Raw genomic sequence first — 144,179 nt, forward strand, 5'->3', positions numbered from 1 at the left:
TACTCGATTTAGAAGGAAATGTCTTAGAACACATAGTACTCGTATTTCATAGCGACGCAATTTCCGTGTGAATTCGTCAATGTGTGGGAGTGAGGGATGCAGTAAAGAAGGATTAGTGGTTAGGAAATGAGATTGTCGTATCCCAAAAGAAAATCCTGTCGTTTCCATAGAAACGTTACTCGAATTAGAAGGAATTGTCTTAGAACACATAGTATTTCATAGCGACGGAATTTCCGTGTGAATTCGTCAATGTTTGGGAGTGAAGGATGCAGTAAAGAAGGATTAGTGGATCGGAAATGTGATTGTCGTATCCCAAAAGAAAATCCTGTCGTTTCCATAGAAACGTTACTCGATTTAGAAGGAAATGTCTTAGAACACATTGTACTCGTATTTTATAGCGACGGAATTTCCGTGTGAATTCGTCAATGTGTGGGAGTGAGGGATGCAGTAAAGAAGGATTAGTGGATCGGAAATGAGATTGTCGTATCCCAAAAGAAAATCCTGTCGTTTAAATAGAAACGTTACTCGATTTAGAAGGAATTGTCTTAGAACACATAGTACTCGTATTTCATAGCGACGCAATTTCCGTGTGAATTCGTCAATGTGTGGGAGTGAGGGATGCAGTAAAGAAGGATTAGTGGTTAGGAAATGAGATTGTCGTATCCTAAAAGAAAATCCTGTCGTTTCCATAGAAACGTTACTCGATTTAGAAGGAAATGTCTTCTAACACATAGTACTCGTATTTCATAGCGACGCAATTTCCGTGTGAATTCGTCAATGTGTGGGAGTGAGCGATGCAGTAAAGAAGGATTAGTGGATCGGAGGTGTGATTGTCGTATCCCAAAAGAAAATCCTGTCGTTTCCTTAGAAACGTTACTCGATTTAGAAGGAAATGTCTTAGAACACATAGTACTCGTATTTCATAGCGACGGAATTTCCGTGAGAATTCGTCAATGTGTGGGAGTGAGGGATGCAGTAAAGAAGGATTAGTGGATCGGAAATGTGATTGTCGTATCCCAAAAGAAAATCCTGTCGTTTACATACAAACGTTACTCGATTTAGAACGAAATGTCTTCTAACACATAGTACTCGTATTTCATAGCGACGCAATTTCCGTGTGAATTCGTCAATGTGTGGGTGTGAGGGATGCAGTAAAGAAGGATTAGTGGATCGGAAATGAGATTGTCGTATCCCAAAAGAAAATCCTGTCGTTTCCATAGAAACGTTACTTGATTTAGAAGGAAATGTCTTCTAACACATAGTACTCGTATTTGATAGCGACGCAATTTCCGTGTGAATTCGTCAATGTGTGGGAGTGAGGGATGCAGTAAAGAAGGATTAGTGGATCGGAAATGAGATAGTCGTATCCCAAAAGAAAATCCTGTCGTTTCCATAGAAACGTTACTCGATTTAGAATTAGATGTCTTAGAACACATAGTACTCGTATTTCATAGCGAAGCAATATCCGTGTGAATTCGTCAATGTGTGGGAGTGAGGGATGCAGTAAGGAAGGATTAGTGGATCAGAAATGAGATTCTCATATCCCAAAACAAAATCCTGTCGTTTCCATAGAAACGTTACTCGATTTAGAAGGAAAATTCTTCTAACACATAGTACTCGTATTTCATAGCGACGCAATTTCCGTGTGAATTCGTCAATGTGTGGGAGTGAGGGATGCAGTAAAGAAGGATTAGTGGTTAGGAAATGAGATTGTCGTATCCCAAAAGAAAATCCTGTCGTTTCCATAGAAACGTTACTCGAATTAGAAGGAAATGTCTTAGAACACATAGTATTTCATAGCGACGGAATTTCCGTGTGAATTCGTCAATGTTTGGGAGTGAAGGATGCAGTAACGAAGGATTAGTGGATCGGAAATGTGATTGTCGTATCCCAAAAGAAAATCCTGTCGTTTCCATAGAAACGTTACTCGATTTAGAAGGAAATGTCTTAGAACACATAGTACTCGTATTTCATAGCGACGGAATTTCCGTGTGAATTCGTCACTGTGTGGGAGTGAGGGTTGCAGTAAAGAAGGATTAGTGGATCGGAAAAGAGATTGTCGTATCCCAAAAGAAAATCCTGTCGTTTCCATAGAAACGTTACTCGATTTAGAAGGAATTGTCTTAGAACACATAGTACTCGTATTTCATAGCGACGCAATTTCCGTGTGAATTCGTCAATGTGTGGGAGTGAGGGATGCAGTAAAGAAGGATTAGTGGTTAGGAAATGAGATTGTCGTATCCCAAAAGAAAATCCTGTCGTCTCCATAGAAACGTTACTCGATTTAGAAGGAAATGTCTTCTAACACATAGTACTCGTATTTCATAGCGACGCAATTTCCGTGTGAATTCGTCAATGTGTGGGAGTGAGAGATGCAGTAAAGAAGGATTAAAGGATCGGAAATGTGATTGTCGTATCCCAAAAGAAAATCCTGTCGTTTCCATAGAAACGTTACTCGATTTAGAAGGAAATGTCTTAGAACACATAGTACTCGTATTTCATAGCGGCGGAATTTCCGTGTGAATTCGTCAATGTGTGGGAGTGAGGGATGCAGTAAAGAAGGATTAGTGGATCGGAAATGTGATTGTCGTATCCCAAAAGAAAATCCTGTCGTTTACATAGAAACGTTACTCGATTTAGAAGGAAATGTCTTCTAACACATAGTACAAGTATTTCAAAGCGACGCAATTTCCGTGTGAATTCGTCAATGTGTGGGAGTGAGGGATGCAGTAAAGAAGGATTAGTGGATCGGAAATGAGATTGTCGTATCCCAAAAGAAAATACTGTCGTTTCCATAGAAACGTTACTCGATTTAGAAGGAAATGTCTTCTAACTCATAGTACTCGTATTTCATAGCGACGCAATTTCCGTGTGAATTCGTCAATATGTGGGAGTGAGGGATGCAGTTAAGAAGGATTAGTGGATCGGAAATGAGATTGTCGTATCCCAAATGAAAATCCTGTCGTTTCCATAGAAACGTTACTCGATTTAGAAGGAAATGTCTTCTAACACATAGTACTCGTATTTGATAGCGACGCAATTTCCGTGTGAATTCGTCAATGTGTGGGAGTGAGGGATGCAGTAAAGAAGGATTAGTGGATCGGAAATGAGATTGTCGTATCCCAAAAGAAAATCCTGTCGTGTCCATAGAAACGTTACTCGATTTAGAATTAAATGTCTTAGAACACATAGTACTCGTATTTCATAGCGAAGCAATTTCCGTGTGAATTCGTCAATGTGTGGGAGTGAGGGATGCAGTAAGGAAGGATTAGTGGATCGCAAATGAGATTGTCGTATCCCAAAAGAAAATCCTGTCGTTTCCATAGAAACGTTACTCGATTTAGAAGGAAATGTCTTCTAACACATAGTACTCGTATTTCATAGCGACGCAATTTCCGTGTGAATTCGTCAATGTATGGGAGTGAGGGATGCAGTTAAGAAGGATTAGTGGATCGGAAATGAGATTGTCGTATCCCAAAAGAAAATCCTGTTGTTTCCATAGAAACGGTACTCGATTTAGAAGGAAATGTCTTCTAACACATAGTACTCGTATTTGATAGCGACGCAATTTCCGTGTGAATTCGTCAATGTGTGGGAGTGAGGGATGCAGTAAAGAGGGATTAGTGGATCGGAAATGAGATAGTCGTATCCCAAAAGAAAAACCTGTCGTTTCCATAGAAACGTTACACGATTTAGAATTAGATGTCTTAGAACACATAGTACTCGTATTTCATAGCCAAGCAATTTCCGTGTGAATTCGTCAATGTGTGGGAGTGAGGGATACAGTAAGGAAGGATTAGTGGATCGGAAATGAGATTCTCGTATCCCAAAAGAAAATCCTGTCGTTTCCATAGAAACGTTACTCGATTTAGAAGGAAATGTCTTCTAACACATGGTACTCGTATTTCATAGCCACGCAATTTCCGTGTGAATTCGTCAATGTGTGGGAGTGAGGGATGCAGTAAAGAAGGATTAGTGGGCGGAAATGAGATTGTCGTATCCCAAAAGAAAATTTTGTCGTTTCCATAGAAACGTTACTCGATTTAGAAGGAAATGTCTTAGAACACATAGTATTTCATAGCGACGGAATTTCCGTGTGAATTCGTTAATGTTTGGGAGTGAGGGATGCAGTAAAGAAGGATTAGTGGTTAGGAAATGAGATTGTCGTATCCCAAAAGAAAATCCTGTCGTTTCCATAGAAACGTTACTCGATTTAGAAGGAAATGTCTTCTAATACATAGTATTTCATAGCGACGCAATTTCCGTGTGAATTCGTCAATGTTTGGGAGTGAGGGATGCAGTAAAGAAGGATTAGTGGATCGGAAATGATATTGTCGTATCCCAAAAGAAAATCCTTTCGTTTCCGTAGAAACGTTACTCGATTTAGAAGGAAATGTCTTAGAACACAAAGTACTCGTATTTCATAGCGACGCAATTTCCGTGTGAATTCGTCAATGTGTGGGAGTGAGTGATGCAGTAAAGAAGGATTAGTGGTTAGGAAATGAGATTGTCGTATCCCAAAAGAAAATCCTGTCGTTTCCTTAGAAACGTTACTCGAATTAGAAGGAAATGTCTTAGAACACATAGTATTTCATAGCGACGGAATTTCCGTGTGAATTCGTCAATGTTTGGGAGTGAAGGGTGCAGTAAAGAAGGATTAGTGGATCGGAAATGTGATTGTCGTATCCCAAAAGAAAATCCTGTCGTTTCCATAGAAACGTTACTCGATTTAGAAGGAAATGTTTTAGAACACATAGTACTCGTATTTCATAGCGACGGAATTTCCGTGTGAATTCGTCAATGTGTGGGAGTGAGGGATGCAGTAAAGGAGGATTAGTGGATCGGAAATGAGATTGTCGTATCCCAAAAGAAAATCCTGTCGTTTCCATAGAAACGTTACTCGATTTAGCAGGAATTGTCTTAGAACACATTGTACTCGTATTTCATAGCGACGCAATTTCCGTGTGAATTCGTCAATGTGTGGGAGTGAGGGATGCAGTAAAGAAGGATTAGTGGATCGGAAATGTGTTTGTCGTATCCCAAAAGAAAATCCTGTCGTTTCCATAGAAACGTTACTCGATTTAGAAGGAAATGTCTTAGTACACATGGTACTCGTATTTCATAGCGACGGAATTTCCGTGTGAATTCGTCAATGTGTGGGAGTGAGGGATGCAGTAAACAAGGATTAGTGGATTGGAAATGTGATTGTCGTATCCCAAAAGAAAATCCTGTCGTTTACATAGAAACGTTACTCGATTTAGAAGGAAACGTCTTCTAACACATAGTACTCGTATTTCATAGCGACGCAATTTCCGTGTGAATTCGTCAATGTGTGGGAGTGAGGGATGCAGTAAAGAAGGATTAGTGGATCGGAAATGAGATTGTCGTATCCCAAAAGAAAATACTGTCGTTTCCATAGAAACGTTACTCGATTTAGAAGGAAATGTCTTCTAACACATAGTACTCGTATTTCATAGCGACGCAATTTCCGTGTGAATTCGTCAATGTGTGGGAGTGAGGGATGCAGTTAAGAAGGATTAGTGGATCGGATATGAGATTGTCGTATCCCAAAAGAAAATCCTGTCGTTTCCATAGAAACGGTACTCGATTTAGAAGGAAATGTCTTCTAACACATAGTACTCGTATTTGATAGCGACGCAATTTCCGTGTGAATTCGTCAATGTGTGGGAGTGAGGGATGCAGTAAAGAGGGATTAGTGGATCGGAAATGAGATAGCGTATCCCAAAAGAAAATCCTGTCGTTTCCATAGAAACGTTACACGATTTAGAATTAGATGTCTTAGAACACATAGTACTCGTATTTCATAGCCAAGCAATTTCCGTGTGAATTCGTCAATGTGTGGGAGTGAGGGATACAGTAAGGAAGGATTAGTGGATCGGAAATGAGATTCTCGTATCCCAAAAGAAAATCCTGTCGTTTCCATAGAAGCGTTACTCGATTTAGAAGGAAATGTCTTCTAACACATGGTACTCGTATTTCATAGCGACGCAATTTCCGTGTGAATTCGTCAATGTGTGGGAGTGAGGGATGCAGTAAAGAAGGATTAGTGGGCGGAAATGAGATTGTCGTATCCCAAAAGAAAATTTTGTCGTTTCCATAGAAACGTTACTCGATTTAGAAGGAAATGTCTTAGAACACATAGTATTCCATAGCGACGGAATTTCCGTGTGAATTCGTCAATGTTTGGGAGTGAGGGATGCAGTAAAGAAGGATTAGTGGTTAGGAAATGAGATTGTCGTATCCCAAAAGAAAATCGTGTCGTTTCCATAGAAACGTTACTCGATTTAGAAGGAAATGTCTTCTAATACATAGTATTTCATAGCGACGCAATTTCCGTGTGAATTCGTCAATGTTTGGGAGTGAGGGATGCAGTAAAGAAGGATTAGTGGATCGGAAATGATATTGTCGTATCCCAAAAGAAAATCCTTTCGTTTCCATAGAAACGTTACTCGATTTAGAAGGAAATGTCTTAGAACACAAAGTACTCGTATTTCATAGCGACGCAATTTCCGTGTGAATTCGTCAATGTGTGGGAGTGAGTGATGCAGTAAAGAAGGATTAGTGGTTAGGAAATGAGATTGTCGTATCCCAAAAGAAAATCCTGTCGTTTCCATAGAAACGTTACTCGAATTAGAAGGAAATGTCTTAGCACACATAGTATTTCATAGCGACGGAATTTCCGTGTGAATTCGTCAATGTTTGGGAGTGAAGGGTGCAGTAAAGAAGGATTAGTGGATCGGAAATGTGATTGTCGTATCCCAAAAGAAAATCCTGTCGTTTCCATAGAAACGTTACTCGATTTAGAAGGAAGTGTCTTAGAACACATAGTACTCGTATTTCATAGCGACGCAATTTCCGTGTGAATTCGTCAATGTGTGGGAGTGAGGGATGCAGTAAAGAAGGATTAGTGGTTAGGAAATGAGATTGTCGTATCCCAAAAGAATATCCTGTCGTCTCCATAGAAACGTTACTCGATTTAGAAGTAAATGTCTTCTAACACATAGTACTCGTATTTCATAGCGACGCAATTTCCGTGTGAATTCGTCAATGTGTGGGAGTGAGGGATGCAGTAAAGAAGGATTAGTGGTTAGGAAATGAGATTGTCGTATCCCAAAAGAAAATCCTGTCGTCTCCATAGAAACGTTACTCGATTTAGAAGGAAATGTCTTCTAACACATAGTACTCGTTTTACATAGCGACGCAATTTCCGTGTGAATTCGTCAATGTGTGGGAGTGAGAGTTGCCGTAAAGAAGGATTAAAGGATCGGAAATGTGATTGTCGTATCCCAAAAGAAAATCCTGTCGTTTCCATAGAAACGTTACTCGATTTAGAAGGAAATGTCTTAGAACACATAGTACTCGTATTTCATAGCGACGCAATTTCCGTGTGAATTCGTCAATGTGTGGGAGTGAGGGATGCAGTTAAGAAGGATTAGTGGATCGGAAATGAGATTGTCGTATCCCAAAAGAAAATCCTGTCGTTTCCATAGAAACGTTACTCGATTTAGAAGGAAATGTCTTCTAACACATAGTACTCGTATTTGATAGCGACGCAATTTCCGTGTGAATTCGTCAATGTGTGGGAGTGGGGGATGCAGTAAAGAAGGATTAGTGGATCGGAAATGAGATTGTCGTATCCCAAAAGAAAATCCAGTCGTTTCCATAGAAACGTTACTCGATTTAGAATTAAATGTCTTAGAACACATAGTAAACGTATTTCATAGCGAAGCAATTTCCGTGTGAATTCGTCAATGTGTGGGAGTGAGGGATGCAGTAAGGAAGGATTAGTGGTTCGGAATTGAGATTGTCGTATCCCAACAAAAATCCTGTCGTTTCCATAGAAACGTTACTCGATTTAGAAGGAAATGTCTTAGAACACATAGTATTTCATAGCGACGGAATTTCCGTGTGAATTCGTCAATGTTTGGGAGTGAGGGATGCAGTAAAGAAGGATTAGTGGATCGGAAATGTGATTGTCGTATCCCAAAAGAAAATCCTGTCGTTTCCATGGAAACGTTACTCGATTTAGTAGGAAATGTCTTAGAACACATAGTACTCGTATTTCATAGCGTCGCAATTTCCGTGTGAATTCGTCAATGTGTGGGAGTGAGGGATGCAGTAAAGAAGGATTAGTGGATCGGAAATGTGATTGTCGTATCCCAAAAGAAAATCCAGTCGTTTCCATAGAAACGTTACTCGATTTAAAAGGAAATGTCTTCTAACACATAGTATTTCATAGCGACGCAATTTCCGTGTGAATTCGTCAATGTTTGGGAGTGAGGGATGCAGTAAAGAAGGATTAGTGGATCGGAAATGAGATTGTCGTATCCCAAAAGAAAATCCTGTCGTTTCCATAGAAACGTTACTCGATTTAGAAGGAAATGTCTTAGAACACATAGTATTTCATAGCGACGGAATTTCCGTGTGAATTCGTCAGTGTCTGGGAGTGAGGGATGCAGTAAAGAAGGATTAGTGGATCGGAAATGTGATTGTCGTATCCCAAATGAAAATCCTGTCGTTTCCATAGAAACGTTACTCGATTTAGAAGGAAATGTCTCAGAACACATAGTACTCGTATTTCATAGCGACGCAATTTCCGTGTGAATTCGTCAATATGTGGGAGTGAGGGATGCAGTAAAGAAGGATTAGTGGTTAGGAAAGGAAATTGTCGTATCCCAAAAGAAAATCCTGTCGTTTTCATAGAAACGTTACTCGATTTAGAAGGAAATGTCTTACAACACATAGTATTTCATAGCGACGGAATTTCCGTGTGAATTCGTCAATGTTAGGAGTGAGGGATGCAGTAAAGAAGCATTAGTGGATCGGAAATGTGATTGTCGTATCCCAAAAGAAAATCCTGTCGTTTCCATAGAAACGTTACTCGATTTAGAAGGAAATGTCTTAGAACACATAGTACTCGTATTTCATAGCGACGGAATTTCCGTGTGAATTCGTCAATGTGTGGGAGTGAGGGATGCAGTAAAGAAGGATTAGTGGATCGGAAATGAGATTGTCATATCCCAAAAGAAAATCCTGTCGTTTCCATAGAAACGTTACTCGATTTAGAAGGAATTGTCTTGGAACACATAGTACTCGTATTTCATAGCGACGCAATTTCCGTGTGAATTCGTCAATGTGTGGGTGTGAGGGATGCAGTAAAGAAGGATTAGTGGTTAGGAAATGAGATTGTCGTATCCCAAAAGAAAATCCTGTCGTTTCCATAGAAACGTTACTCGATTTAGAAGGAAATGTCTCCTAACACATAGTATTCGTATTTCATAGCGACGCAATTTCCATGTGAATTCGTCAATGTGTGGGAGTGAGGGATGCAGTAAAGAAGGATTAGTGGATCGGAAATGTGATTGTCGTATCCCAAAAGAAAATCATGTCGTTTCCATAGAAACGTTACTCGATTTAGATGGAAATGTCTTCTAACACATAGTACTCATATTTCATAGCGACGGAATTTCCGTGTGAATTCGTCAATGTGTGGGAGTGAGTGATGCAGTAAAGAAGGATTAGTGGATCGGAAATGAGATTGTCGTATCCCAAAAGAAAATCCTGTCGGTTCCATAGAAACGTTACTCGATTTAGAAGGAATCGTCTTAGAACACATAGTACTCGTATTTCATAGCGACGCAATTTCCGTGTGAATTCGTCAATGTGTGGGAGTGAGGGATGCAGTAAAGAAGGATTAGTGGATCGGAAATGTGATTGTCGTATCCCAAAGGAAAATCCTGTCGTTTCCATAGAAACGTTACTCGATTTAGAAGGAAATGTCTTCTAACACATAGTACTCGTATTTCATAGCGACGCAATTTCCATGTGAACTGGTCAATATGTGGGAGTGAGGGATGCAGTAAAGAAGGATTAGTGGATCGGAAATGAGATTGTCGTATCCCAAAAGAAAATCCTGTAGTTTCCATAGAAACGTTACTCGATTTAGAAGGAAATGTCTTCTAACACATAGTACTCGTATTTTATAGCGACGCAATTTCCGTGTGAATTCGTCAATGTGTGGGAGTGAGGGATGTAGTATAGAAGGATTAGTGGATCGGAAATGAGATTGTCGTATCCCAAAAAAAATCCTGTCGTTTCCATAGAAACATTACTCGATTTAGAAGGAAATGTCTTCTAACACATAGTACTCGTATTTCAGAGCGACGCAATTTCCGTGTGAATTCGTCAATGTGTGGGAGTGAGGGATGCAGTAAAGAAGGATTAGTGGATCGGAAATGAGATTGTCGTATCCCAAAAGAAAATCCTGTCGTTTCCATAGAAACGTTACTCGATTCAGAAGGAAATGTCTTCTAACACATAGTACTCGTATTTGATAGCGACGCAATTTCCGTGTGAATTCGTCAATGTGTGGGAGTGAGGGATGCAGTAAAGAAGGATTAGTGGATCGGAAATGAGATTGTCGTATCCCAAAAGAAAATCCTGTCGTTTCCATAGAAACGTTACTCGATTTAGAAGGAATTGTCTTAGAACACATAGTACTCGTATTTCATAGCGACGCAATTTCCGTGTGAATTCGTCAATGTGTGGGAGTGAGGGATGCAGTAAAGAAGGATTAGTGGATCGGAAATGTGATTGTCGTATCCCAAAGGAAAATCCTGTCGTTTCCATAGAAACGTTACTCGATTTAGAAGGAAATGTCTTCTAACACATAGTACTCGTATTTCATAGCGACGCAATTTCCGTGTGAATTCGTCAATGTGTGGGAGTGAGGGATGCAGTAAAGAAGGATTAGTGGATCGGAAATGAGATTGGCGTATCCCAAAAGAAAATCCTGTCGTTTCCATAGAAACGTTACTCGATTTAGAAGGAATTGTCTTAGAACACATAGTATTTCATAGCGACGGAATTTCCGTGTGAATTCGTCAATGTTTGGGAGTGAGGGATGCAGTAAAGAAGGATTAGTGGATCGGAAATGAGATCGTCGTATCCCAAAATAAAATCTTGGCGTTTCCATAGAAACGTTACTCGATTTAGAAGGAAATGTCTTCTAACACATAGTACTCGTATTTCATAGCGACGCAATTTCCGTGTGAATTCGTCAATGTGTGGGAGTGAGGGATGCAGTAAAGAAGGATTAGTGGATCGGAAATGAGATTGTCGTATCCCAAAAGAAAATCCTGTCGTTTCCATAGAAACGTTACTCGATTTAGAAGGAAATGTCTTCTGACACATAGTACTCGTATTTCATAGCGACGCAATTTCCGTGTGAATTCGTCAATGTGTGGGAGTGAGGGATGCAGTAAAGAAGGATTAGTGGATCGGAATGAGATTGTCGTATCCCAAAAGAAAATCCTGTCGTTTCCATAGAAACGTTATTCGATTTAGAATTAAATGTCTTCTAACACATGGTACTCGTATTTCATAGCGACGCAATTTCCGTGTGAATTCGTCAATGTGTGGTAGTGAGGGATGCAGTAAAGAAGGATTAGTGGATCGGAAATGTGATTGTCGTATCCCAAAAGAAAATCCTGTCGTTTCCATAGAAACATTACTCGATTTAGAAGGAAATGTCTTCTAACACATAGTACTCGTATTTCATAGCGACGCAATTTCCGTGTGAATTCGTCAATGTGTGGGAGTGAGGGATGCAGTAAAGAAGGATTAGTGGATCGGAAATGTGATTGTCGTATCCCAAAAGAAAATCCTGTCGTTTCCATAGAAACGTTACTCGATTTAGAAGGAAATGTCTTCTAACACATAATACTCGTATTTCATAGCGACGCAATTTCCGTGTGAATTCGTCAATGTGTGGGAGTGAGGGATGCAGTAAAGAAGGATTAGTTAATCGGAAATGTGATTGTCGTATCCCAAAAGAAAATCCTGTCGTTTCCATAGAAACGTTACTCGATTTAGAAGGAAATGTCTTCTAACACATAGTACTCGTATTTCATAGCGACGCAATTTCCGTGTGAATTCGTCAATGTGTGGGAGTGAGGGATGCAGTAAAGAAGGATTAGTGGATCGGAAATGTGATTGTCGTATCCCAAAAGAAAATCCTGTCGTTTCCATAGAAACGTTACTCGATTTAGAAGGAAATGTCTTGTAACACATAGTACTCGTATTTCATAGCGACGCAATTTCCGTGTGAATTCGTCAATGTGTGGGAGTGAGGGATGCAGTAAAGAAGGATTAGCGGATCGGAAATGTGATTGTCGTATCCCAAAAGAAAATCCTGTCGTTTCCATAGAAACGTTACTCGATTTAGAAGGAAATGTCTTCTAACACATAGTACTCGTATTTCATAGCGACGCAATTTCCGTGTGAATTCGTCAATGTGTGGGAGTGAGGGATGCAGTAAAGAAGGATTAGTGGATCGGAAATGTGATTGTCGTATCCCAAAAGAAAATCCTGTCGTTTCCATAGAAACGTTACTCGATTTAGAAGGAAATGTCTTGGAACACATAGTATTTCATAGCGACGCAATTTCCGTGTGAATTCGTCAATGTTTGGGAGTGAGGGATGCAGTAAAGATGGATTAGTGGATCGGAAATGTGATTCTCGTATCCCAAAAGAAAATCCTGTCGTTTCCATAGAAACGTTACTCGATTTAGAAGGAAATGTCTTCTAACACATAGTACTAATATTTCATAGCGACGCAATTTCCGTGTGAATTCGTCAATGTGTGGGAGTGAGGGATGCTGTAAAGAAGGATTAGTGGATCGGAAATGAGATTGTCGATCCCAAAAGAAAATCCTGTCGTTTCCATAGAAACGTTACTCGATTTAGAGGGAAATGTCTTCTAACACATAGTACTCGTATTTCATAGCGACGCAATTTCCGTGTGAATTCGTCAATGTGTGGGAGTGAGGGATGCAGTAAAGGAGGATTAGTGGATCGGAAATGTGATTGTCGTATCCCAAAAGGAAGTCCTGTCGTTTCCATAGAAACGTTACTCGATTTAGAAGGAAATGTCTTCTAAAGCATAGTAATCGTATTTCATAGCGACGCAATTTCCGTGTGAATTCGTCAATGTGTGGGAGTGAGGATGCAGTAAAGAAGGATTAGTGGATCGGAAATGTGATTGTCGTATCCCAAAAGAAAATCCTGTCGTTTCCATAGAAACGTTACTCGATTTAGAAGGAAGTGTCTTCTAACACATAGTACTAATATTTCATAGCGACGCAATTTCCGTGTGAATTCGTCAATGTGTGGGAGTGAGGGATGCAGTAAAGAAGGATTAGTGGATCGGAAATGAGATTGTCGTTCCCAAAAGAAAATCCTGTCGTTTCCATAGAAACGTTTTTCGATTTAGAACGAAATGTCTTCTAACACATAGTACTCGTATTTCATAGCGACGCAATTTCCGTGTGAATTCGTCAATGTGTGTTAGTGAGGGATGCAGTAAAGAAGGATTAGTGGATCGGAAATGTGATTGTCGTATCCAAAATGAAAATATTGTCGTTTCCATAGAAACGTTACTCGATTTAGAAATAAATGTCTTCTAACACATAGTACTCGTATTTCATAGCGACGCAATTTCCGTGTGAATTCATCAAAGTGTGGGAGTGAGGGATGCAGTAAAGAAGGATTAGTGGATCGGAAATGTGATTGTCGTATCCCAAAAGAAAATCCTGTCGTTTCCATAGAAACGTTACTCGATTTAGAAGGAAATGTCTTCTAACACATAGTACTCGTATTTCATAGCGACGCAATTTCCGTGTGAATTCGTCAATGTGTGGGAGTGAGGGATGCAGTAAAGAAGGATTAGTGCATCGGAAATGTGATTGTTGTATCCCAAAAGAAAATCCTGTCGTTTCCATAGAAACGTTACTCGATTTAGAAGGAAATGTCTTAGAACACATAGTACTCGTATTTCATAGCGACGCAATTTCCGTGTGAATTCGTCAATGTTTGGGAGTGAGGGATGCAGTAAAGAAGGATTAGTGGTGCGGAAGTGAGATTGTCGTATCCCAAAAGAAAATCCTGTCGTTTCCATAGAAACGTTACTCGATTTAGAAGGAAATGTCTTAGAACACATAGTACTCGTATTTCATAGCGACGCAATTTCCGTGTGAATTCGTCAATGTTTGGGAGTGAGGGATGCAGCAAAGAAGGATTAGTGGATCGGAAATGAGATTGTCGTATCCCAAAAGAAAACCCTGTCGTTTCCATAGAAACGTTACTCGATTTAGAAGGAAATAACTTAGAATAAACAGTATTTCATAGCGACGCAATTTCCGTGTGAATTCGTCAATGTGTGGGAGTGAGGGATGCAGTAAAGGAGGATTAGTGGATCGGAAATGAGATTGTCGTATCCCAAAAGAAAATCCTGCCGTTTCCATAGAAACGTTACTCGATTTAGAAGGTAATGTCTTAGAACTAATAGTATTTCATAGCGACGCAATTTCCGTGTGAATTCGTCAGTGTGTGGGAGTGAGGGATGCAGTAAAGGAGGATTAGTGGATCGGAAATGAGATTGTCGTATCCCAAAAGAAAATCCTGTCGTTTCCATAGAAACGTTACTCGATTTAGAAGGAAATGTCTTAGAACAAATAGTATTTCATTGCGACGCAATTTCCGTGAGAATTCGTCAATGTGTGGGAGTGAGGGATGCAGTAAAGAAGGATTAGTGGATCGGAAATGTGATTGTCGTATCCCAAAAGAAAATCCTGTCGTTTCCATAGAAACGTTACTCGATTTAGAAGGAAATGTCTTCTAACACATAGTACTCGTATTTCATAGAGACCCAATTTCCGTGTGAATTCGTCAATGTGTGGGAGTGAGGGATGCAGTAAAGAAGGATTAGTGGGTCGGAAATGTGATTGTCGTATCCCAAAAGAAAATCCTGTCGTTACCATAGAAACGTTACTCGATTTAGAAGGAAATGTCTTAGAACAAATAGTTTTTCATAGCGACGCTATTTCCGTGTGAATTCGTCAATGTTTGGGAGTGAGGGATGCAGTAAAGAAGGATTAGTGGATCGGAAATGAGATTGTCGTATCCCAAAAGAAAATCCTGTAGTTTCCATAGAAACGTTAGTCCATTTAGAAGGAAATGTCTTAGAACAAATAGTATTTCATAGCGACGCAATGTCCGTGTGAATTCGACAATGTTTGGGAGTGAGGCATGCAGTAAAGAAGGATTAGTGGATCGGAAATGTGATTGTCGTATCCCAAAAGAAAATCCTGTCGTTTCCATAGAAACGTTACTCGATTTAGAAGGTAATGTCTTAGAACACATAGTACTCGTATTTCATAGCGACGCAATTTCCGTGTGAATTCGTCAATGTTTGGGAGTGAGGGATGCAGTAATGAAGGATTAGTGGATCGGAAATGAGATTGTCATATCCCAAAAGAAAATCCTGTCGTTTCCATAGAAACGTTACTCGATTTAGAATGAAATGTCTTCTAACACATAGTACTCGTATTTCATAGCGACGCAATTTCCGTCTGAATTCGTCAATGTGTGGGAGTGAGGGATGCAGTAAAGAAGGATTAGTGGATCGGAAATGTGATTGTCGTATCCCAAAAGAAAATCCTGTCGTTTCCATAGAAACGTTACTCGATTTAGAAGGAAATGTCTTCTAACACATAGTACTCGTATTTCATAGCGACGCAATTTCCGTGTGAATTCGTCAATGTGTGGGAGTGAGGGATGCAGTAAAGAAGGATTAGTGGATCGGAAATGTGATTGTCGTATCCCAAAAGAAAATCCTGTCGTTTCCATAGAAACGTTACTCGATTTAGAAGGAAATGTCTTCTAACACATAGTACTCGTATTTCATAGCGACGCAATTTCCGTGTGAATTCGTCAATGTGTGGGAGTGAGGGATGCAGTAAAGAAGGATTAGTGGATCGGAAATGTGATTGTCGTATCCCAAAAGAAAATCCTGTCGTTTCCATAGAAACGTTACTCGATTTAGAAGGAAATGTCTTCTAACACATAGTACTCGTATTTCATAGCGACGCAATTTCCGTGTGAATTCGTCAATGTGTGGGAGTGAGGGATGCAGTAAAGAAGGATTAGTGGATCGGAGATGTGATTGTCGTATCCCAAAAGAAAATCCTGTCGTTTCCATAGAAACGTTACTCGATTTAGAAGGAAATGTCTTAGAACACATAGTACTCGTATTTCATAGCGACGCAATTTCCGTGTGAATTCGTCAATGTTTGGGAGTGAGGGATGCAGTAAAGAAGGATTAGTGGATCGGAAATGAGATTGTCGTATCCCAAAAGAAAATCCTGTCGTTTCCATAGAAACGTTAATTGATTTAGTAGGAAATGCCTTAGAACAAATAGTATTTCATAGCGACGCAATTTCCGTGTGAATTCGTCAATGTTTTGGGAGTGAGGGATGCAGTAAAGAAGGATTAGTGGATCGGAAATGTGATTGTCGTATCCCAAAAGAAAATCCTGTCGTTTCCATAGAATAGTTACTCGATTTAGAATGAAATGTCTTAGAACACATAGTACTCGTATTTCATAGCGACGCAATTTCCGTGTGAATTCGTCAATGTGTGGGAGTGAGGGATGCAGTAAAGAAGGATTAGTGGATCGGAAATGTGATTGTCGTATCCCAAAAGAAAATCCTGTCGTTTCCATAGAAACGTTACTCGATTTACAAGGAAATGTCTTAGAACAAATAGTATTTCATAGCGACGCAATTTCCGTGTGAATTCGTCAATGTTTGGGAGTGAGGGATGCAGTAAAGAAGGATTAGTGGATCGGAAATGTAATTGTCGTATCCCAAAAGAAAATCCTGTCGTGTCCATAGAAACGTTACTCGATTTAGAAGGAAATGTCTTCTAACACATAGTACTCGTATTTCATAGCGACGCAATTTCCGTGTGAATTCGTCAATGTGTGGGAGTGAGGGATGCAGTAAAGAAGGATTAGTGGATCGGAAATGTGATTGTCGTATCCCAAAAGAAAATCCTGTCGTTTCCATAGAAACGTTACTCGATTTAGAAGGAAATGTCTTCTAACACATAGTACTCGTATTTCAAAGCGACGCAATTTCCGTGTGAATTCGTCATTACGTGCGAGTGAGTTATGCAGTAAAGAAGGATTAGTGGATCGGAAATGTGATTGTCGTATCCCAAAAGAAAATCCTGTCGTTTCCATAGAAACGTTACTCGATTTAGAAGGAAATGTCTTCTAACACATAGTACTCGTATTTCATAGCGACGCAATTTCCGTGTGAATTCGTCAATGTGTGGGAGTGAGGGAAGCAGTAAAGATGCATTAGTGGATCGGAAATGTGATTGTCGTATCCCAAAAGAAAATCCTGTCGCTTCCATAGAAACGTTACTTGATTTAGAAGGAAATGTCTTAGAACACATAGTACTCGTATTTCATAGCGACGCAATTTCCGTGTGAATTCGTCAATGTTTGGGAGTGAGGGATGCAGTAAAGAAGGATTAGTGGATCGGAAATGTGATTGTCGTATCCCAAAAGAAAAACCTGTCGTTTCCATAGAAACGTTACTCGATTTAGAAGGAAATGTCTTAGAACACATAGTACTCGTATTTCATTGCGACGCAATTTCCGTGTGAATTCGTCAATGTTTGGGAGTGAGGGATGCAGTAAAGAAGGATTAGTGGATCGGAAATGAGATTGTCGTATCCCAAAAGAAAATCCTGTCGTTTCCTTAGAAACGTTACTCGATTTAGAAGGAAATGTCTTAGAACAAATAGTATTTCATAGCGACGCAATTTCCGTGTGAATTCGTCAATGTTTGGGAGTGAGGGATGCAGTAAAGAAGGATTAGTGGATAGGAAATGTGATTGTCGTATCCCAAAAGAAAATCCTGTCGTTTCCATAGAAACGTTACTCGATTTAGAAGGAAATGTCTTAGAACAAATAGTACTCGTATTTCATAGCGACGGAATTTCCGTGTGAGTTCGTCAATGTGTGGGAGTGAGAGATGCAGTAAAGAAGGATTAGTGGATCGGAAACGTGATTGTCGTATCCCAAAAGAAAATCCTGTCGTTTTCATAGAAACGTTACTCGATTTAGAAGGAAATGTCTTCTAACACATGGTACTCGTATTTCATAGCGACGCAATTTCCGTGTGAATTCGTCAATGGGTGGAAGTGAGGGATGCAGTAAAGAAGGATTAGTGGATCGGAAATGAGATTGTCGTATCCCAAAAGAAAATCCTGTCGTTTCCATAGAAACGTTACTCGATTTAGAAGGAAATGTCTTAGAACACATAGTACTCGTATTTCATAGCGACGCAATTTCCGTGTGAATTCGTCAATGTTTGGGAGTGAGGGATGCAGTAAAGAAGGATTAGTGGATCGGAAATGAGATTGTCGTATCCCAAAAGAAAATCCTGTCGTTTCCATAGAAACGTTACTCGGTTTAGAAGGAAATGTCTTAGAACACATAGTATTTCATAGCGACGCAATTTCCGTGTGAATTCGTCAATGTTTGGGAGTGAGGGATGCAGTAAAGAAGGATTAGTGGATCGGAAATGTGATTGTCGTATCCCAAAAGAAAATCCTGTCGTTTCCATAGAAACGTTACTCGATTTAGAAGGAAATGTCTTAGAACAAATAGTACTCGTATTTCATAGCGACGGAATTTCCGTGTGAGTTCGTCAATGTGTGGGAGTGAGAGATGCAGTAAAGAAGGATTAGTGGATCGGAAATGTGATTGTCGTATCCCAAAAGAAAATCCTGTCGTTTCCATAGAAACGTTACTCGATTTTGAAGGAATTGTCTTCTAACACATAGTACTCGTATTTCATAGCGACGCAATTTCCGTGTGAATTCGTCAATGTTTGGGAGTGAGGGGTGCAGTAATGAAGGATTAGTGGATCGGAAATGTGATTGTCGTATCCCAAAAAAAAATCCTGTCGTTTCCATAGAAACGTTACTCGATTTAGAAGGAAATGTCTTCTAACACCTAGTACTCGTATTTCATAGCGACGCAATTTCCGTGTGAATTCGTCAATTTATGGGAGTGAGGGATGCAGTAAAGAAGGATTAGTGGATCGGAAATGTGATTGTCGTATCCCAAGAGAATATCCTGTCGTCTCCATAGAAACGTTACTCGATTTAGAAGGAAATGTCTTAGAACACATAGTACTCGTATTTCATAGCGACGCAATTTCCGTGTGAATTCGTCAATGTGTGGGAGTGAGGGATACAGTAAAGAAGGATTAGTGGATCGGAAATGTGATTGTCGTATCCCAAAAGAAAATCCTGTCGTTTCCATAGAAACGTAACTCCATTTAGAAGGAAATGTCTTCTAACACATAGTACTCGTATTTCATAGCGACACAATTTCCGTGTGAATTCGTCAATGTGTGGGAGTGAGGGATGCAGTAAATAAGGATTAGTGGATCGGAAATGTGATTGTCGTACCCCAAAAGAAAATCCTGTCGTTTCCATAGAAACGTTACTCGATTTAGAAGGAAATGTCTTCTAACACATAGAGCTCGCATTTCATAGCGACGCAATTTCCGTGTGAATTCGTCAATGTGTGGGAGTGAGGGATGCAGTAAAGAAGGATTAGTGGATCGGAAATGTGATTGTCGTATCCCAAAAGAAAATCCTGTCGTTTCCATAGAAACGTTACTCGATTTACAAGGAAATGTCTTAGAACACATAGTACTCGTATTTCATAGCGACGCAATTTCCGTGTGAATTCGTCAATGTTTGGGAGTGAGGGATGCAGTAAAGAAGGATTAGTGGATCGGAAATGTGATTGTCGTATCCCAAAAGAAATCCTGTCGTTTCCATAGAAACATTACTCGATTTAGAAGGAAATGTCTTAGAACACATAATACTCGTACTTCATAGCGACGGAATTTCCGTGTGAATTCGTCAATGTTTGGGAGTGAGGGATGCTGTAAAGAAGGATTAGTGGATCGGAAATGAGATTGTCGTATCCCAAAAGAAAATCCTGTCGTTTCCATAGAAACGTTACTCGATTTAGAAGGAAATGTCTTAGAACACATAGTATTTCATAGCGACGCAATTTCCGTGTGAATTCGTCAATGTGTGGTAGTGAGGGATGCAGTAAAGAAGGATTAGTGGATCGGAAATGAGTTTGCCGTATCCCAAAAGAAAATCCTGTCGTTTCCATAGAAACGTTACTCGATTTAGAAGGAAATGTCTTAGAACACATAGTACTCGTATTTCATAGCGACGGAATTTCCGTGTGAATTCGTCAATGTTTGGGAATGAGGGATGCAGTAAGGAAGGATTAGTGGATCGGAAATGAGATTGTCGTATCGCAAAAGAAAATCCTGTCGTTTCCATAGAAACGTTACTCGATTTAGAAGGAAATGTCTTAGAACACATAGTACTCGTATTTAATAGCGACGGAATTTCCGTGTGAATTCGTCAATGTTTGGGAGTGAGGGATGCAGTAAGGAAGGATTAGTGGATGGGAAATGAGATTGTCGTATCCCAAAAGAAAATCCTGTCGTTTCCATAGAAACGATACTCGATTTAGAAGGAAATGTCTTAGAACACATAGTACTCGTATTTCATAGCGACGCAATTTCCGTGTGAATTCGTCAATGTGTGGGAGTGAGGGATGCAGTAAAGAAGGATTTGTGGATCGGAAATGAGATTGTCGTATCCCAAAAGAGAATCCTGTCGTTTCCATAGAAACGTTACTCGATTTAGAAAGAAATGTCTTAGAACACATAGTATTTCATAGCGACGCAATTTCCGTGTGAATTCGTCAATGTTTGGGAGTGAGGGATGCAGTAAAGAAGGATTAGTGGATCGGAAATGTGATTGTCGTATCCCAAAAGAAATCCTGTCGTTTCCATAGAAACATTACTCGATTTAGAAGGAAATGTCTTAGAACACATAATACTCGTACTTCATAGCGACGGAATTTCCGTGTGAATTCGTCAATGTTTGGGAGTGAGGGATGCTGTAAAGAAGGATTAGTGGATCGGAAATGAGATTGTCGTATCCCAAAAGAAAATCCTGTCGTTTCCATAGAAACGTTACTCGATTTAGAAGGAAATGTCTTAGAACACATGGTACTCGTATTTCATAGCGACGGAATTTCCGTGTGAATTCGTCAATGTGTGGGAATGAGGGATGCAGTAAGGAAGGATTAGTGGATCGGAAATGAGATTGTGTATCCCAAAAGAAAATCCTGTCGTTTCCATAGAAACGTTACTCGATTTAGAAGGAAATGTCTTAGAACACATAGTATTTCATAGCGACGCAATTTCCGTGTGAATTCGTCAATGTGTGGTAGTGAGGGATCCAGTAAAGAAGGATTAGTGGATCGGAAATGAGATTGCCGTATCCCAAAAGAAAATCCTGTCGTTTCCATAGAAACGTTACTCGATTTAGAAGGAAATGTCTTAGAACACATAGTACTCGTATTTCATAGCGACGGAATTTCCGTGTGAATTCGTCAATGTTTGGGAATGAGGGATGCAGTAAGGAAGGATTAGTGGATCGGAAATGAGATTGTCGTATCGCAAAAGAAAATCCTGTCGTTTCCATAGAAACGTTACTCGATTTAGAAGGAAATGTCTTAGAACACATAGTACTCGTATTTAATAGCGACGGAATTTCCGTGTGAATTCGTCAATGTTTGGGAGTGAGGGATGCAGTAAGGAAGGATTAGTGGATGGGAAATGAGATTGTCGTATCCCAAAAGAAAATCCTGTCGTTTCCATAGAAACGTTACTCGATTTAGAAGGAAATGTCTTAGAACACATAGTACTCGTATTTCATAGCGACGCAATTTCCGTGTGAATTCGTCAATGTGTGGGAGTGAGGGATGCAGTAAAGAAGGATTAGTGGATCGGAAATGTGATTGTCGTATCCCAAAAGAAAATCCTGTCGTTTCCATAGAAACGTTACTCGATTTAGAAGGAAATGTCTTAGTACACATAGTACTCGTATTTCATAGCGACGCAATTTCCGTTTGAATTCGTCAATGTGTGGGTGTGAGGGATGCAGTAAGGAAGGATTAGTGGATCGGAAATGAGATTGTCGTATCCCAAAAGAAAATCCTGTCGTTTCCATAGAAACGTTACTCGATTTAGAAGGAAATGTCTTAGAACACATAGTACTCGTATTTCATAGCGACGCAATTTCCGTGTGAATTCGTCAATGTGTGGGAGTGAGGGATGCAGTAAAGAAGGATTAGTGGATCGGAAATGAGATTGTTGTATCCCAAAAGAAAATCCTGTCGTTTCCATAGAAACGTTACTCGATTTAGAAGGAAATGTCTTAGAACACATAGTAATTCATAGCGACGCAATTTCCGTGTGAATTCGTCAATGTTTGGGAGTGAGGGATGCAGTAAATAAGGATTAGTGGATCGGAAATGTGATTGTCGTACCCCAAAAGAAAATCCTGTCGTTTCCATAGAAACGTTACTCGATTTAGAAGGAAATGTCTTCTAACACATAGAGCTCGCATTTCATAGCGACGCAATTTCCGTGTGAATTCGTCAATGTGTGGGAGTGAGGGATGCAGTAAAGAAGGATTAGTGGATCGGAAATGTGATTGTCGTATCCCAAAAGAAAATCCTGTCGTTTCCATAGAAACGTTACTCGATTTACAAGGAAATGTCTTAGAACACATAGTACTCGTATTTCATAGCGACGCAATTTCCGTGTGAATTCGTCAATGTTTGGGAGTGAGGGATGCAGTAAAGAAGGATTAGTGGATCGGAAATGTGATTGTCGTATCCCAAAAGAAATCCTGTCGTTTCCATAGAAACATTACTCGATTTAGAAGGAAATGTCTTAGAACACATAATACTCGTACTTCATAGCGACGGAATTTCCGTGTGAATTCGTCAATGTTTGGGAGTGAGGGATGCTGTAAAGAAGGATTAGTGGATCGGAAATGAGATTGTCGTATCCCAAAAGAAAATCCTGTCGTTTCCATAGAAACGTTACTCGATTTAGAAGGAAATGTCTTAGAACACATAGTATTTCATAGCGACGCAATTTCCGTGTGAATTCGTCAATGTGTGGTAGTGAGGGATGCAGTAAAGAAGGATTAGTGGATCGGAAATGAGTTTGCCGTATCCCAAAAGAAAATCCTGTCGTTTCCATAGAAACGTTACTCGATTTAGAAGGAAATGTCTTAGAACACATAGTACTCGTATTTCATAGCGACGGAATTTCCGTGTGAATTCGTCAATGTTTGGGAATGAGGGATGCAGTAAGGAAGGATTAGTGGATCGGAAATGAGATTGTCGTATCGCAAAAGAAAATCCTGTCGTTTCCATAGAAACGTTACTCGATTTAGAAGGAAATGTCTTAGAACACATAGTACTCGTATTTAATAGCGACGGAATTTCCGTGTGAATTCGTCAATGTTTGGGAGTGAGGGATGCAGTAAGGAAGGATTAGTGGATGGGAAATGAGATTGTCGTATCCCAAAAGAAAATCCTGTCGTTTCCATAGAAACGATACTCGATTTAGAAGGAAATGTCTTAGAACACATAGTACTCGTATTTCATAGCGACGCAATTTCCGTGTGAATTCGTCAATGTGTGGGAGTGAGGGATGCAGTAAAGAAGGATTTGTGGATCGGAAATGAGATTGTCGTATCCCAAAAGAGAATCCTGTCGTTTCCATAGAAACGTTACTCGATTTAGAAAGAAATGTCTTAGAACACATAGTATTTCATAGCGACGCAATTTCCGTGTGAATTCGTCAATGTTTGGGAGTGAGGGATGCAGTAAAGAAGGATTAGTGGATCGGAAATGTGATTGTCGTATCCCAAAAGAAATCCTGTCGTTTCCATAGAAACATTACTCGATTTAGAAGGAAATGTCTTAGAACACATAATACTCGTACTTCATAGCGACGGAATTTCCGTGTGAATTCGTCAATGTTTGGGAGTGAGGGATGCTGTAAAGAAGGATTAGTGGATCGGAAATGAGATTGTCGTATCCCAAAAGAAAATCCTGTCGTTTCCATAGAAACGTTACTCGATTTAGAAGGAAATGTCTTAGAACACATGGTACTCGTATTTCATAGCGACGGAATTTCCGTGTGAATTCGTCAATGTGTGGGAATGAGGGATGCAGTAAGGAAGGATTAGTGGATCGGAAATGAGATTGTGTATCCCAAAAGAAAATCCTGTCGTTTCCATAGAAACGTTACTCGATTTAGAAGGAAATGTCTTAGAACACATAGTATTTCATAGCGACGCAATTTCCGTGTGAATTCGTCAATGTGTGGTAGTGAGGGATCCAGTAAAGAAGGATTAGTGGATCGGAAATGAGATTGCCGTATCCCAAAAGAAAATCCTGTCGTTTCCATAGAAACGTTACTCGATTTAGAAGGAAATGTCTTAGAACACATAGTACTCGTATTTCATAGCGACGGAATTTCCGTGTGAATTCGTCAATGTTTGGGAATGAGGGATGCAGTAAGGAAGGATTAGTGGATCGGAAATGAGATTGTCGTATCGCAAAAGAAAATCCTGTCGTTTCCATAGAAACGTTACTCGATTTAGAAGGAAATGTCTTAGAACACATAGTACTCGTATTTAATAGCGACGGAATTTCCGTGTGAATTCGTCAATGTTTGGGAGTGAGGGATGCAGTAAGGAAGGATTAGTGGATGGGAAATGAGATTGTCGTATCCCAAAAGAAAATCCTGTCGTTTCCATAGAAACGTTACTCGATTTAGAAGGAAATGTCTTAGAACACATAGTACTCGTATTTCATAGCGACGCAATTTCCGTGTGAATTCGTCAATGTGTGGGAGTGAGGGATGCAGTAAAGAAGGATTAGTGGATCGGAAATGTGATTGTCGTATCCCAAAAGAAAATCCTGTCGTTTCCATAGAAACGTTACTCGATTTAGAAGGAAATGTCTTAGTACACATAGTACTCGTATTTCATAGCGACGCAATTTCCGTTTGAATTCGTCAATGTGTGGGTGTGAGGGATGCAGTAAGGAAGGATTAGTGGATCGGAAATGAGATTGTCGTATCCCAAAAGAAAATCCTGTCGTTTCCATAGAAACGTTACTCGATTTAGAAGGAAATGTCTTAGAACACATAGTACTCGTATTTCATAGCGACGCAATTTCCGTGTGAATTCGTCAATGTGTGGGAGTGAGGGATGCAGTAAAGAAGGATTAGTGGATCGGAAATGAGATTGTTGTATCCCAAAAGAAAATCCTGTCGTTTCCATAGAAACGTTACTCGATTTAGAAGGAAATGTCTTAGAACACATAGTAATTCATAGCGACGCAATTTCCGTGTGAATTCGTCAATGTTTGGGAGTGAGGGATGCAGTAAAGAAGGATTAGTGGATCGGAAATGTGATTGCCGTATCCCAAAAGAAAATCCTGTCGTTTCCATAGAAACGTTGCTCGATTTAGAAGGAAATGTCTTAGAACTCATAGTACTCGTATTTCATAGCGATGCAATTTCCGTGTGAATTCGTCAATGTGTGGGAGTGAGGGATGCAGTAAAGAAGGATTAGTAGATCGGAAATGTGATTGTCGTATCCCAAAAGAAAATCCTGTCGTTTCCATAGAAACGTTACTCGATGTAGAAGGAAATTTCTTAAAACACATAGTACTCGTATTTCATAGCGACGCAATTTCCGTGTGAATTCGTCAATGTGTGGGAGTGAGGGATGCAGTAAAGAAGGATTAGTGGATCGGAAATGTGATTGTCGTATCCCAAAAGAAAATCCTGTCGTTTCCATAGAAACGTTACTCGATTTAGAAGGAAATGTCTTAGAACACATAGTACTCGAATTTCATGGCGATGCAATTTCCGTGTGAATTCGCCAATGTGTGGGAGTGAGGGATGCAGTAAGGAAGGATTAGTGGATCGGTAATGAGATTGTCGTATCCCAAAAGAAAATCCTGTCGTTTCCATAGAAACGTTACTCGATTTAGAAGGAAATGTCTTAGAACACATAATACTCGTATTTCATAGCGACGGAATTTCCGTGTGAATTCGTCAATGTGTGGGAGTGAGGGATGCAGTAAGGAAGGATTAGTGGATCGGAAATGAGATTGTCGTATCCCAAAAGAAAATCCTGTCGTTTCCATAGAAACGTTACTCGATTTAGAAAGAAATGATTTATAACACATAGTATTTCATAGCGACGCAATTTCCGTGTGAATTCGTCAATGTTTGGGAGTGAGGGATGCAGTAAAGAAGGATTAGTGGATCGGAAATGTGATTGTCGTATCCCAAAAGAAAATCCTGTCGTTTCCATAGAAACGTTACTCGATTTAGAAGAAAATGTCTTAGAACACATTGTATTTCATAGGGACGCAATTTCCGTGTGAATTCGTCAATGTGTGGGAGTGAGGGATGCAGTAAAGAAGGATTAGTAGATCGGAAATGTGATTGTCGTATCCCAAAAGAAAATCCTGTCGTTTCCATAGAAACGTTACTCGATTTAGAAGGAAATGTCTTAGAACACATAGTATTTCATAGCGACGCAATTTCCGTGTGAATTCGTCAATGTTTGGGAGTGAGGGATGCAGTAAAGAAGGATTAGTGGATCGGAAACGTAATTGTCGTATCCCAAAAGAAAATCCTGTCGTTTCCATAGAAACGTTACTTGATTTAGAAGGAAATGTCTTAGAACACATAGTATTTCATAGCGACGCAATTTCCGTGTGAATTCGTCAATGTGTGGGAGTGAGGGATGCAGTAAAGAAGGATTAGTGGATCGGAAATGAGATAGTCGTATCCCAAAAGAAAATCCTGTCGTTTCCATAGAAACGTTACTCGATTTAGAAGGAAATGTCTTAGAACACATAGTACTCGTATTTCATAGCGACGCAATTTCCGTGTGAATTCGTCAATGTTTGGGAGTGAGGGATGCAGTAAAGAAGGATTAGTGGATCGGAAATGTGATTGTCGTATCCCAAAAAAAAATCCTTTCGTTTCCATAGAAACGTTACTCGATTTAGAAGGAAATGTCTTAGAACACATAGTACTCGTATTTCATAGCGACGGAATTTCCGTTTGAATTCGTCAATGTGTGGGGGTGAGGGATGCAGTAAGGAAGGATTAGTGGATCGGAAATGAGATTGTCGTATCCCAAAAGAAAATCCTGTCGTTTCCATAGAAACGTTACTCGATTTAGAAGGAAATGTCTTAGAACACATAGTACTCGTATTTCATAGCGACGCAATTTCCGTTTGAATTCGTCAATGTGTGGGGGTGAGGGATGCAGTAAGGAAGGATTAGTGGATCGGAAATGAGATTGTCGTATCCCAAAAGAAAATCCTGTCGTTTCCATAGAAACGTTACTCGATTTAGAAGGAAATGTCATCTAACACATAGTACTCGTATTTCATAGCGACGCAATTTCCGTGTGAATTCGTCAATGTGTGGGAGTGAGGGATGCAGTAAAGAAGGATTAGTGGATCGGAAATGAGATTGTCGTATCCCAAAAGAAAATCCTGTCGTTTCCATAGAAACGTCACTCGATTTAGAAGGAATTGTCTTAGAACACATAGTACTCGTATTTCATAGCGACGCAATTTCCGTGTGAATTCGTCAATGTGTGGGAGTGAGGGATGCAGTAAAGAAGGATTAGTGGTTAGGAAATGAGATTGTCGTATCCCAAAAGAAAATCCTGTCATTTCCATAGAAACGTTACTCGATTTAGAAGGATATGTCTTAGAACACATAGTATTTCATAGCGACGGAATTTCCGTGTGAATTCGTCAATGTTTGGGAGTGAGGGATGCAGTAAAGAAGGATTAGTGGATCGGAAATGAGATCGTCGTATCCCAAAATAAAATCTTGTCGTTTCCATGGAAACGTTACTCGATTTAGAAGGAAATGTCTTCTAACACATAGTACTCGTATTTCATAGCGACGCAATTTCCGTGTGAATTCGTCAATGTGTGGGAGTGAGGGCTGCAGTAAAGAAGGATTAGTGGATCGGAAATGAGATTGTCGTATCCCAAAAGAAAATCCTGTCGTTTCCATAGAAACGTTACTCGATTTAGAAGGAAATGTCTTCTAACACATAGTACTCGTATTTCATAGCGACGCAATTTCCGTGTGAATTCGTCAATGTGTGGGAGTGAGGGATGCAGTAAAGAAGGATTAGTGGATCGGAAATGAGATTGTCGTATCCCAAAAGAAAATCCTGTCGTTTCCATAGAAACGTTACTCGATTTAGAAGGAAATGTCTTCTAACACATAGTATTCGTATTTCATAGCGACGCAATTTCCGTGTGAATTCGTCAATGTGTGGTAGTGAGGGATGCAGTAAAGAAGGATTAGTGGATCGGAAATGTGATTGTCGTATCCCAAAAGAAAATCCTGTCGTTTCCATAGAAACGTTGCTCGATTTAGAAGGAAATGTCTTAGAACACATAGTACTCGTATTTCATAGCGATGCAATTTCCGTGTGAATTCGTCAATGTGTGGGAGTGAGGGATGCAGTAAAGAAGGATTAGTAGATCGGAAATGTGATTGTCGTATCCCAAAAGAAAATCCTGTCGTTTCCATAGAAACGTTGCTCGATTTAGAAGGAAATGTCTTAGAACTCATAGTACTCGTATTTCATAGCGATGCAATTTCCGTGTGAATTCGTCAATGTGTGGGAGTGAGGGATGCAGTAAAGAAGGATTAGTAGATCGGAAATGTGATTGTCGTATCCCAAAAGAAAATCCTGTCGTTTCCATAGAAACGTTACTCGATGTAGAAGGAAATTTCTTAAAACACATAGTACTCGTATTTCATAGCGACGCAATTTCCGTGTGAATTCGTCAATGTGTGGGAGTGAGGGATGCAGTAAAGAAGGATTAGTGGATCGGAAATGTGATTGTCGTATCCCAAAAGAAAATCCTGTCGTTTCCATAGAAACGTTACACGATTTAGAAGGAAATGTCTTAGAACACATAGTACTCGAATTTCATGGCGATGCAATTTCCGTGTGATTTCGCCAATGTGTGGGAGTGAGGGATGCAGTAAGGAAGGATTAGTGGATCGGTAATGAGATTGTCGTATCCCAAAAGAAAATCCTGTCGTTTCCATAGAAACGTTACTCGATTTAGAAGGAAATGTCTTAGAACACATAATACTCGTATTTCATAGCGACGGAATTTCCGTGTGAATTCGTCAATGTGTGGGAGTGAGGGATGCAGTAAGGAAGGATTAGTGGATCGGAAATGTGATTGTCGTATCCCAAAAGAAAATCCTGTCATTTCCATAGAAACGTTACTCGATTTAGAAGGATATGTCTTAGAACACATAGTATTTCATAGCGACGGAATTTCCGTGTGAATTCGTCAATGTTTGGGAGTGAGGGATGCAGTAAAGAAGGATTAGTGGATCGGAAATGAGATCGTCGTATCCCAAAATAAAATCTTGTCGTTTCCATGGAAACGTTACTCGATTTAGAAGGAAATGTCTTCTAACACATAGTACTCGTATTTCATAGCGACGCAATTTCCGTGTGAATTCGTCAATGTGTGGGAGTGAGGGCTGCAGTAAAGAAGGATTAGTGGATCGGAAATGAGATTGTCGTATCCCAAAAGAAAATCCTGTCGTTTCCATAGAAACGTTACTCGATTTAGAAGGAAATGTCTTCTAACACATAGTACTCGTATTTCATAGCGACGCAATTTCCGTGTGAATTCGTCAATGTGTGGGAGTGAGGGATGCAGTAAAGAAGGATTAGTGGATCGGAAATGAGATTGTCGTATCCCAAAAGAAAATCCTGTCGTTTCCATAGAAACGTTACTCGATTTAGAAGAAAATGTCTTAGAACACATTGTATTTCATAGGGACGCAATTTCCGTGTGAATTCGTCAATGTGTGGGAGTGAGGGATGCAGCAAAGAAGGATTAGTAGATCGGAAATGTGATTGTCGTATCCCAAAAGAAAATCCTGTCGTTTCCATAGAAACGTTACTCGATTTAGAAGGAAATGTCTTAGAACACATAGTATTTCATAGCGACGCAATTTCCGTGTGAATTCGTCAATGTTTGGGAGTGAGGGATGCAGTAAAGAAGGATTAGTGGATCGGAAACGTAATTGTCGTATCCCAAAAGAAAATCCTGTCGTTTCCATAGAAACGTTACTTGATTTAGAAGGAAATGTCTTAGAACACATAGTATTTCATAGCGACGCAATTTCCGTGTGAATTCGTCAATGTGTGGGAGTGAGGGATGCAGTAAAGAAGGATTAGTGGATCGGAAATGAGATAGTCGTATCCCAAAAGAAAATCCTGTCGTTTCCATAGAAACGTTACTCGATTTAGAAGGAAATGTCTTAGAACACATAGTACTCGTATTTCATAGCGACGCAATTTCCGTGTGACTTCGTCAATGTTTGGGAGTGAGGGATGCAGTAAAGAAGGATTAGTGGATCGGAAATGTGATTGTCGTATCCCAAAAAAAAATCCTTTCGTTTCCATAGAAACGTTACTCGATTTAGAAGGAAATGTCTTAGAACACATAGTACTCGTATTTCATAGCGACGGAATTTCCGTTTGAATTCGTCAATGTGTGGGGGTGAGGGATGCAGTAAGGAAGGATTAGTGGATCGGAAATGAGATTGTCGTATCCCAAAAGAAAATCCTGTCGTTTCCATAGAAACGTTACTCGATTTAGAAGGAAATGTCTTAGAACACATAGTACTCGTATTTCATAGCGACGCAATTTCCGTTTGAATTCGTCAATGTGTGGGGGTGAGGGATGCAGTAAGGAAGGATTAGTGGATCGGAAATGAGATTGTCGTATCCCAAAAGAAAATCCTGTCGTTTCCATAGAAACGTTACTCGATTTAGAAGGAAATGTCATCTAACACATAGTACTCGTATTTCATAGCGACGCAATTTCCGTGTGAATTCGTCAATGTGTGGGAGTGAGGGATGCAGTAAAGAAGGATTAGTGGATCGGAAATGAGATTGTCGTATCCCAAAAGAAAATCCTGTCGTTTCCATAGAAACGTCACTCGATTTAGAAGGAATTGTCTTAGAACACATAGTACTCGTATGTCATAGCGACGCAATTTCCGTGTGAATTCGTCAATGTGTGGGAGTGAGGGATGCAGTAAAGAAGGATTAGTGGTTAGGAAATGAGATTGTCGTATCCCAAAAGAAAATCCTGTCATTTCCATAGAAACGTTACTCGATTTAGAAGGATATGTCTTAGAACACATAGTATTTCATAGCGACGGAATTTCCGTGTGAATTCGTCAATGTTTGGGAGTGAGGGATGCAGTAAAGAAGGATTAGTGGATCGGAAATGAGATCGTCGTATCCCAAAATAAAATCTTGTCGTTTCCATGGAAACGTTACTCGATTTAGAAGGAAATGTCTTCTAACACATAGTACTCGTATTTCATAGCGACGCAATTTCCGTGTGAATTCGTCAATGTGTGGGAGTGAGGGCTGCAGTAAAGAAGGATTAGTGGATCGGAAATGAGATTGTCGTATCCCAAAAGAAAATCCTGTCGTTTCCATAGAAACGTTACTCGATTTAGAAGGAAATGTCTTCTAACACATAGTACTCGTATTTCATAGCGACGCAATTTCCGTGTGAATTCGTCAATGTGTGGGAGTGAGGGATGCAGTAAAGAAGGATTAGTGGATCGGAAATGAGATTGTCGTATCCCAAAAGAAAATCCTGTCGTTTCCATAGAAACGTTACTCGATTTAGAAGGAAATGCCTTCTAACACATAGTATTCGTATTTCATAGCGACGCAATTTCCGTGTGAATTCGTCAATGTGTGGTAGTGAGGGATGCAGTAAAGAAGGATTAGTGGATCGGAAATGTGATTGTCGTATCCCAAAAGAAAATCCTGTCGTTTCCATAGAAACGTTACTCGATTTAGAAGGAAATGTCTTCTAACACATAGTACTCGTATTTCATAGCGACGCAATTTCCGTGTGAATTCGTCAATGTGTGGGAGTGAGGGATGCAGTAATGAAGGATTAGTGGATCGGAAATGTGATTGTCGTATCCCAAAAGAAAATCCTGTCGTTTCCATAGAAACGTTACTCGATTTAGAAGGAAATGTCTTCTAACACATAGTACTCGTATTTCATAGCGACGCAATTTCCGTGTGAATTCGTCAATGTGTGGGAGTGAGGGATGCAGTAAAGAAAGATTAGTGGAGCGGAAATGTGATTGTCGTATCCCAAAAGAAAATCCTGTCGTTTCCATAGAAACGTTACTCGATTTAGAAGGAAATGTCTTCTAACACATAGTACTCGTATTTCATAGCGACGCAATTTCCGTGTGAATTCGTCAATGTGTGGGAGTGAGGGATGCAGTAAAGACGGATTAGTGGATCGGAAATGTGATTGTCGTATCCCAAAAGAAATCCTGTCGTTTCCATAGAAACATTACTCGATTTAGAAGGAAATGTCTTAGAACACATAGTACTCGTATTTCATAGCGACGGAATTTCCGTGTGAATTCGTCACTGTTTGGGAGTGAGGGATGCAGTAAAGAAGGATTAGTGGATCGGAAATGAGATTGTCGTATCCCAAAAGAAAATCCTGTCGTTTCCATAGAAACGTTACTCGATTTAGAAGGAAATGTCTTAGAACACATAGTACTCGTATTTCATAGCAACGGAATTTCCGTGTGAATTCGTCAATGTGTGGGAATGAGGGATGCAGTAAGGAAGGATTAGTGGATCGGAAATGAGATTGATGTATCCCAAAAGAAAATCCTGTCGTTTTCATAGAAACGTTACTCGATTTAGAAGGAAATGTCTTAGAACACATAGCATTTCATAGCGACGCAATTTCCGTGTGAATTCGTCAATGTGTGGGAGTGAGGGATGCAGTAAAGAAGGATTAGTGGATCGGAAATGAGATTGTCGTATCCCAAAAGAAAATCCTGTCGTTTCCATAGAAACGTTACTCGATTTAGAAGGAAATGTGTTAGAACACATAGTACTCGTATTTCATAGCGACGGAATTTCCGTGTGAATTCGTCAATGTTTGGGAATGAGGGATGCAGTAAGGAAGGATTAGTGGATCGGAAATGAGATTGTCGTATCCCAAAAGAAAATCCTGTCGTTTCCATAGAAACGTTACTCGATTTAGAAGGAAATGTCTTAGATCACATAGTACTCGTATTTAATAGCGACGGAATTTCCGTGTGAATTCGTCAATGTTTGGGAGTGAGGGATGCAGTAAGGAAGGATTAGTGGATGGGAAATGAGATTGTCGTATCCCAAAAGAAAATCCTGTCGTTTCCACAGAAACGTTACTCGATTTAGAAGGAAATGTCTTAGAACACATAGTACTCGTATTTCATAGCGACGGAATTTCCGTGTGAATTCGTCAATGTGTGGGAGTAAGGGATGCAGTAATGAAGGATTAGTGGATGGGAAATGTGATTGTCGTATCCCAAAAGAAAATCCTGTCGTTTCCATAGAAACGTTACTCGATTTAGAAGGAAATGTCTTAGAACACATAGTACTCGAATTTCATGGCGATGCAATTTCCGTGTGAATTCGCCAATGTGTGGGAGTGAGGGATGCAGTAAGGAAGGATTAGTGGATCGGTAATGAGATTGTCGTATCCCAAATGAAAATCCTGTCGTTTCCATAGAAACGTTGCTCAATTTAGAAGGAAATGTCTTAGAACTCATAGTACTCGTATTTCATAGCGATGCAATTTCCGTGTGAATTCGTCAATGTGTGGGAGTGAGGGATGCAGTAAAGAAGGATTAGTAGATCGGAAATGTGATTGTCGTATCCCAGAAGAAAATCCTGTCGTTTCCATAGAAACGTTACTCGATGTAGAAGGAAATTTCTTAAAACACATAGTACTCGTATTTCATAGCGACGCAATTTCCGTGTGAATTCGTCAATGTGTGGGAGTGAGGGATGCAGTGAAGAAGGATTAGTGGATCGGAAATGTGATTGTCGTATCCCAAAAGAAAATCCTGTCGTTTCCATAGAAACGTTACTCGATTTAGAAGGAAATGTCTTAGAACACATAGTACTCGAATTTCATGGCGATGCAATTTCCGTGTGATTTCGCCAATGTGTGGGAGTGAGGGATGCAGTAAGGAAGGATTAGTGGATCGGTAATGAGATTGTCGTATCCCAAAAGAAAATCCTGTCGTTTCCATAGAAACGTTACTCGATTTAGAAGGAAATGTCTTAGAACACATAATACTCGTATTTCATAGCGACGGAATTTCCGTGTGAATTCGTCAATGTGTGGGAGTGAGGGATGCAGTAAGGAAGGATTAGTGGATCGGAAATGAGATTGTCGTATCCCAAAAGAAAATCCTGTCGTTTCCATAGAAACGTTACTCGATTTAGAAAGAAATGATTTATAACACATAGTATTTCATAGCGACGCAATTTCCGTGTGAATTCGTCAATGTTTGGGAGTGAGGGATGCAGTAAAGAAGGATTAGTGGATCGGAAATGTGATTGTCGTATCCCAAAAGAAAATCCTGTCGTTTCCATAGAAACGTTACTCGATTTAGAAGAAAATGTCTTAGAACACATTGCATTTCATAGGGACGCAATTTCCGTGTGAATTCGTCAATGTGTGGGAGTGAGGGATGCAGTAAAGAAGGATTAGTAGATCGGAAATGTGATTGTCGTATCCCAAAAGAAAATCCTGTCGTTTCCATAGAAACGTTACTCGATTTAGAAGGAAATGTCTTAGAACACATAGTATTTCATAGCGACGCAATTTCCGTTTGAATTCGTCAATGTTTGGGAGTGAGGGATGCAGTAAAGAAGGATTAGTGGATCGGAAACGTAATTGTCGTATCCCAAAAGAAAATCCTGTCGTTTCCATAGAAACGTTACTTGATTTAGAAGGAAATGTCTTAGAACACATAGTATTTCATAGCGACGCAATTTCCGTGTGAATTCGTCAATGTGTGGGAGTGAGGGATGCAGTAAAGAAGGATTAGTGGATCGGAAATGAGATAGTCGTATCCCAAAAGAAAATCCTGTCGTTTCCATAGAAACGTTACTCGATTTAGAAGGAAATGTCTTAGAACACATAGTACTCGTATTTCATAGCGACGCAATTTCCGTGTGACTTCGTCAATGTTTGGGAGTGAGGGATGCAGTAAAGAAGGATTAGTGGATCGGAAATGTGATTGTCGTATCCCAAAAAAAAATCCTTTCGTTTCCATAGAAACGTTACTCGATTTAGAAGGAAATGTCTTAGAACACATAGTACTCGTATTTCAATGCGACGGAATTTCCGTTTGAATTCGTCAATGTGTGGGGGTGAGGGATGCAGTAAGGAAGGATTAGTGGATCGGAAATGAGATTGTCGTATCCCAAAAGAAAATCCTGTCGTTTCCATAGAAACGTTACTCGATTTAGAAGGAAATGTCTTAGAACACATAGTACTCGTATTTCATAGCGACGCAATTTCCGTTTGAATTCGTCAATGTGTGGGGGTGAGGGATGCAGTAAGGAAGGATTAGTGGATCGGAAATGAGATTGTCGTATCCCAAAAGAAAATCCTGTCGTTTCCATAGAAACGTTACTCGATTTAGAAGGAAATGTCATCTAACACATAGTACTCGTATTTCATAGCGACGCAATTTCCGTGTGAATTCGTCAATGTGTGGGAGTGAGGGATGCAGTAAAGAAGGATTAGTGGATCGGAAATGAGATTGTCGTATCCCAAAAGAAAATCCTGTCGTTTCCATAGAAACGTCACTCGATTTAGAAGGAATTGTCTTAGAACACATAGTACTCGTATGTCATAGCGACGCAATTTCCGTGTGAATTCGTCAATGTGTGGGAGTGAGGGATGCAGTAAAGAAGGATTAGTGGTTAGGAAATGAGATTGTCGTATCCCAAAAGAAAATCCTGTCATTTCCATAGAAACGTTACTCGATTTAGAAGGATATGTCTTAGAACACATAGTATTTCATAGCGACGGAATTTCCGTGTGAATTCGTCAATGTTTGGGAGTGAGGGATGCAGTAAAGAAGGATTAGTGGATCGGAAATGAGATCGTCGTATCCCAAAATAAAATCTTGTCGTTTCCATGGAAACGTTACTCGATTTAGAAGGAAATGTCTTCTAACACATAGTACTCGTATTTCATAGCGACGCAATTTCCGTGTGAATTCGTCAATGTGTGGGAGTGAGGGCTGCAGTAAAGAAGGATTAGTGGATCGGAAATGAGATTGTCGTATCCCAAAAGAAAATCCTGTCGTTTCCATAGAAACGTTACTCGATTTAGAAGGAAATGTCTTCTAACACATAGTACTCGTATTTCATAGCGACGCAATTTCCGTGTGAATTCGTCAATGTGTGGGAGTGAGGGATGCAGTAAAGAAGGATTAGTGGATCGGAAATGAGATTGTCGTATCCCAAAAGAAAATCCTGTCGTTTCCATAGAAACGTTACTCGATTTAGAAGGAAATGCCTTCTAACACATAGTATTCGTATTTCATAGCGACGCAATTTCCGTGTGAATTCGTCAATGTGTGGTAGCGAGGGATGCAGTAAAGAAGGATTAGTGGATCGGAAATGTGATTGTCGTATCCCAAAAGAAAATCCTGTCGTTTCCATAGAAACGTTACTCGATTTAGAGGGAAATGTCTTCTAACACATAGTACTCGTATTTCATAGCGACGCAATTTCCGTGTGAATTCGTCAATGTGTGGGAGTGAGGGATGCAGTAATGAAGGATTAGTGGATCGGAAATGTGATTGTCGTATCCCAAAAGAAAATCCTGTCGTTTCCATAGAAACGTTACTCGATTTAGAAGGAAATGTCTTCTAACACATAGTACTCGTATTTCATAGCGACGCAATTTCCGTGTGAATTCGTCAATGTGTGGGAGTGAGGGATGCAGTAAAGAAAGATTAGTGGAGCGGAAATGTGATTGTCGTATCCCAAAAGAAAATCCTGTCGTTTCCATAGAAACGTTACTCGATTTAGAAGGAAATGTCTTCTAACACATAGTACTCGTATTTCATAGCGACGCAATTTCCGTGTGAATTCGTCAATGTGTGGGAGTGAGGGATGCAGTAAAGACAGATTAGTGGATCGGAAATGTGATTGTCGTATCCCAAAAGAAATCCTGTCGTTTCCATAGAAACATTACTCGATTTAGAAGGAAATGTCTTAGAACACATAGTACTCGTATTTCATAGCGACGGAATTTCCGTGTGAATTCGTCACTGTTTGGGAGTGAGGGATGCAGTAAAGAAGGATTAGTGGATCGGAAATGAGATTGTCGTATCCCAAAAGAAAATCCTGTCGTTTCCATAGAAACGTTACTCGATTTAGAAGGAAATGTCTTAGAACACATAGTACTCGTATTTCATAGCAACGGAATTTCCGTGTGAATTCGTCAATGTGTGGGAATGAGGGATGCAGTAAGGAAGGATTAGTGGATCGGAAATGAGATTGATGTATCCCAAAAGAAAATCCTGTCGTTTTCATAGAAACGTTACTCGATTTAGAAGGAAATGTCTTAGAACACATAGCATTTCATAGCGACGCAATTTCCGTGTGAATTCGTCAATGTGTGGGAGTGAGGGATGCAGTAAAGAAGGATTAGTGGATCGGAAATGAGATTGTCGTATCCCAAAAGAAAATCCTGTCGTTTCCATAGAAACGTTACTCGATTTAGAAGGAAATGTGTTAGAACACATAGTACTCGTATTTCATAGCGACGGAATTTCCGTGTGAATTCGTCAATGTTTGGGAATGAGGGATGCAGTAAGGAAGGATTAGTGGATCGGAAATGAGATTGTCGTATCCCAAAAGAAAATCCTGTCGTTTCCATAGAAACGTTACTCGATTTAGAAGGAAATGTCTTAGAACACATAGTACTCGTATTTAATAGCGACGGAATTTCCGTGTGAATTCGTCAATGTTTGGGAGTGAGGGATGCAGTAAGGAAGGATTAGTGGATGGGAAATGAGATTGTCGTATCCCAAAAGAAAATCCTGTCGTTTCCACAGAAACGTTACTCGATTTAGAAGGAAATGTCTTAGAACACATAGTACTCGTATTTCATAGCGACGGAATTTCCGTGTGAATTCGTCAATGTGTGGGAGTAAGGGATGCAGTAATGAAGGATTAGTGGATGGGAAATGTGATTGTCGTATCCCAAAAGAAAATCCTGTCGTTTCCATAGAAACGTTACTCGATTTAGAAGGAAATGTCTTAGAACACATAGTACTCGAATTTCATGGCGATGCAATTTCCGTGTGAATTCGCCAATGTGTGGGAGTGAGGGATGCAGTAAGGAAGGATTAGTGGATCGGTAATGAGATTGTCGTATCCCAAATGAAAATCCTGTCGTTTCCATAGAAACGTTACTCGATTTAGAAGGAAATGTCTTTGAACACATAATACTCGTATTTCATAGCGACGGAATTTCCGTGTGAATTCGTCAATGTGTGGGAGTGAGGGATGCAGTAAGGAAGGATTAGTGGATCGGAAATGAGATTGTCGTATCCCAAAAGAAAATCCTGTCGTTTCCATAGAAACGTTACTCGATTTAGAAAGAAATGTTTTATAACACATAGTATTTGATAGCGACGCAATTTCCGTGTGAATTCGTCAATGTTTGGGAGTGAGGGATGCAGTAAAGAAGGATTAGTGGATCGGAAATGTGATTGTCGTATCCCAAAAGAAAATCCTGTCGTTTCCATAGAAACGTTACTCGATTTTGAAGAAAATGTCTTAGAACACATTGTATTTCATAGGGACGCAATTTCCGTGTGAATTCGTCAATGTGTGGGAGTGAGGGATGCAGTAAAGAAGGATTAGTAGATCGGAAATGTGATTGTCGTATCCCAAAAGAAAATCCTGTCGTTTCCATAGAAACGTTACTCGATTTAGAAGGAAATGTCTTAGAACACATAGTATTTCATAGCGACGCAATTTCCGTGTGAATTCGTCAATGTTTGGGAGTGAGGGATGCAGTAAAGAAGGATTAGTGGATCGGAAACGTAATTGTCGTATCCCAAAAGAAAATCCTGTCGTTTCCATAGTAACGTTACTTGATTTAGAAGGAAATGTCTTAGAACACATAGTATTTCATAGCGACGCAATTTCCGTGTGAATTCGTCAATGTGTGGGAGTGAGGGATGCAGTAAAGAAGGATTAGTGGATCGGAAATGAGATAGTCGTATCCCAAAAGAAAATCCTGTCGTTTCCATAGAAACGTTACTCGAATTAGAAGGAAATGTCTTAGAACACATAGTACTCGTATTTCATAGCGACGCAATTTCCGTGTGAATTCGCCAATGTTTGGGAGTGAGGGATGCAGTAAAGAAGGATTAGTGGATCGGAAATGTGATTGTCGTATCCCAAAAAAAAATCCTTTCGTTTCCATAGAAACGTTACTCGATTTAGAAGGAAATGTCTTAGAACACATAGTACTCGTATTTCATAGCGACGGAATTTTCGTTTGAATTCGTCAATGTGTGGGGGTGAGGGATGCAGTAAGGAAGGATTAGTGGATCGGAAATGAGATTGTCGTATCCCAAAAGATAATCCTGTCGTTTCCATAGAAACGTTACTCGATTTAGAAGGAAATGTCTTAGAACACATAGTACTCGTATTTCATAGCGACGCAATTTCCGTTTGAATTCGTCAATGTGTGGGGGTGAGGGATGCAGTAAGGAAGGATTAGTGGATCGGAAATGAGATTGTCGTATCCCAAAAGAAAATCCTGTCGTTTCCATAGAAACGTTACTCGATTTAGAAGGAAATGTCATCTAACACATAGTACTCGTATTTCATAGCGACGCAATTTCCGTGTGAATTCGTCAATGTGTGGGAGTGAGGGATGCAGTAAAGAAGGATTAGTGGATCGGAAATGAGATTGTCGTATCCCAAAAGAAAATCCTGTCGTTTCCATAGAAACGTCACTCGATTTAGAAGGAATTGTCTTAGAACACATAGTACTCGTATTTCATAGCGACGCAATTTCCGTGTGAATTCGTCAATGTGTGGGAGTGAGGGATGCAGTAAAGAAGGATTAGTGGTTAGGAAATGAGATTGTCGTATCCCAAAAGAAAATCCTGTCATTTCCATAGAAACGTTACTCGATTTAGAAGGATATGTCTTAGAACACATAGTATTTCATAGCGACGGAATTTCCGTGTGAATTCGTCAATGTTTGGGAGTGAGGGATGCAGTAAAGAAGGATTAGTGGATCGTAAATGAGATCGTCGTATCCCAAAATAAAATCTTGTCGTTTCCATGGAAACGTTACTCGATTTAGAAGGAAATGTCTTCTAACACATAGTACTCGTATTTCATAGCGACGCAATTTCCGTGTGAATTCGTCAATGTGTGGGAGTGAGGGCTGCAGTAAAGAAGGATTAGTGGATCGGAAATGAGATTGTCGTATCCCAAAAGAAAATCCTGTCGTTTCCATAGAAACGTTACTCGATTTAGAAGGAAATGTCTTCTAACACATAGTACTCGTATTTCATAGCGACGCAATTTCCGTGTGAATTCGTCAATGTGTGGGAGTGAGGGATGCAGTAAAGAAGGATTAGTGGATCGGAAATGAGATTGTCGTATCCCAAAAGAAAATCCTGTCGTTTCCATAGAAACGTTACTCGATTTAGAAGGAAATGTCTTCTAACACATAGTATTCGTATTTCATAGCGACGCAATTTCCGTGTGAATTCGTCAATGTGTGGTAGTGAGGGATGCAGTAAAGAAGGATTAGTGGATCGGAAATGTGATTGTCGTATCCCAAAAGAAAATCCTGTCGTTTCCATAGAAACGTTACTCGATTTATAAGGAAATGTCTTCTAACACATAGTACTCGTATTTCATAGCGACGCAATTTCCGTGTGAATTCGTCAATGTGTGGGAGTAAGGGATGCAGTAGTGAAGGATTAGTGGATCGGAAATGTGATTGTCGTATCCCAAAAGAAAATCCTGTCGTTTCCATAGAAACGTTACTCGATTTAGAAGGAAATGTCTTCTAACACATAGTACTCGTATTTCATAGCGACGCAATTTCCGTGTGAATTCGTCAATGTGTGGGAGTGAGGGATGCAGTAAAGAAAGATTAGTGGAGCGGAAATGTGATTGTCGTATCCCAAAAGAAAATCCTGTCGTTTCCATAGAAACGTTACTCGATTTAGAAGGAAATGTCTTCTAACACATAGTACTCGTATTTCATAGCGACGCAATTTCCGTGTGAATTCGTCAATGTGTGGGAGTGAGGGATGCAGTAAAGACGGATTAGTGGATCGGAAATGTGATTGTCGTATCCCAAAAGAAATCCTGTCGTTTCCATAGAAACATTACTCGATTTAGAAGGAAATGTCTTAGAACACATAGTACTCGTATTTCATAGCGACGGAATTTCCGTGTGAATTCGTCACTGTTTGGGAGTGAGGGATGCAGTAAAGAAGGATTAGTGGATCGGAAATGAGATTGTCGTATCCCAAAAGAAAATCCTGTCGTTTCCATAGAAACGTTACTCGATTTAGAAGGAAATGTCTTAGAACACATAGTACTCGTATTTCATAGCAACGGAATTTCCGTGTGAATTCGTCAATGTGTGGGAATGAGGGATGCAGTAAGGAAGGATTAGTGGATCGGAAATGAGATTGATGTATCCCAAAAGAAAATCCTGTCGTTTTCATAGAAACGTTACTCGATTTAGAAGGAAATGTCTTAGAACACATAGCATTTCATAGCGACGCAATTTCCGTGTGAATTCGTCAATGTGTGGGAGTGAGGGATGCAGTAAAGAAGGATTAGTGGATCGGAAATGAGATTGTCGTATCCCAAAAGAAAATCCTGTCGTTTCCATAGAAACGTTACTCGATTTAGAAGGAAATGTGTTAGAACACATAGTACTCGTATTTCATAGCGACGGAATTTCCGTGTGAATTCGTCAATGTTTGGGAATGAGGGATGCAGTAAGGAAGGATTAGTGGATCGGAAATGAGATTGTCGTATCCCAAAAGAAAATCCTGTCGTTTCCATAGAAACGTTACTCGATTTAGAAGGAAATGTCTTAGAACACATAGTACTCGTATTTAATAGCGACGGAATTTCCGTGTGAATTCGTCAATGTTTGGGAGTGAGGGATGCAGTAAGGAAGGATTAGTGGATGGGAAATGAGATTGTCGTATCCCAAAAGAAAATCCTGTCGTTTCCACAGAAACGTTACTCGATTTAGAAGGAAATGTCTTAGAACACATAGTACTCGTATTTCATAGCGACGGAATTTCCGTGTGAATTCGTCAATGTGTGGGAGTAAGGGATGCAGTAATGAAGGATTAGTGGATGGGAAATGTGATTGTCGTATCCCAAAAGAAAATCCTGTCGTTTCCATAGAAACGTTACTCGATTTAGAAGGAAATGTCTTAGAACACATAGTACTCGAATTTCATGGCGATGCAATTTCCGTGTGAATTCGCCAATGTGTGGGAGTGAGGGATGCAGTAAGGAAGGATTAGTGGATCGGTAATGAGATTGTCGTATCCCAAATGAAAATCCTGTCGTTTCCATAGAAACGTTACTCGATTTAGAAGGAAATGTCTTTGAACACATAATACTCGTATTTCATAGCGACGGAATTTCCGTGTGAATTCGTCAATGTGTGGGAGTGAGGGATGCAGTAAGGAAGGATTAGTGGATCGGAAATGAGATTGTCGTATCCCAAAAGAAAATCCTGTCGTTTCCATAGAAACGTTACTCGATTTAGAAAGAAATGTTTTATAATACATAGTATTTCATAGCGACGCAATTTCCGTGTGAATTCGTCAATGTTTGGGAGTGAGGGATGCAGTAAAGAAGGATTAGTGGATCGGAAATGTGATTGTCGTATCCCAAAAGAAAATCCTGTCGTTTCCATAGAAACGTTACTCGATTTTGAAGAAAATGTCTTAGAACACATTGTATTTCATAGGGACGCAATTTCCGTGTGAATTCGTCAATGTGTGGGAGTGAGGGATGCAGTAAAGAAGGATTAGTAGATCGGAAATGTGATTGTCGTATCCCAAAAGAAAATCCTGTCGTTTCCATAGAAACGTTACTCGATTTAGAAGGAAATGTCTTAGAACACATAGTATTTCATAGCGACGCAATTTCCGTGTGAATTCGTCAATGTTTGGGAGTGAGGGATGCAGTAAAGAAGGATTAGTGGATCGGAAACGTAATTGTCGTATCCCAAAAGAAAATCCTGTCGTTTCCATAGTAACGTTACTTGATTTAGAAGGAAATGTCTTAGAACACATAGTATTTCATAGCGACGCAATTTCCGTGTGAATTCGTCAATGTGTGGGAGTGAGGGATGCAGTAAAGAAGGATTAGTGGATCGGAAATGAGATAGTCGTATCCCAAAAGAAAATCCTGTCGTTTCCATAGAAACGTTACTCGAATTAGAAGGAAATGTCTTAGAACACATAGTACTCGTATTTCATAGCGACGCAATTTCCGTGTGAATTCGCCAATGTTTGGGAGTGAGGGATGCAGTAAAGAAGGATTAGTGGATCGGAAATGTGATTGTCGTATCCCAAAAAAAAATCCTTTCGTTTCCATAGAAACGTTAATCGATTTAGAAGGAAATGTCTTAGAACACATAGTACTCGTATTTCATAGCGACGGAATTTTCGTTTGAATTCGTCAATGTGTGGGGGTGAGGGATGCAGTAAGGAAGGATTAGTGGATCGGAAATGAGATTGTCGTATCCCAAAAGAAAATCCTGTCGTTTCCATAGAAACGTTACTCGATTTAGAAGGAAATGTCTTAGAACACATAGTACTCGTATTTCATAGCAACGGAATTTCCGTGTGAATTCGTCAATGTGTGGGAATGAGGGATGCAGTAAGGAAGGATTAGTGGATCGGAAATGAGATTGATGTATCCCAAAAGAAAATCCTGTCGTTTTCATAGAAACGTTACTCGATTTAGAAGGAAATGTCTTAGAACACATAGCATTTCATAGCGACGCAATTTCCGTGTGAATTCGTCAATGTGTGGGAGTGAGGGATGCAGTAAAGAAGGATTAGTGGATCGGAAATGAGATTGTCGTATCCCAAAAGAAAATCCTGTCGTTTCCATAGAAACGTTACTCGATTTAGAAGGAAATGTGTTAGAACACATAGTACTCGTATTTCATAGCGACGGAATTTCCGTGTGAATTCGTCAATGTTTGGGAATGAGGGATGCAGTAAGGAAGGATTAGTGGATCGGAAATGAGATTGTCGTATCCCAAAAGAAAATCCTGTCGTTTCCATAGAAACGTTACTCGATTTAGAAGGAAATGTCTTAGAACACATAGTACTCGTATTTAATAGCGACGGAATTTCCGTGTGAATTCGTCAATGTTTGGGAGTGAGGGATGCAGTAAGGAAGGATTAGTGGATGGGAAATGAGATTGTCGTATCCCAAAAGAAAATCCTGTCGTTTCCACAGAAACGTTACTCGATTTAGAAGGAAATGTCTTAGAACACATAGTACTCGTATTTCATAGCGACGGAATTTCCGTGTGAATTCGTCAATGTGTGGGAGTAAGGGATGCAGTAATGAAGGATTAGTGGATGGGAAATGTGATTGTCGTATCCCAAAAGAAAATCCTGTCGTTTCCATAGAAACGTTACTCGATTTAGAAGGAAATGTCTTAGAACACATAGTACTCGAATTTCATGGCGATGCAATTTCCGTGTGAATTCGCCAATGTGTGGGAGTGAGGGATGCAGTAAGGAAGGATTAGTGGATCGGTAATGAGATTGTCGTATCCCAAATGAAAATCCTGTCGTTTCCATAGAAACGTTACTCGATTTAGAAGGAAATGTCTTTGAACACATAATACTCGTATTTCATAGCGACGGAATTTCCGTGTGAATTCGTCAATGTGTGGGAGTGAGGGATGCAGTAAGGAAGGATTAGTGGATCGGAAATGAGATTGTCGTATCCCAAAAGAAAATCCTGTCGTTTCCATAGAAACGTTACTCGATTTAGAAAGAAATGTTTTATAATACATAGTATTTCATAGCGACGCAATTTCCGTGTGAATTCGTCAATGTTTGGGAGTGAGGGATGCAGTAAAGAAGGATTAGTGGATCGGAAATGTGATTGTCGTATCCCAAAAGAAAATCCTGTCGTTTCCATAGAAACGTTACTCGATTTTGAAGAAAATGTCTTAGAACACATTGTATTTCATAGGGACGCAATTTCCGTGTGAATTCGTCAATGTGTGGGAGTGAGGGATGCAGTAAAGAAGGATTAGTAGATCGGAAATGTGATTGTCGTATCCCAAAAGAAAATCCTGTCGTTTCCATAGAAACGTTACTCGATTTAGAAGGAAATGTCTTAGAACACATAGTATTTCATAGCGACGCAATTTCCGTGTGAATTCGTCAATGTTTGGGAGTGAGGGATGCAGTAAAGAAGGATTAGTGGATCGGAAACGTAATTGTCGTATCCCAAAAGAAAATCCTGTCGTTTCCATAGTAACGTTACTTGATTTAGAAGGAAATGTCTTAGAACACATAGTATTTCATAGCGACGCAATTTCCGTGTGAATTCGTCAATGTGTGGGAGTGAGGGATGCAGTAAAGAAGGATTAGTGGATCGGAAATGAGATAGTCGTATCCCAAAAGAAAATCCTGTCGTTTCCATAGAAACGTTACTCGAATTAGAAGGAAATGTCTTAGAACACATAGTACTCGTATTTCATAGCGACGCAATTTCCGTGTGAATTCGCCAATGTTTGGGAGTGAGGGATGCAGTAAAGAAGGATTAGTGGATCGGAAATGTGATTGTCGTATCCCAAAAAAAAATCCTTTCGTTTCCATAGAAACGTTACTCGATTTAGAAGGAAATGTCTTAGAACACATAGTACTCGTATTTCATAGCGACGGAATTTTCGTTTGAATTCGTCAATGTGTGGGGGTGAGGGATGCAGTAAGGAAGGATTAGTGGATCGGAAATGAGATTGTCGTATCCCAAAAGATAATCCTGTCGTTTCCATAGAAACGTTACTCGATTTAGAAGGAAATGTCTTAGAACACATAGTACTCGTATTTCATAGCGACGCAATTTCCGTTTGAATTCGTCAATGTGTGGGGGTGAGGGATGCAGTAAGGAAGGATTAGTGGATCGGAAATGAGATTGTCGTATCCCAAAAGAAAATCCTGTCGTTTCCATAGAAACGTTACTCGATTTAGAAGGAAATGTCATCTATCACATAGTACTCGTATTTCATAGCGACGCAATTTCCGTGTGAATTCGTCAATGTGTGGGAGTGAGGGATGCAGTAAAGAAGGATTAGTGGATCGGAAATGAGATTGTCGTATCCCAAAAGAAAATCCTGTCGTTTCCATAGAAACGTCACTCGATTTAGAAGGAATTGTCTTAGAACACATAGTACTCGTATTTCATAGCGACGCAATTTCCGTGTGAATTCGTCAATGTGTGGGAGTGAGGGATGCAGTAAAGAAGGATTAGTGGTTAGGAAATGAGATTGTCGTATCCCAAAAGAAAATCCTGTCATTTCCATAGAAACGTTACTCGATTTAGAAGGATATGTCTTAGAACACATAGTATTTCATAGCGACGGAATTTCCGTGTGAATTCGTCAATGTTTGGGAGTGAGGGATGCAGTAAAGAAGGATCAGTGGATCGTAAATGAGATCGTCGTATCCCAAAATAAAATCTTGTCGTTTCCATGGTAACGTTACTCGATTTAGAAGGAAATGTCTTCTAACACATAGTACTCGTATTTCATAGCGACGCAATTTCCGTGTGAATTCGTCAATGTGTGGGAGTGAGGGCTGCAGTAAAGAAGGATTAGTGGATCGGAAATGAGATTGTCGTATCCCAAAAGAAAATCCTGTCGTTTCCATAGAAACGTTACTCGATTTAGAAGGAAATGTCTTCTAACACATAGTACTCGTATTTCATAGCGACGCAATTTCCGTGTGAATTCGTCAATGTGTGGGAGTGAGGGATGCAGTAAAGAAGGATTAGTGGATCGGAAATGAGATTGTCGTATCCCAAAAGAAAATCCTGTCGTTTCCATAGAAACGTTACTCGATTTAGAAGGAAATGTCTTCTAACACATAGTATTCGTATTTCATAGCGACGCAATTTCCGTGTGAATTCGTCAATGTGTGGTAGTGAGGGATGCAGTAAAGAAGGATTAGTGGATCGGAAATGTGATTGTCGTATCCCAAAAGAAAATCCTGTCGTTTCCATAGAAACGTTACTCGATTTATAAGGAAATGTCTTCTAACACATAGTACTCGTATTTCATAGCGACGCAATTTCCGTGTGAATTCGTCAATGTGTGGGAGTAAGGGATGCAGTAGTGAAGGATTAGTGGATCGGAAATGTGATTGTCGTATCCCAAAAGAAAATCCGGTCGTTTCCATAGAAACGTTACTCGATTTAGAAGGAAATGTCTTCTAACACATAGTACTCGTATTTCATAGCGACGCAATTTCCGTGTGAATTCGTCAATGTGTGGGAGTGAGGGATGCAGTAAAGAAAGATTAGTGGAGCGGAAATGTGATTGTCGTATCCCAAAAGAAAATCCTGTCGTTTCCATAGAAACGTTACTCGATTTAGAAGGAAATGTCTTCTAACACATAGTACTCGTATTTCATAGCGACGCAATTTCCGTGTGAATTCGTCAATGTGTGGGAGTGAGGGATGCAGTAAAGACGGATTAGTGAATCGGAAATGTGATTGTCGTATCCCAAAAGAAATCCTGTCGTTTCCATAGAAACATTACTCGATTTAGAAGGAAATGTCTTAGAACACATAGTACTCGTATTTCATAGCGACGGAATTTCCGTGTGAATTCGTCACTGTTTGGGAGTGAGGGATGCAGTAAAGAAGGATTAGTGGATCGGAAATGAGATTGTCGTATCCCAAAAGAAAATCCTGTCGTTTCCATAGAAACGTTACTCGATTTAGAAGGAAATGTCTTAGAACACATAGTACTCGTATTTCATAGCGACGGAATTTCCGTGTGAATTCGTCAATGTGTGGGAATGAGGGATGCAGTAAGGAAGGATTAGTGGATCGGAAATGAGATTGATGTATCCCAAAAGAAAATCCTGTCGTTTTCATAGAAACGTTACTCGATTTAGAAGGAAATGTCTTAGAACACATAGCATTTCATAGCGACGCAATTTCCGTGTGAATTCGTCAATGTGTGGGAGTGAGGGATGCAGTAAAGAAGGATTAGTGGATCGGAAATGAGATTGTCGTATCCCAAAAGAAAATCCTGTCGTTTCCATAGAAACGTTAGTCGATTTAGAAGGAAATGTCTTAGAACACATAGTACTCGTATTTCATAGCGACGGAATTTCCGTGTGAATTCGTCAATGTTTGGGAATGAGGGATGCAGTAAGGAAGGATTAGTGGATCGGAAATGAGATTGTCGTATCCCAAAAGAAAATCCTGTCGTTTCCATAGAAACGTTACTCGATTTAGAAGGAAATGTCTTAGAACACATAGTACTCGTATTTCATAGCGACGGAATTTCCGTGTGAATTCGTCAATGTTTGGGAGTGAGGGATGCAGTAAGGAAGGATTAGTGGATGGGAAATGAGATTGTCGTATCCCAAAAGAAAATCCTGTCGTTTCCACAGAAACGTTACTCGATTTAGAAGGAAATGTCTTAGAACACATAGTACTCGTATTTCATAGCGACGGAATTTCCGTGTGAATTCGTCAATGTGTGGGAGTAAGGGATGCAGTAATGAAGGATTAGTGGATCGGAAATGTGATTGTCGTATCCCAAAAGAAAATCCTGTCGTTTCCATAGAAACGTTACTCGATTTAGAAGGAAATGTCTTCTAACACATAGTACTCGTATTTCATAGCGACGCATTTTCCGTGTGAATTCGTCAATGTGTGGGAGTGAGGGATGCAGTAAAGAAAGATTAGTGGATCGGAAATGTGATTGTCGTATCCCAAAAGAAATTCCTGTCGTTTCCATAGAAACGTTACTCGATTTAGAAGGAAATGTCTTCTAACACATAGGACTCGTATTTCATAGCGACGCAATTTCCGTGTGAATTCGTCAATGTGTGGGAGTGAGGGATGCAGTAAAGACGGATTAGTGGATCGGAAATGTGATTGTCGTATCCCAAAAGAAATCCTGTCGTTTCCATAGAAACATTACTCGATTTAGAAGGAAATGTCTTAGAACACATAGTACTCGTATTTCATAGCGACGGAATTTCCGTGTGAATTGGTCACTGTTTGGGAATGAGGGATGCAGTAAAGAAGGATTAGTGGATCGGAAATGAGATTGTCGTATCCCAAAAGAAAATCCTGTCGTTTCCATAGAAACGTTACTCGATTTAGAAGGAAATGTCTTAGAACACTTAGTACTCGTATTTCATAGCGACGGAATTTCCGTGTGAATTCGTCAATGTGTGGGAATGAGGGATGCAGTAAGGAAGGATTAGTGGATCGGAAATGAGATTGATGTATCCAAAAAGAAAATCCTGTCGTTTTCATAGAAACGTTACTCGATTTAGAAGGAAATGTCTTAGAACACATAGTATTTCATAGCGACGCAATTTCCGTGTGAATTCGTCAATGTGTGGGAGTGAGGGATGCAGTAAAGAAGGATTAGTGGATCGGAAATGAGATTGTCGTATCCCAAAAGAAAATCCTGTCGTTTCCATAGAAACGTTACTCGATTTAGAAGGAAATGTCTTAGAACACATAGTTCTCGTATTTCATAGCGACGGAATTTCCGTGTGAATTCGTCAATGTTTGGGAATGAGGGATGCAGTAAGGAAGGATTAGTGGATCGGAAATGAGATTGTCGTATCCCAAAAGAAAATCCTGTCGTTTCCATAGAAACGTTACTCGATTTAGAAGGAAATGTCTTGGAACACATAGTACTCGTATTTAATAGCGACGGAATTTCCGTGTGAATTCGTCAATGTGTGGGAGTGAGGGATGCAGTAAAGAAGGATTAGTGGATCGGAAATGAGATTGTAGTATCCCAAAAGAAAATCCTGTCATTTCCATAGAAACGCTACTCGATTTAGAAGGAAATGTCTTAGAACACATAGTACTCGTATTTCATAGCGACGGAATTTCCGTGTGAATCCGTCAATGTGTGGGAGTGAGGGATGCAGTAAAGAAGGATTAGTGGATCGGAAATGTGATTGTCGTATCCCGAAAGAAAATTATGTCGTTTCCATAGAAACGTTACTCGATTTAGAAGGAAATGTCTTAGAACACATAGTATTTCATAGCGTCGCAATTTCCGTGTGAATTCGTCAATGTTTGGGAGTGAGGGATGCAGTAAAGGCGGATTAGTGGATCGGAAATGTGATTGTCGTATCCCAGAAGAAAATCCTGTCGTTTCCATAGAAACGTTACTCGATTTAGAAGGAAATGTCTTGGAACACAAAGTACTCGTATTTCATGGCGACGCAATTTCCGTGTGAATTCGTCAATGTGTGGGAGTGAGGGATGCAGTAAAGAAGGATTAGTGGATCGGAAATGTGATTGTCGTATCCCAAAAGAAAATCCTGTCGTTTCCATAGAAACGTTACTCGATTTAGAAGGAAATGTCTTAGAACACATAGTACTCGTATTTCATAGCGACGCAATTTCCGTTTGAATTCGTCAATGTGTGGGCGTGAGGGATGCAGTAAGGAAGGATTAGTGGATCGGAAATGAGATTGTCGTATCCCAAAAGAAAATCCCGTCGTTTCCATAGAAACGTTACTCGATTTAGAAGGAAATGTCTTAGAACACATAGTATTTCATAGCGACGCAATTTCCGTGTGAATTCGTCAATGTGTGGGAGTGAGGGATGCAGTAAAGGAGGATTAGTGGATCGGAAATGAGATTGTTGTAACCCAAAAGAAAATCCTGTCGTTTCCATAGAAATGTTACTCGATTTAGAAGGAAATGTCTTAGAACACATAGTAATTCATAGCGACGCAATTTCCGTGTGAATTCGTCAATGTTTGGGAGTGAGGGACGCAGTAAAGAAGGATTAGTGGATCGGAAATGTGATTGCCGTATCCCAAAAGAAAATCCTGTCGTTTCCATAGAAACGTTACTCGATTTAGAAGGAAATGTCTTAGAACACATAGTACTCGTATTTCATAGCGATGCAATTTACGTGTGAATTCGTCAATGTGTGGGAGTGAGGGATGCAGTAAAGAAGGATTAGTAGATCGGAAATGTGATTGTCGTATCCCAAAAGAAAATCCTTTCGTTTCCATAGAAACGTTACTCGATTTAGAAGGAAATTTCTTAAAACACATAGTACTCGTATTTCACAGCGACGCAATTTCCGTGTGAATTCGTCAATGTGTGGGAGTGAGGGATGCAGTAAAGAAGGATTAGTGGATCGGAAATGTGATTGTCGTATCCCAAAAGAAAATCCTGTCGTTTCCATAGAAACGTTACTCGATTTAGAAGGAAATGTCTTAGAACACATAGTACTCGTATTTCATAGCGACGGAATTTCCGTGTGAATTCGTCAATGTGTGGGAGTGAGGGATGCAGTAAGGAAGGAATAGTGGATCGGAAATGAGATTGTCGTATCCCAAAAGAAAATCCTGTCGTTTCCATAGAAACGTTACTCGATTTAGAAGGAAATGTCTTAGAACACATAGTATTTCATAGCGAGGCAATTTCCGTGTGAATTCGTCAATGTGTGGGAGTGAGGGATGCAGTAAAGAAGGATTAGTGGATCGGAAATGAGATTGTCGTATCCCAAAAGAAAATCCTGTCGTTTCCATAGAAACGTTACTCGATTTAGAAAGAAATGTTTTATAACACATGGTATTTCATAGCGACGCAATTTCCGTGTGAATTCGTCAATGTGTGGGAGTGAGGGATGCAGTAAAGAAGGATTAGTAGATCGGAAATGTGATTGTCGTATCCCAAAAGAAAATCCTGTCGTTTCCATAGAAACGTTACTCGATTTCGAAGGAAATGTCTTAGAACACATAGTATTTCATAGCGACGCAATTTCCGTGTGAATTCGTCAATGTTTGGGAGTGAGGGATGCAGTAAAGAAGGATTAGTGGATTGGAAACGTGATTGTCGTATCCCAAAAGAAAATCCTGTCGTTTCCATAGAAACGTTACTCGATTTAGAAGGAAATGTCTTAGAACACATAGTATTTCATAGCGACGCAATTTCCGTGTGAATTCGTCAATGTGTGGGAGTGAGGGATGCAGTAAAGAAGGATTAGTGGATCGGAAATGAGATTGTCGTATCCCAAAAGAAAATCCTGTTGTTTCCATAGAAACGTTACTCGATTTAGAAGGAAATGGCTTAGAACACATAGTACTCGTATTTCATAGCGACGCAATTTCCGTGTGAATTCGTCAATGTTTGGGAGTGAGGGATGCAGTAAAGAAGGATTAGTGGATCGGAAATGTGATTGTCGTATCCCAAAAAAAAATCCTGTCGTTTCCATAGAAACGTTACTCGATTTAGAAGGAAATGTCTTAGAACACATAGTACTCGTATTTCATAGCGACGCAATTTCCGTTTGAATTCGTCAATGTGTGGGGGTGAGGGATGCAGTAAGGAAGGATTAGTGGATCGGAAATGAGATTGTCGTATCCCAAAAGAAAATCCTGTCGTTTCCATAGAAACGTTACTTGATTTAGAAGGAAATGTCTTAGAACACATAGTACTCGTATTTCATAGCGACGCAATTTCCGTTTGAATTCGTCAATGTGTGGGGTTGAGGGATGCAGTAAGGAAGGATTAGTGGATCGTAAATGAGATTGTCGTATCCCAAAAGAAATTCCTGTCGTTTCCATAGAAACGTTACTCGATTTAGAAGGAAATGTCATCTAACACATAGTACTCGTATTTCATAGCGACGCAATTTCCGTGTGAATTCGTCAATGTGTGGGAGTGAGGGATGCAGTAAAGAAGGATTAGTGGATCGGAAATGAGATTGTCGTATCCCAAAAGAAAATCCTGTCGTTTCCATAGAAACGTTACTCGATTTAGAAGCAATTGTCTTAGAACACATAGTACTCGTATTTCATAGCGACGCAATTTCCGTGTGAATTCGTCAATGTGTGGGAGTGAGGGATGTAGTAAAGAAGGATTAGTGGTTAGGAAATGAGATTGTCGTATCCCAAAAGAAAATCCTGTCGTTTCCATAGAAACGTTACTCGATTTAGAAGGAAATGTCTTAGAACACATAGTATTTCATAGCGACGGAATTTCCGTGTGAATTCGTCAATGTTTGGGAGTGAGGGATGCAGTAAAGAAGGATTAGTGGATCGGAAATGAGATCGTCGTATCCCAAAAGAAAATCTTGTCGTTTCCATAGAAACGTTACTCGATTTAGAAGGAAATGTCTTCTAACACATAGTACTCGTATTTCATAGCGACGCAATTTCCGTGTGAATTCGTCAATGAGTGGGAGTGAGGGCTGCAGTAAAGAAGGATTAGTGGATCGGAAATGAGATTGTCGTACCCCAAAAGAAAATCCTGTCGTTTCCATAGAAACGTTACTCGATTTAGAAGGAAATGTCTTCTAACACATAGTACTCGTATTTCATAGCGACGCAATTTCCGTGTGAATTCGTCAATGTGTGGGAGTGAGGGATGCAGTAAAGAAGGATTAGTGGATCGGAAATGAGATTGTCGCATCCCAAACGAAAATCCTGTCGTTTAGATAGAAACGTTACTCGATTTAGAAGGAAATGTCTTCTAACACATAGTACTCGTATTTCATAGCGACGCAATTTCCGTGTGAATTAGTCAATGTGTGGGAGTGAGGGATGCAGTAAAGAAAGATTAGTGGATCGGAAATGTGATTGTCGTATCCCAAAAGAAAATCCTGTCGTTTCCATAGAAACGTTACTCGATTTAGAAGGAAATGTCTTCTAACACATAGTACTCGTATTTCATAGCGACACAATTTCCGTGTGAATTCGTCAATGTGTGGGAGTGAGGGATGCAGTAAAGAAGGATTAGTGGATCGGAAATGTGATTGTCGTATCCCAAAAGAAAATCCTGTCGTTTCCATAGAAGCGTTACTCGATTTAGAAGGAAATCCCTTCTAACACATAGTACTCGTATTTCATAGCGACGCAATTTCCGTGTGAATTCGTCAATGTGTGGGAGTGAGGGATGCAGTAAAGAAGGATTAGTGGATCGGAAATGTGATTGTCGTATCCCAAAAGAAAATCCTGTCGTTTCCATGGAAACGTTACTCGATTTAGAAGGAAATGTCTTCTAACACATAGTACTCGTATTTCATAGCGAAGCAGTTTCCGTGTGAATTCGTCAATGTGTGGGAGTGAGGGATGCAGTAAAGAAGGATTAGTGGATCGGAAATGTGATTGTCGTATCCCAAAAGAAAATCCTGTCGTTTCCATAGAAACGTTACTCGATTTAGAAGGAAATGTCTTCTAACACATAGTACTCGTATTTCATAGCGACGCAATTTCCGTGTGAATTCGTCAATGTGTGGGAGTGAGGGATGCAGTAAAGAAGGATTAGTGGATCGGAAATGTGATTGTCGTATCCCAAAAGAAAATCCTGTCGTTTCCATAGAAACGTTACTCGATTTAGAAGGAAATGTCTTCTAACACATAGTACTCGTATTTCATAGCGACGCAATTTCCGTGTGAATTCGTCAATGTGTGGGAGTGAGGGATGCAGTAAAGAAGGATTAGTGGATCGGAAATGTGATTGTCGTATCCGAAAAGAAAATCCTGCCGTTTCCATAGAAACGTTACTCGATTTAGAACGAAATGTCTTCTAACACATAGTACTCGTATTTCATAGCGACGCAATTTCCGTGTGAATTCGTCAATGTGTGGGAGTGAGGGATGCAGTAAAGAAGGATTAGTGGATCGGAAATGTGATTGTCGTATCCCAAAAGAAAATCCTGTCGTTTCCATAGAAACGTTACTCGATTTAGAAGGAAATGTCTTCTAACACATAGTACTCGTATTTCATAGCGACGCAATTTCCGTGTGAATTCGTCAATGTGTGGGAGTGAGGGATGCAGTAAAGAAGGATTAGTGGATCGGAAATGTGATAGTCGTATCCCAAAAGAAAATCCTGTCGTTTCCATAGAAACGTTACTCGATTTAGTAGGAAATGTCTTAGAACACATAGTACTCGTATTTCATAGCGACGCAATTTCCGTGTGAATTCGTCAATGCTTGGGAGTGACGGATGCAGTAAAGAAGGATTAGTGGAGCGGAAATGAGATTGTCGTATCCCAAAAGAAAATCCTGTCGTTTCCATAGAAACGTTACTCGATTTAGAAGGAAATGTCTTAGAACACATAGTACTCGTATATCATAGCGACGCAATTTCCGTGTGAATTCGTCAATGTTTGGGAGTGAGGGATGCAGCAAAGAAGGATTAGTGGATCGGAAATGAGATTGTCGTATCCCAAAAGAAAATCCTGTCGTGTCCATAGAAACGTAACTCGATTTAGAAGGAAATAACTTAGAACAAACAGTATTTCATAGCGCCGCAATTTCCGTGTGAATTCGTCAATGTGTGGGAGTGAGGGATGCAGTAAAGAAGGATTAGTGGATCGGAAATGAGATTGTCGTATCCCAAAAGAAAATCCTGTCGTTTACATAGAAACGTTACTCGATTTAGAAGGAAATGTCTTAGAACTAATAGTATTTCATAGCGACGCAATTTCTGTGTGAGTTCGTCAATTTGTGGGAGTGAGGGATGCAGTAAAGAAGGATTAGTGGATCGGAAATGAGATTGTCGTATCCCAAAAGAAAATCCTGTCGTTTCCATAGAAACGTTACTCGATTTAGAAGGAAATGTCTTAGAACAAATAGTATTTCATAGCGACGCAATTTCCGTGTGAATTCGTCAATGTTTGGGAGTGAGGGATGCAGTAAAGATGGATTAGTGGATCGGAAATGAGATTGTCGTATCCCAAAAGAAAATCCTGTCGTTTCCATAGAAACGTTATTCGATTTAGAAGGAAATGTCTTAGAACAAATAGTATTTCATAGCGACGCAATTTCCGTGTGAATTCGTCAATGTGTGGGAGTGAGGGATGCAGTAAAGAAGGATTAGTGGATCGGAAATTTGATTGTCGTATCCCAAAAGAAAATCCTGTCGTTTCCATAGAAACGTTACTCGATTTAGAAGGAAATGTCTTCTAACACATAGTACTCGTATTTCATAGCGACCCAATTTCCGTGTGAATTCGTCAATGTGTGGGAGTGAGGGATGCAGTAAAGAAGGATTAGTGGGTCGGAAATGTGATTGTCGTATCCCAAAAGAAAATCCTGTCGTTTCCATAGAAACGTTACTCGATTTGGAAGGAAATGACTTAGAACAAATAGTGTTTCATAGCGACGCAATTTCCGTGTGAATTCGTCAATGTGTGGGAGTGAGGGATGCAGTAAAAAAGGATTAGTGGATCGGAAATGAGATTGTCGTATCCCAAAGGAAAATCCTGTCGTTTCCATAGAAACGTTACTCGATTTAGAAGGAAATGTCTTAGAACAAATAGTATTTCATAGCGACGCAATTTCCGTGTGAATTCGTCAATGTGTGGGAGTGAGGGATGCAGTAATGAAGGATTAGTGGATCGGAAATGAGATTGTCATATCCCAAAAGAAAATCCTGTCGTTTCCATAGAAACATTACTCGATTTAGAAGGAAATGTCTTAGAACACATAGTACTCGTATTTCATAGCGACGCAATTTCCGTGTGAATTCGTCAATGCTTGGGAGTGAGGGATGCAGTAAAGAAGGATTAGTGGAGCGGAAATGAGATTGTCGTATCCCAAAAGAAAATCCTGTCGTTTCCATAGAAACGTTACTCGATTTAGAAGGAAATGTCTTAGAACACATAGTACTCGTATTTCATAGCGACGCAATTTCCGTGTGAATTCGTCAATGTTTGGAAGTGAGGGATACAGCAAAGAAGGATTAGTGGATCGGAAATGAGATTGTCGTATCCCAAAAGAAAATCCTGTCGTGTCCATAGAAACGTAACTCGATTTAGAAGGAAATAACTTAGAACAAACAGTATTTCATAGCGACGCAATTTCCGTGTGAATTCGTCAATGTGTGGGAGTGAGGGATGCAGTAAAGAAGGATTAGTGGATCGGAAATGAGATTGTCGTATCCCAAAAGAAAATCCTGTCGTTTCCATAGAAACGTTACTCGATTTAGAAGGAAATGTCTTAGAACTAATACTATTTCATAGCGACGCAATTTCCGTGTGAGTTCGTCAATTTGTGGGAGTGAGGGATGCAGTAAAGAAGGATTAGTGGATCGGAAATGAGATTGTCGTATCCCAAAAGAAAATCCTGTCGTTTCCATAGAAACGTTACTCGATTTAGAAGGAAATGTCTTAGAACAAATAGTATTTCATAGCGACGCAATTTCCGTGTGAATTCGTCAATGTTTGGGAGTGAGGGATGCAGTAAAGAAGGATTAGAGGATCGGAAATGAGATTGTCGTATCCCAAAAGAAAATCCTGTCGTTTCCATAGAAACGTTATTCGATTTAGAAGGAAATGTCTTAGAACAAATAGTATTTCATAGCGACGCAATTTCCGTGTGAATTCGTCAATGTGTGGGAGTGAGGGATGCAGTAAAGAAGGATTAGTGGATCGGAAATTTGATTGTCGTATCCCAAAAGAAAATCCTGTCGTTTCCATAGAAACGTTACTCGATTTAGAAGGAAATGTCTTCTAACACATAGTACTCGTATTTCATAGCGACCCAATTTCCGTGTGAATTCGTCAATGTGTGGGAGTGAGGGATGCAGTAAAGAAGGATTAGTGGGTCGGAAATGTGATTGTCGTATCCCAAAAGAAAATCCTGTCGTTTCCATAGAAACGTTACTCGATTTGGAAGGAAATGACTTAGAACAAATAGTGTTTCATAGCGACGCAATTTCCGTGTGAATTCGTCAATGTGTGGGAGTGAGGGATGCAGTAAAAAAGGATTAGTGGATCGGAAATGAGATTGTCGTATCCCAAAGGAAAATCCTGTCGTTTCCATAGAAACGTTACTCGATTTAGAAGGAAATGTCTTAGAACAAATAGTATTTCATAGCGACGCAATTTCCGTGTGAATTCGTCAATGTGTGGGAGTGAGGGATGCAGTAATGAAGGATTAGTGGATCGGAAATGAGATTGTCGTATCCCAAAAGAAAATCCTGTCGTTTCCATAGAAACGTTACTCGATTTAGAAGGAAATGTCTTAGAACAAATAGTATTTCATAGCGACGCAATTCCCGTGTGAATTCGTCAATGTGTGGGAGTGAGGGATGCAGTTAAGAAGGATTAGTGGATCGGAAATGAGATTGTCGTATCCCAAAAGAAAATCCTGTCGTTTCCATAGAAACGTTACTCGATTTAGAAGGAAATGTCTTAGAACAAATAGTATTTCATAGCGACGCAATTTCCGTGTGAATTCGTCAATGTGTGGGAGTGAGGGATGCAGTAAAGAAGGATTAGTGAATCGGAAATGAGATTGTCGTATCCCAAAAGAAAATCCTGTCGTTTCCATAGAAACGTTACTCGATTTAGAAGGAAATGTCTTAGAACAAATAGTATTTCATAGCGACGCAATTTCCGTGTGGATTCGTCAATGTGTGGGAGTGAGGGATGCAGTAAAGAAGGATTAGTGGATCGGAAATGAGATTGTCGTATCCCAAAAGAAAATCCTGTCGTTTCCATAGAAACGTTACTCGATTTAGAAGGAAACGTCTTAAAACAAATAGTATTTCATAGCGACGCAATTTCCGTGTGAATTCGTCAATGTTTGGGAGTGAGGGATGCAGTAAAGAAGGATTAGTGGATCGGAAATGTGATTGTCGTATCCCAAAAGAAAATCCTGTCGTTTCCATAGAAACGTTACTCGATTTAGAAGGAAATGTCTTCTAACACATAGTACTCGTGTTTCATAGCGACGCAATTTCCGTGTGAATTCGTCAATGTGTGGGAGTGAGGGATGCAGTAAAGAAGGATTAGTGGATCGGAAATGTGATTGTCGTATCCCAAATGAAAATCCTGTCGTTTCCATAGAAGCGTTACTCGATTTAGAAGGAAATGCCTTCTAACACATAGTACTCGTATTTCATAGCGACGCAATTTCCGTGTGAATTCGTCAATGTGTGGGAGTGAGGGATGCAGTAAAGAAAGATTAGTGGATCGGAAATGTGATTGTCGTTTCAGAAAAAAAATTCCTGTCGTTTCTATAGAAACGTTACTCGATTTAGAAGGAAGTGTCTTCTAACACATAGTACTCGTATTTCATAGCGACGCAATTTCCGTGTGAATTCGTCAATGTGTGGGAGTGAGGGATGCAGTAATGAAGGATTAGTGGATCGGAAATGTGATTGTCGTATCCCAAAAGAAAATCCTGTCGTTTCCATAGAAACGTTACTCGATTTAGAAGGAAATGTCTTCTAACACATAGTACTCGTGTTTCATAGCGACGCAATTTCCGTGTGAATTCGTCAATGTGTGGGAGTGAGGGATGCAGTAAAGAAGGATTAGTGGATCGGAAATGTGATTGTCGTATCCCAAAAGAAAATCCTGTCGTTTCCATAGAAGCGTTACTCGATTTAGAAGGAAATGCCTTCTAACACATAGTACTCGTATTTCATAGCGACGCAATTTCCGTGTGAATTCGTCAATGTGTGGGAGTGAGGGATGCAGTAAAGAAGGATTAGTGGATCGGAAATGTGATTGTCGTATCCCAAAAGAAAATCCTGTCGTTTCCATGGAAACGTTACTCGATTTAGAAGGAAATGTCTTCTAACACATAGTACTCGTATTTCATAGCGACGCAATTTCCGTGTGAATTCGTCAATGTGTGGGAGTGAGGGATGCAGTAAAGAAGGATTAGTGGATCGGAAATGTGACTGTCGTATCCCAAAAGAAAATCCTGTCGTTTCCATAGAAACGTTACTCGATTTAGAAGGAAATTTCTTCTAACACATAGTACTCGTATTTCATAGCGACGCAATTTCCGTGTGAATTCGTCAATGTGTGGGAGTGAGGGATGCAGTAAAGAATGATTAGTGGATCGGAAATGTGATTGTCGTATCCCAAAAGAAAATCCTGTCGTTTCCATAGAAACGTTACTCGATTTAGAAGGAAATGTCTTCTCACACATAGTACTCGTATTTCATAGCGACGCAATTTCCGTGTGAATTCGTCAATGTGTGGGAGTGAGGGATGCAGTAAAGAAGGATTAGTGGATCGGAAATGTGATTGTCGTATCCCAAAAGAAAATCCTGTCGTTTCCATACAAACGTTACTCGATTTAGAAGGAAATGTCTTCTAAGACATAGTACTCGTATTTCATAGCGACGCAATTTCCGTGTGAATTCGTCAATGTGTGGGAGTGAGGGATGCAGTAAAGAAGGATTAGTGGATCGGAAATGTGGTTGTCGTATCCGAAAAGAAAATCCTACCGTTTCCATAGAAACGTTACTCGATTTAGAACGAAATGTCTTCTAACACATAGTACTCGTAATTCATAGCGACGCAATTTCCGTGTGAATTCGTCAATGTGTGGGAGTGAGGGATGCAGTAAAGAAGGATTAGTGGATCGGAAATTTGATTGTCGTATCCCAAAAGAAAATCCTGTCGTTTCCATAGAAACGTTACTCGATTTAGAAGGAAATGTCTTCTAACACATAGTACTCGTATTTCATAGCGACCCAATTTCCGTGTGAATTCGTCAATGTGTGGGAGTGAGGGATGCAGTAAAGAAGGATTAGTGGGTCGGAAATGTGATTGTCGTATCCCAAAAGAAAATCCTGTCGTTTCCATAGAAACGTTACTCGATTTGGAAGGAAATGACTTAGAACAAATAGTGTTTCATAGCGACGCAATTTCCGTGTGAATTCGTCAATGTGTGGGAGTGAGGGATGCAGTAAAAAAGGATTAGTGGATCGGAAATGAGATTGTCGTATCCCAAAGGAAAATCCTGTCGTTTCCATAGAAACGTTACTCGATTTAGAAGGAAATGTCTTAGAACAAATAGTATTTCATAGCGACGCAATTTCCGTGTGAATTCGTCAATGTGTGGGAGTGAGGGATGCAGTAATGAAGGATTAGTGGATCGGAAATGAGATTGTCGTATCCCAAAAGAAAATCCTGTCGTTTCCATAGAAACGTTACTCGATTTAGAAGGAAATGTCTTAGAACAAATAGTATTTCATAGCGACGCAATTCCCGTGTGAATTCGTCAATGTGTGGGAGTGAGGGATGCAGTTAAGAAGGATTAGTGGATCGGAAATGAGATTGTCGTATCCCAAAAGAAAATCCTGTCGTTTCCATAGAAACGTTACTCGATTTAGAAGGAAATGTCTTAGAACAAATAGTATTTCATAGCGACGCAATTTCCGTGTGAATTCGTCAATGTGTGGGAGTGAGGGATGCAGTAAAGAAGGATTAGTGAATCGGAAATGAGATTGTCGTATCCCAAAAGAAAATCCTGTCGTTTCCATAGAAACGTTACTCGATTTAGAAGGAAATGTCTTAGAACAAATAGTATTTCATAGCGACGCAATTTCCGTGTGGATTCGTCAATGTGTGGGAGTGAGGGATGCAGTAAAGAAGGATTAGTGGATCGGAAATGAGATTGTCGTATCCCAAAAGAAAATCCTGTCGTTTCCATAGAAACGTTACTCGATTTAGAAGGAAACGTCTTAAAACAAATAGTATTTCATAGCGACGCAATTTCCGTGTGAATTCGTCAATGTTTGGGAGTGAGGGATGCAGTAAAGAAGGATTAGTGGATCGGAAATGAGATTGTCGTTTCAGAAAAAAAATTCCTGTCGTTTCTATAGAAACGTTACTCGATTTAGAAGGAAGTGTCTTCTAACACATAGTACTCGTATTTCATAGCGACGCAATTTCCGTGTGAATTCGTCAATGTGTGGGAGTGAGGGATGCAGTAATGAAGGATTAGTGGATCGGAAATGTGATTGTCGTATCCCAAAAGAAAATCCTGTCGTTTCCATAGAAACGTTACTCGATTTAGAAGGAAATGTCTTCTAACACATAGTACTCGTATTTCATAGCGACGCAATTTCCGTGTGAATTCGTCAATGTGTGGGAGTGAGGGATGCAGTAAAGAAAGATTAGTGGATCGGAAATGTGATTGTCGTATCCCAAAAGAAAATCCTGTCGTTTCCATAGAAACGTTACTCGATTTAGAAGGAAATGTCTTCTAACACATAGTACTCGTGTTTCATAGCGACGCAATTTCCGTGTGAATTCGTCAATGTGTGGGAGTGAGGGATGCAGTAAAGAAGGATTAGTGGATCGGAAATGTGATTGTCGTATCCCAAATGAAAATCCTGTCGTTTCCATAGAAGCGTTACTCGATTTAGAAGGAAATGCCTTCTAACACATAGTACTCGTATTTCATAGCGACGCAATTTCCGTGTGAATTCGTCAATGTGTGGGAGTGAGGGATGCAGTAAAGAAGGATTAGTGGATCGGAAATGTGATTGTCGTATCCCAAAAGAAAATCCTGTCGTTTCCATAGAAACGTTACTCGATTTAGAAGGAAATGTCTTCTAACACATAGTACTCGTATTTCATAGCGACGCAATTTCCGTGTGAATTCGTCAATGTGTGGGAGTGAGGGATGCAGTAAAGAAGGATTAGTGGATCGGAAATGTGATTGTCGTATCCCAAAAGAAAATCCTGTCGTTTCCATAGAAACGTTACTCGATTTAGAAGGAAATTTCTTCTAACACATAGTACTCGTATTTCATAGCGACGCAATTTCCGTGTGAATTCGTCAATGTGTGGGAGTGAGGGATGCAGTAAAGAATGATTAGTGGATCGGAAATGTGATTGTCGTATCCCAAAAGAAAATCCTGTCGTTTCCATAGAAACGTTACTCGATTTAGAAGGAAATGTCTTCTAACACATAGTACTCGTATTTCATAGCGACGCAATTTCCGTGTGAATTCGTCAATGTGTGGGAGTGAGGGATGCAGTAAAGAAGGATTAGTGGATCGGAAATGTGATTGTCGTATCCCAAAAGAAAATCCTGTCGTTTCCATACAAACGTTACTCGATTTAGAAGGAAATGTCTTCTAAGACATAGTACTCGTATTTCATAGCGACGCAATTTCCGTGTGAATTCGTCAATGTGTGGGAGTGAGGGATGCAGTAAAGAAGGATTAGTGGATCGGAAATGTGGTTGTCGTATCCGAAAAGAAAATCCTGCCGTTTCCATAGAAACGTTACTCGATTTAGAACGAAATGTCTTCTAACACATAGTACTCGTAATTCATAGCGACGCAATTTCCGTGTGAATTCGTCAATGTGTGGGAGTGAGGGATGCAGTAAAGAAGGATTAGTGGATCGGAAATGTGATTGTCGTATCCCAAAAGAAAATCCTGTCGTTTCCATAGAAACGTTACTCGATTTAAAAGGAAATGTCTTCTAACTCATAGTACTCGTATTTAATAGCGACGCAATTTCCGTGTGAATTCGTCAATGTGTGGGAGTGAGGGATGCAGTAAAGAAGGATTAGTGGATCGGAAATGTGATTGTCGTATCCCACAAGAAAATCCTGTCGTTTCCATAGAAACGTTACTCGATTTAGAAGGAAATGTCTTAGAACACATAGTACTCGTATTTCATAGCGACGGAATTTCCGTGTGAATTCGTCAATGTTTGGGAGTGAGGGATGCAGTAAAGAAGGATTAGTGGAGCGGAAATGAGATTGTCGTATCCCAAAAGAAAATCCTGTCGTTTCCATAGAAACGTTACTCGATTTAGAAGGAAATGTCTTAGAACACATAGTATTTCATAGCGACGCAATTTCCGTGTGAATTCGTCAATGTGTGGGAGTGAGGGATGCAGTAAAGAAGGATTAGTGGATCGGAAATGTGATTGTCGTATCCCAAAAGAAAATCCTGTCGTTTCCATACAAACGTTACTCGATTTAGAAGGAAATGTCTTCTAAGACATAGTACTCGTATTTCATAGCGACGCAATTTCCGTGTGAATTCGTCAATGTGTGGGAGTGAGGGATGCAGTAAAGAAGGATTAGTGGATCGGAAATGTGGTTGTCGTATCCGAAAAGAAAATCCTGCCGTTTCCATAGAAACGTTACTCGATTTAGAACGAAATGTCTTCTAACACATAGTACTCGTAATTCATAGCGACGCAATTTCCGTGTGAATTCGTCAATGTGTGGGAGTGAGGGATGCAGTAAAGAAGGATTAGTGGATCAGAAATTTGATTGTCGTATCCCAAAAGAAAATCCTGTCCTTTCCATAGAAACGTTACTCGATTTAGAAGGAAATGTCTTCTAACACATAGTACTCGTATTTCATAGCGACCCAATTTCCGTGTGAATTCGTCAATGTGTGGGAGTGAGGGATGCAGTAAAGAAGGATTAGTGGGTCGGAAATGTGATTGTCGTATCCCAAAAGAAAATCCTGTCGTTTCCATAGAAACGTTACTCGATTTGGAAGGAAATGACTTAGAACAAATAGTGTTTCATAGCGACGCAATTTCCGTGTGAATTCGTCAATGTGTGGGAGTGAGGGATGCAGTAAAAAAGGATTAGTGGATCGGAAATGAGATTGTCGTATCCCAAAGGAAAATCCTGTCGTTTCCATAGAAACGTTACTCGATTTAGAAGGAAATGTCTTAGAACAAATAGTATTTCATAGCGACGCAATTTCCGTGTGAATTCGTCAATGTGTGGGAGTGAGGGATGCAGTAATGAAGGATTAGTGGATCGGAAATGAGATTGTCGTATCCCAAAAGAAAATCCTGTCGTTTCCATAGAAACGTTACTCGATTTAGAAGGAAATGTCTTAGAACAAATAGTATTTCATAGCGACGCAATTCCCGTGTGAATTCGTCAATGTGTGGGAGTGAGGGATGCAGTTAAGAAGGATTAGTGGATCGGAAATGAGATTGTCGTATCCCAAAAGAAAATCCTGTCGTTTCCATAGAAACGTTACTCGATTTAGAAGGAAATGTCTTAGAACAAATAGTATTTCATAGCGACGCAATTTCCGTGTGAATTCGTCAATGTGTGGGAGTGAGGGATGCAGTAAAGAAGGATTAGTGAATCGGAAATGAGATTGTCGTATCCCAAAAGAAAATCCTGTCGTTTCCATAGAAACGTTACTCGATTTAGAAGGAAATGTCTTAGAACAAATAGTATTTCATAGCGACGCAATTTCCGTGTGGATTCGTCAATGTGTGGGAGTGAGGGATGCAGTAAAGAAGGATTAGTGGATCGGAAATGAGATTGTCGTATCCCAAAAGAAAATCCTGTCGTTTCCATAGAAACGTTACTCGATTTAGAAGGAAACGCTTAAAACAAATAGTATTTCATAGCGACGCAATTTCCGTGTGAATTCGTCAATGTTTGGGAGTGAGGGATGCAGTAAAGAAGGATTAGTGGATCGGAAATGAGATTGTCGTTTCAGAAAAAAAATTCCTGTCGTTTCTATAGAAACGTTACTCGATTTAGAAGGAAGTGTCTTCTAACACATAGTACTCGTATTTCATAGCGACGCAATTTCCGTGTGAATTCGTCAATGTGTGGGAGTGAGGGATGCAGTAATGAAGGATTAGTGGATCGGAAATGTGATTGTCGTATCCCAAAAGAAAATCCTGTCGTTTCCATAGAAACGTTACTCGATTTAGAAGGAAATGTCTTCTAACACATAGTACTCGTATTTCATAGCGACGCAATTTCCGTGTGAATTCGTCAATGTGTGGGAGTGAGGGATGCAGTAAAGAAAGATTAGTGGATCGGAAATGTGATTGTCGTATCCCAAAAGAAAATCCTGTCGTTTCCATAGAAACGTTACTCGATTTAGAAGGAAATGTCTTCTAACACATAGTACTCGTGTTTCATAGCGACGCAATTTCCGTGTGAATTCGTCAATGTGTGGGAGTGAGGGATGCAGTAAAGAAGGATTAGTGGATCGGAAATGTGATTGTCGTATCCCAAATGAAAATCCTGTCGTTTCCATAGAAGCGTTACTCGATTTAGAAGGAAATGCCTTCTAACACATAGTACTCGTATTTCATAGCGACGCTATTTCCGTGTGAATTCGTCAATGTGTGGGAGTGAGGGATGCAGTAAAGAAGGATTAGTGGATCGGAAATGTGATTGTCGTATCCCAAAAGAAAATCCTGTCGTTTCCATAGAAACGTTACTCGATTTAGAAGGAAATGTCTTCTAACACATAGTACTCGTATTTCATAGCGACGCAATTTCCGTGTGAATTCGTCAATGTGTGGGAGTGAGGGATGCAGTAAAGAAGGATTAGTGGATCGGAAATGTGATTGTCGTATCCCAAAAGAAAATCCTGTCGTTTCCATAGAAACGTTACTCGATTTAGAAGGAAATTTCTTCTAACACATAGTACTCGTATTTCATAGCGACGCAATTTCCGTGTGAATTCGTCAATGTGTGGGAGTGAGGGATGCAGTAAAGAATGATTAGTGGATCGGAAATGTGATTGTCGTATCCCAAAAGAAAATCCTGTCGTTTCCATAGAAACGTTACTCGATTTAGAAGGAAATGTCTTCTAACACATAGTACTCGTATTTCATAGCGACGCAATTTCCGTGTGAATTCGTCAATGTGTGGGAGTGAGGGATGCAGTAAAGAAGGATTAGTGGATCGGAAATGTGATTGTCGTATCCCAAAAGAAAATCCTGTCGTTTCCATACAAACGTTACTCGATTTAGAAGGAAATGTCTTCTAAGACATAGTACTCGTATTTCATAGCGACGCAATTTCCGTGTGAATTCGTCAATGTGTGGGAGTGAGGGATGCAGTAAAGAAGGATTAGTGGATCGGAAATGTGGTTGTCGTATCCGAAAAGAAAATCCTGCCGTTTCCATAGAAACGTTACTCGATTTAGAACGAAATGTCTTCTAACACATAGTACTCGTAATTCATAGCGACGCAATTTCCGTGTGAATTCGTCAATGTGTGGGAGTGAGGGATGCAGTAAAGAAGGATTAGTGGATCGGAAATGTGATTGTCGTATCCCAAAAGAAAATCCTGTCGTTTCCATAGAAACGTTACTCGATTTAAAAGGAAATGTCTTCTAACTCATAGTACTCGTATTTAATAGCGACGCAATTTCCGTGTGAATTCGTCAATGTGTGGGAGTGAGGGATGCAGTAAAGAAGGATTAGTGGATCGGAAATGTGATTGTCGTATCCCACAAGAAAATCCTGTCGTTTCCATAGAAACGTTACTCGATTTAGAAGGAAATGTCTTAGAACACATAGTACTCGTATTTCATAGCGACGGAATTTCCGTGTGAATTCGTCAATGTTTGGGAGTGAGGGATGCAGTAAAGAAGGATTAGTGGAGCGGAAATGAGATTGTCGTATCCCAATAGAAAATCCTGTCGTTTCCATAGAAACGTTACTCGATTTTAAGGAAATGTCTTAGAACACATAGTACTCGTATTTCATAGCGACGCAATTTCCGTGTGAATTCGTCAATGTTTGGAAGTGAGGGATGCAGCAAAGAAGGATTAGTGGATCGGAAATGAGATTGTCGTATCCCAAAAGAAAATCCTGTCGTGTCCATAGAAACGTAACTCGATTTAGAAGGAAATAACTTAGAACAAACAGTATTTCATAGCGACGCAATTTCCGTGTGAATTCGTCAATGTGTGGGAGTGAGGGATGCAGTAAAGAAGGATTAGTGGATCGGAAATGAGATTGTCGTATCCCAAAAGAAAATCCTGCCGTTTCCATAGAAACGTTATTCGATTTAGAAGGAAATGTCTTAGAACAAATAGTATTTCATAGCGACGCAATTTCCGTGTGAATTCGTCAATGTGTGGGAGTGAGGGATGCAGTAAAGAAGGATTAGTGGATCGGAAATGTGATTGTCGTATCCCAAAAGAAAATCCTGTCGTTTCCATAGAAACGTTACTCGATTTAGAAGGAAATGTCTTCTAACACATAGTACTCGTATTTCATAGCGACGCAATTTCCGTGTGAATTCGTCAATGTGTGGGAGTGAGGGATGCAGTAAAGAAGGATTAGTGGATCGGAAATGTGATTGTCGTATCCCAAAAGAAAATCCTGTCGTTTCCATAGAAACGTTACTCGATTTAGAAGGAAATGTCTTCTAAGACATAGTACTCGTATTTCATAGCGACGCAATTTCCGTGTGAATTCGTCAATGTGTGGGAGTGAGGGATGCAGTAAAGAAGGATTAGTGGATCGGAAATGTGATTGTCGTATCCGAAAAGAAAATCCTGCCGTTTCCATAGAAACGTTACTCGATTTAGAACGAAATGTCTTCTAACACATAGTACTCGTAATTCATAGCGACGCAATTTCCGTGTGAATTCGTCAATGTGTGGGAGTGAGGGATGCAGTAAAGAAGGATTAGTGGATCGGAAATGTGATTGTCGTATCCCAAAAGAAAATCCTGTCGTTTCCATAGAAACGTTACTCGATTTAAAAGGAAATGTCTTCTAACTCATAGTACTCGTATTTAATAGCGACGCAATTTCCGTGTGAATTCGTCAATGTTTGGGAGTGAGGGATGCAGTAAAGAAGGATTAGTGGATCGGAAATGTGATTGTCGTATTCCAAAAGAAAATCCTGTCGTTTCCATAGAAACGTTACTCGATTTAGAAGGAAATGTCTTAGAACACATAGTACTCGTATTTCATGGCGACGTAATTTCCGTGTGAATTCGTCAATGCTTGGGAGTGAGGGATGCAGTAAAGAAGGATTAGTGGAGCGGAAATGAGATTGTCGTATCCCAAAAGAAAATCCTGTCGTTTCCATAGAAACGTTACTCGATTTAGAAGGAAATGTCTTAGAACACATAGTACTCGTATTTCATAGCGACGCAATTTCCGTGTGAATTCGTCAATGTTTGGAAGTGAGGGATGCAGCAAAGAAGGATTAGTGGATCGGAAATGAGATTGTCGTATCCCAAAAGGAAATCCTGTCGTGTCCATAGAAACGTAACTCGATTTAGAAGGAAATAACTTAGAACAAACAGTATTTCATAGCGACGCAATTTCCGTGTGAATTCGTCAATGTGTGGGAGTGAGGGATGCAGTAAAGAAGGATTAGTGGATCGGAAATGAGATTGTCGTATCCCAAAAGAAAATCCTGTCGTTTACATAGAAACGTTACTCGATTTAGAAGGAAATGTCTTAGAACTAATAGTATTTCATAGCGACGCAATTTCCGTGTGAATTCGTCAATGTTTGGGAGTGAGGGATGCAGTAAAGAAGGATTAGTGGATCGGAAATGAGATTGTTGTATCCCAAAAGAAAATCCTGCCGTTTAAATAGAAACGTTATTCGATTTAGAAGGAAATGTCTTAGAACAAATAGTATTTCATAGCGACGCAATTTCCGTGTGAATTCGTCAATGTGTGGGAGTGAGGGATGCAGTAAAGAAGGATTAGTGGATCGGAAATGTGATTGTCGTATCCCAAAAGAAAATCCTGTCGTTTCCATAGAAACGTTACTCGATTTAGAAGGAAATGTCTTCTAACACATAGTACTCGTATTTCATAGCGACCCAATTTCCGTGTGAATTCGTCAATGTGTGGGAGTGAGGGATGCAGTAAAGAAGGATTAGTGGGTCGGAAATGTGATTGTCGTATCCCAAAAGAAAATCCTGTCGTTTCCATAGAAACGTTACTCGATTTGGAAGGAAATGACTTAGAACAAATAGTGTTTCATAGCGACGCAATTTCCGTGTGAATTCGTCAATGTGTGGGAGTGAGGGATGCAGTGAAAAAGGATTAGTGGATCGGAAATGAGATTGTCGTATCCCAAAGGAAAATCCTGTCGTTTCCATAGAAACGTTACTCGATTTAGAAGGAAATGTCTTAGAACAAATGGTATTTCATAGCGACGCAATTTCCGTGTGAATTCGTCAATGTGTGGGAGTGAGGGATGCAGTAATGAAGGATTAGTGGATCGGAAATGAGATTGTCGTATCCCAAAAGAAAATCCTGTCGTTTCCATAGAAACGTTACTCGATTCAGAAGGAAATGTCTTAGAACAAATAGTATTTCATAGCGACGCAATTTCCGTGTGAATTCGTCAATGTGTGGGAGTGAGGGATGCAGTAAAGAAGGATTAGTGGATCGGAAATGAGATTGTCGTATCCCAAAAGAAAATCCTGTCGTTTCCATAGAAACGTTACTCGATTTAGAAGGAAATGTCTTAGAACAAATAGTATTTCATAGCGACGCAATTTCCGTGTGAATTCGTCAATGTGTGGGAGTGAGGGACGCAGTACAGAAGGATTAGTGAATCGGAAATGAGATTGTCGTATCCCAAAAGAAAATCCTGTCGTTTCCATAGAAACGTTACTCGATTTAGAAGGAAATGTCTTAGAACAAATAGTATTTCATAGCGACGCAATTTCCGTGTGAATTCGTCAATGTGTGGGAGTGAGGGATGCAGTAAAGAAGGATTAGTGGATCGGAAATGAGATTGTCGTATCCCAAAAGAAAATCCTGTCGTTTCCATAGAAACGTTACTCGATTTAGAAGGAAATGTCTTAGAACAAATAGTATTTCATAGCGACGCAATTTCCGTGTGAATTCGTCAATGTTTGGGAGTGAGGGATGCAGTAAAGAAGGATTAGTGGATCGGAAATGAGATTGTCGTTTCAGAAAAGAAATTCCTGTCGTTTCTATAGAAACGTTACTCGATTTAGAAGGAAGTGTCTTAGAACAAATAGTATTTCATAGCGACGCAATTTCCGTGTGAATTCGTCAATGTGTGGGAGTGAGGGATGCAGTAAAGAAGGATTAGTGGAGCAGAAATTTGATTTTCGTATCCCAAAAGAAAATCCTGTCGTTTCCATAGAAACGTTACTCGATTTAGAAGGAAATGTTTTCTAACACATAGTACTCGTATTTCATAGCGACGCAATTTCCGTGTGAATTCGTCAATGTGTGGGAGTGAGGGATGCAGTAAAGACGGATTAGTGGATCGGAAATGTGATTGTCGTATCCCAAAAGAAAATCCTGTCGCTTCCATAGAAACGTTACTCGATTTAGAAGGAAATGTCTTCTAACACATAGTACTCGTATTTCATAGCGACGCAATTTCCGTGTGAATTCGTCAATGTGTGGGAGTGAGGGATGCAGTAAAGAAGGATTAGTGGATCGGAAATGTGATTGTCGTATCCCAAAAGAAAATCCTGTCGTTTCCATAGAAACGTTACTCGACTTAGAAGGAAATGTCTTGTAACACATAGTACTCGTATTTCATAGCGACGCAATTTCCGTGTGAATTCGTCAATGTGTGGGAGTGAGGGATGCAGTAAAGAAGGATTAGTGGATCGGAAATGTGATTGTCGTATCCCAAAAGAAAATCCTGTCGTTTCCATAGAAACGTTACTCGATTTAGAAGGAAATGTCTTCTAACACATAGTACTCGTATTTCATAGCGACGCAATTTCCGTGTGAATTCGTCAATGTGTGGGAGTGAGGGATGCAGTAAAGAAGGATTAGTGGATCGGAAATGTGATTGTCGTATCCCAAAAGAAAATCCTCTCGTTTCCATAGAAGCGATGCTCGATTTAGAAGGAAATGTCTTCTAACACATAGTACTCGTATTTCATAGCGACGCAATTTCCGTGTGAATTCGTCAATGTGTGGGAGTGAGGGATGCAGTAAAGATGGATTACTGGATCGGAAATGTGATTGTCGTATCCCAAAAGAAAATCCTGTCGTTTCCATAGAAACGTTACTCGATTTAGAAGGAAATGTCTTAGAACAAATAGTATTTCATAGCGACGCAATTTCCGTGTGAATTCGTCAATGTGTGGGAGTGAGGGATGCAGTAAAGAAGGATTAGTGGATCGGAAATGAGATTGTCGTATCCCAAAAGAAAATCCTGTCGTTTCCATAGAAACGTTACTCGATTTAGAAGGAAATGTCTTAGAACAAATAGTATTTCATAGCGACGCAATTTCCGTGTGAATTCGTCAATGTGTGGGAGTGAGGGACGCAGTACAGAAGGATTAGTGAATCGGAAATGAGATTGTCGTATCCCAAAAGAAAATCCTGTCGTTTCCATAGAAACGTTACTCGATTTAGAAGGAAATGTCTTAGAACAAATAGTATTTCATAGCGACGCAATTTCCGTGTGAATTCGTCAATGTGTGGGAGTGAGGGATGCAGTAAAGAAGGATTAGTGGATCGGAAATGAGATTTTCGTATCCCAAAAGAAAATCCTGTCGTTTCCATAGAAACGTTACTCGATTTAGAAGGAAATGTCTTAGAACAAATAGTATTTCATAGCGACGCAATTTCCGTGTGAATTCGTCAATGTTTGGGAGTGAGGGATGCAGTAAAGAAGGATTAGTGGATCGGAAATGAGATTGTCGTTTCAGAAAAGAAATTCCTGTCGTTTCTATAGAAACGTTACTCGATTTAGAAGGAAGTGTCTTAGAACAAATAGTATTTCATAGCGACGCAATTTCCGTGTGAATTCGTCAATGTGTGGGAGTGAGGGATGCAGTAAAGAAGGATTAGTGGAGCAGAAATTTGATTTTCGTATCCCAAATGAAAATCCTGTCGTTTCCATAGAAACGTTACTCGATTTAGAAGGAAATGTTTTCTAACACATAGTACTCGTATTTCATAGCGACGCAATTTCCGTGTGAATTCGTCAATGTGTGGGAGTGAGGGATGCAGTAAAGACGGATTAGTGGATCGGAAATGTGATTGTCGTATCCCAAAAGAAAATCCTGTCGCTTCCATAGAAACGTTACTCGATTTAGAAGGAAATGTCTTCTAACACATAGAACTCGTATTTCATAGCGACGCAATTTCCGTGTGAATTCGTCAATGTGTGGGAGTGAGGGATGCAGTAAAGAAGGATTAGTGGATCGGAAATGTGATTGTCGTATCCCAAAAGAAAATCCTGTCGTTTCCGTAGAAACGTTACTCGACTTAGAAGGAAATGTCTTGTAACACATAGTACTCGTATTTCATAGCGACGCAATTTCCGTGTGAATTCGTCAATGTGTGGGAGTGAGGGATGCAGTAAAGAAGGATTAGTGGATCGGAAATGTGATTGTCGTATCCCAAAAGAAAATCCTGTCGTTTCCATACAAACGTTACTCGATTTAGAAGGAAATGTCTTCTAACACATAGTACTCGTATTTCATAGCGACGCAATTTCCGTGTGAATTCGTCAATGTGTGGGAGTGAGGGATGCAGTAAAGAAGGATTAGTGGATCGGAAATGTGATTGTCGTATCCCAAAAGAAATTCCTGTCGTTTCCATAGAAGCGATGCTCGATTTAGAAGGAAATGTCTTCTAACACATAGTACTCGTATTTCATAGCGACGCAATTTCCGTGTGAATTCGTCAATGTGTGGGAGTGAGGGATGCAGTAAAGATGGATTACTGGATCGGAAATGTGATTGTCGTATCCCAAATGAAAATCCTGTCGTTTCTATAGAAACGTTAATCGATTTAGAAGGAAATGTCTTCTAACACATAGTACTCGTATTTCATAGCGACGCAATTTCCGTGTGAATTCGTCAATGTGTGGGAGTGAGGGCTGCAGTAAAGAAGGATTAGTGGATCGGAAATGTGATTGTCGTATCCCAAAAGAAAATCCTGTCGTTTCCATAGAAACGTTACTCGATTTAGAAGGAAATGTCTTCTAACACATAGTACTCGTATTTCATAGCGACGCAATTTCCGTGTGAATTCGTCAGTGTTTGGGAGTGAGGGATGCAGTAAAGGAGGATTAGTGGATCGGAAATGAGATTGTCGTATCCCAAAAGAAAATCCAGTCGTTTCCATAGAAACGTTACTCGATTTAGAAGGAAATGTCTTCTAACACATAGTACTCGTATTTCATAGCGACGCAATTTCCGTGTGAATACGTCATTGTGTGGGAGTGAGGGATGCAGTAAAGAAGGATTAGTGGATCGGAAATGTGATTGTCGTATCCCAAAAGAAAATCCTGTCGTCTCCATAGAAACGTTACTCGATTTAGTAGGAAATGTCTTAGACACATAGTACTCGTATTTCATAGCGACGCAATTTCCGTGTGAATTCGTCAATGTTTGGGAGTGAGGGATGCAGTAAAGAAGGATTAGTGGATCGGAAATGAGATTGTCGTATCCCAAAAGAAAATCCTGTCGTTTCCATAGAAACGTTACTTGATTTAGAAGGAAATGTCTTAAAACAAATAGTATTTCATAGCAACGCAATTTCCGTGTGAATTCGTCAATGTTTGGAAGTGAGGAATGCAGTAAAGAAGGATTAGTGGATCGGAAATGTGATTGTCGTATCCCAAAAGAAAATCTTGTCGTTTCCATAGAATAGTTACTCGATTTAGAAGGAAATATCTTAGAACACACAGTACTCGTATTTCATAGCGACGCAATTTCCGTGTGAATTCGTCAATGTGTGGGAGTGAGGGATGCAGTAAAGAAGGATTAGTGGATCGGAAATGAGATTGTCGTATCCCAAAAGAAAATCCTGTCGTTTCCATAGAAACGTTAGCCGATGTAGAAGGAAATGTCTTAGAACAAATAGTATTTCATAGCGACGCAATTTCCGTGTGAATTCGTCAATGTTTGGGAGTGAGGGATGCAGTAAAGAAGGATTAGTGGATCGGAAATGTGATTGTCGTATCCCAAAAGAAAATCCTGTCGTTTCCATAGAAACGTTACTCGATTTAGAAGGAAATGTCTTCTAACACATAGTACTCGTATTTCACAGCGACGCAATTTCCGTGTGAATTCGTCAATGTGTGGGAGTGAGGGATGCAGTAGAGAAGGATTAGTGGATCGGAAATGTGATTGTCGTATCCCAAAAGAAAATCCTGTCGTTTCCATAGAAACGTTACTCGATTTAGAAGGAAATGTCTTCTAACACATAGTACTCGTATTTCATAGCGACGCAATTTCCGTGTGAATTCGTCAATGTGTGGGAGTGAGGGATGCAGTAAATAACTAGTAGTGGATCGGAAATGTGATTGTCGTATCCCAAAAGAAAATCCTGTCGTTTACATAGAAACGTTACTCGATTTAGAGGGAAATGTCTTCTAACACATAGTACTCGTATTTCATAGCGACGCAATTTCCGTGTGAATTCGTCAATGTTTGGGAGTGAGGGATGCAGTAAAGGAGGATTAGTGGATCGGAAATGTTATTGTCGTATCCCAAAAGAAAATCCTTTCCTTTCCATAGAAACGTAACTCGATTTAGAAGGAAATGTCTTAGAACACATAGTACTCGTATTTCATAGCGACGCAACTTCCGTGTGAATTCGTCAATGTTTGGGAGTGAGGGATGCAGTAAAGAAGTATTAGTGGATCGGAAATGTGATTGTCGTATCCAAAAAGAAAATCCTGTCGTTTCCTTTGAATAGTTACTTGATTTAGAAAGAAATGTCTTAGAACACATAGTACTCGTATTTAATAGCGACGCAATTTCCGTGTGAATTCATGAATGTGTGGGAGTGAGGGATGCAGTAAAGAAGGATTAGTGGATCGGAAATGTGATTGTCGTATGCCAAAAGAAAATCCTGTCGTTTCCATAGAAACGTTACTCGATTTAGAAGGAAATGCCTTCTAACACATAGTATTTCATAGCGACGCAATTTCCGTGTGAATTCGTCAATGTTTGGGAGTGAGGGATGCAGTAAAGAAGGATTAGTGGATCGGAAATGAGATTGTCGTATCCCAAAAGAAAATCCTGTCGTTTCCATAGAAACGTTACTCGATTTAGAAGGAAATGTCTTAGAACAAATAGTATTTCATAGCGACGCAATTTCCGTGTGAATTCGTCAATGTTTGGGAGTGAGGGATGCAGTAAAGAAGGATTAGTGGATCGGAAATGTGATTGTCGTATCCCAAAAGAAAATCCAGTCGTTTCCATAGAAACGTTACTCGATTTAGAAGGAAATGTCTTCTAACACATAGTACTCGTATTTCATAGCGACGCAATTTCCGTGTGAATTCGTCAATGTTTGGGAGTGAGGGATGCAGTAAAGAAGGATTAGTGGATCGGAAATGTGATTGTCGTATCCCAAAAGAAAATCCTGTCGTTTCCATAGAAACGTTACTCGATTTACAAGGAAATGTCTTAGAACAAATAGTATTTCATAGCGACGCAATTTCCGTGTGAATTCGTCAATGTTTGGGAGTGAGGGATGCAGTAAAGAAGGATTAGTGGATCGGAAATGAGATTGTCGTATCCCAAAAGAAAATCCTGTCGTTTCCATAGAAACGTTAGTCGATTTAGAAGGAAATGTCTTAGAACAAATAGTATTTCATAGCGGCGCAATTTCCGTGTGAATTCGTCAATGTTTGGGAGTGAGGGATGCAGTAAAGAAGGATTAGTGGATCGGAAATATGATTGTCGTATCCCAAAAGAAAATCCTGTCGTTCCCATAGAAACGTTACTCGATTTAGAAGGAAATGTCTTAGAACACATAGTACTCGTATTTCATAGCGACGCAATTTCCGTGTGAATTCGTCAATGTTTGGGAGTGAGGGATGCAGTAAAGAAGGATTAGTGGATCGGAAATGAGATTGTCGTATCCCAAAAGAAAATCCTGTCGTTTCCATAGAAACGTTACTCGATTTAGAAGGAAATAACTTAGAACAAACAGTATTTCATAGCGACGCAATTTCCGTGTGAATTCGTCAATGTGTGGGAGTGAGGGATGCAGTAAAGAAGGATTAGTGGATCGGAAATGAGATTGTCGTATCCCAAAAGAAAATCCTGTCGTTTCCATAGAAACGTTACTCGATTTAGAAGGAAATGTCTTAGAACTAATAGTATTTCATAGCGACGCAATTTCCGTGTGAATTCGTCAATGTGTGGGAGTGAGGGATGCAGTAAAGAAGGATTAGTGGATCGGAAATGAGATTGTCGTATCCCAAAAGAAAATCCTGTCGTTTCCATAGAAACGTTAATCGATTTAGAAGGAAATGTCTTAGAACAAATAGTATTTCATAGCGACGCAATTTCCGTGTGAATTCGTCAATGTTTGGGAGTGAGGGATGCAGTAAAGAAGGATTAGTGGATCGGAAATGAGATTGTCGTATCCCAAAAGAAAATCCTGTCGTTTCCATAGAAACGTTATTCGATTTAGAAGGAAATGTCTTAGAACAAATAGTATTTCATAGCGACGCAATTTCCGTGTGAATTCGTCAATGTGTGGGAGTGAGGGATGCAGTAAAGAAGGATTAGTGGATCGGAAATGTGATTGTCGTATCCCAAAAGAAAATCCTGTCGTTTCCATAGAAACGTTACTCGATTTAGAAGGAAATGTCTTCTAACACATAGTACTCGTATTTCATAGCGACCCAATTTCCGTGTGAATTCGTCAATGTGTGGGAGTGAGGGATGCAGTAAAGAAGGATTAGTGGGTCGGAAATGTGATTGTCGTTTCCCAAAAAAAAATCCTGTCGTTTCCATAGAAACGTTACTCGATTTGGAAGGAAATGACTTAGAACAAATAGTGTTTCATAGCGACGCAATTTCCGTGTGAATTCGTCAATGTGTGGGAGTGAGGGATGCAGTAAAAAAGGATTAGTGGATCGGAAATGAGATTGTCGTATACCAAAGGAAAATCCTGTCGTTTCCATAGAAACGTTACTCGATTTAGAAGGAAATTTCTTAGAACAAATAGTATTTCATAGCGACGCAATTTCCGTGTGAATTCGTCAATGTGTGGGAGTGAGGGATGCAGTAAAGAAGGATTAGTGGATCGGAAATGAGATTGTCGTATCCCAAAAGAAAATCCTGTCGTTTCCATAGAAACGTTACTCGATTTAGAAGGAAATGTCTTAGAACAAATAGTATTTCATAGCGACGCAATTTCCGTGTGAATTCGTCAATGTGTGGGAGTGAGGGATGCAGTAAAGAAGGATTAGTGAATCGGAAATGAGATTGTCGTATCCCAAAAGAAAATCGTGTCGTTTCCATAGAAACGTTACTCGATTTAGAAGGTAATGTCTTAGAACAAATAGTATTTCATAGCGACGCAATTTCCGTGTGAATTCGTCAATGTGTGGGAGTGAGGGATGCAGTAAAGAAGGTATAGTGGATCGGAAATGAGATTGTCGTATCCCAAAAGAAAATCCTGTCGTTTCCATAGAAACGTTAGTCGATTTAGAAGGAAATGTCTTAGAACTCATAGTACTCGTTTTTCATAGCGACGGAATTTCCGTGTGAATTCGTCAATGTGTGGGAGTGAGGGATGCAGTAGAGAAGGATTAGTGGATCGGAAATGTGATTGTCGTATCCCAAAAGAAAATCCTGTCGTTTCCATAGAAACGTTACTCGATTTAGAAGGAAATGTCTTAGAACACATAGTACCCATATTTCATAGCGACGGAATTTCCGTGTGAATTCATCAATGTTTGGGAGTGAGGGATGCAGTAAAGAAGGATTAGTGGATCGGAAATGTGATTGTCGTATCCCAAAAGAAAATCCTGTCGTTTCCATAGAAACGTTACTCGATTTAGAAGGAAATGTCTTAGAACACATAGTACTCGTATTTCATAGCGACGGAATTTCCGTGTGAATTCGTCAATGTTTGGGAGTGAGGGATGCAGTAAAGAAGGGTTAGTGGATCGGAAATGAGATTGTCGTATCCCAAAAGAAAATCCTGTCGTTTCCATAGAAACGTTACTCGATTTAGAAGGAAATGTCTTCTAACACATAGTACTCGTATTTCACAGCGACGCAATTTCCGTGTGAATTCGTCAATGTGTGGGAGTGAGGGATGCAGTAGAGAAGGATTAGTGGATCGGAAATGTGATTGTCGTATCCCAAAAGAAAATCCTGTCGTTTCCATAGAAACGTTACTCGATTTAGAAGGAAATGTCTTCTAACACATAGTACTCGTATTTCATAGCGACGCAATTTCCGTGTGAATTCGTCAATGTGTGGGAGTGAGGGATGCAGTAAATAACTATTAGTGGATCGGAAATGTGATTGTCGTATCCCAAAGGAAAATCCTGTCGTTTACATAGAAACGTTACTCGATTTAGAGGGAAATGTCTTCTAACACATAGTACTCGTATTTCATAGCGACGCAATTTCCGTGTGAATTCGTCAATGTTTGGGAGTGAGGGATGCAGTAAAGGAGGATTAGTGGATCGGAAATGTGATTGTCGTATCCCAAAAGAAAATCCTTTCCTTTCCATAGAAACGTAACTCGATTTAGAAGGAAATGTCTTAGAACACATAGTACTCGTATTTCATAGCGACGCAACATCCGTGTGAATTCGTCAATGTTTGGGAGTGAGGGATGCAGTAAAGAAGTATTAGTGGATCGGAAATGTGATTGTCGTATCCCAAAAGAAAATCCTGTCGTTTCCTTTGAATAGTTACTTGATTTAGAAAGAAATGTCTTAGAACACATAGTACTCGTATTTCATAGCGACGCAATTTCCGTGTGAATTCATCAATGTGTGGGAGTGAGGGATGCAGTAAAGAAGGATTAGTGGATCGGAAATGTGATTGTCGTATCCCAAAAGAAAATCCTGTCGTTTCCATAGAAACGTTACTCGATTTAGAAGGAAATGTCTTAGAACACATAGTACTCGTATTTTATATAGACGCAATTTCCGTGTGAATTCGTCAATGTGTGAGAGTGAGGGATGCAGTAAAGAAGGATTAGTGGATCGGAAATGAGATTGTCGTATCCCAAAAGAAAATCCTGTCGTTTCCATAGAAACGTTACTCGATTTAGAAGGAAATGTCTTAGAACAAATAGTATTTCATAGCGACGCAATTTCCGTGTGAATTCGTCAATGTTTGGGAGTGAGGGATGCAGTAAAGAAGGATTAGTGGATCGGAAATGTGATTGTCGTATCCCAAAAGAAAATCCTGTCGTTTCCGTAGAAACGTTACTCGATTTAGAAGGAAATGTCTTCTAACACATAGTACTCGTATTTCATAGCGACGCAATTTCCGTGTGAATTCGTCAATGTTTGGGAGTGAGGGATGCAGTAAAGAAGGATTAGTGGATCGGAAATGTGATTGTCGTATCCCAAAAGAAAATCCTGTCGTTTCCATAGAAACGTTACTCGATTTACAAGGAAATGTCTTAGAACAAATAGTATTTCATAGCGACGCAATTTCCGTGTGAATTCGACAATGTTTGGGAGTGAGGGATGCAGTAAAGAAGGATTAGTGGATCGGAAATGAGATTGTCGTATCCCAAAAGAAAATCCTGTCGTTTCCATAGAAACGTTAGTCGATTTAGAAGGAAATGTCTTAGAACAAATAGTATTTCAAAGCGACGCAATTTCCGTGTGAATTCGTCAATGTTTGGGAGTGAGGGATGCAGTAAAGAAGGATTAGTGGATCGGAAATGTGATTGTCGTATCCCAAAAGAAAATCCTGTCGTTTCCATAGAAACGTTACTCGATTTAGACGGAAATGTCTTAGAACGCATAGTACTCGTATTTCATAGCGACGCAATTTCCGTGTGAATTCGTCAATGTTTGGGAGTGAGGGATGCAGTAAAGAAGGATTAGTGGATCGGAAATGAGATTGTCGTATCCCAAAAGAAAATCCTGTCGTTTCCATAGAAACGTTACTCGATTTACAAGGAAATGTCTTAGAACAAATAGTGTTTCATAGCGACGCAATTTCCGTGTGAATTCGTCAATGTGTGGGAGTGAGGGATGCAGTAAAAAAGGATTAGTGGATCGGAAATGAGATTGTCGTATCCCAAAGGAAAATCCTGTCGTTTCCATAGAAACGTTACTCGATTTAGAAGGAAATCTCTTAGAACAAATAGTATTTCATAGCGACGCAATTTCCGTGTGAATTCGTCAATGTGTGGGAGTGAGGGATGCAGTAAAGAAGGATTAGTGGATCGGAAATGAGATTGTCGTATCCCAAAAGAAAATCCTGTCGTTTCCATAGAAACGTTACTCGATTTAGAAGGAAATGTCTTAGAACAAATAGTATTTTATAGCGACGCAATTTCCGTGTGAATTCGTCAATGTGTGGGAGTGAGGGATGCAGTAAAGAAGGATTAGTGGATCGGAAATGAGATTGTCGTATCCCAAAAGAAATTCCTGTCGTTTCCATAGAAACGTTACTCGATTTACAAGGAAATGTCTTAGAACAAATAGTATTTCATAGCGACGCAATTTCCGTGTGAATTCGTCAATGTGTGGGAGTGAGGGATGCAGTAAAGAAGGATTAGTGAATCGGAAATGAGATTGTCGTATCCCAAAAGAAAATCGTGTCGTTTCCATAGAAACGTTACTCGATTTAGAAGGTAATGTCTTAGAACAAATAGTATTTCATAGCGACGCAATTTCCGTGTGAATTCGTCAATGTGTGGGAGTGAGGGATGCAGTAAAGAAGGATTAGTGGATCGGAAATGAGAATGTCGTATCCCAAAAGAAAATCCTGTCGTTTCCATAGAAACGTTAGTCGATTTAGAAGGAAATGTCTTAGAACAAATAGTATTTCATAGCGACGCAATTTCCGTGTGAATTCGTCAATGTTTGGGAGTGAGGGATGCAGTAAAGAAGGATTAGTGGATCGGAAATGTGATTGTCGTATCCCAAAAGAAAATCCTGTCGTGTCCATAGAAACGTTACTCGATTTAGAAGGAAATGACTTAGAACACATAGTACTCGTATTTCATAGCGACGCAATTTCCGTGTGAATTCGTCAATGTTTGGGAGTGAGGGATGCAGTAAAGAAGGATTAGTGGATCGGAAATGAGATTGTCGTATCCCAAAAGAAAATCCTGTCGTTTCCATAGAAACGTTACTCGATTTAGAAGGAAATAACTTAGAACAAACAGTATTTCATAGCGACGCAATTTCCGTGTGAATTCGTCAATCTGTGGGAGTGAGGGATGCAGTAAAGAAGGATTAGTGGATCGGAAATGAGATTGTCGTATCCCAAAAGAAAATCCTGTCGTTTCCACAGAAACGTTACTCGATTTAGAAGGAAATGTCTTAGAACTAATAGTATTTCATAGCGACGCAATTTCCGTGTGAATTCGTCAATGTGTGGGAGTGAGGGATGCAGTAAAGAAGGATTAGTGGATCGGAAATGAGTTTGTTGTATCCCAAAAGAAAATCCTGTCGTTTCCATAGAAACGTTAATCGATTTAGAAGGAAAGGTCTTAGAACAAATAGTATTTCATAGCGACGCAATTTCCGTGTGAATTCGTCAATGTTTGGGAGTGAGGAATGCAGTAAAGAAGGATTAGTGGATCGGAAATGAGATTGTCGTATCCCAAAAGAAAATCCTGTCGTTTCCATAGAAACGTTATTCGATTTAGAAGGAAATGTCTTAGAACAAATAGTATTTCATAGCGACGCAATTTCCGTGTGAATTCGTCAACGTGTGGGAGTGAGGGATGCAGTAAAGGAGGATTAGTGGATCGGAAATGTGATTGTCGTATCCCAAAAGAAAATCCTGTCGTTTCCATAGAAACGTTACTCGATTTAGAAGGAAATGTCTTCTAACACATAGTACTCGTATTTCATAGCGACCCAATTTCCGTGTGAATTCGTCAATGTGTGGGAGTGAGGGATGCAGTAAAGAAGGATTAGTGGGTCGGAAATGTGATTGTCGTATCCCAAAAAAAAAATCCTGTCGTTTCCATAGAAACGTTACTCGATTTGGAAGGAAATGACTTAGAACAAATAGTATTTCATAGCGACGCAATTTCCGTGTGAATTCGTCAATGTGTGGGAGTGTGGGATGCAGTAAAAAAGGATTAGTGGATCGGAAATGAGATTGTCGTATCCCAAAGGAAAATCCTGTCGTTTCCATAGAAACGTTACTCGATTTAGAAGGAAATTTCTTAGAACAAATAGTATTTCATAGCGACGCAATTTCCGTGTGAATTCGTCAATGTGTGGGAGTGAGGGATGCAGTAAAGAAGGATTAGTGGATCGGAAATGAGATTGTCGTATCCCAAAAGAAAATCCTGTCGTTTCCATAGAAACGTTACTCGATTTAGAAGGAAATGTCTTAGAACAAATAGTATTTCATAGCGACGCAATTTCCGTGTGAATTCGTCAATGTGTGGGAGTGAGGGATGCGGTAAAGAAGGATTAGTGGATCGGAAATGAGATTGTCGTATCCCAAAAGAAAATCCTGTCGTTTCCATAGAAACGTTACTCGATTTAGAAGGAAATGTCTTAGAACAAATAGTATTTCATAGCGACGCAATTTCCGTGTGAATTCGTCAATGTGTGGGAGTGAGGGATGCAGTAAAGAAGGATTAGTGAATCGGAAATGAGATTGTCGTATCCCAAAAGAAAATCGTGTCGTTTCCATAGAAACGTTACTCGATTTAGAAGGTAATGTCTTAGAACAAATAGTATTTCATAGCGTCGCAATTTCCGTGTGAATTCGTCAATGTGTGGGAGTGAGGGATGCAGTAAAGAAGGATTAGTTGATCGGAAATGAGATTGTCGTATCCCAAAAGAAAATCCTGTCGTTTCCATAGAAACGTTAGTCGATTTAGAAGGAAATGTCTTAGAACAAATAGTATTTCATGGCGACGCAATTTCCGTGTGAATTCGTCAATGTTTGGGAGTGAGGGATGCAGTAGAGACGGATTAGTGGATCGGAAATGTGATTGTCGTATCCCAAATGAAAATCCTGTCGTTTCCATAGAAACGTTACTCGATTTAGAAGGTAATGTCTTAGAACACATAGTACTCGTATTTCATAGCGACGCAATTTCCGTGTGAATTCGTCAATGTTTGGGAGTGAGGGATGCAGTAAAGAAGGATTAGTGGATCGGAAATGAGATTGTCGTATCCCAAAAGAAAATCCTGTCGTTTCCATAGAAACGTTACTCGATTTAGAAGGAAATGTCTTAGAACAAATAGTATTTCATAGCGACGCAATTTCCGTGTGAATTCGTCAATGTTTGGGAGTGAGGGGTGCAGTAAAGAAGGATTAGTGGATCGGAAATGTGATTGTCGTATCCCAAAAGAAAATCCTGTCGTTTCCATAGAAACGTTACTCGATTTAGAAGGAAATGTCTTAGAACAAATAGTATTTCATAGCGACGCAATTTCCGTGTGAATTCGTCAACGTGTGGGAGTGAGGGATGCAGTAAAGGAGGATTAGTGGATCGGAAATGTGATTGTCGTATCCCAAAAGAAAATCCTGTCGTTTCCATAGAAACGTTACTCGATTTAGAAGGAAATGTCTTCTAACACATAGTACTCGTATTTCATAGCGACCCAATTTCCGTGTGAATTCGTCAATGTGTGGGAGTGAGGGATGCAGTAAAGAAGGATTAGTGGGTCGGAAATGTGATTGTCGTATCCCAAAAAAAAATCCTGTCGTTTCCATAGAAACGTTACTCGATTTGGAAGGAAATGACTTACAACAAATAGTATTTCATAGCGACGCAATTTCCGTGTGAATTCGTCAATGTGTGGGAGTGAGGGATGCAGTAAAAAAGGATTAGTGGATCGGAAATGAGATTGTCGTATCCCAAAGGAAAATCCTGTCGTTTCCATAGAAACGTTACTCGATTTTGAAGGAAATTTCTTAGAACAAATAGTATTTCATAGCGACGCAATTTCCGTGTGAATTCGTCAATGTGTGGGAGTGAGGGATGCAGTAAAGAAGGATTAGTGGATCGGAAATGAGATTGTCGTATCCCAAAAGAAAATCCTGTCGTTTCCATAGAAACGTTACTCGATTTAGAAGGAAATGTCTTAGAACAAATAGTATTTCATAGCGACGCAATTTCCGTGTGAATTCGTCAATGTGTGGGAGTGAGGGATGCGGTAAAGAAGGATTAGTGGATCGGAAATGAGATTGTCGTATCCCAAAAGAAAATCCTGTCGTTTCCATAGAAACGTTACTCGATTTAGAAGGAAATGTCTTAGAACAAATAGTATTTCATAGCGACGCAATTTCCGTGTGAATTCGTCAATGTGTGGGAGTGAGGGATGCAGTAAAGAAGGATTAGTGAATCGGAAATGAGATTGTCGTATCCCAAAAGAAAATCGTGTCGTTTCCATAGAAACGTTACTCGATTTAGAAGGTAATGTCTTAGAACAAATAGTATTTCATAGCGTCGCAATTTCCGTGTGAATTCGTCAATGTGTGGGAGTGAGGGATGCAGTAAAGAAGGATTAGTTGATCGGAAATGAGATTGTCGTATCCCAAAAGAAAATCCTGTCGTTTCCATAGAAACGTTAGTCGATTTAGAAGGAAATGTCTTAGAACAAATAGTATTTCATGGCGACGCAATTTCCGTGTGAATTCGTCAATGTTTGGGAGTGAGGGATGCAGTAGAGACGGATTAGTGGATCGGAAATGTGATTGTCGTATCCCAAATGAAAATCCTGTCGTTTCCATAGAAACGTTACTCGATTTAGAAGGTAATGTCTTAGAACACATAGTACTCGTATTTCATAGCGACGCAATTTCCGTGTGAATTCGTCAATGTTTGGGAGTGAGGGATGCAGTAAAGAAGGATTAGTGGATCGGAAATGAGATTGTCGTATCCCAAAAGAAAATCCTGTCGTTTCCATAGAAACGTTACTCGATTTAGAAGGAAATGTCTTAGAACAAATAGTATTTCATAGCGACGCAATTTCCGTGTGAATTCGTCAATGTTTGGGAGTGAGGGGTGCAGTAAAGAAGGATTAGTGGATCGGAAATGTGATTGTCGTATCCCAAAAGAAAATCCTGTCGTTTCCATAGAAACGTTACTCGATTTAGAAGGAAATGTCTTCTAACACATAGTACTCGTATTTCATAGCGACGCAATTTCCGTGTGAATTCGTCAATGTTTGGGAGTGAGGGATGCAGTAAAGAAGGATTAGTGGATCGGAAATGTGATTGTCGTATCCCAAAAGAATATCCTGTCGTTTCCATAGAAACGTTACTCGATTTACAAGGAAATGTCTTAGAACAAATAGTATTTCATAGCGACGCAATTTCCGTGTGAATTCGACAATGTTTTGGAGTGAGGGATGCAGTAAAGAAGGATTAGTGGATCGGAAATGAGTTTGTCGTATCCCAAAAGAAAATCCTGTCGTTTCCATAGAAACGTTACTCGATTTAGAAGGAAATGTCTTAGAACAAATAGTATTTCATAGCGACGCAATTTCCGTGTGAATTCGTCAATGTTTGGGAGTGAGGGATGCAGTAAAGAAGGATTAGTGGATCGGAAATGTGATAGTCGTATCCCAAAAGAAAATCCTGTCGTTTCCATAGAAACGTTACTCGATTTAGAAGGTAATGTCTTAGAACACATAGTACTCGTATTTCATAGCGACGCAAATTCCGTGTGAATTCGTCAGTGTTTGGGAGTAAGGGATGCAGTAATGAAGGATTAGTGGATCGGAAATGAGATTGTCGTATCCCAAAAGAAAATCCTGTCGTTTCCATAGAAATGTTACTCGATTTAGAAGGAAATGTCTTAGAACAAATAGTATTTCATAGCGACGCAATTTCCGTGTGAATTCGTCAATGTTTGGGAGTGAGGGATGCAGTAAAGAAGGATCAGTGGATCGGAAATGTGATTCTCGTATCCCAAAAGAAAATCCTGTCGTTTCCATAGAAACGTTACTCGATTTAGAAGGAAATGTCTTAGAACACATAGTACTCGTATTTCTTAGCGACGCAATTTCCGTGTGAATTCGTCAATGTTTGGGAGTGAGGGATGCAGTAAAGAAGGATTAGTGGATCGGAAATGAGATTGTCGTATACCAAAAGAAAATCCTGTCGTTTCCATAGAAACGTTACTCGATTTAGAAGGAAATAACTTAGAACAAACAGTATTTCATAGCGACGCAATTTCCGTGTGAATTCGTCAATGTGTGGGAGTGAGGGATGCAGTAAAGAAGGATTAGTGGATCGGAAATGAGATTGTCGTATCCCAAAAGAAAATCCTGTCGTTTCCATAGAAACGTTACTCGATTTAGAAGGAAATGTCTTAGAACTAATAGTATTTCATTGCGACGCAATTTCCGTGTGAATTCGTCAATGTGTGGGAGTGAGGGATGCAGTAAAGAAGGATTAGTGGATCGGAAATGAGATTGTCGTATCCCAAAAGAAAATCCTGTCGTTTCCATAGAAACGTTACTCGATTTAGAAGGAAATGTCTTAGAACAAATAGTATTTCATAGCGACGCAATTTCCGTGTGAATTCGTCAATGTTTGGGAGTGAGGGATGCAGTAAAGAAGGATTAGTGGATCGGAAATGAGATTGTCGTATCCCAAAAGAAAATCCTGTCGTTTCCATAGAAACGTTATTCGATTTAGAAGGAAATGTCTTAGAACAAATAGTATTTCATAGCGACGGAATTTCCGTGTGAATTCGTCAATGTGTGGGAGTGAGGGATGCAGTAAAGAAGGATTAGTGGATCGGAAATGTGATTGTCGTATCCCAAAAGAAAATCCTGTCGTTTCCATAGAAACGTTACTCGATTTAGAAGGAAATGTCTTCTAACACATAGTACTCGTATTTTATAGCGACCCAATTTCCGTGTGAATTCGTCAATGTGTGGGAGTGAGGGATGCAGTAAAGAAGGATTAGTGGGTCGGAAATGTGATTGTCGTATCCCAAAAGAAATTCCTGTCGTTTCCATAGAAACGTTACTCGATTTGGAAGGAAATGACTTAGAACAAACAGTGTTTCATAGCGACGCAATTTCCGTGTGAATTCGTCAATGTGTGGGAGTGAGGGATGCAGTAAAAAAGGATTAGTGGATCGGAAATGAGATTGTCGTATCCCAAAGGAAAATCCTGTCGTTTCCATAGAAACGTTACTCGATTTAGAAGGAAATGTCTTAGAACAAATAGTATTTCATAGCGACGCAATTTCCGTGTGAATTCGTCAATGTGTGGGAGTGAGGGATGCAGTAAAGAAGGATTAGTGGATCGGAAATGAGATTGTCGTGTCCCAAAAGAAAATCCTGTCGTTTCCATAGAAACGTTACTCGATTTAGAAGGAAATGTCTTAGAACAAATAGTATTTCATAGCGACGCAATTTCCGTGTGAATTCGTCAATGTTTGGGAGTGAGGGATGCAGTAAAGAAGGATTAGTGGATCGGAAATGTGATTGTCGTATCCCAAAAGAAAATCCTGTCGTTTCCATAGAAACGTTACTCGATTTAGAAGGTAATGTCTTAGAACACATAGTACTCGTATTTCATAGCGACGCAATTTCCGTGTGAATTCGTCAATGTTTGGGAGTAAGGGATGCAGTAATGAAGGATTAGTGGATCGGAAATGAGATTGTCGTATCCCAAAAGAAAATCCTGTCGTTTCCATAGAAACGTTACTCGATTTAGAAGGAAATGTCTTAGAACAAATAGTATTTCATAGCGACGCAATTTCCGTGTGAATTCGTCAATGTTTGGGAGTGAGGGATGCAGTAAAGAAGGATCAGTGGATCGGAAATGTGATTGTCGTATCCCAAAAGAAAATCCTGTCGTTTCCATAGAATCGTTACTCGATTTAGAAGGAAATGTCTTAGAACACATAGTACTCGTATTTCATAGCGACGCAATTTCCGTGTGAATTCGTCAATGTTTGGGAGTGAGGGATGCAGTAAAGAAGGATTAGTGGATCGGAAATGAGATTGTCGTATCCCAAAAGAAAATCCTGTCGTTTCCATAGAAACGTTACTCGATTTAGAAGGAAATAACTTAGAACAAACAGTATTTCATAGCGACGCAATTTCCGTGTGAATTCGTCAATGTGTGGGAGTGAGGGATGCAGTAAAGAAGGATTAGTGGATCGGAAATGAAATTGTCGTATCCCAAAAGAAAATCCTGTCGTTTCCATAGAAACGTTACTCGATTTAGAAGGAAATGTCTTAGAACTAATAGTATTTCATAGCGACGCAATTTCCGTGTGAATTCGTCAATGTGTGGGAGTGAGGGATGCAGTAAAGAAGGATTAGTGGATCGGAAATGAGATTGTCGTATCCCAAAAGAAAATCCTGTCGTTTCCATAGAAACGTTACTCGATTTAGAAGGAAATGTCTTAGAACAAATAGTATTTCATAGCGACGCAATTTCTGTGTGAATTCGTCAATGTTTGGGAGTGAGGGATGCAGTAAAGAAGGATTAGTGGATCCGAAATGAGATTGTCGTATCCCAAAAGAAAATCCTGTCGTTTCCATAGAAACGTTATTCGATTTAGAAGGATATGTCTTAGAACAAATAGTATTTCATAGCGACGCAATTTCCGTGTGAATTCGTCAATGTGTGGGAGTGAGGGATGCAGTAAAGAAGGATTAGTGGATCGGAAATGTGATTGTCGTATCCCAAAAGAAAATCCTGTCGTTTCCATAGAAACGTTACTCGATTTAGAAGGAAATGTCTTCTAACACATAGTACTCGTATTTCATAGCGACCCAATTTCCGTGTGAATTCGTCAATGTGTGGGAGTGAGGGATGCAGTAAAGAAGTATTAGTGGGTCGGAAATGTGATTGTCGTATCCCAAAAGAAAATCCTGTCGTTTCCATAGAAACGTTACTCGATTTGGAAGGAAATGACTTAGAACAAACAGTGTTTCATAGCGACGCAATTTCCGTGTGAATTCGTCAATGTGTGGGAGTGAGGGATGCAGTAAAAAAGGATTAGTGGATCGGAAATGAGATTGTCGTATCCCAAAGGAAAATCCTGTCGTTTCCATAGAAACGTTACTCGATTTAGAAGGAAATGTCTTAGAACAAATAGTATTTCATAGCGACGCAATTTCCGTGTGAATTCGTCAATGTGTGGGAGTGAGGGATGCAGTAAAGAAGGATTAGTGGATCGGAAATGAGATTGTCGTGTCCCAAAAGAAAATCCTGTCGTTTCCATAGAAACGTTACTCGATTTAGAAGGAAATGTCTTAGAACAAATAGTATTTCATAGCGACGCAATTTCCGTGTGAATTCGTCAATGTGTGGGAGTGAGGGATGCAGTAAAGAAGGATTAGTGGATCGGAAATGAGATTGTCGTATCCCAAAAGAAAATCCTGTCGTTTCCATAGAAACGTTACTCGATTTAGAAGGAAATGTCTTAGAACAAATAGTGTTTCATAGCGACGGAATTTCCGTGTGAATTCGTCAATGTGTGGGAGTGAGGGATGCAGTAAAGAAGGATTAGTAAATCGGAAATGAGATTGTCGTATCCCAAAAGAAAATCCTGTCGTTTCCATAGAAACGTTACTCGATTTAGAAGGAAATGTCTTAGAACAAATAGTATTTCATAGCGACGCAATTTCCGTGTGAATTCGTCAATGTGTGGGAGTGAGGGATGCAGTAAAGAAGGATTAGTGGATCGGAAATGAGATTGTCGTATCCCAAAAGAAAATCCTGTCGTTTCCATAGAAACGTTACTCGATTTAGAAGGAAATGTCTTAGAACAAATAGTATTTCATAGCGACGCAATTTCCGTGTGAATTAGTCAATGTTTGGGAGTGAGGGATGCAGTAAAGAAGGATTAGTGGATCGGAAATGAGATTGTCGTTTCAGAAAAGAAATTCCTGTCGTTTCTATAGAAACGTTACTCGATTTAGAAGGAAGTGTCTTAGAACAAATAGTATTTCATAGCGACGCAATTTCCGTGTGAATTCGTCAATGTGTGGGAGTGGGGGATGCAGTAAAGAAGGATTAGTGGATCGGAAATGTGATTGTCGTATCCCAAAAGAAAATCCTGTCGTTTCCATAGAAACGTTACTCGATTTAGAAGGAAATGTTTTCTAACACATTGTACTCGTATTTCATAGCGACGCAATTTCCGTGTGAATTCGTCAATGTGTGGGAGTGAGGGATGCAGTAAAGACGGATTAGTGGATCGGAAATGTGATTGTCGTATCCAAAAAGAAAATCCTGTCGTTTCCATAGAAACGTTACTCGATTTAGAAGGAAATGTCTTCTAACACATAGTACTCATATTTCATAGCGACGCAATTTCCGTGTGAATTCGTCAATGTGTGGGAGTGAGGGATGCAGTAAAGAAGGATTAGTGGATCGGAAATGTGATTGTCGTATCCCAAAAGAAAATCCTGTCGTTTCCATAGAAACGTTACTCGATTTAGAAGGAAATGTCTTGTAACACATAGTACTCGTATTTCATAGCGACGCAATTTCCGTGTGAATTCGTCAATGTGTGGGAGTGAGGGATGCAGTAAAGATGGATTAGTGGATCGGAAATGTGATTGTCATATCCCAAAAGAAAATCCTGTCGTTTCCATAGAAACGTTACTCGATTTAGAAGGAAATGTCTTAGAACACATAGTACTCGTATTTCATAGCGACGCAATTTCCGTGTGAATTCGTCAATGTGTGGTAGTGAGGGATGCAGTAAAGAAGGATTAGTGGATCGGGAATGTGATTGTCGTATCCCAAAAGAAAATCCTGTCGTTTCCATAGAAACGATACTCGATTTAGAAGGAAATGTCTTCTAACACATAGTACTCGTATTTCATAGCGACGCAATTTCCGTGTGAATTCGTCAATGTGTGGGAGTGAGGGATGCAGTAAAGAAGGATTAGTGGATCGGAAATGTGATTGTCGTATCCCAAAAGAAAATCCTGTCGTTTCCATAGAAACGTTACTCGATTTAGAAGGAAATGTCTTCTAACACATAGTACTCGTATTTCATAGCGACGCAACTTCCGTGTGAATTCGTCAATGTGTGGGAGTGAGGGATGCAGTAAAGAAGGATTAGTGGATCGGAAATGTGATTGTCGTATCCCAAAAGAAAATCCTGTCGTTTCCATAGAAACGTTACTCGATTTAGAAGGAAATGTCTTCTAACACATAGTACTCGTATTTCATAGCGACGCAATTTCCGTGTGAATTCGTCAATGTGTGGGAGTGAGGGATGCAGTAAATAACTATTAGTGGATCGGAAATGTGATTGTCGTATCCCAAAAAAAATCCTGTCGTTTACATAGAAACGTTACTCGATTTAGAGGGAAATGTCTTCTAACACATAGTACTCGTATTTCATAGCGACGCAATTTCCGTGTGAATTCGTCAATGTTGGGGAGTGAGGGATGCAGTAAAGGAGGATTAGTGGATCGGAAATGTGATTGTCGTATCCCAAAAGAAAATCCTTTCGTTTCCATAGAAACGTTACTTGATTTAGAAGGAAATGTCTTAGAACACATAGTACTCGTATTTCATAGCGACGCAATTTCCGTGTGAATTCGTCAATGTTTGGGAGTGAGGGATGCAGTAAAGAAGGATTAGGGGATCGGAAATGTGATTGTTGTATCCCAAAAGAAAATCCTGTCGTTTCCATAGAATAGTTACTTGATTTAGAAGGAAATGTCTTAGAACACATAGTACTCGTATTTCATAGCGACGCAATTTCCGTGTGAATTCGTCAATGTGTGGGAGTGAGGGATGCAGTAAAGAAGGATTAGTGGATCGGAAATGTGATTGTCGTATCCCAAAAGAAAATCCTGTCGTTTCCATAGAAACGTTACCCGATTTAGAAGGAAATGTCTTCTAACACATAGTACTCGTATTTCATAGCGACGCAATTTCCGTGTGAATTCGTCAATGTTTGGGAGTGAGGGATGCAGTAAAGAAGGATTAGTGGATCGGAAATGTGATTGTCGTATCCCAAAGGAAAATCCTGTCGTTTCCATAGAAACGTTACTCGATTTACAAGGAAATGTCTTAGAACAAATAGTATTTCATAGCGACGCAATTTCCGTGTGAATTCGTCAATGTTTGGGAGCGAGGGATGCAGTAAAGAAGGATTAGTGGATCGGAAATGAGATTGTCGTATCCCAAAAGAAAATCCTGTCGTTTCCATAGAAACGTTACTCGATTTAGAAGGAAATGTCTTAGAACAAATAGTATTTCATAGCGACGCAATTTCCGTGTGAATTCGTCAATGTTTGGGAGTGAGGGATGCAGTAAAGAAGGATTAGTGGATCGGAAATGTGATTGTCGTATCCCAAAAGAAAATCCTGTCGTTTCCATAGAAACGTTACTCGATTTAGAAGGTAATGTCTTAGAACACATAGTACTCGTATTTCATAGCGACGCAATTTCCGTGTGAATTCGTCAATGTTTGGGAGTGAGGGATGCAGTAATGAAGGATTAGTGGATCGGAAATGAGATTGTCGTATCCCAAAAGAAAATCCTGTCGTTTCCATAGAAACGTTACTCGATTTAGAAGGAAATGTCTTAGAACAAATAGTATTTCATAGCGACGCAATTTCCGTGTGAATTCGTCAACGTTTGGTAGTGAGGGATGCAGTAAAGAAGGATTAGTGGATCGGAAATGTGATTGTCGTATCCCAAAAGAAAATCCTGTCGTTACTATAGAAACGTTACTCGATTTAGAAGGAAATGTCTTCTAACACATAGTACTCGTATTTCATAGCGACGCAATTTCCGTGTGAATTCGTCAATGTGTGGGAGTGAGGGATGCAGTAAAGAAGGATTAGTGGATCGGAAATGTGATTGTCGTATCCCAAAAGAAAATCCTGTCGTTTCCATAGAAACGTTACTCGATTTAGAAGGAAATGTCTTCTAACACATAGTACTCGTATTTCATAGCGACGCAATTTCCGTGTGAATTCGTCAATGTGTGGGAGTGAGTTATGCAGTAAAGAAGGATTAGTGGATCGGAAATGTGATTGTCGTATCCCAAAAGAAAATCCTGTCGTTTCGATAGAAACGTTACTCGATTTAGAAGGAAATGTCTTCTAACACATAGTACTCGCATTTCATAGCGACGCAATTTCCGTGTGAATTCGTCAATGTGTGGGTGTGAGGGAAGCAGTAAAGAAGGATTAGTGGATCGGAAATGTGATTGTCGTATCCCAAAAGAAAATCCTGTCGTTTCCATAGAAACGTTACTTGATTTAGAAGGAAATGTCTTAGAACACATAGTACTCGTATTTCATAGCGACGCAATTTCCGTGTGAATTCGTCAATGTTTGGGAGTGAGGGATGCAGTAAAGAAGGATTAGTGGATCGGAAATGTGATTGTCGTAGCCCAAAAGAAAATCCTGTCGTTTCCATAGAAACGTTACTCGATTTAGAAGGAAATGTCTTAGAACACATATTACTAGTATTTCATTGCGACGCAATTTCCGTGTGAATTCGTCAATGTTTGGGACTGAGGGATGCAGTAAAGAAGGATTAGTGGATCGGAAATGAGATTGTCGTATCCCAGAAGAAAATCCTGTCGTTTCCATAGAAACGTTACTCGATTTAGAAGGAAATGTCTTAGAACAAATAGTATTTCATAGCGACGCAATTTCCGTGTGAATTCGTCAGTGTTTGGGAGTGAGGGATGCAGTAAAGAAGGATTAGTGGATCGGAAATGTGATTGTCGTATTCCAAAAGAAAATCCTGTCGTTTCCATAGAAACGTTATTCGATTTAGAAGGAAATGTCTTAGAACAAATAGTGTTTCATAGCGACGGAATTTCCGTGTGAATTCGTCAATGTGTGGGAGTGAGGGATGCAGTAAAGAAGGATTAGTAAATCGGAAATGAGATTGTCGTATCCCAAAAGAAAATCCTGTCGTTTCCATAGAAACGTTACTCGATTTAGAAGGAAATGTCTTAGAACAAATAGTATTTCATAGCGACGCAATTTCCGTGTGAATTCGTCAATGTGTGGGAGTGAGGGATGCAGTAAAGAAGGATTAGTGGATCGGAAATGAGATTGTCGTATCCCAAAAGAAAATCCTGTCGTTTCCATAGAAACGTTACTCGATTTAGAAGGAAATGTCTTAGAACAAATAGTATTTCATAGCGACGCAATTTCCGTGTGAATTAGTCAATGTTTGGGAGTGAGGGATGCAGTAAAGAAGGATTAGTGGATCGGAAATGAGATTGTCGTTTCAGAAAAGAAATTCCTGTCGTTTCTATAGAAACGTTACTCGATTTAGAAGGAAGTGTCTTAGAACAAATAGTATTTCATAGCGACGCAATTTCCGTGTGAATTCGTCAATGTGTGGGAGTGGGGGATGCAGTAAAGAAGGATTAGTGGATCGGAAATGTGATTGTCGTATCCCAAAAGAAAATCCTGTCGTTTCCATAGAAACGTTACTCGATTTAGAAGGAAATGTTTTCTAACACATTGTACTCGTATTTCATAGCGACGCAATTTCCGTGTGAATTCGTCAATGTGTGGGAGTGAGGGATGCAGTAAAGACGGATTAGTGGATCGGAAATGTGATTGTCGTATCCAAAAAGAAAATCCTGTCGTTTCCATAGAAACGTTACTCGATTTAGAAGGAAATGTCTTCTAACACATAGTACTCATATTTCATAGCGACGCAATTTCCGTGTGAATTCGTCAATGTGTGGGAGTGAGGGATGCAGTAAAGAAGGATTAGTGGATCGGAAATGTGATTGTCGTATCCCAAAAGAAAGTCCTGTCGTTTCCATAGAAACGTTACTCGATTTAGAAGGAAATGTCTTGTAACACATAGTACTCGTATTTCATAGCGACGCAATTTCCGTGTGAATTCGTCAATGTGTGGGAGTGAGGGATGCAGTAAAGAAGGATTAGTGGATCGGAAATGTGATAGTCATATCCCAAAAGAAAATCCTGTCGTTTCCATAGAAACGTTACTCGATTTAGAAGGAAATGTCTTAGAACACATAGTACTCGTATTTCATAGCGACGCAATTTCCGTGTGAATTCGTCAATGTGTGGTAGTGAGGGATGCAGTAAAGAAGGATTAGTGGATCGGGAATGTGATTGTCGTATCCCAAAAGAAAATCCTGTCGTTTCCATAGAAACGATACTCGATTTAGAAGGAAATGTCTTCTAACACATAGTACTCGTATTTCATAGCGACGCAATTTCCGTGTGAATTCGTCAATGTGTGGGAGTGAGGGATGCAGTAAAGAAGGATTAGTGGATCGGAAATGTGATTGTCGTATCCCAAAAGAAAATCCTGTCGTTTCCATAGAAACGTTACTCGATTTAGAAGGAAATGTCTTCTAACACATAGTACTCGTATTTCATAGCGACGCAACTTCCGTGTGAATTCGTCAATGTGTGGGAGTGAGGGATGCAGTAAAGAAGGATTAGTGGATCGGAAATGTGATTGTCGTATCCCAAAAGAAAATCCTGTCGTTTCCATAGAAACGTTACTCGATTTAGAAGGAAATGTCTTCTAACACATAGTACTCGTATTTCATAGCGACGCAATTTCCGTGTGAATTCGTCAATGTGTGGGAGTGAGGGATGCAGTAAATAACTATTAGTGGATCGGAAATGTGATTGTCGTATCCCAAAAAAAATCCTGTCGTTTACATAGAAACGTTACTCGATTTAGAGGGAAATGTCTTCTAACACATAGTACTCGTATTTCATAGCGACGCAATTTCCGTGTGAATTCGTCAATGTTGGGGAGTGAGGGATGCAGTAAAGGAGGATTAGTGGATCGGAAATGTGATTGTCGTATCCCAAAAGAAAATCCTTTCGTTTCCATAGAAACGTTACTTGATTTAGAAGGAAATGTCTTAGAACACATAGTACTCGTATTTCATAGCGACGCAATTTCCGTGTGAATTCGTCAATGTTTGGGAGTGAGGGATGCAGTAAAGAAGGATTAGGGGATCGGAAATGTGATTGTTGTATCCCAAAAGAAAATCCTGTCGTTTCCATAGAATAGTTACTTGATTTAGAAGGAAATGTCTTAGAACACATAGTACTCGTATTTCATAGCGACGCAATTTCCGTGTGAATTCGTCAATGTGTGGGAGTGAGGGATGCAGTAAAGAAGGATTAGTGGATCGGAAATGTGATTGTCGTATCCCAAAAGAAAATCCTGTCGTTTCCATAGAAACGTTACTCGATTTAGAAGGAAATGTCTTCTAACACATAGTACTCGTATTTCATAGCGACGCAATTTCCGTGTGAATTCGTCAATGTTTGGGAGTGAGGGATGCAGTAAAGAAGGATTAGTGGATCGGAAATGTGATTGTCGTATCCCAAAGGAAAATCCTGTCGTTTCCATAGAAACGTTACTCGATTTACAAGGAAATGTCTTAGAACAAATAGTATTTCATAGCGACGCAATTTCCGTGTGAATTCGTCAATGTTTGGGAGTGAGGGATGCAGTAAAGAAGGATTAGTGGATCGGAAATGAGATTGTCGTATCCCAAAAGAAAATCCTGTCGTTTCCATAGAAACGTTAGTCGATTTAGAAGGAAATGTCTTAGAACAAATAGTATTTCATAGCGACGCAATTTCCGTGTGAATTCGTCAATGTTTGGGAGTGAGGGATGCAGTAAAGAAGGATTAGTGGATCGGAAATGTGATTGTCGTATCCCAAAAGAAAATCCTGTCGTTTCCATAGAAACGTTACTCGATTTAGAAGGTAATGTCTTAGAACACATAGTACTCGTATTTCATAGCGACGCAATTTCCGTGTGAATTCGTCAATGTTTGGGAGTGAGGGATGCAGTAATGAAGGATTAGTGGATCGGAAATGAGATTGTCGTATCCCAAAAGAAAATCCTGTCGTTTCCATAGAAACGTTACTCGATTTAGAAGGAAATGTCTTAGAACAAATAGTATTTCATAGCGACGCAATTTCCGTGTGAATTCGTCAACGTTTGGTAGTGAGGGATGCAGTAAAGAAGGATTAGTGGATCGGAAATGTGATTGTCGTATCCCAAAAGAAAATCCTGTCGTTACTATAGAAACGTTACTCGATTTAGAAGGAAATGTCTTCTAACACATAGTACTCGTATTTCATAGCGACGCAATTTCCGTGTGAATTCGTCAATGTGTGGGAGTGGGGGATGCAGTAAAGAAGGATTAGTGGATCGGAAATGTGATTGTCGTATCCCAAAAGAAAATCCTGTCGTTTCCATAGAAACGTTACTCGATTTAGAAGGAAATGTCTTCTAACACATAGTACTCGTATTTCATAGCGACGCAATTTCCGTGTGAATTCGTCAATGTGTGGGAGTGAGTTATGCAGTAAAGAAGGATTAGTGGATCGGAAATGTGATTGTCGTATCCCAAAAGAAAATCCTGTCGTTTCGATAGAAACGTTACTCGATTTAGAAGGAAATGTCTTCTAACACATAGTACTCGCATTTCATAGCGACGCAATTTCCGTGTGAATTCGTCAATGTGTGGGTGTGAGGGAAGCAGTAAAGAAGGATTAGTGGATCGGAAATGTGATTGTCGTATCCCAAAAGAAAATCCTGTCGTTTCCATAGAAACGTTACTTGATTTAGAAGGAAATGTCTTAGAACACATAGTACTCGTATTTCATAGCGACGCAATTTCCGTGTGAATTCGTCAATGTTTGGGAGTGAGGGATGCAGTAAAGAAGGATTAGTGGATCGGAAATGTGATTGTCGTAGCCCAAAAGAAAATCCTGTCGTTTCCATAGAAACGTTACTCGATTTAGAAGGAAATGTCTTAGAACACATATTACTAGTATTTCATTGCGACGCAATTTCCGTGTGAATTCGTCAATGTTTGGGACTGAGGGATGCAGTAAAGAAGGATTAGTGGATCGAAAATGAGATTGTCGTATCCCAAAAGAAAATCCTGTCGTTTCCATAGAAACGTTACTCGATTTAGAAGGAAATGTCTTAGAACAAATAGTATTTCATAGCGACGCAATTTCCGTGTGAATTCGTCAATGTTTGGGAGTGAGGGATGCAGTAAAGAAGGATTAATGGATCGGAAATGTGATTGTCGTATTTTAAATGAAAATCCTGTCGTTTCCATAGAAACGTTATTCGATTTAGAAAGAAATGTCTTCTAACACATAGTACTCGTATTTCATAGCGACGCAATTTCCGTGTGAATTCGTCAATGTGTGGGAGTGAGGGATGCAGTAAAGAAGGATTAGTGGATCGGAAATGTGATTGTCGTATCCCAAAAGAAAATCCTGTCGTTTCCAAGGAAACGTTACTCGATTTAGAAGGAAATGTCTTAGAACACATAGTACTCGTATTTCATAGCGACGCAATTTCCGTGTGAATTCGTCAATGTGTGGGAGTGAGGGATGCAGTAAAGAAGGATTAGTGGATCGGAAATGTGATTGTCGTATCCCAAAAGAAAATCCTGTCATTTCCATAGAAACGTTACTCGATTTAGAAGGAAATGTCTTAGAACACATAGTACTCGTATTTCATAGCGACGCAATTTCCGTGTGAATTCGTCAATGTTTGGGAGTGAGGGATGCAGTAAAGAAGGATTAGTGGATCGGAAATGAGATTGTCGTATCCCAAAAGAAAATCCTGTCGTTTCCATAGAAACGTTACTCGATTTAGAAGGAAATGTCTTAGAACAAATAGTATTTCATAGCGACGCAATTTCCGTGTGAATTCGTCAGTGTTTGGGAGTGAGGGATGCAGTAAAGAAGGATTAGTGGATCGGAAATGTGATTGTCGTATTCCAAAAGAAAATCCTGTCGTTTCCATAGAAACGTTACTCGATTTAGAAGGAAATGTCTTCTAACACATAGTACTCGTATTTCATAGCGACGCAATTTCCGTGTGAATTCGTCAATGTGTGGGAGTTAGGGATGCAGTAAAGAAGGATTAGTGGATCGGAAATGAGATTGTCGTATCCCAAAAGAAAATCCTGTCGTTTCCATAGAAACGTTACTCGATTTAGAAGGAAATGTCTTAGAACACATAGTTCTCGTATTTCATAGCGACGCAATATCCGTGTGAATTCGTCAATGTTTGGGAGTGAGGGATGCAGTAAAGAAGGATTAGTGGATCCGAAATGTGATTGTCGTATCCCAAAAGAAAATCCTGTCATTTCCATAGAAACGTTACGCGATTTAGAATAAAATGTCTTCTAACACATAGTACTCGTATTTCATAGCGACGCAATTTCCGTGTGAATTCGTCAATGTGTGGGAGTGAGGGATGCAGTAAAGAAGGATTAGTGGATCCGAAATGTGATTGTCGTATCCCAAAAGAAAATCCTGTCCTTTCCATAGAAACGTTACTCGATTTAGAAGGAAATGTCTTCTAACACATAGTACTCGTATTTCATAGCGACGCAATTTCCGTGTGAATTCGGCAATGTGTGGGAGTGAGGGATGCAGTAAAGAACGATTAGTGGATCGGAAATGTGATTGTCGTATCCCAAAAGAAAATCCTGTCGTTTCCATAGAAACGTTACTCGATTTAGATAGAAATGTCTTCTAACACATAGTACTCGTATTTCATAGCGACGCAATTTCCGTGTGAATTCGTCAATGTGTGGGAGTGAGGGATGCAGTAAAGAAGGATTAGTGGATCGGAAATGTGATTGTCGTATACCAAAAGAAAATCCTGTCGTTTACATAGAAACGTTACTCGATTTAGAAGGAAATGTCTTAGAACACATAGTACTCGTATTTCATAGCGACGCAATTTCCGTGTGAATTCGACAATGTGTGGGAGTGAGGGATGCAGTAAAGAAGGATTAGTGGATCGGAAATGTGATTGTCGTATCCCAAAAGAAAATCCTGTCGTTTCCATAGAAACGTTACTCGATTTAGAAGGAAATGTCTTCTAACACATAGTACTCGTAATTCATAGCGACACAATTTCCGTGTGAATTCGTCAATGTGTGGGAGTGAGGGATGCAGTAAAGAAGGATTAGTGGATCGGAAATGTGATTGTCGTATCCCAAAAGAAAATCCCGTCGTTTCCATAGAAACGTTACTCGATTTAGAAGGAAATGTCTTCTAACACATAGAGCTCGTATTTCATAGCGACGCAATTTCCGTGTGAGTTCGTCAATGTGTGGGAGTGATTGATGCAGTAAAGAAGGATTAGTGGATCGGAAATGTGATTGTCGTATCCCAAAAGAAAATCCTGAAGTTTCCATAGAAACGTTACTCGATTTAGAAGGAAATGTCTTAGAACACATAGTACTCGTATTTCATAGCGACGCAATTTCCGTGTGAATTCGTCAATGTTTGGGAGTGAGGGATGCAGTAAAGAAGGATTAGTGGATCGGAAATGTGATTGTCGTATCATAAAAGAAAATACTGTCGTTTCCATAGAAACTTTACTCGATTTAGAAGGAAATGTCTTAGAACACAAAGTACTCGTATTTCATGGCGACGCAATTTCCGTGTGAATTCGTCAATATGTGGGAGTGAGGGATGCAGTAAAGAAGGATTAGTGGATCGGAGATGTGATTGTCGAATCCCAAAAAAATCCTGTCGTTTCCATAGAAACGTTACTCGATTTAGAAGGAAATGTCTTAGAACACATAGTACTCGTATTTCATAGCGACGGATTTTCCGTGTGAATTCGTCAATGTTTGGGAGTGAGGGATGCAGTAAAGAAGGATTAGTTTATCGGAAATGAGATTGTCGTATCCCAAAAGAAAATCCTGTCGTTTCCATAGAAACGTTACTCGATTTAGAAGGAAATGTCTTAGAACACATAGTACTCGTATTTCATAGCGACGGAATTTCAGTGTGAATTCGTCAATGTGTGGGAGTGAGGGATGCAGTATGGAAGGATTAGTGGATCGGAAAAGAGATTGATGTATCCCAAAAGAAAATAATGTCGTTTCCACAGAAACGTTACTCGATTTAGAAGGAAATGTTTTAGAACACATAGTATTTTATAGCGACGCAATTTCCGTGTGAATTCGTCAATGTGTGGGAGTGAGGGATGCAGTAAAGAAGGATTAGTGGATCGGAAATGAGATTGTCGTATCCCAAAAGAAAATCCTGTCGTTTCCATAGAAACGTTACTCGATTTAGAAGGAAATGTCTTAGAACACATAGTACACGTATTTCATAGCTACGGAATTTCCGAGTGAATTCGTCAATGTTTGGGAGTGAGGGATGCAGTAAGGAAGGATTAGTGGATCGGAAATGAGATTGTCGTATCCCAAAAGAAATTCCTGTCGTTTCCATAGAAACGTTACTCGATTTAGAAGGAAATGTCTTAGAACACATAGTACTCGTATTTCATAGCGACGGAATTTCCGTGTGAATTCGTCAATGTTTTTGAGTGAGGGATGCAGTAAAGAAGGATTAGTGGATCGGAAATGAGATTGTCGCATCCCAAAAGAAAATCCTGTCGTTTCCATAGAAACGTTACTCGATTTAGAAGGAAATGTCTTAGAACACATAGTACTCGTATTTCATAGCGACGGAATTTCCGTGTGAATTCGTCAATGTGTGGGAGCGAGGGATGCAGTAAAGAAGGATTAGTGGATCGGAAATGTGATTGTCGAATCGCAAAAGAAAATTATGTCGTTTCCATAGAAACGTTACTCGATTTAGAAGGAAGTGTCTTAGAACACATAGTATTTCATAGCGATGCAATTTTCGTGTGAATTCGTCAATGTTTGGGAGTGAGGGATGCAGTAAAGAAGGATTAGTGGATCGGAAATGTGATTGTCGTACCCCAAAAGAAAATCCTGTCGTTTCCATAGAAACGTTACTCGATTTAGAAGGAAATGTCTTGGAACACAAAGTACTCGTATTTCATGGCGACGCAATTTCCGTGTGAATTCGTCAATGTGTGGGAGTGAGGGATGCAGTAAAGAAGGATTAGTGGATCGGAAATGTGATTGTCGTATCCCAAAAGAAAATCCTGTCGTTTCCACAGAAACGTTACGCGATTTAGAAGGAAATTTCTTCTAACACATAGTACTCGTATTTCATAGCGACGCAATTTCCGTGTGAATTCGTCAATGTGTGGGAGTGAGGGATGCAGTAAAGAAGGATTAGTGGATCCGAAATGTATTTGTCGTATCCCAAAAGAAAATCCTGTCCTTTCCATAGAAACGTTACTCGATTTAGAAGGAAATGTCTTCTAACACATAGTACTCGTATTTCATAGCGACGCAATTTCCGTGTGAATTCGTCAATGTGTGGGAGTGAGGGATGCAGTACAGAAGGATTAGTGGACCGGAAATGTGATTGTCTTACCCCAAAAGAAAATCCTGTCGTTTCCATAGAAACGTTACCCGATTTAGAAGGAAATGTCTTCTAACACATAGTACTCGTATTTCATAGCGACGCAATTTCCGTGTGAATTCGGCAATGTGTGGGAGTGAGGGATGCAGTAAAGAACGATTAGTGGATCGGAAATGTGATTGTCGTATCCCAAAAGAAAATCCTGTCGTTTCCATAGAAACGTTACTCGATTTAGAAGGAAATGTCTTCTAACACATAGTACTCGTATTTCATAGCGACGCAATTTCCGTGTGAATTCGACAATGTGTGGGAGTGAGGGATGCAGTAAAGAAGGATTAGTGGATCGGAAATGTGATTGTCGTATACCAAAAGAAAATCCTGTCGTTTACATAGAAACGTTACTCGATTTAGAAGGAAATGTCTTCTAACACATAGTACTCGTATTTCATAGCGACGCAATTTCCGTGTGAATTCGTCAATGTGTGGGAGTGAGGGATGCAGTAAAGAAGGATTAGTGGATCGGAAATGTGATTGTCGTATCCCAAAAGAAAATCCTGTCGTTTCCATAGAAACGTTACTCGATTTAGAAGGAAATGTCTTCTAACACATAGTACTCGTATATCATAGCGACGCAATTTCCGTGTGAATTCGTCAATGTGTGGGAGTGAGGGATGCAGTAAAGAAGGATTAGTGGATCGGAAATGTGATCGTCGTATCCCAAAAGAAAATCCTGTCGTGTCCATAGAAACGTTACTCGATTTAGAAGGAAATGTCTTAGAACACATAGTTTTCGTATTTCATAGCGACGCAAATTGCGTGTGAATTCGACAATGTTTGGGAGTGAGGGATACAGTAAAGAAGGATTAGTGGATCGGAAATGTGATTGTCGTATCCCAAAAAGAAAATCCTGTCGTTTCCATAGAAACGATACTCGATTTAGAAGGAAATGTCTTCTAACACATAGTACTCGTATTTCATAGCGACGCAATTTCCGTGTGAATTCGTCAATGTGTGGGAGTGAGGGATGCAGTAAAGAAGGATTAGTGGATCGGAAATGTGATTGTCGTATACCAAAAGAAAATCCTGTCGTTTACATAGAAACGTTACTCGATTTAGAAGGAAATGTCTTCCAACACATAGTACTCGTATTTCATAGCGACGCAATTTCCGTGTGAATTCGTCAATGTGTGGGAGTGAGGGATGCAGTAAAGAAGGATTAGTGGATCGGAAATGTGATTGTCGTATCCCAAAAGAAAATCCTGTCGTTTCCATAGAAACGTTACTCGATTTAGAAGGATATGTCTTGTAACACATAGTACTTGTATATCATAGCGACGCAATTTCCGTGTGAATTCGTCAATGTGTGGGAGTGAGGGATGCAGTAAAGAAGGATTAGTGGATCGGAAATGTGATCGTCGTATCCCAAAAGAAAATCCTGTCGTGTCCATAGAAACGTTACTCGATTTAGAAGGAAATGTCTTAGAACACATAGTACTCGTATTTCATAGCGACGCAAATTGCGTGTGAATTCGACAATGTTTGGGTGTGAGGGATGCAGTAAAGAAGGATTAGTGGATCGGAAATGTGATTGTCGTATCCCAAAAAGAAAATCCTGTCGTTTCCATAGAAACGATACTCGATTTAGAAGGAAATGTCTTCTAACACATAGTACTCGTATTTCATAGCGACGCAATTTCCGTGTGAATTCGTCAATGTGTGGGAGTGAGGGATGCAGTAAAGAAGGATTAGTGGATCGGAAATGTGATTGTCGTATCCCAAGAGAAAATCCTGTCGTTTCCATAGAAACGTTACTCGATTTAGAAGGAAATCCCTTCTAACACATAGTACTCGTATTTCATAGCGACGCAATTTCCGTGTGAATTCGACAATGTGTGGGAGTGAGGGATGCAGTAAAGAAGGATTAGTGGATCGGAAATGTGATTGTCGTATCCCAAAAGAAGATCCTGTCGTTTCCATAGAAACGTTACTCGATGTAGAAGGAAATGTCTTCTAACACATAGTACTCGTAATTCATAGCGAAACAATTTCCGTGTGAATTCGTCAATGTGTGGGAGTGAGGGATGCAGTAAAGAAGGATTAGTTGTACGGAAATGTGATTGTAGTATCCCAAAAGAAAATCCTGTCGTTTCCATAGAAACGTTACTCGATTTAGAAGGAAATGTCTTCTAACACATAGTACTCGTATTTCATAGCGACGCAATTTCCGTGTGAATTCGTCAATGTGTGGGAGTGAGGGATGCAGTAAAGAAGGATTAGTGGATCGGAAATGTGATTGTCGTATCCCAAAAGAAAATCCTGAAGTTTCCATAGAAACGTTACTCGATTTAGAAAGAAATGTCTTAGAACACATAGTACTCGTATTTCATAGCGACGCAATTTCCGTGTGAATTCGTCAATGTTTGGGAGTGAGGGATGCAGTAAAGAAGGATTAGTGGATCGGAAATGTGATTGTCGTATCATAAAAGAAAATACTGTCGTTTCCATAGAAACTTTACTCGATTTAGAAGGAAATGTCTTAGAACACAAAGTACTCGTATTTCATGGCGACGCAATTTCCGTGTGAATTCGTCAATATGTGGGAGTGAGGGATGCAGTAAAGAAGGATTAGTGGATCGGAGATGTGATTGTCGTATCCCAAAAGAAATCCTGTCGTTTCCATAGATACGTTACTCGATTTAGAAGGAAATGTCTTAGAACACATAGTACTCGTATTTCATAGCGACGGAATTTCAGTGTGAATTCGTCAATGTGTGGGAGTGGGGGATGCAGTATGGAAGGATTAGTGGATCGGAAATGAGATTGATGTATCCCAAAAGAAAATAATGTCGTTTCCACAGAAACGTTACTCGATTTAGAAGGAAATGTCTTAGAACACATAGTATTTTATAGCGACGCAATTTCCGTGTGAATTCGTCAATGTGTGGGAGTGAGGGATGCAGTAAAGAAGGATTAGTGGATCGGAAATGAGATTGTCGTATCCCAAAAGAAAATCCTGTCGTTTCCATAGAAACGTTACTCGATTTAGAAGGAAATGTCTTAGAACACATAGTACTCGTATTTCATAGCTACGGAATTTCCGAGTGAATTCGTCAATGTTTGGGAGTGAGGGATGCAGTAAGGAAGGATTAGTGGATCGGAAATGAGATTGTCGTATCCCAAAAGAAATTCCTGTCGTTTCCATAGAAACGTTACTCGATTTAGAAGGAAATGTCATAGAACACATAGTACTCGTATTTCATAGCGACGGAATTTCCGTGTGAATTCGTCAATGTTTGGGAGTGAGGGATGCAGTAAGGAAGGATTAGTGGATCGGAAATGAGATTGTCGTATCCCAAAAGAAAATCCTGTCGTTTCCATAGAAACGTTACTCGATTTAGAAGGAAATGTCTTAGAACACATAGTATTTCATTGCGATGCAATTTTCGTGTGAATTCGTCAATGTTTGGGAGTGAGGGATGCAGTAAAGAAGGATTAGTGGATCGGAAATGTGATTGTCGTACCCCAAAAGAAAATCCTGTCGTTTCCATAGAAACGTTACTCGATTTAGAAGGAAATGTCTTGGAACACAAAGTACTCGTATTTCATGGCGACGCAATTTCCGTGTGAATTCGTCAATGTGTGGGAGTGAGGGATGCAGTAAAGAAGGATTAGTGGATCGGAAATGTGATTGTCGTATCCCAAAAGAAAATCCTGTCGTTTCCATAGAAACGTTACTCGATTTAGAAGGAAATGTCTTAGAACACATAGTACTCGAATTTCATAGCGACGCAATTTCCGTTTGAATTCGTCAATGTGTGGGGGTGAGGGATGCAGTAAGTAAGGATTAGTGGATCGGAAATGAGATTTTAGTATCCCAAAAGAAAATCCTGTCGTTTCCATAGAAACGTTACTCGATTTAGAAGGAAATGTCTTAGAACACATAGTATTTCATAGCGACGCAATTTCCGTGTGAATTCGTCAATGTTTAGGAGTGAGGGATGCAGTAAAGAAGGATTAGTGGATCGGAAATGTGATTGCCGTATCCCAAAAGAAAATCCTGTCGTTTCCATAGAAACGTTACTCGATTTAGAAGTAAATGTCTTAGAACACATAGTACTCGTACTTCATAGCGACGCAATTTCCGTGTGAATCGTCAATGCGTGGGAGTGAGGGATGCAGTAAAGATTGATTAGTAGATCGGAAATGTGATTGTCGTATCCCAAAAGAAAATCCTTTCGTTTCCATAGAAACGTTACTCGATTTAGAAGGAAATTTCTTAAAACACATAGTACTCGTATTTCATAGCGACGCAATTTCCGTGTGAATTCGTCAATGTGTGGGGGTGAGGGATGCAGTAAGGAAGGATTAGTGGATCGGAAATGAGATTGTCGTATCCCAAAAGAAAATCCTGTCGTTTCCATAGAAACGTTACTCGATTTAGAAGGAAATGTCTTAGAACACATAGTACTCGTATTTCATAGCGACGCAATTTCCGTGTGAATTCGTCAATGTTTGGGAGTGAGGGATGCAGTAAAGAAGGATTAGCAGATCGGAAATGTGATTGTCGTATCCCAAAAGAAAATCCTGTCGTTTCCATAGAAACGTTACTCGATTTAGAAGGAAATGTCTTAGAACACATAGTATTTCATAGCGACGCAATTTCCGTGTGAATTCGTCAATGTTTGGGAGTGGGGGATGCAGTAAAGAAGGATTAGTGGATCGGAAATGTGATTGTCGTATCCCATAAGAAAATCCTGTCGTTTCCATAGAAACGTTACTCGATTTAGAAGGTTATGGCTTAGAACACGTAGTACTCGTATTTCATAGCGACGCAATTTCCGTGTGAATTCGTCAATGTTTGGGAGTGAGGGATGCAGTAAAGAAGGATTAGTGGATCGGAAATGTGATTGTCGTATCCCAAAAAAAAAATCCTGTCGTTTCCATAGAAACGTTACTCGATTTAGAAGGAAATGTCTTAGAACACATAGTACTCGTATTTCATAGCGACGCAATTTCCGTTTGAATTCGTCAATGTGTGGGGGTGAGGGATGCAGTAAGGAAGGATTAGTGGATCGGAAATGAGATTGTCGTATCCCAAAAGAAAATCCTGTCGTTTCCATAGAAACGTTACTCGATTTAGAAGGAAATGTCTTAGAACACATAGTACTCGTATTTCATAGCGACGCAATTTCCGTTTGAATTCGTCAATGTGTGGGGGTGAGGGATGCAGTAAGGAAGGATTAGTCGATCGGAAATGAGATTGTCGTATCCCAAAAGAAAATCCTGTCGTTTCCATAGAAACGTTACTCGATTTAGAAGGAAATGTCTTAGAACACATAGTATATCATAGCGACGCAATTTCCGTGTGAATTCGTCAATGTTTGGGAGTGAGGGATGCAGTAAAGAAGGATTAGTGGATCGGAAATGTGATTGTCGTATCCCAAAAAAAAAATCCTGTCGTTTCCATAGAAACGTTACTCGATTTAGAAGGAAATGTCTTAGAACACATAGTACTCGTATTTCATAGCGACGCAATTTCCGTTTGAATTCGTCAATGTGTGGGGGTGAGGGATGCAGTAAGGAAGGATTAGTGGATCGGAAATGAGATTGTCGTATCCCAAAAGAAAATCCTGTCGTTTCCATAGAAACGTTACTCGATTTAGAAGGAAATGTCTTAGAACACATAGTACTCGTATTTCATAGCGACGCAATTTCCGTTTGAATTCGTCAATGTGTGGGGGTGAGGGATGCAGTAAGGAAGGATTAGTGGATCGGAAATGAGATTCTCGTATCCCAAAAGAAAATCCTGTCGTTTCCATAGAAACGTTACTCGATTTAGAAGGAAATGTCTTAGAACACATAGTATTTCATAGCGACGCAATTTCCGTGTGAATTCGTCAATGTTTGGGAGTGAGGGATGCAGTAAAGAAGGATTAGTGGATCGGAAATGAGATTGTCGTATCCCAAAAGAAAATCCTGTCGTTTCCATAGAAACGTTACTCGATTTAGAAGGAAATGTCTTAGAACACATCGTACTCGTATTTCATAGCGACGCAATTTCCGTTTGAATTCGTCAATGTGTGGCGGTGAGGGATGCAGTAAGGAGGGATTAGTGGATCGGAAATGAGATTGTCGTATCCCAAAAGAAAATCCTGTCGTTTCCATTGAAACGTTACTCGATTTAGAAGGAAATGTCTTAGAACACATAGTATTTCATAGCGACGCAATTTCCGTGTGAATTCGTCAATGTGTGGGAGTGAGGGATGCTGTAAAGAAGGATTAGTGGATCGGAAATGAGATTGTCGATTCCCAAAAATAAAATCTTGTCGTTTCCATAGAAACGTTTCTCGATTTAGAAGGAAATGTCTTAGAACACATAGTATTTTATAGCGACGCAATTTCCATGTGAATTCGTCAATGTTTGGGAGTGAGGGATGCAGTAAAGAAGGATTAGTGGATCGGAAATGTGATTGTCGTATCCCCAAAGAAAATCCTGTCGTTTCCATAGAAACGTTACTCGATTTAGAAGGAAATGTCTTAGAACACAAAGTACTCGTATTTCATGGCGACGCAATTTCCGTGTGAATTCGTCAATGTGTGGGAGTGAGGGATGCAGTAAAGAAGGATTAGTGGATCGGAAATGTGACTGTCGTATCCCAAAAGAAAATCCTGTCGTTTCCATAGAAACGTTACTCGATTTAGAAGGAAATGTCTTAAAACACATAGTACTCGTATTTCATAGCGACGCAATTTCCGTGTGAATTCGTCAATGTGTGGGAGTGAGGGATGCAGTAAGGAAGGATTAGTGGTTCGGAAATGAGATTGTCGAATCCCAAAAGAAAATCCTGTCGTTTCCATAAAAACGTTACTCGATTTAGAAGGAAATGTCTTAGAACACATAGTATTTCATAGCGACGCAATTTCCGTGTGAATTCGTCAATGTGTGGGAGTGAGGGATGCAGTAAAGAAGGATTAGTGGATCGGAAATGAGATTGTCGTATCCCAAAAGAAAATCCTGTCCTTTCCACAGAAACGTTACTCGATTTCGAAAGAAATGTCTTAGAACACATAGTATTTCATAGCGACGCAATTTCCGTGTGAATATGTCAATGTTTGGGAGTGAGGGATGCAGTAAAGAAGGATTAGTGGATCGGAAATGTGATTGTCGTATCCCAAAAGAAAATCCTGTCGTTTCCATAGAAACGTTACTCGATTTAGAAGGAAATGTCTTAGAACACATAGTATTTCATAGCGACGCAATTTCCGTGTGAATTCGTCAATGTGTGGGAGTGAGGGATGCAGTAAAGAAGGATTAGTAGATCGGAAATGTGATTGTCGTATCCCAAAAGAAAATCCTGTCGTTTCCATAGAAACGTTACTCGATTTAGAAGGAAATGTCTTAGAACACATAGTATATCATAGCGACGCAATTTCCGTGTGAATTCGTCAATGTGTGGGAGTGAGGGATGCAGTAAAGAAGGATTAGTGGATCGGAAATGTGATTGTCGTATCCCAAAAGAAAATCCTGTCGTTTCCATAGAAACGTTACTCGATTTAGAAGGAAATGTCTTAGAACACATAGTACTCGTATTTCATAGCGGCGCAATTTCCGTGTGAATTCGACAATGCGTGGGGGTGAGGGATGCAGTAAGGAAGGATTAGTGGATCGGAAATGAGATTGTCGTATCCCAAAAGAAAATCCTGTCGTTTCCATAGAAACGTTACTCGATTTAGAAGGAAATGTCTTAGAACACATAGTACTCGTATTTCATAGCGACGCAATTTCCGTTTGAATTCGTCAATGTGTGGGGGTGAGGGATGCAGTAAGGAAGGATTAGTGGATCGGAAATGTGATTGTCGTATCCCAAAAGAAAATCCTGTCGTTTCCATAGAAACGTTACTCGATTTAGAAGGAAATGTCTTAGAACACATAGTATTTCATAGCGACGCAATTTCCGTTTGAATTCGTCAATGTTTGGGAGTGAGGGATGCAGTAAAGAAGGATTAGTGGATCGGAAATGTGATTGTCGTATCCCAAAAGAAAATCCTGTCGTTTCCATAGAAACGTTACTCGATTTAGAAGGAAATGTCTTAGAACACATAGTACTCGTATTTCATAGCGACGCAATTTCCGTTTGAATTCGTCAATGTGTGGGGGTGAGGGATGCAGTAAGGAAGGATTAGTGGATCGGAAATGAGATTGTCGTATCCCAAAAGAAAATCCTGTCGTTTCCATAGAAACGTTACTCGATTTAGAAGGAAATGTCTTAGAACACATAGTATTTCATAGCGACGCAATTTCCGTGTGAATTCGTCAATGTTTGGGAGTGAGGGATGCAGTAAAGAAGGATTAGTGGATCGGAAATGTGATTGTCGTATCCCAAAAGAAAATCCTGTCGTTTCCATAGAAACGTTACTCGATTTAGATGGAAATGTCTTAGAACACAAAGTACTCGTATTTCATGGCGACGCAATTTCCGTGTGAATTCGTCAATGTGTGGGAGTGAGGGATGCAGTAAAGAAGGATTAGTGGATCGGAAATGTGATTGCCGTATCCCAAAAGAAAATCCTGTCGTTTCCATAGAAACGTTACTCGATTTAGAAGGAAATGTCTTAGAACACATAGTACTCGTATTTCATAGCGACGCAATTTCCGTTTGAATTCGTCAATGTTTGGGAGTGAGGGATGCAGTAAAGAAGGATTAGTGGATCGGATATGAGATTGTCGTATCCCAAAAGAAAATCCTGTCGTTTCCATAGAAACGTTACTCGATTTAGAAGGAAATGTCTTAGAACAAATAGTATTTCATAGCGACGCCATTTCCGTTTGAATTCGTCAATGTGTGGGGGTGAGGGATGCAGTAAGGAAGGATTAGTGGATCGGAAATGAGATTGTCGTATCCCAAAAGAAAATCCTTTCGTTTCCATAGAAACGTTACTCGATTTAGAAGGAAATGTCTTAGAACACATAGTATTTCATAGCGACGCAATTTCCGTGTGAATTCGTCAATGTTTGGGAGTGAGGGATGCAGTAAAGAAGGATTAGTGGATCGGAAATGTGATTGTCGTATCCCAAAAGAAAATCCTGTCGTTTCCATAGAAACGTTACTCGATTTAGAAGGAAATGTCTTAGAACACAAAGTACTCGTATTTCATGGCGACGTAATTTCCGTGTGAATTCGTCAATGTGAGGGAGTGAGGGATGCAGTAAAGAAGGATTAGTGGATCGGAAATGTGATTGTCGTATCCCAAAAGAAAATCCTGTCGTTTCAATAGAAACGTTACTCGATTTGGAAGGAAATGTCTTAGAACACATAGTATTTCATAGCGACGCAATTTCCGTGTGAATTCGTCAATGTGTGGGAGTGAGGGATGCAGTAAAGATGGATTAGTAGATCGGAAATGTGATTGTCGTATCAAGAAAGAATATCCTGTCGTTTCCATAGAAACGTTACTCGATTTAGCAGGAAATGTCTTAGAACACATAGTATTTCATAGCGACGCACTTTCCGTGTGAATTCGTCAATGTGTGGGAGTGAGGGATGCAGTAAAGAAGGATTAGTGGATCGGAAATGTGATTGTCGAATCCCAAAAGAAAATCCTGTCGTTTCCATAGAAACGTTACTCGATTTAGAAGGAAATGTCTTAGAACACATAGTATTTCATAGCGACGCAATTTCCGCGTGAATTCGTCAATGTTTGGGAGTGAGGGATGCAGTAAAGAAGGATTAGTGGATCGGAAATGTGATTGTCGTATCCCAAAAGAAAATCCTGTCGTTTCCATAGAAACGTTACTCGATTTAGATGGAAATGTCTTAGAACACAAAGTACTCGTATTTCATAGCGACGCAATTTCCGTTTGAATTCGTCAATGTTTGGGAGTGAGGGATGCAGTAAGGAAGGATTAGTGGATCGGAAATGAGATTGTCGTATCCCAAAAGAAAATCCTGTCGTTTCCATAGAAACGTTACTCGATTTAGAAGGAAATGTCTTAGAACAAATAGTATTTCATAGCGACGCAATTTCCGTTTGAATTCGTCAATGTGTGGGGGTGAGGGATGCAGTAAGGAAGGATTAGTGGATCGGAAATGAGATTGTCGTATCCCAAAAGAAAATCCTGTCGTTTCCATAGAAACGTTACTCGATTTAGAAGGAAATGTCTTAGAACACATAGTATTTCATAGCGACGCAATTTCCGTGTGAATTCGTGAATGTGTGGGAGTGAGGGATGCAGTAAAGTAGAATTAGTGGATCGGAAATGAGATTGTCGATTCCTAAAAGTAAATCCTGTCGTTTCCATAGAAACGTTACTCGATTTAGAAGGAAATGTCTTAGAACACATAGTATTTCATAGCGACGCAATTTCCGTGTGAATTCGTCAATGTTTGGGAGTGAGGGATGCAGTAAAGAAGGATTAGTGGATCGGAAATGTGATTCTCGTATCCCAAAAGAAAATCCTGTCGTTTCCATAGAAACGTTACTCGATTTAGAAGGAAATGTCTTAGAACACAAAGTACTCGTATTTCATGGCGACGCAATTTCCGTGTGAATTCGTCAATGTGTGGGAGTGAGGGATGCAGTAAAGAAGGATTAGTGGATCGGAAATGTGATTGTCGTATCCCAAAAGAAAATCCTGTCGTTTCCATAGAAACGTTACTCGATTTAGAAGGAAATGTCTTAGAACACATAGTACTCGTATTTAATAGCGACGCAATTTCCGTGTGAATTCGTCAATGTGTGGAAGTGAGGGATGCAGTAAAGTAGGATTAGTAGATCGGAAATGTGATTGTCGTATCCCAAAAGAAAATCCTGTAGTTTCCATAGAAACGTTACTCGATTTAGAAGGCAATGTCTTAAAACACATAGTACTCGTATTTCATAGCGACGGAATTTCCGTGTGAATTTGTCAATGTTTGGGAGTGAGGAATGCAGTAAAAAAGGATTTGTGGATCGGAAATGAGATTGTCGTATCCCAAAAGCAAATCCAGTCGTTTCCATAGAAACGTTACTCGATTTAGAAGGAAATGTCTTAGAACACATAGTATTTCATAGCGACGCAATTTCCGTGTGAATTCGTCAATGTTTGGAGTGAGGGATGCAGTAAAGAAGCATTAGTGGATCGGAATTGTGATTGTCGAATCCTAAAAGAAAATCCTGTCATTTCCATAGAAACGTTACTCGATTTAGATGGAAATGTCTTAGAACACATAGTATTTCATAGCGACGCAATTTCCGTGTGAATTCGTCAATGTTTGGGAGTGAGGGATGCAGTAAAGAAGGATTAGTGGATCGGAAATGTGATTGTCGTATCCCAAAAGAAAATCCTGTCGTTTCCATAGAAACGTTACTCGATTTAGAAGGAAATGTCTTAGAACACATAGTATTTCATAGCGACGCAATTTCCGTGTGAATTCGTCAATGTGTGGGAGTGAGGGATGCAGTAAAGAAGGCTTAGTGGATCGGAAATGTGATTGTCGTATCCCAAAAGAAAATCCTGTCGTTTCCATAGAAACGTTACTCGATTTAGAAGGAAATGTCTTAGAACACATAGTACTCGTATTTCATAGCGACGCAATTTCCGTTTGAATTCGTCAATGTGTGGGGTGAGGCATGCAGTAAGGAAGGATTAGTGGAGCGGAAATGAGATTGTCGTATCCCAAAAGAAAATCCTGTTGTTTTCATAGAAACGTTACTCGATTTAGAAGGAAATGTCTTATATCACATAGTATTTCATAGCGACGCAATTTCCGTGTGAATTCGTCAATGTGTGGGGGTGAGGGATGCAGTAAGGAAGGATTAGTGGATCGGAAATGAGATTGTCGTATCCCAAGAGAAAATCCTGTCGTTTCCATAGAAACGTTACTCGATTTAGAAGGAAATGTCTTAGAACACATAGTACTCGTATTTCATAGCGACGCAATTTCCGTTTGAATTCGTCAATGTGTGGGGGTGAGGGATGCAGTAAGGAAGGATTAGTGGATCGGAAATGAGATTGTCGTATCCCAAAAGAAAATCCTGTCGTTTCCATAGAAACGTTACTCGATTTAGAAGGAAATGTCTTAGAACACATAGTATTTCATAGCGACGCAATTTCCGTGTGAATTCGTCAATGTTTGGGAGTGAGGGATGCAGTAAAGAAGGATTAGTGGATCGGAAATGTGATTGTCGTATCCCAAAAGAAAATCCTGTCGTTTCCATAGAAACGTTACTCGATTTAGATGGAAATGTCTTAGAACACAAAGTACTCGTATTTCATGGCGACGCAATTTCCGTGTGAATTCGTCAATGTGTGGGAGTGAGGGATGCAGTAAAGAAGGATTAGTGGATCGGAAATGTGATTGTCGTATCCCAAAAGAAAATCCTGTCGTTTCCATAGAAACGTTACTCGATTTAGAAGGAAATGTCTTAGAAAACATAGTACTCGTATTTCATAGCGACGCAATTTCCGCTTGAATTCGTCAATGTTTGGGAGTGAGGGATGCAGTAAAGAAGGATTAGTGGATCGGAAATGAGATTGTCGTATCCCAAAAGAAAATCCTGTCGTTTCCATAGAAACGTTACTCGATTTAGAAGGAAATGTCTTAGAACAAATAGTATTTCATAGCGACGCAATTTCCGTGTAAATTCGTCAATGTGTGGGAGTGAGGGATGCAGTAAAGAAGGATTAGTAGATCGGTAATGTGATTGTCGTATCCCAAAAGAAAATCCTGTCGTTTCCATAGAAACGTTACTCGATTTAGAAGGAAATGTCTTAGAACACATAGTATTTCATAGCGACGCAATATCCGTGTGAATTCGTCAATGTTTGGGAGTGAGGGATGCAGTAAAGAAGGATTAGTGGATCGGAAATGTGATTGTCGTATCCCAAAAGAAAATCCTGTCGTTTCCATAGAAACGTTACTCGATTTAGAAGCAAATGTCTTAGAACACAAAGTACTCGTATTTCATGGCGACGCAATTTCCGTGTGAATTCGTCAATGTGAGGGAGTGAGGGATGCAGTAAAGAAGGATTAGTGGATCGGAAATGTGATTGTCGTATCCCAAAAGAAAATCCTGTCGTTTCAATAGAAACGTTACTCGATTTAGAAGGAAATGTCTTAGAACACATAGTATTTCATAGCGACGCAATTTCCGTGTGAATTCGTCAATGTGTGGGAGTGAGGGATGCAGTAAAGATGGATTAGTAGATCGGAAATGTGATTGTCGTATCCCAAAAGAATATCCTGTCGTTTCCATAGAAACGTTACTCGATTTAGCAGGAAATGTCTTAGAACACATAGTATTTCATAGCGACGCAATTTCCGTGTGAATTCGTCAATGTTTGGGAGTGAGGGATGCAGTAAAGAAGGATTAGTGGATCGGAAATGTGATTGTCGTATCCCAAAAGAAAATCTTGTCGTTTCCATAGAAACGTTACTCGATTTAGAGGGAAATGTCTTAGAACACATAGTACTCGTATTTCATAGCGACGCAATTTCCGTGTGAATTCGTCAATGTGTGAGAGTGAGGGATGCAGTAAAGAAGGATTAGTAGATCGGAAATGTGATTGTCGTATCCCAAAAGAAAATCCTGTAGTTTCCATAGAAACGTTACTCGATTTAGAAGGCAATCTCTTAAAACACATAGTACTCGTATTTCATAGCGACGGAATTTCCGTGCGAATTTGTCAATGTTTGGGAGTGAGGGATGCAGTAAAGAAGGATTAGTGGATCGGAAATGAGATTGTCGTATCCCAAAAGCAAATCCTGTCGTTTCCATAGAAACGTTACTCGATTTAGAAGGAATTGTCTTAGAACACATAGTACTCGTATTTCATAGCGACGCAATTTCCGTGTGAATTCGACAATGTTTGGAGTGAGGGATGCAGTAAAGAAGGATTAGTGGATCGGAATTGTGATTGTCGAATCCCAAAAGAAAATTCTGTCGTTTCCATAGAAACGTCACTTGATTTAGAAGGAAATGTCTTAGAACACATAGTATTTCATAGCGACGCAATTTCCGTGTGAATTCGTCAATGTTTGGGAGTGAGGGATGCAGTAAAGAAGGATTAGTGGATCGGAAATGTGATTGTCGTATCCCAAAAGAAAATCCTGTCGTTTCCATAGAAACGTTACTCGATTTAGATGGAAATGTCTTAGAACACAAAGTACTCGTATTTCATAGCGACGCAATTTCCGTTTGAATTCGTCAATGTTTGGGAGTGAGGGATGCAGTAAGGAAGGATTAGTGGATCGGAAATGAGATTGTCGTATCCCAAAAGAAAATCCTGTCGTTTCCATAGAAACGTTACTCGATTTAGAAGGAAATGTCTTAGAAGACATAGTACTCGTATTTCATAGCGACGCAATTTCCGTGTGAATTCGTCAATGTGTGGGAGTGAGGGATGCAGTAAGGAAGGATTAGTGGATCGGAAATGAGATTGTCGTATCCCAAAAGAAAATCCTGTCGTTTCCATAGAAACGTTACTCGATTTAGAAGGAAATGTCTCAGAACACATAGTATTTCATAGCGACGCAATTTCCGTGTGAATTCGTCAATGTGTGGGAGTGAGGGATGCAGCAAAGAAGGATTAGTGGATCGGAAATGAGATTGTCGTATCCCAAAAGAAAATCCTGTCGTTTCCATAGAAACGTTACTCGATTTAGAAGGAAATGTCTTAGAACACATAGTATTTCATAGCGACGCAATTTCCGTGTGAATTCGTCAATGTTTGGGAGTGAGGGATGCAGTAAAGAAGGATTAGTGGATCGGAAATGTGATTGTCGTATCCCAAAAGAAAATCCTGTCGTTTCCATAGAAACGTTACTCGAATTAGAAGGAAATGTCTTAGAACACATAGTATTTCATAGCGACGCAATTTCCGTGTGAATTCGTCAATGTGTGGGAGTGAGGGATGCAGTAAAGAAGGATTAGTAGATCGGAAATGTGATTGTCGTATCCCAAAAGAAAATCCTGTCGTTTCCATAGAAACGTTACTCGATTTAGAAGGAAATGTCTTAGAACACATAGTATTTCATAGCGACGCAATATCCGTGTGAATTCGTCAATGTTTGGGAGTGAGGGATGCAGTAAAGAAGGATTAGTGGATCGGAAATGTGATTGTCGTATCCCAAAAGAAAATCCTGTCGTTTCCATAGAAACGTTACTCGATTTAGAAGGAAATGTCTTAGAATACATAGTATTTCATAGCGACGCAATTTCCGTGTGAATTCGTCAATGTGTGGGAGTGAGGGATGCAGTAAAGAAGGATTAGTGGATCGGAAATGTGATTGTCGTATCCCAAAAGAAAATCCTGTCGTTTCCATCGAAACGTTACTCGATTCAGAAGGAAATGTCTTAGAACACATAGTACTCGTATTTAATAGCGACGCAATTTCCGTGTGAATTCGTCAATGTGTGGGAGTGAGGGATGCAGTAAAGAAGGATTAGTAGATCGGAAATGTGATTGTCGTATCCCAAAAGAAAATCCTGTAGTTTCCATAGAAACGTTACTCGATTTAGAAGGCAATGTCTTAAAACACATAGTACTCGTATTTCATAGCGACGGAATTTCCGTGTGAATTTGTCAATGTTTGGGAGTGAGGAATGCAGTAAAGAAGGATTTGTGGATCGGAAATGAGATTGTCTTATCCCAAAAGCAAATCCTGTCGTTTCCATAGAAACGTTACTCGATTTAGAAGGAAATGTCTTAGAACACATAGTATTTCATAGCGACGCAATTTCCGTGTGAATTCGTCTATGTTTGGAGTGAGGGATGCAGTAAAGAAGCATTAGTGGATCGGAATTGTGATTGTCGAATCCTAAAAGAAAATCCTGTCATTTCCATAGAAACGTTACTCGATTTAGATGGAAATGTCTTAGAACACATAGTATTTCATAGCGACGCAATTTCCGTGTGAATTCGTCAATGTGTGGGAGTGAGGGATGCAGTAAAGAAGGCTTAGTGGATCGGAAATGTGATTGTCGTATCCCAAAAGAAAATCCTGTCGTTTCCATAGAAACGTTACTCGATTTGGAAGGAAATGTCTTACAACACATAGTACTCGTATTTCATAGCGACGCAATTTCCCTGTGAATTCGTCAATGTGTGGGAGTGAGGGATGCAGTAAAGAAGGATTAGTAGATCGGAAATGTGATTGTCGTATCCCAAAAGAAAATCCTGTAGTTTCCATAGAAACGTTACTCGATTTAGAAGGCAATGTCTTAAAACACATAGTACTCGTATTTCATAGCGACGGAATTTCCGTGTGAATTTGTCAATGTTTGGGAGCGAGGGATGCAGTAAAGAAGGATTAGTGGATCGGAAATGAGATTGTCGTATCCCAAAAGCAAATCCTGTCGTTTCCATAGAAACGTTACTCGATTTAGAAGGAAATGTCTTAGAACACATAGTTTTTCATAGCGACGCAATTTCCGTGTGAATTCGTCAATGTTTGGAGTGAGGGATGCAGTAAAGAAGGATTAGTGGATCGGAACTGTGATTGTCGAATCCCAAATGAAAATCCTGTCGTTTCCATAGAAACGTTACTCGATTTAGAAGGAAATGTCTTAGAACACATAGTATTTCATAGCGACGCAATTTCCGTGTGAATCCGTCAATGTTTGGGAGTGAGGGATGCAGTAAGGAAGGATTAGTGGATCGGAAATGAGATTGTCGTATCCCAAAAGAAAATCCTGTCGTTTCCATAGAAACGTTACTCGATTTAGAAGGAAATGTCTTAGAACACAAAGTACTTGTATTTCATGGCGACGCAATTTCCGTGTGAATTCGTCAATGTGAGGGAGTGAGGGATGCAGTAAAGAAGGATTAGTGGATCGGAAATGTGATTGTCGTATCCCAAAAGAAAATCCTGTCGTTTCAATAGAAACGTTACTCGATTTAGAAGGAAATGTCTTAGAACACATAGTACTCGTATTTCATAGCGACGCAATTTCCGTTTGAATTCGTCAATGTGTGGGGTGAAGCATGCAGTAAGGAAGGATTAGTGGATCGGAAATGAGATTGTCGTATCCCAAAAGAAAATCCTGTTGTTTCCATAGAAACGTTACTCGATTTAGAAGGAAATGTCTTATATCACATAGTATTTCATAGCGACGCAATTTCCGTGTGAATTCGTCAATGTGTGGGGGTGAGGGATGCAGTAAGGAAGGATTAGTGGATCGGAAATGAGATTGTCGTATCCCAAAAGAAAATCCTGTCGTTTCCATAGAAACGTTACTCGATTTAGAAGGAAATGTCTTAGAACACATAGTACTCGTATTTCATAGCGACGCAATTTCCGTTTGAATTCGTCAATGTGTGGGGGTGAGGGATGCAGTAAGGAAGGATTAGTGGATCGGAAATGAGATTGTCGTATCCCAAAAGAAAATCCTGTCGTTTCCATAGAAACGTTACTCGATTTAGAAGGAAATGTCTTAGAACACATAGTATTTCATAGCGACGCAATTTCCGTGTGAATTCGTCAATGTTTGGGAGTGAGGGATGCAGTAAAGAAGGATTAGTGGATCGGAAATGTGATTGTCGTATCCCAAAAGAAAATCCTGTCGTTTCCATAGAAACGTTACTCGATTTAGATGGAAATGTCTTAGAACACAAAGTACTCGTATTTCATGGCGACGCAATTTCCGTGTGAATTCGTCAATGTGTGGGAGTGAGGGATGCAGTAAAGAAGGATTAGTGGATCGGAAATGTGATTGTCGTATCCCAAAAGAAAATCCTGTCGTTTCCATAGAAACGTTACTCGATTTAGAAGGAAATGTCTTAGAAAACATAGTACTCGTATTTCATAGCGACGCAATTTCCGTTTGAATTCGTCAATGTTTGGGAGTGAGGGATGCAGTAAAGAAGGATTAGTGGATCGGAAATGAGATTGTCGTATCCCAAAAGAAAATCCTGTCGTTTCCATAGAAACGTTACTCGATTTAGAAGGAAATGTCTTAGAACAAATAGTATTTCATAGCGACGCAATTTCCGTGTAAATTCGTCAATGTGTGGGAGTGAGGGATGCAGTAAAGAAGGATTAGTAGATCGGTAATGTGATTGTCGTATCCCAAAAGAAAATCCTGTCGTTTCCATAGAAACGTTACTCGATTTAGAAGGAAATGTCTTAGAACACATAGTATTTCATAGCGACGCAATATCCGTGTGAATTCGTCAATGTTTGGGAGTGAGGGATGCAGTAAAGAAGGATTAGTGGATCGGAAATGTGATTGTCGTATCCCAAAAGAAAATCCTGTCGTTTCCATAGAAACGTTACTCGATTTAGAAGGAAATGTCTTAGAACACAAAGTACTCGTATTTCATGGCGACGCAATTTCCGTGTGAATTCGTCAATGTGAGGGAGTGAGGGATGCAGTAAAGAAGGATTAGTGGATCGGAAATGTGATTGTCGTATCCCAAAAGAAAATCCTGTCGTTTCAATAGAAACGTTACTCGATTTAGAAGGAAATGTCTTAGAACACATAGTATTTCATAGCGACGCAATTTCCGTGTGAATTCGTCAATGTGTGGGAGTGAGGGATGCAGTAAAGATGGATTAGTAGATCGGAAATGTGATTGTCGTATCCCAAAAGAATATCCTGTCGTTTCCATAGAAACGTTACTCGATTTAGCAGGAAATGTCTTAGAACACATAGTATTTCATAGCGACGCAATTTCCGTGTGAATTCGTCAATGTTTGGGAGTGAGGGATGCAGTAAAGAAGGATTAGTGGATCGGAAATGTGATTGTCGTATCCCAAAAGAAAATCTTGTCGTTTCCATAGAAACGTTACTCGATTTAGAAGGAAATGTCTTAGAACACATAGTACTCGTATTTCATAGCGACGCAATTTCCGTGTGAATTCGTCAATGTGTGGGAGTGAGGGATGCAGTAAAGAAGGATTAGTAGATCGGAAATGTGATTGTCGTATCCCAAAAGAAAATCCTGTAGTTTCCATAGAAACGTTACTCGATTTAGAAGGCAATCTCTTAAAACACATAGTACTCGTATTTCATAGCGACGGAATTTCCGTGCGAATTTGTCAATGTTTGGGAGTGAGGGATGCAGTAAAGAAGGATTAGTGGATCGGAAATGAGATTGTCGTATCCCAAAAGCAAATCCTGTCGTTTCCATAGAAACGTTACTCGATTTAGAAGGAATTGTCTTAGAACACATAGTACTCGTATTTCATAGCGACGCAATTTCCGTGTGAATTCGTCAATGTTTGGAGTGAGGGATGCAGTAAAGAAGGATTAGTGGATCGGAATTGTGATTGTCGAATCCCAAAAGAAAATTCTGTCGTTTCCATAGAAACGTCACTTGATTTAGAAGGAAATGTCTTAGAACACATAGTATTTCATAGCGACGCAATTTCCGTGTGAATTCGTCAATGTTTGGGAGTGAGGGATGCAGTAAAGAAGGATTAGTGGATCGGAAATGTGATTGTCGTATCCCAAAAGAAAATCCTGTCGTTTCCATAGAAACGTTACTCGATTTAGATGGAAATGTCTTAGAACACAAAGTACTCGTATTTCATAGCGACGCAATTTCCGTTTGAATTCGTCAATGTTTGGGAGTGAGGGATGCAGTAAGGAAGGATTAGTGGATCGGAAATGAGACTGTCGTATCCCAAAAGAAAATCCTGTCGTTTCCATAGAAACGTTACTCGATTTAGAAGGAAATGTCTTGGAACAAATAGTATTTCATAGCGACGCAATTTCCGTTTGAATTCGTCAATGTGTGGGGGTGAGGGATGCAGTAAGGAAGGATTAGTGGATCGGAAATGTGATTGTCGTATCCCAAAAGAAAATCCTGTCGTTTCCATAGAAACGTTACTCGATTTAGAAGGAAATGTCTTAGAACACATAGTATTTCATAGCGACGCAATTTCCGTGTGAATTCGTCAATGTGTGGGAGTGAGGGATGCAGTAAAGAAGAATTAGTAGATCGGAAATGAGATTGTCGATTCCTAAAAGTAAATCCTGTCGTTTCCATAGAAACGTTACTCGATTTAGAAGGAAATGTCTTAGAACACATAGTATTTCATAGCGACGCAATTATCGTGTGAATTCGTCAATGTTTGGGAGTGAGGGATGCAGTAAAGAAGGATTAGTGGATCGGAAATGTGATTCTCGTATCCCAAAAGAAAATCCTGTCGTTTCCATAGAAACGTTACTCGATTTAGAAGGAAATGTCTTAGAACACAAAGTACTCGTATTTCATGGCGACGCAATTTCCGTGTGAATTCGTCAATGTGTGGGAGTGAGGGATGCAGTAAAGAAGGATTAGTGGATCGGAAATGTGATTGTCGTATCCCAAAAGAAAATCCTGTCGTTTCCATAGAAACGTTACTCGATTTAGAAGGAAATGTCTTAGAAGACATAGTACTCGTATTTCATAGCGACGCAATTTCCGTGTGAATTCGTCAATGTGTGGGAGTGAGGGATGCAGTAAGGAAGGATTAGTGGATCGGAAATGAGATTGTCGTATCCCAAAAGAAAATCCTGTCGTTTCCATAGAAACGTTACTCGATTTAGAAGGAAATGTCTCAGAACACATAGTATTTCATAGCGACGCAATTTCCGTGTGAATTCGTCAATGTGTGGGAGTGAGGGATGCAGCAAAGAAGGATTAGTGGATCGGAAATGAGATTGTCGTATCCCAAAAGAAAATCCTGTCGTTTCCATAGAAACGTTACTCGATTTAGAAGGAAATGTCTTAGAACACATAGTATTTCATAGCGACGCAATATCCGTGTGAATTCGTCAATGTTTGGGAGTGAGGGATGCAGTAAAGAAGGATTAGTGGATCGGAAATGTGATTGTCGTATCCCAAAGGAAAATCCTGTCGTTTCCATAGAAACGTTACTCGATTTAGAAGGAAATGTCTTAGAATACATAGTATTTCATAGCGACGCAATTTCCGTGTGAATTCGTCAATGTGTGGGAGTGAGGGATGCAGTAAAGAAGGATTAGTGGATCGGAAATGTGATTGTCGTATCCCAAAAGAAAATCCTGTCGTTTCCGTCGAAACGTTACTCGATTTAGAAGGAAATGTCTTAGAACACATTGTACTCGTATTTAATAGCGACGCAATTTCCGTGTGAATTCGTCAATGTGTGGGAGTGAGGGATGCAGTAAAGAAGGATTAGTAGATCGGAAATGTGATTGTCGTATCCCAAAAGAAAATCCTGTAGTTTCCATAGAAACGTTACTCGATTTAGAAGGCAATGTCTTAAAACACATAGTACTCGTATTTCATAGCGACGGAATTTCCGTGTGAATTTGTCAATGTTTGGGAGTGAGGAATGCAGTAAAGAAGGATTTGTGGATCGGAAATGAGATTGTCTTATCCCAAAAGCAAATCCTGTCGTTTCCATAGAAACGTTACTCGATTTAGAAGGAAATGTCTTAGAACACATAGTATTTCATAGCGACGCAATTTCCGTGTGAATTCGTCAATGTTTGGAGTGAGGGATGCAGTAAAGAAGCATTAGTGGATCGGAATTGTGATTGTCGAATCCTAAAAGAAAATCCTGTCATTTCCATAGAAACGTTACCCGATTTAGATGGAAATGTCTTAGAACACATAGTATTTCATAGCGACGCAATTTCCGTGTGAATTCGTCAATGTGTGGGAGTGAGGGATGCAGTAAAGAAGGATTAGTAGATCGGAAATGTGATTGTCGTATCCCAAAAGAAAATCCTGTCGTTTCCATAGAAACGTTACTCGATTTGGAAGGAAATGTCTTAGAACACATAGTACTCGTATTTCATAGCGACGCAATTTCCGTGTGAATTCGTCAATGTGTGGGAGTGAGGGATGCAGTAAAGAAGGATTAGTAGATCGGAAATGTGATTGTCGTATCCCAAAAGAAAATCCTGTAGTTTCCATAGAAACGTTACTCGATTTAGAAGGCAATGTCTTAAAACACATAGTACTCGTATTTCATAGCGACGGAATTTCCGTGTGAATTTGTCAATGTTTGGGAGTGAGGGATGCAGTAAAGAAGGATTAGTGGATCGGAAATGAGATTGTCGTATCCCAAAAGCAAATCCTGTCGTTTCCATAGAAACGTTACTCGATTTAGAAGGAAATGTCTTAGAACACATAGTTTTTCATAGCGACGCAATTTCCGTGTGAATTCGTCAATGTTTGGAGTGAGGGATGCAGTAAAGAAGGATTAGTGGATCGGAATTGTGATTGTCGAATCCCAAATGAAAAACCTGTCGTTTCCATAGAAACGTTACTCGATTTAGAAGGAAATGTCTTAGAACACATAGTATTTCATAGCGACGCAATTTCCGTGTGAATCCGTCAATGTTTGGGAGTGAGGGATGCAGTAAAGAAGGATTAGTGGATCGGAAATGAGATTGTCGTATCCCAAAAGAAAATCCTGTCGTTTCCATAGAAACGTTACTCGATTTAGAAGGAAATGTCTTCTAGCACATAGTACTCGTATTTCATAGCGACGCAATTTCCATGTGAATTCGTCAATGTGTGGGATTGAGGGATGCAGTAAAGAAGGATTAGTGGATCGGAAATGTGATTGTCGTATCCCAAAAGAAAATCCTGTCGTTTCCATAGAAACGTTACTCGATTTAGAAGGAAATGTCTTAGAACACATAGTATTCGTATTTCATAGCGACGCAATTTCCGTGTGAATTCGTTAATGTGTGGGAGTGAGGGATGCAGTAAAGAGGGATTAGTAGATCGGAAATGTGATTGTCGTATCCCAAAAGAAAATCCTGTCGTTTCCATAGAAACGTTACTCGATTTAGAAGGAAATGTCTTAAAACACATGGAACTCGTATTTCATAGCGACAGAATTTCCGTGTGAATTCGTCAATGTTTGGGAGTGAGCAATGCAGTAAAGAAGGATTAGTGGATCAGAAATGTGATTGTCGTATCCCAAAAGCAAATCCTGTCGTTTCCATAGAAACGTTACTCGATTTACAAGGAAATGTCTTAGAACACATAGTATTTCATAGCGACGCAATTTCCGTGTGAATTCGTCAATGTTTGGGAGTGAGGGATGCAGTAAAGAAGGATTAGTGGATCGGAATTGTGATTGTCGTATCCCAAAAGAAAATCCTGTCGTTTCCATAGAAACGTTACTCGATTGAGAAGGAAATGTCTTAGAACACATAGTATTTCATAGCGACGCAATTTCCGTGTGAATACGTCAATGTGTGAGAGTGAGGGATGCAGTATAGAAGGATTAGTGGATCGGAAATGAGATTGTCGTATCCCAAAAGAAAATCCTGTCGTTTCCATAGAAACGTTACTCGATTTAGAAGGAAATGTCTTACAACACATAGTACTCGTATTTCGTAGCGACGGAATTTCCGTGTGAATTCGTCAATGTTTGGGAGTGAGGGATGCAGTAAAGAAGGATTAGTGGATCGGAAATGAGATTGTCGTATCCCAAAAGAAAATCCTGTCGTTTCCATAGAAACGTTACTCGATTTAGAAGGAAATGTCTTAGAACACATAGTATTTCATAGCGACGCAATTTCCGTGTGAATTCGTCAATGTTTGGGAGTGAGGGATGCAGTAAAGAAGGATTAGTGGATCGGAAATGTGATTGTCGTATCCAAAAAGAAAATCCTGTCGTTTCCATAGAAACGTTACTCGATTTAGAAGGAAATGTCTTCTAGCACATAGTACTCGTATTTCATAGCGACGCAATTTCCATGTGAATTCGTCAATGTGTGGGATTGAGGGATGCAGTAAAGAAGGATTAGTGGATCGGAAATGTGATTGTCGTATCCCAAAAGAAAATCCTGTCGTTTCCATAGAAACGTTACTCGATTTAGAAGGAAATGTCTTAGAACACATAGTACTCGTATTTCATAGCGACGCAAATTCCGTGTGAATTCGCCAATGTGTGGGAGTGAAGGATGCAGTCAAGAAGCATTAGTGGATCGGAAATGAGATTGTCGTATCCTATAAGAAAATCCTGTCGTTTCCATAGAAACGTTACTCGATTTAGAAGGAAATGTCTTAGAACACATAGTATTTCATAGCGACGCAATTTCCGTGTGAATTCGTCAATGTTTGGAGTGAGGGATGCAGTAAAGAAGGATTAGTGGATCGGAATTGTGATTGTCGAATCCCAAAAGAAAATCCTGTCGTTTCCATAGAAACGTTACTCGATTTAGAAGGAAATGTCTTAGAACACATAGTATTTCATAGCGGCGCAATTTCCGTGTGAATTCGTTAATGTGTGGGAGTGAGGGATGCAGTAAAGAGGGATTAGTAGATCGGAAATGTGATTGTCGTACCCCCAAAAGAAAATCCTATCGTTTCCATAGAAACGTTACTCGACTTAGAAGGAAATGTCTTAAAACACATGGAACTCGTATTTCATAGCGACAGAATTTCCGTGTGAATTCGTCAATGTTTGGGAGTGAGCAATGCAGTAAAGAAGGATTAGTGGGTCGGAAATGTGATTGTCGTATCCCAAAAGCAAATCCTGTCGTTTCCATAGAAACGTTACTCGATTTAGAAGGAAATGTCTTAGAACACATTGTATTTCATAGCGACGCAATTTCCGTGTGAATTCGTCAATGTTTGGGAGTGAGGGATGCAGTAAAGAAGGATTAGTGGATCGGAAATGTGATTGTCGTATCCCAAAAGAAAATCCTGTCGTTTCCATAGAAACGTTACTCGATTTAGAAGGAAATGTCTTACAACACATAGTACTCGTATTTCATAGCGACGGAATTTCCGTGTGAATTCGTCAATGTTTGGGAGTGAGGGATGCAGTAAAGAAGGATTAGTGGATCGGAAATGAGTTTGTCGTATCCCAAAAGAAAATCCTTACGTTTCCATAGAAACGTTACTCGATTTAGAAGGAAATGACTTAGAACACATAGTACTCGTATTTCGTAGCGACGGAGTTTCCGTGTGAATTCGTCAATGTTTGGGAGTGAGGGATGCAGTAAAGAAGGATTAGTGGATCGGAAATGAGATTGTCGTATCCCAAAAGAAAATCCTGTCGTTTCCATAGAAACGTTACTCGATTTAGAAGGAAATGTCTTAGAACACATAGTATTTCATAGCGACGCAATTTCCGTGTGAATTCGTCAATGTTTGGGAGTGAGGGATGCAGTAAAGAAGGATTAGTGGATCGGAAATGAGATTGCAGTCTCCCAACATAAAGTCCTGTCGTTTCCATAGAAATGTTACTTGATTTAGAAGGAGAAGTCATAGAACCCATAATAATTCATAGCGACGGAATTTCCGTGTGAATTCGTCAATGTGTGGGAGTGGGGGATGCAGTAAAGAAGGACTAGTGGATCGGAAATGTGATTGTCGTATCCCAAAAGAAAATCCTGTCGCTTCCATAGAAACGTTACTCGATTTAGAAGGAAATGTCTTACAACACATAGTACTCGCATTTCATAGCGACGGAATTTCCGTGTGAATTCGTCAATGTTTGGGAGTGAGGGATGCAGTAAAGATGGATTAGTGGATCGGAAATGTGAATGTCGTATCCCAAAAGAAAATCCTGTCCTTTCCATAGAAACGTTACTCGATTTAGAAGGAAATGTCTTAGAACACATAGTATTTCATAGCGACGCAATTTCCGCGTGAATTCGTCAATGTTTGGGAGTGAGGGATGCAGTAAAGAAGGATTAGTGGATCGGAAATGTGAATGTCGTATCCCAAAAGAAAATCCTGTCCTTTCCATAGAAACGTTACTCGATTTAGAAGGAAATGTCTTAGAACACATAGTATTTCATAGCGACGCAATTTCCGCGTGAATTCGTCAATGTCTGGGAGTGAGGGATGCAGTAAAGAAGGATTAGTGGATCGGAAATGTGATTGTCGTATCCCAAAAGAAAATTCTGTCGTTTCCATAGAAACGTTACTCGATTTAGAAGGAAATGTCTTACAACACATAGTACTCGTATTTCATAGCGACGGAATTTCCGTGTGAATTCGTCAATGTTTGGGATTGAGGGATGCAGTAAAGAAGGATTAGTGGATCGGAAATGAGATTGTCGTATCCCAAAAGAAAATCCTGTCGTTTCCATAGAAACGTTACTCGATTTAGAAGGAAATGACTTAGAACACATAGTACTCGTATTTCGTAGCGACGGAGTTTCCGTGTGAATTCGTCAATGTTTGGGAGTGAGGGATGCAGTAAAGAAGGATTAGTGGATCGGAAATGAGATTGTCGTATCCCAAAAGAAAATCCTGTCGTTTCCATAGAAACGTTACTCGATTTAGAAGGAAATGTCTTAGAACACATAGTATTTCATAGCGACGCAATTTCCGTGTGAATTCGTCAATGTTTGGGAGTGAGGGATGCAGTAAAGAAGGATTAGTGGATCGGAAATGAGATTGTAGTCTCCCAACATAAAGTCCTGTCGTTTCCATAGAAATGTTACTTGATTTAGAAGGAGAAGTCATAGAACCCATAGTAATTCATAGCGACGGAATTTCCGTGTGAATTCGTCAATGTGTGGGAGTGGGGGATGCAGTAAAGAAGGATTAGTGGATCGGAAATGTGATTGTCGTATCCCAAAAGAAAATCCTGTCGTTTCCATAGAAACGTTACTCGATTTAGAAGGAAATGTCTTACAACACATAGTACTCGTATTTCATAGCGACGGAATTTCCGTGTGAATTCGTCAATGTTTGGGAGTGAGGGATGCAGTAAAGATGGATTAGTGGATCGGAAATGTGAATGTCGTATCCCAAAAGAAAATCCTGTCCTTTCCATAGAAACGTTACTCGATTTAGAAGGAAATGTCTTAGAACACATAGTATTTCATAGCGACGCAATTTCCGCGTGAATTCGTCAATGTTTGGGAGTGAGGGATGCAGTAAAGAAGGATTAGTGGATCGGAAATGTGAATGTCGTATCCCAAAAGAAAATCCTGTCCTTTCCATAGAAACGTTACTCGATTTAGAAGGAAATGTCTTAGAACACATAGTATTTCATAGCGACGCAATTTCCGCGTGAATTCGTCAATGTTTGGGAGTGAGGGATGCAGTAAAGAAGGATTAGTGGATCGGAAATGTGATTGTCGTATCCCAAAAGAAAATCCTGTCGTTTCCATAGAAACGTTACTCGATTTAGAAGGAAATGTCTTACAACACATAGTACTCGTATTTCATAGCGACGGAATTTCCGTGTGAATTCGTCAATGTTTGGGAGTGAGGGATGCAGTAAAGAAGGATTAGTGGATCGGAAATGAGATTGTCGTATCCCAAAAGAAAATCCTGTCGTTTCCATAGAAACGTTACTCGATTTAGAAGGAAATGACTTAGAACACATAGTACTCGTTTTTCGTAGCGACGGAGTTTCCGTGTGAATTCGTCAATGTTTGGGAGTGAGGGATGCAGTAAAGAAGGATTAGTGGATCGGAAATGAGATTGTCGTATCCCAAAAGAAAATCCTGTCGTTTCCATAGAAACGTTACTCGATTTAGAAGGAAATGTCTTAGAACACATAGTATTTCATAGCGACGCAATTTCCGTGTGAATTCGTCAATGTTTGGGAGTGAGGGATGCAGTAAAGAAGGATTAGTGGATCGGAAATGAGATTGTAGTCTCCCAACATAAAGTCCTGTCGTTTCCATAGAAATGTTACTTGATTTAGAAGGAGAAGTCATAGAACCCATAGTAATTCATAGCGACGGAATTTCCGTGTGAATTCGTCAATGTGTGGGAGTGGGGGATGCAGTAAAGAAGGATTAGTGGATCGGAAATGTGATTGTCGTATCCCAAAAGAAAATCCTGTCGTTTCCATAGAAACGTTACTCGATTTAGAAGGAAATGTCTTACAACACATAGTACTCGTATTTCATAGCGACGGAATTCCCGTGTGAATTCGTCAATGTTTGGGAGTGAGGGATGCAGTAAAGATGGATTAGTGGATCGGAAATGTGAATGTCGTATCCCAAAAGAAAATCCTGTCCTTTCCATAGAAACGTTACTCGATTTAGAAGGAAATGTCTTAGAACACATAGTATTTCATAGCGACGCAATTTCCGCGTGAATTCGTCAATGTGTGGGAGTGAGGAATGCAGTAAAGAAGGATTAGTGGATCGGAAATGAGATTGTCGTATCCCATAAGAAAATCCTGTCGTTTCCATAGAAACGTTACTCGATGTAGAAGGAAATGTCTTAGAACACCTAGTATTTCATAGCGTCGCAATTTCCGTGTGAATTCGTCAATGTTTGGGAGTGAGGGATGCAGTAAAGAAGGATTAGTGGATCGGAAATGAGATTGTCGTCTCCCAAAAAAAAGTCCTGTCGTTTCCATAGAAATGTTACTTGATTTAGAAGGAGAAGTCATAGAACCCATAGTAATTCATAGCGACGGAATTTCCGTGTGAATTCGTCAATGTGTGGGAGTGAGGGATGCAGTAAAGAAGGATTAGTGGATCGGAAATGTGATTTTCGTATCCCAAAAGAAAATCCTGTCGTTTCCATAGAAACGTTACTCGATTTAGAAGGAAATGTCTTACAACACATAGTACTCGTATTTCATAGCGACGGAATTTCCGTGTGAATTCGTCAATGTTTGGGAGTGAGGGATGCAGTAAAGAAGAATTAGTGGATCGGAAATGAGATTGTCGTATCCCGAAAAAAAGTCCTGTCGTTTCCATAGAAATGTTACTTGATTTAGAAGGAGAAGTCATAGAACCCATAGTAATTTATAGCGACGGAATTTCCGTGTGAATTCGACAATGTGTGGGAGTGAGGGATGCAGTAAAGAAGGATTAGTGGATCGGAAATGTGATTGTAGTCTCCCAACATAAAGTCCTGTCGTTTCCATAGAAATGTTACTTGATTTAGAAGGAGAAGTCATAGAACCCATAGTAATTCATAGCGACGGAATTTCCGTGTGAATTCGTCAATGTGTGGGAGTGGGGGATGCAGTAAAGAAGGATTAGTGAATCGGAAATGTGATTGTCGTATCCCAAAAGAAAATCCTGTCGTTTCCATAGAAACTTTACTCGATTTAGAAGGAAATGTCTTACAACACATAGTACTCGTATTTCATAGCGACGGAATTTCCGTGTGAATTCGTCAATGTTTGGGAGTGAGGGATGCAGTAAAGAAGGATTAGTGGATCGGAAATGTGAATGTCGTATCCCAAAAGAAAATCCTGTCCTTTCCATAGAAACGTTACTCGATTTAGAAGGAAATGTCTTAGAACACATAGTATTTCATAGCGACGCAATTTCCGCGTGAATTGGTCAATGTTTGGGAGTGAGGGATGCAGTAAAGAAGGATTAGTGGATCGGAAATATGATTATAGTATCCCAAAAGAAAATCTTGTCGTTTCCATAGAAACGTTACTCGATGTAGAAGGAAATGTCTTAGAACACATAGTATTTCATAGCGTCGCAATTTTCGTGTGAATTCGTCAATGTTTGGGAGTGAGGGATGCAGTAAAGAAGGATTAGTGGATCGGAAATGAGATTGTCGTCTCCCAAAAAAAAGTCCTGTCGTTTCCATAGAAATGTTACTTGATTTAGAAGGAGAAGTCATAGAACCCATAGTAATTCATAGCGACGGAATTTCCGTGTGAATTCGTCAATGTGTGGGAGTGAGGGATGCAGTAAAGAAGGATTAGTGGATCGGAAATGTGATTGTTGTATCCCAAAAGAAAATCCTGTCGTTTCCATAGAAACGTTACTCGATTTAGAAGGAAATGTCTTACAACACATAGTACTCGTATTTCATAGCGACGGAGTTTCCGTGTGAATTCGTCAATGTTTGGGAGTGAGGGATGCAGTAAAGAAGAATTAGTGGATCGGAAATGAGATTGTCGTATCCCGAAAAAAAGTCCTGTCGTTTCCATAGAAATGTTACTTGATTTAGAAGGAGAAGTCATAGAACCCATAGTAATTTATAGCGACGGAATTTCCGTGTGAATTCGACAATGTGTGGGAGTGAGGGATGCAGTAAAGAAGGATTAGTGGATCGGAAATGTGATTGTAGTCTCCCAACATAAAGTCCTGTCGTTTCCATAGAAATGTTACTTGATTTAGAAGGAGAAGTCATAGAACCCATAGTAATTCATAGCGACGGAATTTCCGTGTGAATTCGTCAATGTGTGGGAGTGGGGGATGCAGTAAAGAAGGATTAGTGGATCGGAAATGTGATTGTCGTATCCCAAAAGAAAATCCTGTCGTTTCCATAGAAACTTTACTCGATTTAGAAGGAAATGTCTTACAACACATAGTACTCGTATTTCATAGCGACGGAATTTCCGTGTGAATTCGTCAATGTTTGGGAGTGAGGGATGCAGTAAAGAAGGATTAGTGGATCGGAAATGTGAATGTCGTATCCCAAAAGAAAATCCTGTCGTTTCCATAGAAACGTTACTCGATTTAGAAGGAAATGTCTTACAACACATAGTACTCGTATTTCATAGCGACGGAGTTTCCGTGTGAATTCGTCAATGTTTGGGAGTGAGGGATGCAGTAAAGAAGAATTAGTGGATCGGAAATGAGATTGTCGTATCCCGAAAAAAAGTCCTGTCGTTTCCATAGAAATGTTACTTGATTTAGAAGGAGAAGTCATAGAACCCATAGTAATTTATAGCGACGGAATTTCCGTGTGAATTCGACAATGTGTGGGAGTGAGGGATGCAGTAAAGAAGGATTAGTGGATCGGAAATGTGATTGTAGTCTCCCAACATAAAGTCCTGTCGTTTCCATAGAAATGTTACTTGATTTAGAAGGAGAAGTCATAGAACCCATAGTAATTCATAGCGACGGAATTTCCGTGTGAATTCGTCAATGTGTGGGAGTGGGGGATGCAGTAAAGAAGGATTAGTGGATCGGAAATGTGATTGTCGTATCCCAAAAGAAAATCCTGTCGTTTCCATAGAAACTTTACTCGATTTAGAAGGAAATGTCTTACAACACATAGTACTCGTATTTCATAGCGACGGAATTTCCGTGTGAATTCGTCAATGTTTGGGAGTGAGGGATGCAGTAAAGAAGGATTAGTGGATCGGAAATGTGAATGTCGTATCCCAAAAGAAAATCCTGTCCTTTCCATAGAAACGTTACTCGATTTAGAAGGAAATGTCTTAGAACACATAGTATTTCATAGCGACGCAATTTCCGCGTGAATTCGTCAATGTTTGGGAGTGAGGGATGCAGTAAAGAAGGATTAGTGGATCGGAAATATGATTATAGTATCCCAAAAGAAAATCCTGTCGTTTCCATAGAAACGTTACTCGATTTAGAAGGAAATGTCTTAGAACACATAGTACTCGTATTTCATAGCGACGCAATTTCCGTGTGAATTCGTCAATGTGTGGGAGTGAGGAATGCAGTAAAGAAGGATTAGTGGATCGGAAATGAGATTGTCGTATCCCATAAGAAAATCCTGTCGTTTCCATAGAAACGTTACTCGATGTAGAAGGAAATGTCTTAGAACACATAGTATTTCATAGCGTCGCAATTTCCGTGTGAATTCGTCAATGTTTGGGAGTGAGGGATGCAGTAAAGAAGGATTAGTGGATCGGAAATGAGATTGTCGTCTCCCAAAAAAAAGTCCTGTCGTTTCCATAGAAATGTTACTTGATTTAGAAGGAGAAGTCATAGAACCCATAGTAATTCATAGCGACGGAATTTCCGTGTGAATTCGTCAATGTGTGGGAGTGAGGGATGCAGTAAAGAAGGATTAGTGGATCGGAAATGTGATTGTTGTATCCCAAAAGAAAATCCTGTCGTTTCCATAGAAACGTTACTCGATTTAGAAGGAAATGTCTTACAACACATAGTACTCGTATTTCATAGCGACGGAATTTCCGTGTGAATTCGTCAATGTTTGGGAGTGAGGGATGCAGTAAAGATGAATTAGTGGATCGGAAATGAGATTGTCGTATCCCGAAAAAAAGTCCTGTCGTTTCCATAGAAATGTTACTTGATTTAGAAGGAGAAGTCATAGAACCCATAGTAATTTATAGCGACGGAATTTCCGTGTGAATTCGACAATGTGTGGGAGTGAGGGATGCAGTAAAGAAGGATTAGTGGATCAGAAATGTGATTGTCTTATCCCAAAAGAAAATCCTGTCGTTTCCATAGAAACGTTACTCGATTTAGAAGGAAATGTCTTAGAACACATATTACTCGTATTTCATAGCGACGGAATTTCCGTGTGAATTCGTCAATGTTTGGGAGTGAGGGATGCAGTAAAGAAGGATTAGTGGATCGGAAATGAGATTATCATATCCCAAAAAAAAAGTCCTGCCGTTTCCATAGAAATGTTACTTGATTTAGAAGGAGAAGTCATAGAACCCATAGTAATTCATAGCGACGGAATTTCCGTGTGAATTCGTCAATGTGTGGGAGTGAGGGATGCAGTAAAGAAGGATTAGTGGATCGGAAATGTGATAGTCGTATCCCAAAAGAAAATCCTGTCGTTTCCATAGAAATGTTACTCGATTTAGAAGGAATTGTCTTAGAACACATAGTACTCGTATTTCATAGCGACGGAATTTCCGTGTGAATTCGTCAATGTTTGGGAGTGAGGGATGCAGTAAAGAAGGATTAGTGGATCGGAAATGTGATTGTCGTATCCCAAAAGAAAATCCTGTCGATTCCATAGAAACGTTACTCGATTTAGAAGGAACTGTCTTAGAACACATAGTACTCGTATTTCATAGCGACGCAATTTCCGTGTGAATTCGTCAATGTGTGGGAGTGAGGGATGCAGTAAAGAAGGACTAGTGGATCGGAAATGTGATTGTCGTATCCCAAAAGAAAATCCTGTCGTTTCCATAGGAACGTTACTCGATTTAGAAGGAATTGTCTTAGAACACATAGTACTCGTATTTCATAGCGAAGGAATTTCCGTGTGAATTCGTCAATGTTTGGGAGTGAGGGATGCAGTAAAGAAGGATTAGTGGATCGGAAATGTGTTTGTCGTATCCCAAAAGAAAATCCTGTCGTTTCCATAGAAACGTTACTCGATTTAGAAGGAAATGTCTTAGAACACATATTACTCGTATTTCATAGCGACGGAATTTCCGTGTGAATTCGTCAATGTTTGGGAGTGAGGGATGCAGTAAAGAAGGATTAGTGGATCGGAAATGAGATTATCATATCCCAAAAAAAAAGTCCTGTCGTTTCCATAGAAATGTTACTTGATTTAGAAGGAGAAGTCATAGAACCCATAGTAATTCATAGCGACGGAATTTCCGTGTGAATTCGTCAATGTGTGGGAGTGAGGGATGCAGTAAAGTAGGATTAGTGGATCGGAAATGTGATAGTCGTATCCCAAAAGAAAATCCTGTCGTTTCCATAGAAATGTTACTCGATTTAGAAGGAATTGTCTTAGAACACATAGTACTCGTATTTCATAGCGACGGAATTTCCGTGTGAATTCGTCAATGTTTGGGAGTGAGGGATGCAGTAAAGAAGGATTAGTGGATCGGAAATGTGATTGTCGTATCCCAAAAGAAAATCCTGTCGTTTCCATAGAAACGTTACTCGATTTAGAAGGAAATGTCTTAGAACACATAGTACTCGTATTTCATAGCGACGCAATTTCCGTGTGAATTCGTCAATGTGTGGGAGTGAGGGATGCAGTAAAGAAGGATTAGTGGATCGGAAATGTGATTGTCGTATCCCAAAAGAAAATCCTGTCGTTTCCATAGAGACGTTACTCGATTTAGAAGGAAATGTCTTAGAACACATAGTATTTCCTAGCGACGCAATTTCCGTGTGAATTCGTCAATGTTTGGGAGTGAGGGATGCAGTAAAGAAGGATTAGTGGTTCGGAAATGAGATTGTCGTATCCCAAAAAAAAGTTTTGTCGTTTCCATAGGAATGTTACTTGATTTAGAAGGAGAAGTCATAGAACCCATAGTAATTCATAGCGACGGAATTTCCGTGTGAATTCGTCAATCTGTGGGAGTGAGGGATGCAGTAAAGAAGGATTAGTGGATCGGAAATGTTATTGTCGTATCCCAAAAGAAAATCCTGTCGTTTCCATAGAAACGTTACTCGATTTAGAAGGAAATGACTTAGAACACATTGTACTCGTATTTCATAGCGACGCAATTTCCGTTTGAATTCGTCAATGTTTGGTAGTGAGGGATGCAGTAAGGAAGGATTAGTGGATCGGAAATGAGATTGTCGTATCCCAAAAGAAAATCCTGTCGTTTCCATAGAAACGTTACTCGATTTAGAAGGAAATGTCTTAGAACACATAGTATTTCATAGCGACGCAATTTCCGTGTGAATTCGTCAATGTGTGGGAGTGAGGGATGCAGTAAAGAAGGATTAGTGGATCGGAAATGAGATTGTCGATTCCCAAAAGTAAATCCTGTCGTTTCCATAGAAACTTTACTCGATTTAGAAGGAAATGTCTTAGAACACAAAGTACTCGTATTTCACGGCGACGCAATTTCCGTGTGCATTCGTCAATGTTTGGGAGTGAGGGATGCTGTAAAGAAGGATTAGTGGATCGGAAATGTGATTATCGTATCCCAAAAGAAAATCTTGTCGTTTCCATAGAAACGTTACTCGATTTAGAAGGAAATGTCTTAGAACACATAGTACTCGTATTTCATAGCGACGCAATTTCCGTGTGAATTCGTCAATGTGTGGGAGTGAGGAATGCAGTAAAGAAGGATTAGTGGATCGGAAATGAGATTGTCGTATCCCATAAGAAAATCCTGTCGTTTCCATAGAAACGTTACTCGATGTAGAAGGAAATGTCTTACAACACATATTACTCGTATTTCATAGCGACGCAATTTCCGTGTGAATTCGTCAATGTTTGGGAGTGAGGGATGCAGTAAAGAAGGATTAGTGGATCGGAAATGAGATTGTCGTATCCCAAAAAAAAGTCCTGTCGTTTCCATAGAAATGTTACTTGATTTAGAAGGAGAAGTCATAGAACCCATAGTAATACATAGCGACGGAATTTCCGTGTGAATTCGTCAATGTGTGGGACGGAGGGATGCAGTAAAGAAGGATTAGTGGATCGGAAATGTGATTGTCTTATCCCAAAAGAAAATCCTGTCGTTTCCATAGAAACGTTACTCGATTTAGAAGGAAATGTCTTAGAACACATAGTACTCGTATTTCATAGCGACGGAATTTCCGTGTGAATTCGTCAATGTTTGGGAGTGAAGGATGCCGTAAAGAAGGATTAGTTGATCGGAAATGTGATTGTCGTATCCCAAAAGAAAATCCTGTCGTTTCCATAGAAACGTTACTCGATTTAGAAGGAAATGTCTTAGAACACATAGTACTCGTATTTCATAGCGACGCAATTTCCGTGTGAATTCGCCAAAGTGTGGGAGTGAGGGATGCAGTAAAGAAGCATTAGTGGATCGGAAATGAGATTGTCGTATCCCATAAGAAAATCCTGTCGTTTCCATAGAAACGTTACTCGATTTAGAAGGAAATGTCTTAGAACACATAGTATTTCATAGCGACGCAATTTCCGTGTGAATTCGTCAATGTTTGGGAGTGAGGGACGCAGTAAAGAAGGATTAGTGGATCGGAAATGAGATTGTCGTGTCCCAAAAAAAAGTCCTGTCGTTTCCATAGAAATGTTACTTGATTTAGAAGGAGAAGTCATAGAACCCATAGTAATTCATAGCGACGGAATTTCCGTGTGAATTCGTCAATGTGTGGGAGTGAGGGATGCAGTAAAGAAGGATTAGTGGATCGGAAATGTGATTGTCGTATCCCAAAAGAAAATCCTGTCGTTTCCATAGAAACGTTACTCGATTTAGAAGGAAATGTCTTAGAACACATAGTACTCGTATTTCATAGCAACGCAATTTCCGTGTGAATTCGTCAATGTGTGGGAGTGAGGGATGCAGTAAAGAAGCATTAGTGGATCGGAAATGAGATTGCCGTATCCCATAAGAAAATCGTGTCGTTTCCATAGAAACGTTACTCGATTTAGAAGGAAATGTCTTAGAACACATAGTATTTCATAGCGACGCAATTTCCGTGTGAATTCGTCAATGTTTGGGAGTGAGGGATGCAGTAAAGAAGGATTAGTGGATCGGAAATGAGATTGTCGTATCCCAAAAAAAAGTCCTGTCGTTTCCATAGAAATGTTACTTGATTTAGAAGGAGAAGTCATAGAACCCATAGTAATTCATAGCGACGGAATTTCCGTGTGAATTCGTCAATGTGTGGGAATGATTGATGCAGTAAAGAAGGATTAGTGGATCGGAAATGTGATTGTCGTATCCCAAAAGAAAATCCTGTCGTTTCCATAGAAACGTTACTCGATTTAGAAGGAATTGTCTTAGAACACATAGTACTCGTATTTCATAGCGACGGAATTTCCTTGTGAATTCGTCAATGTTTGGGAGTGAGGGATGCAGTAAAGAAGGATTACTGGATCGGAAATGTGATTGTCGTATCCCAAAAGGAAATCCTGTCGTTTCCATAGAAACGTTACGCGATTTAGAAGGAAATGTCTTAGAACACATAGTATTTCATAGCGACGCAATTTCCGTGTGAATTCGTCAATGTTTAAGAGTGAGGGATGCAGTAAAGAAGGATTAGTGGATCGGAAATGAGATTATCGTATCCCAAAAAAAAGTCCTGTCGTTTCCATAGAAATGTTACTTGATTTAGAAGGAGAAGTCATAGAACCCATAGTAATTCATAGCGACGGAATTTCCGTGTGAATTCGTCAATGTGTGGGAGTGAGGGATGCAGTAAAGAAGGATTAGTGGATCGGAAATGTGATAGTCGTATCCCAAAAGAAAATCCTGTCGTTTCCATAGAAATGTTACTCGATTTAGAAGGAAATGTCTTAGAACATATAGTACTCGTATTTCATAGCGACGGAATTTCCGTGTGAATTCGTCAATGTTTGGGAGTGAGGGATGCAGTAAAGAAGGTATAGTGGATCGGAAATGTGATTGCCGTATCCCAAAAGAAAATCCTGTCGTTTCCATAGAAACGTTACTCGATTTTGAAGGAAATGTCTTAGAACACATTGTACTCGTATTTCATAGCGACGCAATTTCCGTGTGAATTCGTCAATGTGTGGGAGTGAGGGATGCAGTAAAGAAGGATTAGTGGATCGGAAATGTGATTGTCGTATCCCAAAAGAAAATCCTGTCGTTTCCATAGAAACGTTACTCGATTTAGAAGGAATTGTCTTAGAACACATAGTACTCGTACTTCATAGCGACGGAATTTCCGTGTGAATTCGACAATGTTTGGGAGTGAGGGATGCAGTAAAGAGGGATTAGTGGATCGGAAATGTGATTGTCGTATCCCAAAAGAAAATCCTGTCGTTTCCATAGAGACGTAACTCGATTTAGAAGGAAATGTCTTAGAACACATAGTATTTCATAGCGACGCAATTTCCGTGTGAATTCGTCAATGTTTGGGAGTGAGGGATGCAGTAAAGAAGGATTAGTGGATCGGAAATGAGATTGTCGTATCCCAAAAAAAAGTTTTGTCGTTTCCATAGAAATGTTACTTGATTTAGAAGGAGAAGTCATAGAACCCATAGTAATTCATAGCGACGGAATTTCCGTGTGAATTCGTCAATCTGTGGGAGTGAGGGATGCAGTAAAGAAGAATTAGTAGATCGGAAATGTTATTGTCGTATCCCAAAAGAAAATCCTGTCGTTTCCATAGAAACGTTACTCGATTTAGAAGGAAATGTCTTACAACACATAGTACTCGTATTTCATAGCGACGGAGTTTCCGTGTGAATTCGTCAATGTTTGGGAGTGAGGGATGCAGTAAAGAAGAATTAGTGGATCGGAAATGAGATGGTCGTATCCCGAAAAAAAGTCCTGTCGTTTCCATAGAAATGTTACTTGATTTAGAAGGAGAAGTCATAGAACCCATAGTAATTTATAGCGACGGAATTTCCGTGTGAATTCGACAATGTGTGGGAGTGAGGGATGCAGTAAAGAAGGATTAGTGGATCGGAAATGTGATTGTAGTCTCCCAACATAAAGTCCTGTCGTTTCCATAGAAATGTTACTTGATTTAGAAGGAGAAGTCATAGAACCCATAGTAATTCATAGCGACGGAATTTCCGTGTGAATTCGTCAATGTGTGGGAGTGGGGGATGCAGTAAAGAAGGATTAGTGGATCGGAAATGTGATTGTCGTATCCCAAAAGAAAATCCTGTCGTTTCCATAGAAACTTTACTCGATTTAGAAGGAAATGTCTTACAACACATAGTACTCGTATTTCATAGCGACGGAATTTCCGTGTGAATTCGTCAATGTTTGGGAGTGAGGGATGCAGTAAAGAAGGATTAGTGGATCGGAAATGTGAATGTCGTATCCCAAAAGAAAATCCTGTCCTTTCCATAGAAACGTTACTCGATTTAGAAGGAAATGTCTTAGAACACATAGTATTTCATAGCGACGCAATTTCCGCGTGAATTCGTCAATGTTTGGGAGTGAGGGATGCAGTAAAGAAGGATTAGTGGATCGGAAATATGATTATAGTATCCCAAAAGAAAATCCTGTCGTTTCCATAGAAACGTTACTCGATTTAGAAGGAAATGTCTTAGAACACATAGTACTCGTATTTCATAGCGACGCAATTTCCGTGTGAATTCGTCAATGTGTGGGAGTGAGGAATGCAGTAAAGAAGGATTAGTGGATCGGAAATGAGATTGTCGTATCCCATAAGAAAATCCTGTCGTTTCCATAGAAACGTTACTCGATGTAGAAGGAAATGTCTTAGAACACATAGTATTTCATAGCGTCGCAATTTCCGTGTGAATTCGTCAATGTTTGGGAGTGAGGGATGCAGTAAAGAAGGATTAGTGGATCGGAAATGAGATTGTCGTCTCCCAAAAAAAAGTCCTGTCGTTTCCATAGAAATGTTACTTGATTTAGAAGGAGAAGTCATAGAACCCATAGTAATTCATAGCGACGGAATTTCCGTGTGAATTCGTCAATGTTTGGGAGTGAGGGATGCAGTAAAGAAGGATTAGTGGATCGGAAATGTGATAGTCGTATCCCAAAAGAAAATCCTGTCGTTTCCATAGAAATGTTACTCGATTTAGAAGGAATTGTCTTAGAACACATAGTACTCGTATTTCATAGCGACGGAATTTCCGTGTGAATTCGTCAATGTTTGGGAGTGAGGGATGCAGTAAAGAAGGATTAGTGGATCGGAAATGTGATTGTCGTATCCCAAAAGAAAATCCTGTCGTTTCCATAGAAACGTTACTCGATTTAGAAGGAAATGTCTTAGAACACATAGTACTCGTATTTCATAGCGACGCAATTTCCGTGTGAATTCGTCAATGTGTGGGAGTGAGGGATGCAGTAAAGAAGGACTAGTGGATCGGAAATGTGATTGTCGTATCCCAAAAGAAAATCCTGTCGTTTCCATAGAAACGTTACTCGATTTAGAAGGAATTGTCTTAGAACACATAGTACTCGTATTTCATAGCGAAGGAATTTCCGTGTGAATTCGTCAATGTTTGGGAGTGAGGGATGCAGTAAAGAAGAATTAGTGGATCGGAAATGTGATTGTCGTATCCCAAAAGAAAATCCTGTCGTTTCCATAGAGACGTTACTCGATTTAGAAGGAAATGTCTTAGAACACATAGTATTTCCTAGCGACGCAATTTCCGTGTGAATTCGTCAATGTTTGGGAGTGAGGGATGCAGTAAAGAAGGATTAGTGGTTCGGAAATGAGATTGTCGTATCCCAAAAAAAAGTTTTGTCGTTTCCATAGGAATGTTACTTGATTTAGAAGGAGAAGTCATAGAACCCATAGTAATTCATAGCGACGGAATTTCCGTGTGAATTCGTCAATCTGTGGGAGTGAGGGATGCAGTAAAGAAGGATTAGTGGATCGGAAATGTTATTGTCGTATCCCAAAAGAAAATCCTGTCGTTTCCATAGAAACGTTACTCGATTTAGAAGGAAATGACTTAGAACACATTGTACTCGTATTTCATAGCGACGCAATTTCCGTGTGAATTCGTCAATGTTTGGGAGTGAGGGATGCAGTAAAGAAGGATTAGTGGATCGGAAATGAGATTGTCGTATCCCAAAAAAAAGTCCTGTCGTTTCCATAGAAATGTTACTTGATTTAGAAGGAGAAGTCATAGAACCCATAGTAATACATAGCGACGGAATTTCCGTGTGAATTCGTCAATGTGTGGGACGGAGGGATGCAGTAAAGAAGGATTAGTGGATCGGAAATGTGATTGTCTTATCCCAAAAGAAAATCCTGTCGTTTCCATAGAAACGTTACTCGATTTAGAAGGAAATGTCTTAGAACACATAGTACTCGTATTTCATAGCGACGGAATTTCCGTGTGAATTCGTCAATGTTTGGGAGTGAAGGATGCCGTAAAGAAGGGTTAGTTGATCGGAAATGTGATTGTCGTATCCCAAAAGAAAATCCTGTCGTTTCCATAGAAACGTTACTCGATTTAGAAGGAAATGTCTTAGAACACATAGTACTCGTATTTCATAGCGACGCAATTTCCGTGTGAATTCGCCAAAGTGTGGGAGTGAGGGATGCAGTAAAGAAGCATTAGTGGATCGGAAATGAGATTGTCGTATCCCATAAGAAAATCCTGTCGTTTCCATAGAAACGTTACTCGATTTAGAAGGAAATGTCTTAGAACACATAGTATTTCATAGCGACGCAATTTCCGTGTGAATTCGTCAATGTTTGGGAGTGAGGGACGCAGTAAAGAAGGATTAGTGGATCGGAAATGAGATTGTCGTATCCCAAAAAAAAGTCCTGTCGTTTCCATAGAAATGTTACTTGATTTAGAAGAAGAAGTCATAGAACCCATAGTAATTCATAGCGACGGAATTTCCGTGTGAATTCGTCAATGTGTGGGAGTGAGGGATGCAGTAAAGAAGGATTAGTGGATCGGAAATGTGATTGTCGTATCCCAAAAGAAAATCCTGTCGTTTCCATAGAAACGTTACTCGATTTAGAAGGAAATGTCTTAGAACACATAGTACTCGTATTTCATAGCAACGCAATTTCCGTGTGAATTCGTCAATGTGTGGGAGTGAGGGATGCAGTAAAGAAGCATTAGTGGATCGGAAATGAGATTGCCGTATCCCATAAGAAAATCGTGTCGTTTCCATAGAAACGTTACTCGATTTAGAAGGAAATGTCTTAGAACACATAGTATTTCATAGCGACGCAATTTCCGTGTGAATTCGTCAATGTTTGGGAGTGAGGGATGCAGTAAAGAAGGATTAGTGGATCGGAAATGAGATTGTCGTATCCCAAAAAAAAGTCCTGTCGTTTCCATAGAAATGTTACTTGATTTAGAAGGAGAAGTCATAGAACCCATAGTAATTCATAGCGACGGAATTTCCGTGTGAATTCGTCAATGTGTGGGAATGATTGATGCAGTAAAGAAGGATTAGTGGATCGGAAATGTGATTGTCGTATCCCAAAAGAAAATCCTGTCGTTTCCATAGAAACGTTACTCGATTTAGAAGGAAT

The sequence above is a fragment of the Schistocerca americana genome, chromosome 5 (assembly GCF_021461395.2).
Source record: "Schistocerca americana isolate TAMUIC-IGC-003095 chromosome 5, iqSchAmer2.1, whole genome shotgun sequence".
NCBI classification, from domain to species: Eukaryota; Metazoa; Arthropoda; class Insecta; order Orthoptera; family Acrididae; genus Schistocerca; species Schistocerca americana.